General features: G+C 44.7%; 5 protein-coding genes across 7 annotated transcripts; 2 read left to right on the top strand and 3 right to left on the bottom strand.

The window, feature by feature from the left end:
• Window positions 1–24,022: 24,022 nt before the first annotated feature.
• Window positions 24,023–79,712, top strand: kcnt1b (potassium sodium-activated channel subfamily T member 1b; the record flags this gene model as incomplete). Its single annotated transcript, XM_080532599.1, has 29 exons — window positions 24,023–24,180; window positions 48,340–48,419; window positions 51,371–51,467; window positions 52,246–52,294; window positions 52,694–52,753; window positions 53,559–53,633; window positions 54,065–54,148; window positions 54,916–55,010; window positions 55,335–55,515; window positions 56,210–56,374; window positions 56,621–56,757; window positions 58,157–58,220; window positions 58,622–58,730; window positions 59,381–59,489; window positions 60,896–61,045; window positions 61,618–61,850; window positions 64,281–64,494; window positions 69,306–69,411; window positions 70,725–70,897; window positions 72,046–72,117; window positions 72,440–72,574; window positions 73,059–73,170; window positions 73,599–73,700; window positions 74,017–74,100; window positions 74,518–74,646; window positions 75,404–75,698; window positions 77,057–77,119; window positions 79,131–79,215; window positions 79,595–79,712. The coding sequence occupies exons 1-29, from the start codon at window positions 24,086–24,088 to the stop codon at window positions 79,710–79,712; spliced, it is 3,471 nt and encodes a 1,156-aa protein (XP_080388725.1). The 5' UTR covers window positions 24,023–24,085.
• A 7,425-nt stretch (window positions 79,713–87,137) lies between these two features.
• camsap1b (calmodulin regulated spectrin-associated protein 1b) lies at window positions 87,138–114,763 on the bottom strand (the record flags this gene model as incomplete). Its single annotated transcript, XM_080530775.1, has 18 exons — window positions 87,138–89,401; window positions 90,056–90,174; window positions 90,639–90,754; window positions 90,984–91,071; window positions 91,500–91,756; window positions 92,578–92,714; window positions 92,857–95,215; window positions 95,791–95,875; window positions 96,057–96,160; window positions 97,019–97,187; window positions 97,905–98,001; window positions 98,093–98,232; window positions 98,504–98,645; window positions 99,498–99,560; window positions 100,555–100,635; window positions 101,299–101,460; window positions 109,634–109,896; window positions 114,580–114,763. 18 exons carry the CDS (start codon window positions 114,761–114,763, stop codon window positions 89,105–89,107), a joined length of 4,863 nt encoding a protein of 1,620 aa, XP_080386901.1. The 3' UTR covers window positions 87,138–89,104.
• A 2,148-nt stretch (window positions 114,764–116,911) lies between these two features.
• On the bottom strand, window positions 116,912–125,570 carry ubac1 (UBA domain containing 1). Of its 2 annotated transcripts, none has more exons than XM_080531014.1 (10): window positions 125,339–125,570; window positions 124,503–124,623; window positions 124,326–124,399; window positions 124,027–124,134; window positions 123,490–123,592; window positions 123,123–123,231; window positions 122,601–122,898; window positions 122,137–122,223; window positions 120,729–120,867; window positions 116,912–120,338 (listed from the first exon to the last, which is right to left on the bottom strand). In XM_080531014.1, exons 1-10 carry the CDS (start codon window positions 125,474–125,476, stop codon window positions 120,223–120,225), a joined length of 1,293 nt encoding a protein of 430 aa, XP_080387140.1. In that variant the 5' UTR covers window positions 125,477–125,570; the 3' UTR covers window positions 116,912–120,222. The 2 variants fall into 2 exon arrangements, with proteins under 2 accessions (XP_080387140.1, XP_080387141.1); XM_080531015.1 differs by having other exon boundaries at window positions 124,027–124,131.
• A 1,162-nt stretch (window positions 125,571–126,732) lies between these two features.
• Window positions 126,733–127,625, top strand: LOC308159078 (Rieske domain-containing protein-like; the record flags this gene model as incomplete). The annotated part of the gene is made up of 3 exons (XM_080532837.1): window positions 126,733–126,928; window positions 127,120–127,154; window positions 127,344–127,625. 3 exons carry the CDS (start codon window positions 126,733–126,735, stop codon window positions 127,623–127,625), a joined length of 513 nt encoding a protein of 170 aa, XP_080388963.1.
• Window positions 127,626–127,723: 98 nt separating this feature from the next.
• Window positions 127,724–129,275, bottom strand: LOC308159334 (glutaredoxin-1-like). Of its 2 annotated transcripts, none has more exons than XM_080533101.1 (3): window positions 128,944–129,275; window positions 128,053–128,177; window positions 127,724–127,944 (listed from the first exon to the last, which is right to left on the bottom strand). In XM_080533101.1, the coding sequence occupies exons 1-2, from the start codon at window positions 129,148–129,150 to the stop codon at window positions 128,067–128,069; spliced, it is 318 nt and encodes a 105-aa protein (XP_080389227.1). In that variant the 5' UTR covers window positions 129,151–129,275; the 3' UTR covers window positions 127,724–127,944; window positions 128,053–128,066. The 2 variants fall into 2 exon arrangements, with proteins under 2 accessions (XP_080389227.1, XP_080389228.1); XM_080533102.1 differs by having other exon boundaries at window positions 127,724–127,947; window positions 128,060–128,177.
• Between the last annotated feature and the right edge of the window lie 14,904 nt (window positions 129,276–144,179).

Below are 144,179 nucleotides of genomic sequence, written 5' to 3'. Positions count from 1 at the left end.
GATGTGATACAGTATGTAGTGTACCTCAAAGACGCACAGCCATTTTATTGTATTTTTTATTTTGAGTTGCTGAAATATTATATGTTAATCTATTACATCATAACAGTTTACAAATTCTGTTCAGTAAATTATAATCCAGTCCTATTTCTACTGTGTGCAGTGACCTTCATCATCTATGCACAGTATAATAAGACTGGCTTATTTGTAAAGATTGCAAAAGTAATTATTCTCTGTCCATTAGTGGTTGTGTCCTTCTAATATCTACTTGTGTTAATAAGGAGAGTATTATAAGACTTTGATTAATGGATTTCTTAGACGTGTAACAGGATTAGCACCTAGTTGACTAGATGGATGAGCAAATCTGATCGTATCACGAGTCAGCTCATCAGAATCCTCACGACAGTCTAGAATGACTCATACGTCACTCTGATTTACATCAGGGAAGGTCAACAAACCTAACTGTAAGTCAGACAACACACGAAGAACACCAAATGTAGATTACAGTCATACAACGTGTTGGTTGGTCTGTTGGATGGGCTGATGGCAAACTGTATAGAGAGCTTAATTACTGTGATCGGCCTCTGAAATACTGTCCACTGATATTGTACTATGTGTGTATTTTACTGTGTGTGTTTGTGTGTGTGTGTGTGTGTGTGTTTGTGTGTGTGTGTGTGTGTGTGTGTGTGTGTGTCTGTGTGTGTGTGTGTGCGTGCGCGCGTGTGTGTGTGTGTGTGTGTGTGTGCGCGTGTGTCTGTGTATGTGTGTGTGTGTGTGTGTTTGTGTGTGTGTGTGTGTGTGTGTGTGTGTGCATGTGTGCGTGTGTGTGCGTGTGTGTGCATGTGTGTACATGTGCATGATTGGCAGTGACGGCCTGAGCACAGCTGCAGGCGGCTAGGGTGTCGTGGGTTGGCAGTCCCCTGGTATGTGGAGAAGGATCCTGCGCCGCCGCCAAGACATCTTAAGAGACGGTCAGCTGGCTGGCCTGGATAGGTCTTTCCCCACAACACGTCGTCATGTTTGATGTATCGTACAGTATGCGATGTGATCCGATGTGAAGACCTCAAGACTGATCGGCCTCCTTCCCCCCTGGCCAAGTCAATAGAACATCTGAACATTATCACACACCATTTGTATTAACTAAAAGTGGAGACATTGTGCGGGGGTGTTTTTCCCGATTTGGTAGGACATTATTAACTGAACATCTGTCACATTTGCGCGTTTACCAAAAAGCTGTGTGAGTGTTCTATGTGTGTGTGTGTGTGTGTGTGTGTGTGTGTGTGAGTGTTCTATGTGTACTGGCCAACTGTTAAGAGAAGAACTAAAACAACTCCTGGACACCTGGATGTGCCAAGAATACAATATCCAATATTCATCCGTCAAGCTCATATCTGAGCTGTGTGTGTGTGTGTGTGTGTGTGTGTGTGTGTGTGTGTGTGTGTGTGTGTGTGTGTCTGGGGGGGGGGGGTCTGCCACCTGTCCCGTCTCTTATGCCCCCCCCCCCAGAGACACCATGGCTACCAATCATTCTGATGGTTCCATCTGGCGTCCGTCTTATGGCCAAACTATACTAACCCCGTCACCAAAACGTCACCGTACCACGATCTGCAGTTGAACAACTCACAACTGACATGCTCGACAGCAGGCAAACATCAGGCAAACGCAGCACATCTGTGAAGCCAGGCTCGCTTGGAGCAGCATAGTTTTACACTCTGAACCTCTGAAAAATTTGAATTGCAGATTAGTTGGTGAGGTTTCAAGAATAAAACTTCCTGCTATGAAGTGTCGGCAAATACATTTTCAGATAAGCTTTCTTTTCTGAAATATACTAGTCCATTTGGTCATCAATGTTTGTAGCGGCGCATCTTGTCTCGTTAAGATGGTGCTCTCTCATTCCCGCGTTGGTGTAGTTTCCCTGATTCATTGGTTTCTTTGAGTTTGTAGAATGGAACTCCTTCGTATTTGGTTGCTCTCTTCAATCACCTTGATTTTAACTTCATGTTTTCTATGTCTGCCTTTGACTCCATAACCTCTTCTCCTTGTTCTCCTTGTTTATCTACTCTCACCTCCACCTCATTGTGACACAAATCTGTGTGAGCAGACTTGGCCCTCGTCCAACAACCTTGACTTGTTGACGACTGAAAATAAAGATCTCGAAGATAATCTGCTAAAGCATTTACGTAATAACAAAGACATATTTATTGTAAGTGATAAATCTGGGGGAAAAATGTGTGGATTTAAATCACTGCAGAGACAGTGAGAAAGTAATGGACTAGAGTGAATCCCCCACACTCCCTTTCCTGTACCATATTAAATACATATTTTCAGATGATATTTCAAAGATATAGATTTTTTCTTTTCTTTTTTTATTTCCATATAAAAACACTGGTGAGAGGGGGAAAGCTGGCACTATAGGAGGACTCTGTCCATTTCGGGCCCTATAACAGTTTAATAGCTCCGTGAAGAGTACGTTACCATCTGCATTTTTCCTTCTTGAAACCATTTATGCAAATGTGTGGTAGCATTTATTTTACGTCCACCGAACCTTTGGCCTCCCGAAAAAATGCCGCTTTACGAGTGTACAACCAGAGCCACATCTTTAAGTGGTGATGCCAAGCGCGAGGGGTCGTATAAGTGACAACATTAAAGCCCCTGGATGAGTAGGGTCGTTGGAGATTCCCTGGTCTTCAGGGTTAGGATAGTTGAGTGTGGAACATCTATTCTAGTCCAGTACATCACATACAGCCAGAGGAGAAACTCCTACACCTTCCACCTGGAGACTTACAGAGGAACTACTTCCAAACCTGCTACTTTAGAACTTGGCTTCTTTGTTGGATTAAATCTGCAGGCCTCCTTGGCCCATTTACTGGAGGTGTTGTTGCCTGGTGAGTGTGTGGGTTCATTTCCTGTTCATTAAGAAATGTGCCAAGAGGATAAAACTCTCCCCAAGCAATCTGAAAATCATGATGCCTTGAGCGTATATTTATAACTGTGCTCTCTTTTTAAAAATCTGCATGACATTCCCAGACGAGGTGAGTTCTTGGTGCTGTTTTAACTGTCTGAGGCATAGTATTGTAAAAGTCTATCCCTTGACATTGCACAATTCATACAGTATTGGCTGTTCCTATTAAAATTGGTCTGGTAGCTATGAAAGTTAGTTCTTATTGTACCCCCAATATTAAGAAGTATGCACCCCCCCCCCCCAGGGTAACCCCCCCCCCCACTTTGGTCCTCATGACGGGATCCGATGTAATGATCAGACTTTTCTTTCGAAACATGAGTACATTTTTGTGTTGTTTAAAATCAATGACACATCGCTAGTCAACTTAGTCAACAACACTGCTTGTTTTGTGAGCCTGCTAACAATGTAAAGTAGTGTTATAGTTAACTAGGTAGCATTGGGGATTACTCACCCAATCCATTGCGCTGCAGTATTTTGTCTTCACTAGCGAGTTTGTGTTGTGATGTGTCTCAACAACATTGAAACGTAGTTCCATGTTTCAAAAGAAAAGTCAGACCATTTTCATTGGTTGCCAACATGTGGACCAAATGAACATTTCGTCTACTAGGTACTATTGTTTATTACTTTATTTACTTTATTTTTTATTTTTTAAGTAATTTATTTCGGTGTGGGGCAGTCCCACTCATATTTTTCATTGTATTGATAGACACAGTGGAGAACTAGACAGGAAGGATGGGTGACAGAGAGAGGAGGGATGACATGCAGGATATGTCCCCGGACGGAATCGAATCAGGGACCCTGCGGATACATGGTTTACGCTTAACCCGCTACGGCACCTAAGCGCCCCTACTTTATTTACATTATTACACAAGGTAATTTCAGTCCATTGGAGATAAGTCCGTAAGTCGTTTTCGAGGTTCGAGGTTTTCATTCACCGCCCGGTACATTAGACACTGAGACAGGCAAAACATTTGAGGTGTTTCTGCAGGTGTAGAGACATACTGTGACACAGTGGTCAGAGGTGATCATGTGAGCTGCAAGGGAGGATGGTTGGAAGGAGTGAGTGATGAGCTGATGGGGTCAGGTCACCCTGCTGTGGAGACTGGTGACATATGAATGTGACTCCAACTGCCATGTAACACACGGATGAAGCCAATATAGCTGGTTCCCAGGCTAGAGAGCACACACACACACACACACACACACACACACACACACACACACACACACACACACACACACACACACACACAAACACACACACACACACACACACACACACACACACACACACACACACACACACACAGCCTCAAATAACCTTTTAGAAGATGACAGATGATTTGAAGGAGGCAGATTTATGTTAAGAATAAACAGATGTTCTTATTTCAATTACACTACTTAAGATATAACGACCGAATTCTAAACTGTGGCCTGCATTTTTCAGTCTGTGCTCTTTGGAATTAGAGTCTGATTAATCCTGTATGTATAACCGAGGAGTCTTGGGTTTCAGGGTTTTCGGGAAGAGTGAGTCAGAGGATGGCGCAGCTGGCCTCTGGTGTGGCAGTCTAGTAGAAAGGATGAGGGTGGGGTTGGGGGGGGACGGGGGGACGGGGGACGGACTGTCTCTGGGGGGTTATCTGTTCTCAGCTCTGGGACCAGTCGACTGTGTCATTCTAGAGGGGGCTTGGGCTGGACTGGTCAGCTAGATACACCTCAGGCAGTAGAGAGGACTGTGAACTTCAACTGATGAGACAAACAGTAGGGGAGTGCTTGACTGGCTGCGGGCGCTAAGACAAAACATACCCTGATCAACACTGAAGAGGTCTCACTGAATCATTCTAGGGAGACATGGGGTTGTACAATGAACAAGGGTAATTAATGATCGGAGTTTGTTGCGTGTGATATTGTTTGTTTAATGAACGTCTTGCTGTATTACGTCCTCTTCGATGTTCATTTGTCCAGTCAGATTGTCTGTCTGCATCAGTGCGGCTGAGTAATGAGCTTGAATTAGAGGAAGAGAGGCGACATGTGGCGATAGCTTTCGTGGTTGTCAACGTAATTAAATTCAATTTTTCATCGTAGAGACAGATTATAATAAAGTCTTCCATTGATATTGTTTTCAGGTACTCTTTTTGAGATCAGAGGTATTGTAGGTATTCTGTTCAATGTCTTATTTCAATGACTGAAGGAGAAGAATTGCTGTATGTATTGTCATTCACAGGTTTTGCATTTGCATTCACACTGTCACTGTGCTCATTTAATTATACCTATATAATGATATAATCTATATGTTGTTTGCATATTTCTATATCTCAGGGAAGCCCTGGGGGATCCACAGAGCCGTGTCATGCTGTCTAAAAACATACAAGGACGTGGTCGTCATGGCAAACACAGCCCCCTTGCCCTCCACAGGCAGAACTCCAAACTCCCACCTAAAGACCAGTTCACCGGAACAATGTACATAGGTCGGTTACCCTGTCACATACAGTACTGTACACATGATGTACATAGGACAGTTACCCTGCCACATACAGTACTGTAGACATGATGTACATAGGTCAGTTACCCTGCAACATACAGTACTTTAAACATGATGTACATAGGACAGTTACACTGCAACATACAGTACTGTAGACATGATGTACATAGGACAGTTACACTGCAACATACAGTACTGTACACATGATGTACATAGGACAGTTACACTGCATCATACAGTACTGTTGACATGATGTACATAGGACAGTTACCCTGCCACATACAGTACTGTAGACATGATGTACATGGGACAGTTACCCTGCCACATACAGTACTGTAGACATGATGTACATAGGACAGTTACCCTGCCACATACGGTACTGTAGACATGATGTACATAGGACAGTTACCCTGCCACATACAGTACTGTAGACATGATGTACATAGGACAGTTACACTGCATCATACCGTACTGTAGACATGACACATTGTACAGAGATCAGTTACTCTGCAACATACTGTTGACATGTTCTAGATAATGTAGGTCACTTACCCTGTACCATACTGTTGACATTATGTACGTACTGTAGATCATTTACCCCGCGGCATTCTACATCTTATTAGACTGTTCATCACGTCATGTCTTGATGACAAGCTAAAGAAATGTTTACGGCACATTGGCACATCATAATCATGGTAAGAACATACAGCACAGAAAGAAAAACGGCACACATTATTTTCGTTATCATTTGGTGAGAGTTGATATTGATATTGATAAGAATTCTTGAACCACATACATTTTAAATGCACTGTATACAATTGGTATTGGTTGAGTGCCTAGCCTATACTAATCTATTCTTATATATTATACTGCATATCTCACACATGACACATGTGTATACCTCACATGCAGGAATGACACTACCTTTCAGGCATTTACGTTTTAACCATTACATTTTAGCAGACGCTTTTATCCAAAGCAATTTACAATTAAAGATTACAGGGATAGTCTCCCTGGAGTAACTTAGGGCTAAGTGCCTTACTCAAGGGCACAAGGGTGGTGGTATTCCCTGCTGGGAACTCATGACCTTCTTTCTAATCACCAGTCCAACTCGCTATCTACAAGGCCACCACTAGCCCACAGTTGCGTCACACAGTTGCTGGACAGCTGGTATCATTTGCAAAGTGTCCAAGCCTAAAAGAGAGTGACATATCCATAAATTCTCCCTAACCTCAGCCATTAATCTCTCCGATATTTTTGGAGGGAGAGAGAGATCATATTCATTTTCTCAATAAGGAAGGGCCACTGCGAACGACAGGCCAAAATAAATGTGAAGACTCCTACAGTACTTGTAGTGAAGTGAGAGCTTTGAATGGTGAAAATGGTTTATATGGTTAGTTAGTGAGTACTTGGTAGAGGATACATTTGAAGGAAAGTCAGAATGGAGTTAGATTAAGAATAGTTTGTCAGAGCTGGATATTCAGGACTTTAGCTAAACAGAATAGTACCCTTTCTTTCTTAGATCAGTCATTTAAACCTATTGAGACACATCCCCGATGTAAGAAGTGGTCAGTTGTTTGCATGTAATCTATCCAGTCGAGGGGAGGCTGGAGGAGGTCGAAATCGGAGGACACGCTCATTGTAATGAATGGAATGTATCTACCATGCCTCATTCTGTTCCATGCATTAGAATGAGCCTATCCTCCGATTTCTACCTCCACCGGCCTCCCCTGAGCCAGTCTCTCCAGATATCAGTATTCCTCTGGTTATTCACTCTATATAAGTATTCTTCCTGTACTCAGCAAAGTCATGGAAAGGATTATTTATGTTCAGATTCAGGACTATTTCACGTCAAATGGACTAACCACCAAATACCAACATGCGTACAGGCAAGGCCATTCTACCTCAACTGCGCTCACACAGATGACCGATGACTGGTTAGGAGAAATTGATAACTCAAAGGTAGTGGCTGCAGTGTTGCTAGACTTCAGTGCTGCTTTTGACGTCATTGATCATGAGCTGTTAATTAGAAAGCTCACTTGTTACAGGTTCACACCTCCTGCCATTACCCTAATTAAAAGCTATCTCTTTGCAAGAACACAGAGAGTGTACTATAATGGCAGCTTATCGAATAGTAGCAAATTAGCTTGTGGTGTGCCTCAAGGAAGTTGTCTTGGACCACTCCTCTTCTCTATTTTCACTAATGATTTGCCTTATGCTATAAAAAGTTCTTGTATTGTGATGTATGCCGATGACTCTACAATTTATTATGCAGCAAATACGTATAACGAACTCAATCAAGTTCTTTCAAAAGAATTAGAAATGGTGCATGAATGGATTACATTGAACAAGCTTGTTTTGAATATATCCAAAACTCAGAGTATTGTTTTTGGGTCTAGGCACAAACTGGCTTCTATGCCTAAATTGAATCTATATATAGCCAAGGAACCCATCGAACAAGTGAAGAAAGTAAAGTTACTTGGTTTGGTCATTGATAACAACCTGTCATGGTCAGAGCATATAAACAGAATCATTCAGAAAATGGGTGTTGGCATTTACATCACAAGACAATGTGCACCATATGTACCATCTCATATCCTGGAACAAGTCTGTAGATCACTAGTTTTAACTCACCTGGATTACTGCTCAGTGGTGTGGGCCTCGGCCTCAAAAACAGAACTATCTAGATTACAAGTAGCTCAGAACAGGGCTGCTAGGCTCGTTCTGGGTTGCTCTTCTAGAACTAGCATTCATAAAATGCAGTCTAGCCTATCGTGGCTTAATGTGGAGAAAAGGCTAGCCTCAGGCACAGTGACATTTCTTAGCAATACACTGCGAACACACAAACCTGAGTTCCTGCAAGATCACATAGTATTTTGTAATACTGTTCACAGCCATAATACCAGGAAGGCCGGCAATGGTGACATTATGAAAGCCCACCCAAGAACAATTTTTTTGAAAAGAACAGTGCTTTATAGAGCTAGTACAATTTGGAATGGATTACCTCTCGATATCCGCCAAGAAAAAAGTAAAAGGTTATTCAAAAAGAGACTGAAGAGGCACCTATTAAGTGGCTGATGACAGGTAGCTGTTTTATTTCACTTTGTTTATTTTGGTTGATTCCTTTTTTCATAGAAGAGATGACTGCGTTAGGATCATGTCTTTATAGGTCTTTATATTTTAATGGATTAATAATATTTGCCCTTTTTGTAAATTTTTATTTATTTTAGTTTATTTTGTTGTATTTACTACTGTATCGGGGGGATAGTGTGTGGATGTCGCGGAGGGTCACGCATTGTCCCTTCAATGTATTATATGTTGTATTAATGTATTAGGTGTTTGTCTGTTGATTATATGTGGACCCCAGGAAGATTAGCAAACTGCTACGGCATAAGCTAATGGGGATCCTTTTAAATAAACAAATAAACAAATATACTGTATATTCACTCTATATACTGTATATCCATCATCTTGTAACCTCAGTGGGAGGCTGGAGCCAGAAGGACCCGTCATGTCCAGTGGAACAGTTCTGCCCTCAGTACAATGAGTGGAGGATGATGGCCTCCATGATCAATCAACGTGGAGACGTGGCCGTGGGCACGCTGGATGGGAAGATCTACACGGTGGGCGGTGAAGACAATGTCTCCTGCTACAGTAGTGTGGAGAGGTAAGGGCCTTTCAAGATGGCTGCCCAAAGCTCTGTTTTGGTTCTGTTTTGAAGACGTGAAAAAAAAAAGTTGTTGTTTTTCAACCAGAAACAGACATTAATCCACAGACATAGAGGCGTATGAGGAGTTTAGTTTTTTCCCCCACAAGCATGGACAATCTTGTATAATAATAATAATAACTAGACAGAGACAATTCCTGTGGAAATTGTGAAGTGTGCTTGCCCTTATGTTCTGTTCAAAGCACAAAAACACAGCTTAAACTAACAGACTTCCTGTCCTCAAAGCCTTTAAAGTATGATATTTCACAACAGATATTAGCTGTCATTTGAACAAATGTGATTTGCTCAATATTGCTAGTAGCAATATAATTCTATGCATATAATCTATGCAGTAGAATTATAGGTTAATAATTTAAACCAAATATCCAATATCCATTCTGAACTGATAAGAAATCCAATAAAAATGACTTGCTAATGCTAATTTGATACTCATGTTCGAGTGTGAGGAAACCAATTCAAACAGTGAATAATAATAATAGGGGACCATTATTTCTTTACTTAAAATCTCAGTTCTAACAAGAAGCATCTCAGCCCCGTCAGCTGTCAGTGTGAAGGGCCCCATGCTGTGGGTGTGAAGATGGTGTGGGGGGGGGCAGCAGGTGGTGGTGGTGAGAGTAGGGATTAAAGGGACTGACAAGCAGACATGGCTGGGGGTCCAGGGGGAGAGGAATCCCCCCCCCCAGTACTGTGGGGACGGAGGTGATGGATCTGTATGGATGTGGGGACAGGCTCTTAATCAGCAACCTAAGGCCCAGCGCTGAGTGGCCACTGGGGAGGCCTGGAGGTATTCCCCTGCCTTCCTTTCTAAATATGCAGCTACGCCCCCGCCCTCCACCACCACCCCACTCCTCGACCCCCTAACCCCTCGCCGCACTCCTCTTTCAGTCCTTGGCTGACTATAGCTACCCATCTGCCCCTCCTAACCTTCCAACCTCCCAACCCCACTTCAGAAGACTAACCCCCTGGGCTCTTATGCTCCTTAAAAACATCAACTCTCACCTCCAGAGGCTATCCTCGTGGCCTGTTCAGCTTCCTTCCCATGGGCTAGCAGTGTTCCCATAGAGCTCAACCTTTCCTTATCTGACTGGCATCTGTGCTCCCATGTGTGTCTGAGTGTCTCTGCCTCTGCCTGTCAGGAGAGTGGCAGGGCTCTTGGCTCACAGTGATGTCATCCTCTGTTTACGGCTCAGACTGCTGTTGCTCATATTTAGGCTCGGCAGGAGGGGCCCTAGAGCACTTCGTTCAACTCTGTGGTATTTCCAAGCTATTTATTTATTTAGTCTGAGCACCCCACAAATTGCCTAACTGAAGGGATTTTTTTTCCTTATTGAGGGGTTTACCATAATTTGGAGATACCGTTCTGGTGGTAATCTATCTATAACAGAGCTTCATGCCTCAGTAGTTGTTTTTCTTGAGTTTTTCTCCTTTCTGTCCCTCTCCAATTGCCCCCCCCCCCCTCTCTCTCTCTCTTTCTCTCTGTCTCTCTCTCTGTCTCTCTGTCTCTGTCCCTCTCTGTCTCTCTGTCTCTGTCCCTCTCTGTCTCTCTCTCTCTGTCTCGCTTGCCTCCCTCCCTCTCTCTCCCTCCCTCTCTCTCTCTCATTCTCCCTCTCTCTCTCTCATTCTCTCTCTCTCTCTCCCTCTCTCTCTCTCATTCTACATCTCTCTCTCCCTCTCTCCCTCTCTCTCTCTCTCTCTCTCTCTCTGGCCCACCTGTAGGTACTGCCCTGACACAGACAGCTGGAGTAACGACGTGGCCCCCCTGAGCAGCCCTCGCAGCGGCGTGTGTCTTGTGGAGATGCAGGGCTTCCTGTATGCCATCGGAGGACACGACGGCATGGCCTGCACCAACACTGTCGAGAGGTACAGGAACCTTACAGCACCATACCACATCACCATGGAAAGAAAGAGGTTGTACCGGTTCAGGGAATTTACATTTACATTTTTGGCATTTTAGCAGACGCCGTAATCCAAAGCGACTTATAACAAATACATTTGACTAAGTAAGTGAATCATCTATCCACCAGTCATAGCAGGGAAAAGTAATCTATGCTCGGGCCAGGGGCCATTTGCAGTCGTAGCTAAAAGAACAGTTTAGAAAGTTGTATTTATTTATTTTTTTGAACAGTAGAGAAACTGTGCAGGGGCGTAGAGGGGAAGTACAGTCATGGGCAAACATATTGGCTCTCCTGCCCTTCTGTCAAATAATGCACCACTTCTCCCAGAAAATTGGTGCAATTGTTGCACATGTTTATTTCTTTTGTTTGTATTGAAACAACACAGAAATGCGGCGAAAAAAAGGCCAAATCTGATATGATCCCATACAGAACTCCAAAAATGGACTGCACAAAATTATTGGCTTTATATTTTGTAGCACACCCTTTGGAGAAAATAACTGAAATCAATCGCTTCCTGTAACCATGAATGTTTTTTTTTTCATGTTTAATGGGTTTCATGGGTTAGAAAAAAAAAGAAAATTAGAAGCTCTTGGAACTTAACACTTTTCATCTGACAGCTTCTCTTCACAAAGGGAAGAGCAGGAAGCCACTGAAGGTGTTGTAATTATTGAAACTATCATAAAGGCTGTAGCCTGAGTGAAGGCGCATGTAGACCAAGTCCCCCTCCTCCAGCTGTAGAGTCAGCCCACTGGATGCAAATTGATTCCCTGTATGAGTGTACTGCCATACATACAACATCTGCTGGTCATTCTTAAACAAGAGCACAGGAACATGTGATGAGCTCTTGTGTTCAAAAGCGGTGAATCTGAAGTAGTAGACTCCTCTCACTGGTGCTGTGAAGGCTCCTGTGATTGGGCTGTAGGCTTGGCCGATGTTGGTGATGACCTTAGGGTAGACCACAGTGGTATGACCAGAGACAGGACCCATCGAAGCAACTAACACAGCAGAAAACGCCACCTTTGGTCTCTCTGCATCCACAGGCTTCAGCTCCTCCACCTGACCCTCAGTGGCTGTCAAACTTGACCCCATGGCTGACAGCTCTGCCGCTTGGGCAGCATTCTGTCTCTTCAACTCCTCCACCTGACCCTCGCTGACCGCCACTCTGATCCCCAGGATAGCATTCTGTCTCTTAAGCTCCTCCACCTGACCCTCGCTGACCGCCACTCTGATCCCCAGGATAGCATTCTGTCTCTTTAGCTCCTCCACCTGACCCTCGATGGCCATCACTCTGGTCCCCAGGACTGACAGTTCTTCTGCTTGGGCGGCATTCTCTTTCTTCATCTCCTCCATCTCTCCTCTCAGTTTGTCCACCTGATTCTCACTGGTGGTCACTCTGGTCTCCATGTACCTCTGCTCAACTCTCTGTTCCACCACCATGTCCCTGAGGACCCTCAGCTCAGCCCAGAGGTCAGGTGTAGTGGTCCAACTCTCCCTGCTCTCTCCATCTTCCCCGTGACCCAGTTGAGGGATGTCATTCTCTCTGACCCTCCCACCCTCTCCCTGAGCCCAAGCCCCAGACAGACATAACAGCGACACCAGAAGAGTTACAGCACCCCTCATTCTGAAACCATGTCTCTTCAGAACTAACAAAGCCTTCTGTGCTGAGCCCCCTTATTTATACACACTCTTGTCCTTGTGAACCAATACATGGGAACTTTAACAGATGTCCTAACCCAATCCTCAATGGAACAGGACAGAGTCAAGGACAGACCCAAGAGTGACGTGTCAGAACAGGTAGAGATTATTTAATTCTGAGTCCTTCAAACTTCGAAGGCCATGAGCATGACAGCTGTTAATCAGACGTGGGGCGACTATAGACAGATTGATACAGCAGCGTCATGGAAGATCACTCATGAAAGATTAAGTAAGTTACACCCAAATGTTTGGACCGGAATTACTTTTCATAGAAACAGTGGTGCATTTACATACAGTACATAAACTGTTTTACATACAGTACATAAACTGTCCCATCCCACTCAGTTAATATTTACCCACAGCAATTCCCCTGAACAGAATCATCGTTATTATTATTATTATTATTAATAATAATAATAATAATAATAATAATAATAATAATAGTAATAGGAAAAAGAAAGAGAGTCTATGTAGGATTCTAAAGACAAAGAAAAACGTCTATCTTGATGAAATAATGCGACATGGTCTGGTGAAAAGCTCCACATGCCAGCAATTCTCGCAAGTCTCACAAATGACTTTTGTGTTGTGTTTTATTTTGTGTTGAGGAGCCCACTCAATATAACAAACAACAGTTTTAGGATCACTAAATACTCAATAATTTGTGAGTTGGTTTCCCTTTCCTGTGTTCAAAAGCAAGGACTGTGTGATCATTTATGTGTAGTTGTTGATGTTACATGCATATCTTTTTTTTTAATTATCAATTGTCGTCTTAAGATCAAATCGAACAATCAAAACATTGTACATATAACATTATTATTTATGATCTAATCAATCGATTACACATTTTTAATCAAGTTAATCACAATAATAAGCTGTGATTAATCACAAGTCTAAAATACTAGTGTTACAGGAGGGAGATTTTTTTTTCTTTCAAATACATGTTCCTGTGACTTAATGTTGGGGAGAAACATACCTTAAATGTACTGTAAGTGTAGTGTAGGGCTGCACGATATGGACGAAAATGCATATCACGATATTTATGCCAGATATCTCGATATCGATTTCTATAATCAAATATGTGTGATTTTGGTATCCATTTAGGTATGACCCGAAGCTGAACACGTGGAGGAAACAGACTCCGATGCTGACCCGACGCACCAGGGCAGCAGCTGCCGTGATGGGTGGTCACCTGTACGTGGTCGGAGGGAACGATGGAGACACGCCCCTTAACTCAGGTGAGAGTTGATAGGTGAACTGGGCTACATTATGGTCCTGTAAAGACAGCCTCTGTGCTATCACTGTGTTGTTGCAGTGCTCCCTGAACACCTGACCTTTTAGAGCCCCTCTCTGAAACAAGCTTTTGTGTTAAGGTTGTAATTACTGCAATTTGTCATTTTTTATCTGTACCCCTCATTTTGGAGTGCCACTCGCTTTTCGTCTTGCCCCTCAGAACAGAGTTACAAGGGGTAGTGGTTGAAATCTTCTCCTATGAAATGGGTTAACCCTTCAAGACCCTATTACGCCATCAGTAGTATCATAGAAAAGCATGGACGCTTGCGATTCGTTCATAACGTTTCACGCTATCAATTGATCAAACAAGTCATAAAATAAAAAAGAACAATGCTTCATTACCAGGCCAGTTCATGACAGAATAGCAGTGCTCTGTAGGCTAGCAACCTGTGCTCCTACCCTGATATTAGAGGAGTGGTAACAAGTGCAACAACTCCACGGCTTGACTTTAGTTACATTTCCGGCGTTATTAGTCATCAAAGGGGGGAAATGCGACATGGAATGTCAAAATTATTTTGATGTCGTGCACAAATCAGCCTTGAACCATTGTTGTAACATTAGATAGCTAGCGAAAGATATCGGCATACTAGCGTTATTTTTGTTATGCTTGTTAGAAATAAAAGTCTAATACATTGAAATTACATTAAACGATTACCCAAACCCAACCCAAAGATAATATGATGGTTAACATAATTTTAAAAAATCTTTATTAACAAAGATAATTATTTCATTTGTGGCTTTCTTTTGTTGCTTGTGCGTTCAACAGTATCTTGCCGATAATTCACAAGGCATTCTGGGATCTCGCATAACACTCCGTTTATAACTCAGTTTGGAGTGTGCCTCTGAAAAAACTCAGTTTGGAGGGCCACATGAACAAGCAAAACAGAGGGGTAGTTCTAAGTGGTAGGGCCAAGGGGAGAATTGGGACACACATACATACGCGCACACACACACACACACACACACACACACACACACACACACACACACACGCGCGCACACACACACACACACACACACACACACATACACAGACACAGACACACAAACACATGTGCACACACGCGCACACACACACACACACACACACACACACACACACACACACACATATTTGGGCCCCTGGGTCTGCCAATGAAAATGAAAACATGAGGGTCATGTTATGTTGCCACTTGTCAGTAACTATTTCTGTCTGTGAGAAGGGAAAGTCAAGAAAATTCCCATAACCTTTTCAGTTTACAGGATAACCAGACACAAATGGTTTTAATAAAACAAAATAAAATGACAGCATGGGTTGCAGTAATCCAGAAAAATAACAATACGAATTGAATAACCATTTTCTACAGTACCTGATTCAGAATAGAGAATGTCAGTGTTTCCCCCAAATGGCATCATAGTGATACATTAAATATGCCCTGTTCGTTCCTGTGTCTGTTTCATTGTTCTGTGTGTGTGTGTGTGTGTGTCTGTGTGTGTGTGTGTGTGTGTGTGTGTGTGTCTGTGTGTGTGTGTGTGTGTCTGTGTTTGTGTGTGTGTGTGTGTGTGTGTCTGTGTGTGTGTGTGTGCGTGTGCGTGTGCGTGTGCGTGTGCGTGTGTGTGTGTGTGTGTGTATGTGTGCGTGTGCGTGCGTGCGTGTGCATGCGTACATGTGTGTATGTGGGTGTGTTTCCCAGTGGAGCGTTACGACCTCCTGGACGACACCTGGTCGACCTTGCCCTCCATGCTGACGCCCAGAGAGAACGCCGGCTGCAGCGTGTACCTGGGCCGTCTCTACGTGGCCGGGGGCAGAGACGAACTCCTCCTGGAGCTAAGCACTGTGGAGAAGTTTGACCCAGACGATCTCACCTGGACCCCCGTCAAACGCATGCAGAGCAAGAGGAACAACGTGAGTATCTGACCACTACTCTGCTGCATACCATGCAATGACAATTGACAATGAGCTCATCCTGCGATTTCTCCTCCACCAGCCTTCCCTGCCTTTCATAATTGATCACCTGTGTGAGATCGGCTCTACAGGATGTAGCAGCTCACAACGTCCTCACCTGTCCTCTCCCTCACCCTCAGGTGTCTCTGCTGGTGTTCCATGGGATGCTGTTGGCTGTGGGAGGCTCTGATGACAACACCCATCTGAAGACAATAGAACTATATAGCCATGAGACTAATACATGGAGGTATGTTCAACAAGAAGCAGGAGGTTAGGTGTCTAGAATGACATCTAAAATGATGCACACATCTCTCAAGGATGTACAGTTGGCATACTCCACTTGAACAAGCTCTTAATAGTGGTACAGTAGAACAGTAGAGTCTTATACATAATGAATGCATTCATGTGGATTGTTTTTCATTGATAATTAATGTCAGAGAATTTGCATAGTAAGAGTAACACAAGTCTTCCCCTCAATTTGTTGCAGACACTTTGGCAGCATGAAGGCCAAGCATCCGGGAGCCCGTGTTGCCATGCTGAAGACAGACAATGGTTACATCATCTGACTGGTCTGAACCTTGCTGGGCAAAAGCTTATGGGTCTCTGAAATACAGTAGTATACATTAAATGTTCAAGTCGTAAATCATAACCACCACCTATGTGATAATGTAAACATATAATAGAAAAGCTGTCACATAATTTGTGTCACATAACAAAACAGAGACACCTGTAAATAATGTATTTTAGCAATGAAATCGCTTCATTGATCACTGGTAATGAAAGAGGTAGGGTTTCAAGGCTGCTGTGTTTTTGCCAATGGCTGAGAGAGTAAGAAAGATGGGAAACAGACATTGTGGGAGACAAGGTTAAGTGGCTGGAAATGACAGAGGACGTGAGAGAAAGTGTTTGTTTGGCCAGACCCCAGATTGTACTTTTACGGTGTAAAACATATACACGTATATATATATATATATATATATATTTAAAAAATGTAAGCTTTCAAAGCTTCTAGACTTTGTCAAAAAGCATGTCCCCAACATTTTTGGTGTTAAGTATTAATTTGGTATTCAGAAAATTACAAAGGTTATGGGTTCAGGCAGCAATTTGCCCAACTCAGCTTGGGTAATGGCAGGTGAAAGTAAATGTATTGACATGTATTAACATTACATTTTAGCATGTACAACTTTTCATGGTAGCCTACTGCCTGTGTCCTAAAAATATTTTAATGATTTTAAAGATTTGGGGCATGTGAAGTCTTGGACCCCATTTGGCCCCATTGGTTTTATCTTATAGACTATTATAGTGTGTACATTGTAAAACCATTTGGTTTTTCCAAACAAAACATTTTCTGTTGTTTTAAATGATTATGAAAAGAAAAAGTATTGTTCTTTGAAAGATTGTGGCTTTTTTTATGTTTTCAAAATGTTCTGAATGTTTTCAGTGGCAAACAACATCTGCAATTATGTTGAGGGTTACAATTGACTCTCTTAGCGTTGTATGATGATCATACATTTGCCTCATTACATGATAGTGGGCAGTTTGTCATTAAGACCAATAATTGCTGTAATAGCCTGTACTGTTGTAAAACAGACTGTACAATAGAGGACTGAGGCGGCAGCCCTGGGGCGCACCAGTCCTGGTGGTTAATTTGGATGAGTGTGTTTCTCTTATATGCACAGATGCACAATTGAACAGATTGATATGACAACCTTGAAATGGCTGCACCAGAGGAAAAAAAAAACAAAGCCGTTGGGAAAAGACATTTAAAGGGAAATAAGGGAGTGACGAGTATTTGGCATGCAAAGTTCTGAGTGGCCTGGGAAGGTTCTTAGTGGCTGCCTTGAAACTATGCAATGTTCCCCAGAGCATTGACAAAGCATTAGAGTAGTTGAACTTGTTGTTCTGATGAAGCACTCTTTTCTGAACTGACACCGCAGCCTGATTTGTCTCAGTGGCTACTCAAAGAAGAGGACATGAATATCTTTTTCACATTCAGGGGAATATTTGCACAACAGCATGTAGTTGAGGAGAGGATGGTTGAAGGTATGTAGAGATTATGTAAAAGCATTGTGATATCTATGAATCGCTGTCCTTGGCTTGCATGAACACAACCATGTTAACCGTTGATTCTTGTTCATTGTGTTTTTCGAAATGCTTGATTGATCCAAGGAAATAAAATATGGCGATTTATTCTTGAAATTCCACGGTGTTGTTGTGTGTGGAGGAGTGTGTGAACTTGTTCAAGCACACCGTAGACGTCAGGAAATGAGATGGTGAGTGGGACAGACTAAAGCAGATAGAAATTGTACCTCAGAGAAGTAAAGGGGAGACTGAGTGACATACTGTAGCTGTTTGTAGATGTCATGTATTGGCATAACCAATGGCTGATTAAAATAAACTTGTCATGTTCAGTTGTACTAAAGTTGTTTGTTAAATAAAGTGAGTGTATACATGACAGTATCCTTTCCAAACTAAATAGTTTTGCTGTGCTTGGTTGAGTTGACACAATGACACAATGGAGCCAATGTAACAGCCTAAACATTGCAAATCCTGCCCATCTGCCACTACAGCAAACACATTCAAATACTATTTTGACTACAGATCTGATCCATTCATACAGAGATTGCAGAACTGTAGTTTCCTCCAAGGCCATCAGGGGGCTTGTTGAGGGAGGATATAAAGCGCGCTTAGAAAAACACAACTCTCTGGAAGTCAGTTTAATTATGATAAGTAGAAAAGTAAAGCCTCCAACTACAAACGGTTCTATTGAAGAAAAAACTTGCCCAAGCGACTAAAAAGTATACTTAAGTAATAACATGTTGTACGTTTACGTGATACGTCTGAAGCACTATGCTGGATTCTTTGATATTGTTTGGGAAAGTGTTCCAAAGAGTGGGGGCTGCACCGGAGAAAGCCCTACACAACATGTATAGTTAAGTATGTATGACCTACAGGTGTACTGTATCCAAATGATAATGAAACTATGTAAAGTATGTTTCAACTATATTCAGATTCTGTACTTATTCAAAGTATGCTTGAAATGCATTGATCATGCACGTAAATGTTATATTTAAAAGTATACTTCAACTGTATTATTAAGTTAGTATACTTACAGTTGTAATTTTGTATATTTATTTAAAAACTATATATATATATATTATAATATTTAATTGCAACATAATTTCATTTGTATTTTAGTATACTTATTACTTATAAAACGTATTTTTCCTTTGAAACATATACTATAGGCTACTATACTTTCTGAAAGTATTACTTTCAACTCCATTTAACAAAACATGTATTTCAGTATAAGCCTAGCCTACTTATAAAAAAGTATTTATTTTCACTTTATTAAAGTACACTTTATTTTCATCCCTGGGACGTATATTACAAGTACACTTTCACACGTAGGCTATGGTTTAATTTCATATCTTCTGAAGCGTAATTGTGTATACTTTTTGAATATATATCACACTACAAATAGGTAGTACACAAAAGCTTGTAATATACTTACAAATAGATTACTGTTGTATACTTATAAAATATATAGGCTACTTTAATTTCCAGTTTTTGAAGTGTATTAAATCATACTTCTCAAAAGCACTCTAAGATTATGACATTAAATGCACACTTTCATTATAGTTTGCTTGAATTTTGATATCATTGCACATTTCATATGTGTAGGCTACTTTCGTATACTTATATGATATTTTCATGACAGTGAGTCTCCGACTCTCCAGCTTTCTGGAGACTGCGACACTTTAAATGAATGTGCAATAATACTATGTGCAATATGACAACCCTCGGGTACATAAGGTTCAGAATAGGAAATGTTAGAATAGGTATAGCATAGCATAGAGTACAGCACAGTGTTTTATTTGTATAGTATAGTATAGTGGATAGTGTATATAGCCTTTATTTATGTAAAACAGCTCTTTTCCCTTCTTGTTTTTAGTATTTTTTTCCTAGCACCAGGGGAGCCCCCCCTCCCAAATTTCGTTGTATGGTACCTGTACTATATCAATGACAATAAAGACCATTCATTCATTCTAGCAATTACTACAATTATGTTATGAGGATGAAACTATGTCAAGGTTGTCCGGTAGATGGCGGGTAGTGCATGGGTAAGCAGACAGGGGAGGTTATGGTGATGCGCGTCTTCCCGTTACAAACGCGCAGAGGAGGACAGCGTTGCTGTGACAGCGGTCAAAGCCTCTCTGGATGTGCCGTCACCGTGCCGTCTCCTGGGTGTATTCAACTGAAACAGGTTTTATTTTGTGACAAATGAAACATTTTCTAGCAAGGGACCAACGTGACTGTTATTTTTGGGGCGTTTAAATAATTAATATTTCAACTTCCAGTAGGCTATCAATTAGGAAGAATAGTAGACTGAACGATTCGAGAGATGCACTACACTGGGATGTTGTTTGATAAATAGTCCATGCATGGGGAAGAGAGGAAATGCTCGGATGTATGCACCTGGAGGTGTATTCCGTGGACCCTTCACAGGGGGCTTCAGCGGGGGTCGTCTCCCGCCCCTCTAATATCATTTTCTCCAGAAGACGGAGCGTTCAAGGAGGCATTTAAATCGGATGCATCCACTGTGACTCTGACTCCAATGGGGCTGCATGTACAATATGCAGCGGAGGTTTTATAAACAAGACGCGTGTTTACGATGATGGGACCGCGGACACAGACATCGCCAGGTAAGGAGCCATCCAGGGCCACATCTTTGAGTGACATGTGAAGGAAATGTCACGGGGAGCAAAACACCTGTGAGTGTTTTCATTGTTGACCCCATTCAACTTTTAACATAGTAGCCTATATCTGTTATTCTGGCCAAAGGTTAATTCATGTTTATTTACGGGTTAGGTTTTTATTGGAAATACAAATGTATACATTCAAAAGGGATTTGTTTGTGTGTTTACATTTTTTTTATTTTTTTTATTTATGTAAATCATGACCGTTTTTATTTACTTTTATGTTATTTTAGTGATGGCATTGCCACCATCTTTTGTTATGTGCCCGGTGTTACGCCAGAACTGTGTGTCAGTTTATGCGTTATCTATTTATGTTTTTGATAAGCTTTATAATACTGTCCAGTTTTGGATGTCATTTACTTGGTGTTCACTGAGATATGATGGTTTTGGTCTCACATTCCTGTTTCCCACATTGTCCAGATGTTCATGCAATATTCCCTTAGTGTGGTCTTTAGTGACCAATTTGCCACTAAGCCAAGCATCACAACTATTACAAATTAGATTTCATGGGGCTTCGATCTCAAGTGGGATAAAAATGTTGCATGTATTAGTGAGGATTGATAGGAAGGCTGGGGTTAATAGTGGGACCACAACATAACATTTTATTTATCTTTATCTGTCATTTGTTTATTTTATGTAGTCATCTTTTTAGTTTGTTTATCTTTTAGTTTAGTTTTTCTTTCTTTCTCATTATTATTGGTTTATTATAATCTTTCTTCACAGACATGTGTCTGTTGTTATTGTATTGTCTAATTGTTTGTATGTTATTCTCATTCATATTGTTTCTCCTTCACCCTGGGATACCTCTTTCCCCTCCCTCTGTTCATATTCATTTAGACCTCCATCTGGTCTCCATTTTATGCTCTATCCTCCGATAACACCCAGAGATACAGTGGTACAGCATCTCTCACAGGGACCAAGTCCATTACCTCTATCTGGGGTAGTGAACTGTGGTGTACTCATTACCATGATCACTCCATTTTGAGGGATAGAGTCATACGTCTGTACTTTTCTCTCCTGCCTCCTCTTTCCCCTCCTCTCCTCCTCTCCCCTCTCCCCTCTTCTCCTCCCCTCTCATCCCATCACCTCCTCCCTCCCCTCCCCTCCCCTCTCCTCCTTTCCAGCCCACTCACATGTCATCTCTCAACACCCGTCTCCCTGACTGACGGATGGTGCTGGTCAGAGTCTGGGATGTCAGTGTGAATCAGAGTAACCCAGTCACCCCAGTACAGTATGTTTCAGTGTGTGTGGCCACTACGCCAAGCTACCCACTCCCTTATAATGACTTCTCATATGACTGCAACAAGTCATTAGCCTGGAGACTGGATAGCCTCAATAGGAGCACAGACACCAGGATGTTTAGAATGATGTCAATAGAGATGGTGTGATAATGTATTGAGTGCTTGGTGAATGCATACAGGGTATTGGAGGAATGACCAACTACTAGATTGAAATCACTCTGTATGCCAGAGAATGTCTTCTTACACCTTCACTGTGAACAGAGTTGTGATAGCAAATCAATTAATTATTTCAGAGCTAAGCATGTTTCCAGGAATGACACACACACACACACACACACACACACACACACACACACACAAACGCACGCACGCATGCACATATGCACGCACACACAAACACACACAGGTGATTTTCTGCTTCTTGATCAAAGAGTCAAAGACAATACAATTTGAATCTGTAGGGGTTTCATAAAATAGTTAATGTACCTTATACATAGCTATAGCCAGAGTATTAGTATGTGAGCATGTCCCAAGCTTTCAAGCAGTGGTGAAGTAATCCTTATGAAGATACAAACTATCTTCATAAGGAAGATTTATCTATCATAAGTAATCCTTAAGAAGATGTATCTATCATAAGTAATCCTTAAGAAGATTTATCTATCATAAGTAATCCTTATGAAGATACAAACTATCTTCAGAGGGCTTGCCTAGCCCAGACCAGAGCAAACCTAAGCTGAGATAAAGGTTGTGAATGTAATGACTTTACCCCTCGAACCTTAATGGATGAATAATTAATGAGCATTTAACTCTCTCTCCCTCTCTTTCATTTCCGAAAATCCTTTGCCAAGAGCCAACCATGATCCCGCCACGGCGATCTTCGAGTTCCCATGGTGACAGGTAATTTCCAGACCATCTTAATTCCACTAAATGTGGCATTTACTGACATGGGAATAAGAGGAGCACCCGGAATGTATCTTTGTAGCTTCTGTTTGTCTGTCTGTTTGTTTGTTTGTTTGCTCTGTCTCGTAAACCCCCTACTATAATCACACATGGTGAAAAGGGTTCAAGCTTTCTTTAATAATGCAGCAAAATGATTGTCTGCATTTTATTATGTTTAACAATTCATGGTCCTTGTGGAGCCTAACCTTCAGCACTGAAGAGAACATTTTATGCAACACTGTTTTCTAGTTAAGACCAGTGTGTTCTTCTCACAGTTCTCTAAGGGGCTTTCACGCATGGCTTGGCGTGAATTAGAGCATTAGCTGGCGGCCTGCTTGCCCCTCCACTATCGGATCCAATCAATTAGATTATAATTGTTTCTATCCTTTATACAAAGATGTATGTCACAGACCAATTGAGCAAAGCAATCATTACACGTCATCTGTGAACTCGTGATGTATTGTTGTTGCTGTTCAAAATTGTTCTCGGATATCACGTTTTGCTTCACCAAATATGCAGACTCTTTCGAGTGGTTATATTACGCAAGAAGAAAACTGACTCCCATTATTAAATACCTTGAGGTAATCTTGCCGTTCAGTTTCTGCATAAGTTAATGCTTTCCACATTCTCACCTTTCAACAGACCTGCTTTTTTAATGTTCTATCCAATGTTTGCAAATGCTGCAAATCTATCTAGTACATTGAATCATCCAACCAGTTTGATTAAAGTGTGGCCAAGTCAAGGCACCTAACCTGGAATCGGCGTAGTTAGATGGTTCCATTTGATATGGCGATTGATGTTGTTGGTCTTATACACTTTGTGAATGCTTACTATACAACTCTCCTTAACTGTGTTTTCATCACCATGAGCACAAACATTCTGGCATTGACTCAAAATGAACAAATCCGTGACAAATATGCTTGTCTCTGCTGCTTTACCATACATGTAATGGAAGGTCACTGAGCGGGAGTGAATTGTACTGGGTCTGCGTGCTCTAGCTTACTGTTAACAATTCCAAATATAATTTCACTACGTGGCTATTCTAATCTGCTCTGTCAGTGACTCGACACCCAGTGATCCCCTCTGACTTCTGTTGTCAGGTCACCCACTGAGGGCGTCCAGAAGAACAACAGCAGCAACACTGGGGTTATTCTGGACATCTCAGCCCTCAAGATGGCGGAGGTGGACACGGAGGTGCCCCCTCTCCCGCCTCGCTACCGCTTCCGGGACCTGCTGCTGGGGGACCAGTCCTTTCCGAATGACGACAGGTACACATTGCCACGGGGTACTTATTTATTGAAGGGTCACAGTGTGTCTGTGCGTGTGTGTCTGTGCGTGTGTGTGTTGTCGTGGATTAATTAATGAGACTCAAGATAGGAACTTGCTTTAAATCTAGGTATAGTATTTATTGAAGAAAATGATCTTTACAGCTCGAGCGGACAGTCAACTTCTCAATGGGAAGTTTAAGAGACTGACACAAAACTCTCACATAGTACAATTGATATATCGTTAACATAGTCATAACATTGATAACGAGTCTGAGAACAGGGAGTAAGATCCCACAGGAACACTCCTCATGGAAACATACTGTCACATTCTGTGTGAAAATGAATACCACAGGAATACATACAATACATATAATGTTAAAACATTCATAAGATGAAAAAATCCATTACAGTGTGTGTGTGTGTGTGTGTGTGTGTGTGTGTGTGTGTATGTGTATGTGTATGTGTATGTGTATGTGTGTGCCGATGTGTCTGCAGAAGGTTCTCCAATCCTCCATGTTTTTTCCTCTTCATTATTGGCTCTCACCCTTAATTGGCCCAATATTGGCAAGACAGTCTCCAAGCTTCATCAAAGTGTTTAAAGGGAGGAAACTCTAAGAGCATTACAGTTGAGAGCATTAGAATTGAGTATCTCTGCTAGGAACCCTATGCTCCAGTGCTGTGGAGCTGTCCTTGTCGATGGTGCTGAAATGAAGGAAACTCTTGGGAGGGAGAATATATAGCGGAGTTTATGTTGCTTTACTGCAAGTGGGTATGAATAACCCACTTGTCGTATTCAGATTGACTCTTTAAACATGATTTTATTGGTTTATTGGTTTATTGGTTTTGGTTAAAACCAATGAAAAGGTTGATTAGTCTGTAAAAGGATAGTTTTCCCTTTATAACATTATAACATACTGTGGTAGAACAGAAAAGCTCCTTTAGCAACAAACTATTCCAACCTTGTTGCACTAAGGAGCGCTATAGGAGATCTTTTCTGCCTGCCGCAATAAGACTCAACTCCTCCTCTGGCTGTCTCGATCGGGGTGATCAGAGTCAGGCTGGGAGATGTTAAATCAAACATTCTACGTATTTCATTCTATTACGCAATTGCCACTTTATTTTGTTGTTGTTGTTGTTGTTGTTTGTGGTGTGAGCTGCTGTAACGCCTTAATTTCCAGATCCAAGACCTTTCTCAATCTTATTGGAGAGTATTCTATCAACATCACCAGCTGTGTTTTGACATATCTGTCTCCACTCGGCTAGACTGGACATGGTTGATTTGCCTTAGTTGAGCTGCAGAGACTGCTATCCTGAGGGTTGGAGTATGAATGTGCTTTTTTGCACAGCGTGGTGGATGAGGATGAAGGAGTTAGAAGTAGGTAATACTTCACACCTACAGTCAAATCAACACAATAGCAAACCATAAGACACTCCTGAATGGTGTTGGCAGTGGGTACAAAGCAGTACATTCTGTGCTGTTTTGGATGTATCAGATTTCACTGTGTGGATTTTGTTTGGACTGTTTGTGTTTGCTATTTAATGAGCTGTGAAAATTAATTCCCACGATGGGGACGACCCCCTTGAATCAGACTCTACAGGACAGCTGTACAAATAAATGAGCTGGAACACATTCTAATGTTCAGGAAAGGATAAAAGCTGGGATGAACGCCGCGTGTACAGCTGCCCTTGTAGTAATCAGTTACTATTACGCTTTTGCTATGGAACACATTATTGGTATAATGTGTTATTGAAAGCTTGGAATGTCAATGTCAATGTGATCCGCACACAGGGTTCATCTACTGTATGGGTCGATAATCGAACGATTCAAGACTTTCAATAACTGTCTGGTCTGATTGGCTTGTAGATCAAGTGTTTGTCTTCACCTCTCTCAGCCTCCCCCTTATAGGACATTTCTATCAGTGTGTTTCATGTGACAGATGAGGCCTGAGCTCATCTTCCACCACTAATAGAATTGATGTCTGATACAGTATATTGTAGCATTATTTCCAGCTCAAACTGGATTATGTTTTCCCATGGGAAGGAGTGATTTCTCTGATTTGTCCTTGTGGAGAAGATCCCCCCGATGGAGAAGATCCGTTTTTGAAGGCAATGTTTATTCAACATTAATCACTGTCAAGGAGAACACATTGTGTATCATAAGCATATCAAGAGTGTATTAAAAAAGGAGACCGTGGAAATCACAGTCAATGTGGTGGTGTCTTTAGCCCTATTCGCACAGGACTAGTATTATCTGGTGACCTCTGGTTATTTGTAATAATTACGAATTATATGCGCCACGCGAAGCACAGACGTCTGGGGGGGATTTCTAAATGACGGAGGTCACCTGTTAATACTAGTCCTGTGTGAATAGGGCTTTATTTCAGCACTATAAGATTATAATGCTATAGTGCTATGCCCTATTTGCACAGGACTAGTATTAACTGGTAAACTCTGTCATTTAGAAATTACCTCTGGTAATTTGTAATAATTACGGAGGTCGTCTGTGTACTTAATCCATCACCAATCGGTCATGTCGTAAAAATGTCAGTAAAAATTCCACCGCAAATTACCTACCATATTTCGCTGATTACGGATGTCCTGTGATAATAGTAATCCTGTGCGAATCGGCCCTTTGTTTTGCTGCGTGTTCGAGAACTAACCAATGCCTATTGCGCTCGTTGTTCATAAAGCGGATGTTACACAGAGCCATGACATCATATCCGGGGAATGTTCGGAAATTCCAGTAAAACACAGACTTAGTTTATCCCGTCCGAATGCGCCACATGAAACACAGACGTTGGGGGGGGGGATTTCTAAATTACAGAGGACACCAGATAATACTAGTCCCGTGCAAATAGGGCTTAAGTCTCAAAATCTAGATCTACTCTCTCTTGTAATTCTAACAGGAAACACTGTGCTGCTGATCAGTGTCTCATTGTTGAGGGTAATCACAACTGGTTGCCGGGCTACCACCACATTTTGTCTCCTTTCTACATGTGTAATTTTGGGATATTGCCATGGTAAAGTGGAGAAAAAACGTTGCATCTTGTGTGTGTGATCTTCCCTAGGTGATCATGGCTCTGAAGAGCATTCTCACACTCACATGCAGGCTTTAGCAGCATGTGTCTAAGAACATTATACAAAATGGCAAATGGAATTATTTTATCATTTGCTGTAATTGCTAGTTTCCAAGCTCCAGAGCATAAGCAGAAATGTTAAAAAGTCATTTGTGGTTTGGGTATGCTCTATTAGGTGGCATATGTGCTCGGCTCACTGCTGCGATCGCCTGCATGTCTACAATGTTGATTATCTCCTCAGTCAAAGTCTTGGCTGTAGAACCTCCAAACATGATGACCACCTCAACACACCCTCTCCAACTCTATCTGTCAAGGGGGGGAAGAGGAGGAGGAGGAGGGGAGGGGAGGGGAGAGTCGGCGGGCTCAGCCGGCGCTGTCTCCGTTTCTGATGCTCCACAGGCAGGAGTGTGAGCGTGGGCGTTCATAGGGGAATCTCCTTCCTGAGCTGTCATTATCTCCAGGGTTGGATGCCAGAGGGGCGCACAGGGGCAGGCTGTGTGGGTGCTGAAGAGGAACAATCACATCAGGGCCATGGTGGGGAGTGCGTGCGTGTGTGCGTGTGTGCGTCTGTGTGTGTGTGTTTGTGTGTGTGTGTGTGTGTGTGTGTGTAATGTACGGTATGCTCTGTACTAAGAGACTTTCTCTTACTCTAAATAGGGAAAGCGGGAGACTATCCTGTAACACAGTATCCCATGTCTGTAGGATCGATGTACTGTACATCGTGAGTGTACAGCAGTAACGGTGTGTAACAGTGTGAGTACATGCGTGGGTGCGTGGGTGCGTGCATGCATTCGTGCGTGTTGGGGTGCTGAGGAGAGGGGGCGGGGGGTCGGGGGATACACAGTATGTAACCGTGTGTGTGTGTGTGTGTGTGTGTGCATGTGCGCGTGTGTGTGCGTGCTTGCTTGTTGGGGTGTTGGGTGTGTTAGATATTATTCATGTCAGAAATAGAAATGCGATGCTGCAGTAAGCTTTTATGTGATTGGAAACGAGGGAAAGAACAACGGGGTGATGTGGGAGAAAATTGGTTCCATTTATCTTCCCTCCCATGTATGAATTTGTTTTTCTTTCCCTGCATTTTTCAGCATCCCTGCATGATGCCGATGACAGTGATAGGGATAAGTGGTGCTAAGTATCCACCAAATCAACCATAACTGCTCCTCAGAGGAAGATTACCCCTTATGAGTGTTGACCTTACTCTGAAGCAGTTGTTTACTCATCAAATAACAGGCAACATGTGGCGTCTAAGATCTTTGATCTATTCTCTCATTTCTATTAAGCTGTATTGTCTGTGGGAAACATTGATAATATTGTTTTAGCTGAAATTCCACGATATAAAGAACAGTTTTCTATAAAGCTAGCAGTAGTGCCAGTTTAGACTCGGAAATATTGGGAGCAATTAGCAGTAACGATTAGCAGTAAAAACAGGCAATTAGCAGTAAAAAAAGAAATACATAGGGCAAGAGTCTGATTGGATGATGTCTACTGGCAGTGTTTAGCGATGATGATGATGATGATGATGATGACGATGATGATGACGAAGGGGTCTGAAAGGTTCAGAGGTTTAAGGACTGTTATCTCCTCTGGATGGGTCACGATTAACAGCGGCACCTACATCCTGTACAGCAACTGAAGTGTGACGTGTGCATGGAAATGGCGAAGTGATGCTGTTGCTGACACAAGGCCTCCACTTCAGCTGTGTTGGCTGTCAGAGCCTGGAGTCTAGACCATAAGTAGGATTACTCACCCTACCCAGTGAGTGGGTGGGCCATAGTTACAGCAGCTCTCAGACTTATGCTCTGCGGAGGCTGGCTGCACGATGTGTCTTTTAACGCGTTGTGTTTAGTGAAATTAGAGTGAAAGAAGTGAAAATAGGTTAATGCTTTGGGCATGTGCTATGTTTGTTCCATGTCTGGTAACTATGTTTTTTAATGGTCTTCCACACCGATTTCACATTCTTTTTAAGAAATATTACATTGCCGGGCGTTCAAGACTGTCTCATACAGATTACCCAAGCGGGACCTTCAATTAAAGTGTCACGTGGCAGTGAGAGAATGGACTGGGGAGGATTGTGTTTCATAGCCTCCTAATGATGTTCTCCCTACAGCCTCTGCCTCCTCTGTGTTTGGTAATCCCTGGCGCATTTCACAAAAGCGCACAGGTTTTGTCTTGCCAATTTAATTGGATGACAGTGGTGGAGCCTTGGTTGGTTGTCAGGATCAGTACGCTGCTAAGATGACTGCACCTGGGGAGGAATTATGCAATGGAGTGGAGTGGAACTAGGAGTGGAACTAGGAGCAGAGTGGGACTAAGAGTGGAACTAGGAGCAGAGTGGGACTAAGAGTGGAACTAGGAGCAGAGTGGGACTAGGATTGGGACTAGGAGTGGAACTAGGACCAGGGTGGGACTAAGGAGCAGGGTGGGACTAGGAGCAGAGTGGGACTAGGAGTGGGACTAGGGGCAGGGTGGGACAGGTTTCTTTGAGGACAAGAGGAAATGGTTCCTTCCACTGTTGTTATCTTGACGATATCCTTGAAGATGTAATTATTGTAGTGAGTACAAATCAGTCAAGACCATCTATTATTTGCATGTGACTAGGCCAAGAAGTAAAACGATAAGCTGAAATGATTGTGTAATAGTTTAATATCTCTAGTTCTCTTGTCTGATTTCCCTTGATGGGCCAGTAACACTTTTAGTTCAATCCAAAGCATATTGCTGTTCGTGTCTAGGGATTATGACATTATTTGAACAGCTCCCCTGGCTCCCCTTAGCTAGTCGGTTTTACACTGTGTTCAAACTAATGTCCTTTCTCAGTATGATTGTTTAGACCCCTCCAATATGAAATGCAATACAATTGATTCAATTTGCACATCTGAGCATGTCTTGTCTTAGCAACAAGCATGAGCACCACTGCAGCAACAAAAGGAGCTATCCATAACAGTTTAACTAACACAGGGGATAAAGGATGTTGTTATCTAATAAAACTTGTATACTTGTCAAATCTAGGCCTTCATGTCGCATGAAGAATAACTACTGTATGTTGGAGCTCGCAAGTTATTTTCTCAATGTAAATGAGAACATCAACACATGATCATTTTAATAAAGAGCAGCCTCTTTTTTGTGTATTCATTTTATTCATGAAAATGTCAGCTTTGTTTGTTTTGTTTCCCTGAGAGCAGTGTTTTTGCATAATTTTAGTAAGGTTTGAGAGGGGACATAAGTGCAAATTCTGCCCATCTGGCACTCCAGTGCTATCAAATCCTATTTAGACCTAGGTGTGTAGGCTACTCTGTGCCATTGGAAGTGCCATTGGAACTGCTCCTCGTATTGAGCTTGAATTCAAAGCAACAGGTATTTCTAGTTCTGCCACAACATGTTTACAAAAGGTTTGTCCAGATGTATGCCTTGATCCATTAGGGAAAGTCATGTTCTCCTGGGTCGCAGTCCCTACCTGTGTGTGTGTGTGTGTGTGTGTGTGTGTGTGTGTGTGTGTGTGTGTGTGTGTGTGTGTGTGTGTGTGTGCGCGCACGTGTGTGTGTGTGTGTGTGTGAGTGTGTGTGTGTGTGTGTGTGTGTGTGTGTGTGTGCATGTGTAGGTGTTTGCATGCAAGGTGTGTTGGTGTGCGTGCGTGAGTGCGTGTGCGTGTGTGTGTGTGTGTGTGTGTGTGTGTGTGTGTGTGTCATTGGCCTCTCTATACTCCTTTCAGGCCATGTTATGTTGAGGCAAACAGCTGCTCGGCTGGCCTGGTGTGCTTGCTCATCATGTCATAATGGGTTGTAACACTAGCGCTTTACTGTGCCTCTAGGTTCCCATCTGCAGCAAAATGGGGGAAGTGATGCATGACCAGTGATTATAGGGGATCAGGGGGCCACGTCCCCTTGCAGTCTTGAGCACATTGTCACCCACACTTTTACATTGCAGTTAGATTTTCTGTTTCTGTTCTTCACAGAATACATGTATTCAGCCAGCCATGACTTTTACCTAATGGCTGGAATCCGTTTCGGTATGTCTGCTCCTTGTGGCAAATTGCTGCTATTACTCAGTGCCTCCCAGAATAAAGCATGCAGTTCCGTCCACCACCACACGGTGTCTCTGTGTACTCTCTGGTCCTCTCTCTTCAGTGTATTTTCTTCTCTGCTTTTTTCACTTTCACTTTCACATACCTCAGCTTCAAGGGCTGTCACCTATAGCGATTGGTACACGAGCTCAAAACGTCAGCAGTCTTTTCATTCACTCTAGCTTCATTCTCCATCAATAAGATACATCATCTGAGAGAATTGAAAGCTGATTCATCATCACAAGTAAATGAACCCTCATGATCTGCAGACAGTTTGTGACAAACTGTGTTGTTGTTGGATTCCTCCCACAATCAAGTATTTTTGTCTGTTATGACATTGCTTATAATGCATAGTGACATTAGTTGTGGGGGCGTGGGGGGGTGTCATTCAGTTGTTGTTGTTGTTGTTGTTGTTGTTGTTGTTGTATATATTACGTGCTATGCTATGCATTGTACACCAGTATTATAATAATGCAGTTATTATATAATAATGCAATTATGAACAGTAATGAAGTAATGCAGTGCACCTGCTCAAATACTGAGTGCTGGTCACTCATTTGGAAGAAAAAAAAAGTAGGCTACTGCACACTGTAGTCTGTAGCTATGGAACTGCTCTATCTCTGGGTGTTCTGATGGGAGGTGGTTTGATGTTATTCATGCTATTATATTAGATAATTCATGTTTTTGATGTGTATCAGATCGAGTGAAAAGCTGTCATCACAGAGAGGTCTCAAAGCATAACTGATAGATCACCTCACACTCTTGGTATGTCATCTAGTCGTCCATTTGATTTGAACAACAGCAATTATTAATTTAAATACTATGGAATAATGGCATACACAAGCATAACGTGTTGCCAGTTTGGGACTGGGACTATTTAAGAGCTTGCAGCAAAACCTGAGGCGAATTGAAGTGTGCATGTGAAATACATCTTTCATCACAGCCTCTGTGCATCTTGCATCTTGCAAGTTATGTAATAATTGTGCAGCTTGCGAGCCTATAATGGCTGAATGAATAGTTGACGTTATGACGCCGTCCCGAGACCCAATGGGACCTTATATCTCCAAAGGATGGAGGAATGCTCAATCACCAGAAGAAAGCAAGCCTGATGCTTTCCCCAGCACTTTCTCAGAGGATGTTGTAATGTAAATGCAGACGGCAGGGGAAACAAGTCTACCTTGGTTTTGCGGTGGTTCTTGCAGTGTTCGCTGATTCCTTGAGCTTGCATTGACAGAGGCAACATTATTGGGCATTTCTCTTGGAGCGGGAGGGCTGCTATGGCAGGCGCTAAACTGACGCCGTCTCCCTCGGAGATAGACCCAGACGTCAAGACCGAGGCTCAGAGAAAAACCCCGGAGCCCACCTGGGTCAACCCATCGATGCCGATCCGGAATATGGGCTCTTTCGGAAGCGATGCTGGGCAAAGGTACCGCAGACCCCCGCATGAAGCTGCATGCCACAAACCTGCACCATCCCCTAAAGACCTGAACGCACGGCGGTGAAGAACATTATACAATCATCCTCTTTAGGCAACGTATTTAGAATGATCAATATTATTATGTACAAGCCTATCAATTATGTATATTCAGAGATTTTATCAATAGGAAGAATCATGAATAATTGGATGACATAACGGTTGCACGCCGGGGAACCGTTGTCTCCACTCTGGCAATCATATTGACAGATTGCGCGGTTTATGAACCTGATTTACGACAGATTGTGAAAGCTGATATCGCGTAGTACAGTAGCACAGTAGAGCGAATCGTCTCAATATTGGACTGCCCCCTCCTGTCAATAATATTCCTCTCAACGTCAGGGCTTTTCTGTATTCACCATGTTCAACGCTTACTTCAAAGTAATTCGGGAAGATGCTGCAGCTCTAACACTGCAACTATAGTTGACTAAATCTATCAACACCGTGGGTCCTATTCAATAGGGAAGATATCATTTATTAATTACGTGTAACGTGTAACAACGTCATGCAACAAACGTGTGATGCTGACATACTGCCATTCCTATGCTGATTCCAATACTGAATGAAATGAATTGCCATTTGAGATTGTATCTGCTCTGTAATGCAAACCACAGTTGATATTGTCTGTATCGCAACTCTAAAGCTGCTCTGGAGTACGACCTGCTGTACAGCATCATTTGGAAGTCAAATTGCAGCTCTCTGTGAATTGGACAGCATCCAATTACCTGCTGCCTGCAAAACAGGCTGGTGTGAAATGTTCTCCTTTTCTTCCAGCACTGTGTGCAGGGACATAAGCTTGCCATTCTCATCCCATCTCCCATCAGTTTACTGCATAATTGAACAATGTTGTTTTGGCCTGGAATGTAGCAAAGCTATAGGGGCAAAGCCAATTGCTTGGTGCAATGTGATACATCTTTCAGCTCCTGCTTATTCTTGCCAACTGTTTCATTTGCTAATAACTAGTTTGACAATGTACACATTATGCGTAATTGAAACCCCACCCCATACAGATCCTTTTTTCTAATGTAAGTGGCTTCCACAACTATGCCAAAATAGTGACATGCAGGGCCAAATGTTGTCAGCTATGGAGATTACAAAATAGCGAATCTACTATGAAAACAACCGAGAATGAATCCAACTGCTTTCCGCCCCTCCACATATGTCTTTCTAAGCTTTCATACTCTCCCATCAATAATACAGACTATGAATTCTGAGCGACACTGCTGCACCAAGTCCATTTAAAATGCAGCAGTATGTCTTTTTGTTTTTTCTCCTCCAGTCTGAAGTACCATAGACGATAGCAGCACATCGCGCCTCTGCAATACCCCCCCCCCCCCCGTTCAAACTATCTCCTTGGTTTAGTTCCTGTTGTGCTCTTCCCGTCTGACACACTTAGAACGATGTCACGGTGTGTTACAGTCTCTGGGACGTCACCCTGAGCTGAGATGCAGGTGGCAGTTACAGACAGTCAGGGAGGGGACGCCGCCATCCCCAGGCTCTGAGATAGAGACGCTCTGGAAGCTGTTGAGAGTAAAAACTTTTGTGGATTATCCTCACCAAAAGCAGGCAGGGACAAGATGGTGGTTAAGATGATGATAGCCAACTTTGTTTGTGATTATGTACCCGGCTTTTCAAACTTATGTACCCGGCTTTTTTTTGTCTGCATACCCAATTTGTTCTTGTTCCAGGGTCCTTAGCTCAGGACCCTGGAACAAGAACAAATTGGGTATGCAGACAAAACTGCACACGACTGAGTAGATTTCCATGTTTTAGTTTTATACAGTAGCTGCAGCCGTATGGAGAGTAATGGTTGATCGTTGATGCATTATCAATTAACCATGTCTGGTTTATATCCCGTATCTAATCCGATTGGTATAATGTGTCCTTACAAATGTGTTAGCGGTGTAGTAGCTACAGTAACAAACACCCCTCTCTCTCGGCCGTTTCTCACCACTGAGACCGCCGCAGACAGGATGTTGTCAGGAATCAGAGTGTCTCATCATGGATAGTGAAACATGATCAGCGTGAGACCCATGTGCTGAAGGGATGGAGAGAGTGCGAGAATCGATAAACTGGCCCATTTCCATTTAAAACTAGTTTATTCATTACTGAATTATTTATCTACACCAGCCATGACCTGATGCGACATAGGACTTCAAAACCCTGGTTTGTACAGTCTAACCCAGATGGTTTGATCTTCAAGAACACAGAGAATAGCCTAGTTTATGAGTGCACTGTTAAAGTTATGTATGGCTATAGCCAGAACTTTCTTCTTGTGAAAGTTAGGAAAAGAGATTAAGAGCATGGATCAATTGAAACTACTTTTTTTAAACTCAGGTTTCATAAGATAAGACGGGGAACAAACCGAAAGGCTTACTTCTTCTGTATTTCTGAATCCTCCAGACAACCAACTGTGCTTTTATCTCATTTTGACACATTTTGACATTTAACATTTTGGCATTTATCAGACGCCTTTATCCAAAGCGACTTACAGTAAATACATTTTGTCTGAGTAAGTGAATCATCTATCCATCAGTCATCATAAGAAAAATAAATCTATGCTAGGGCCAGGGAAACTGTCTGTACAGAGGGGCTAGTGGGAAGACATCTCATCTAAGAAGTCGCCAAGTTGACCTGGTGGACACGATAGATAACGATGTGAAATTGGACAGCATGGAATTCGAAGGTGGATAGGGACAGGTGTGACAGTGGAAAGAACATTATGTGTCCACTTAGGTTAGATGAGATGCCTCCCTCTCGAACAGAGAGCCTAGGGGAATGAGAAAAGGAGTAGGCATCAGAGAGGCTGCCGGAGTAGCTGTGTTTTCCAGTGTAAGGGACATGAAGCAGGTATGGCCTGAGATAGCCTCTCCTTTCCAGACCGCTGACTTGCAGTTTCCAAGTCCTCCCCTCTGAGGACATGGTCTGTCGAACATGGAGGGTAGATTAGATTAGATGGGTTGCGAGCAGGGGTGTAGCATCTACAGTATGTCTACAATGTCCTCCTGAGGGATGAAATAACAGGAATGGGGAGAAAGCACCTAGTTGATATTTGCCGGTATAGAGATAGAGGGTTTGTGGGTAATAGAAGATATACTGTAGGTAGGTTAGGGGCAGCTGTAGCTCAGGAGGTAGAGCCGGCGTCTAGTGATCGCATGGCCGGTGGTTGGTTTGGCGCTTGGGCAAGACACTGAACCCCAAATTGCTCCCAATGAGCGGGCCGGCGCCTTGCATGGTAGCTCGCCGCCATTGGTGCGTGAAGGTGTGTGTGAAAGGGTGAATGAGAGGCCATTGTAAAGCGGTTTGGAATAAGGCGCTATACTATATAATATATTATATTATAAGTGCAGTCCATTTACCATTTACCATTTAGGTAGCGCTCAATACACTCAGAGTAGTGGGGAAAAAAAACAAATAGAATGAAAATACTTCCTCTCAGGCCTTCCTCCATGTACTCCACAGATTGACTCCTCCATCTTCGTGTCAGGAGGCTGTCACAGAGGCTGATGCTCTTTGACCGCCGGATGCAGCTGCTCCCTCCTAATGGTTAGAATGACCAGACAGGTTTCACCCCTCACTCCAAACAAATGTATGTAGTCTTAGTCAAGGTTAGTAGGGACTTAAATATCTTACAGAATAGTTTCAGGTCCTCCCACTGGAGATTGACAGCAAAAGGGGCGGCTGTGGCTCAGGAGGTAGAGCCGGCGTCTAATGATCGCAAGGTCAGCAGCTCGGCAGTTCGAACCCTGGCTGGCCACGCGTCACGGTGTCATTGAGCAAAGCACTGAACCCCTAATTGCTCCAGGGTTGCCGGCTATGGCGGACCGCTTGCCTAGAGCATAAAATACCAAATTCCAACAATTGACTGACAAGTTGATTGCATGGCAATATATATATTTATTTATTTTCATTATTTTATTCTTTTTAATTGGCTTCAAACAGATAGCTTTCAACAGAAACTATCTCCCAGGGCTTCAGACAAGATAGCCACAGAAATATACCAACAACGACACGCTGATTTTAAACAAGATTAAATGAACTTACTCAGGCTAGAGACGGGCTTCGCCACTCACTCCAAGCAATTATAGTCACACTCACTCATTCCCACGCACTACCCTATCCCATAGTCTTAAACACAGTCATCTTCTCCTGATAGGTCCACGCTGAACTTACATAACCTGACATTGTAATTATGATGATAATTACGATAATAATACATATTACGTGTGAAGCTTCTTCTCAGATGGTATAAAGGACGCTCCACCCTGCAATGCCTTCTCAGCATGGGCATTGTTAATTATAAAAGCATTCTGTAGAAGCCAGCAGGGACGGGCTAGCGGGGGAATTGAAGGCTTTAGCTTGTTTGTTGTGCTGGCAAGGGGGCAGCTTTTTCTGCTAAGACTAATTGAAGTGACTGAGGTATGGAGAGGGCTGCACTAAAACTACTGAAGGCAATGTTCCCTCTCCACTGTCTGGTCCATTATATATATATATATATTTATATACTCTGTCAGGACTCAAGGACTATTTCTCCCTCGGTTCTCTTCCACCCTTCATTGCGTTATGTACTAGTCAGCTATTGTTTATTGTAGAGCCTCTAATGCATGTAGTGATCATTTACTGGCGATAGTCTCGCCATCAATCTAATAGGCTCGCCTGTATGCTGTAGTTCGCTGATTGTTGTTTTGAAAATGCAAATCATGTCACTGTACTTCAAGAGCAGCTTACATTCAAAAACACCTTGTTAAATCCAAGAGCTTGTTAGCCTGTTACTACACAATGGTGTGTGTGTGTGTGTGTGTGTGTGTGTGTGTGTGTGTGCGTGCGTGCGTGCGTGCGTGCGTGCGTGCGTGCGTGCGTGCGTGCGTGTGTGTGTGTGTGTTTTCCTTTGGTATAAAGAAAAGGAATTAAAGAGTTAACATAAAATATTCTTGCAATATTTCATACAGTATCTAATCCATTATCATTACACTAAGTGCACTTAAATTAATTAATTACTGAAATCTGTTTATTCAGTGTGCTGAATTTAATTTAATTTATTAATTTTAACCTTTATTTAGACAGGTAAATCCCATTGGGATAAACAAATCTCTCGTTACAAGAGAGACCTGTGGTGGCAAGCAATATTGACTGGCACTTTTTACAGTGCTATAATTAGTTGCTACGTAGTGCACCAGAACATATGAACACAACATCACCATAAACCTCAACCAGTGTTGTTATGTCAGTGTTCTAACTCAAAGTGCAAATAAACCACTGGTTGGTGCTAGTGTTTCTTTAGATCTTGCCTGATAGCTGTGCACCTGTGTATGGTTTTGTTACTTTCGAGCAACTCTGGTTTAAATTAATGAGCTCTTTTAATATGGTCCTTTGGGGGTAAATTATGTCACATAATTTGTTGTCATTAGGCTTGGATTCATTAGGCTCGAGGGGAAGCAGTTTCCCATCAGTTGACTTGAAAATATGGCTCCTATGGTAACAACCTCCTGGTTGTTGCTCATGATCCGTAATTGACTTTTTAAAAAGCCTAGGTAGTCAAGGAGCTAAAGGCTGACACAAACACAGTGGGGGAAGTACGTATTCAACAATGTGTTGCCACTAATGAGTTCTCCTACCTGTGCTAAATGAGAATCAGCTGGGTTAGTGCATATTAGTGGGTAAGTACCTCCACTCTGTGAAAAAGGGTTTCTGACCTCTGAATGCAAGTAAACAAAATCATTTGTCACCAAACTTTCCTGCAAGAAACATCCCATGATGGGTAGAGGCAAAGAGCCATAATGCTTTTATTGATGTGTTGAATACTTCCCCCACAGTACATTAGTGTATGTGTGTACGTGTGTAAGTGTGTGTGTGTGTGTGTGTGTGTGTGTGTGTGTGTGTACGTGTGTACGTGTGTGTGTGTGTGTGTGTGTGTGTGCGTGTGTGTGTGTGTGTGTGTGTGTGTGTGTGTGTGTGTAGGTGTGTGTGTGTGCGGGTGTGTGTCTGTGTGCGTGTGCTTGGAGGTGTGTGTGTGTGTGTGTGTGTGTGTGTGTGTGTGTGTGGATACAGACTGGTGAGGCCAGGATGTGGGCTTCAAGTGGCGTTGGCTAACTCAGACAGCTCATGCAGACAGTTCTATTTCAAGCAGAGTGAGTTGTGTTGTGAGAGCGAATACATAGCCTCTGTGGTCATGGTCCTCTGTGGCTCAGTTGGTAGAGCAACGTGTTAACAACATTTAGGTTGTGGGTGCGATTCCCGCTGCGACCATATATACTGAAATGTATGCACTCATTGCAATGTATGCTAAATGGCATATATTATCCCAACAGGAAGAACTGAAAACCAATGAAAATGACTTTACTTTAGGCCTATGGTTATCACCAGGATCTGTTACGAAACACAACATAGTTATGGTTGCAGTGTTCTGAATCGAAGGGGAACCTCTCTGAAGGTTATGGTGAATAGGCTCTTCTGACAGAGACAATAAGCTCGCTCTAGAATCTCTACCTCGGACAAGGACACAGGGATACACGAACGGACACACAAGGATGGACACACAGACCATTTTTGGCACTCCAGATGACTCTGCCAAAAGCCAGCGCTGGGAAGTGTAGTTTTAAGCCCTCTCTTTTGTCAGAGGTGGATGGAAAACTACAAATCCCACTAGTCCTTGAAATTACTGCAGTAAGTCATGTGCCCCCCCCCCCCCCAGGTGACAGGATGGTAAGCTAATGTCAGAAGTAGCTTGAATTCAGAATGAATAAACAAGCAGACCGGGTTTATCCGTTTGGTGTTTATACTCTGCTGTTATTGGCTTGCTGGATCTGCTGTGAGGAGGTGAGAATCAATTTGCTCCAGCATTGCATGCAGGGTAAACAGAGTCTGTCAGTCAGGTTAGGATGCATCACTACCAGCATCAGTACCAAGGTAACAGAAACTTCGGAGAGAGAGTGAGACAGAGAGAGTGTGTGTGTGTGTGTGTGTGTGTGTGTGTGTGTGTGTGTCTTATCTGCTGTGAGCTAATTAAAGAAAGGAGAACATCTGTGTATAGCAACCCGTTGCGCACCAAAAAAGCATGTTACAGTCAGATAACATCTTTTGTTGTTCATTTCAGAGCTTACACATGCCTGAATGGCCATCCAGCAGTCTGGCACTCTGAAAGGCATCTGGTATCAACACCATGCTGTTCACTACCATACATAGGCTTTATTTGGTGTTCCCCCCATAGATGGTCAGTACTGTATGAGTATTCATCCAACAGACTATCTATTGACTTTTATTACATATCAACTGTAGCTTTGCATGTTGCAGTTTACACACGTGACACACGTAGATGTGTCTGTATACTCCATCTATAGGGGACTATGAGGTGTTGTTGAGCAGTAGAGGCTGGTGGTGGTGGTAGAAATTGGAGGACAGGCTCATTGTTTGATACCATTACTAGGAGGCAAGTGCTTGACAGCTGAGGGAGATAGTGGGTCCCATAAGAGACTCTCAGGTGTCCAGGTCTAGTTAGAGTCAAGCAGAAGGCATTCTTTTATTCCATGTGTTTACACCAGAGTGTTTACACCAGAGTGTTTACACCAGAGTGATGACGGAGGCCTCTAGTGGCTTGACTCAAATCCCATCCTGATTGTAATGTACAGCAGCCCTCTACTCTAGCTATCGATGTGAAAGGGAGTTGAGGTGAGGACTGGCCGTGACTGTTCAGTGTTCAGATATGAAACTCTTATACTACTACTACTACACTGATTCAGAGGCTTTGTTGACAGAGATGCTTTGATCACATGCAGGCCAAAAGTACAGTGCCTTTGGAAAGTATTCAGCCCCCTTAGTTTTTTCCACATTTTGTTGTGTTATAGACTCAATTTAAAATGGATTCAATGAAAACTATTTGCCATCAATCCACACACAATACCCCAGAATGACAAAGCGAGAACATACATTTTTGAAATTTAGGTCATCAACAAATCTCTCAATGAGTTCATTTCAGTCCATCTTAATGCAAGGATAATAGTTCGTGTAATCTTGGAATTAATATCTTCTAAATCGTCTCTGATTTGCATATATAGACAGTATATAGCTTCTTTTTTTTTTTTATCCCACTGCAGGGTTCATAATGTAAGTGACATTTTCAGAGAGAGATTTGTCATATCTTTTTAATGTTGCAGGCGTTTTGATATTGTTACTTTAATGCACTTGTCTTCTGCTGTAGCCTACTGGTAAATCTTCCATATTGGAATGTAACACAGTTCCTACGATGAGAGTGCACTATGGTTACTGACTTAATTTCTCTGAAATATTATTTCAGAGAAACAGTTTGACAGTTTGACAGTTTGACAGTTTGACACATGACCGTTGGATTCTCAGGTACATCAACATTACCATCCACCTCATATAATCAATATTCCGCACTATGTCAAGGTCACCCCTGTACATCCTTCTCAGGCTACAATGGATTTGAATGCTGACGCCAGTAAGATCGACCCAGTAGGTATCCCACCATCTCCTGTGGTTTGCATTCAGAATATCCTCCTGTCTGTCCACCAAACAGGTGAACCATGGTGTCCTCCTAACCCTTGTCAACCCTAATATCTTTCCTGGTCTCTGTGATTCTCTGTGACTGCATGCTACTTGCACCCCCCGAGCAGCTTAAACTGTAAATCACTTTTCTGGAGTGTGGACTCAAAACGTTTTGGGAGTTCATTACTTTTCGGGTCAGCGCACCTGTTCTGAGAGCACAAGTATTTTCATGCTACACCAAACCAACTTTTACCTCCTGCCCACCCCTCACCCCCCATGCTCCCAACTGTTACCTCCTGCCCACCCCTCACCCCTCCATGCTCCCAACCTTTACCTCCTGCACACCCCTCACCCCCCATGCTCCCAACCTTTACCTCCTGCACACCCCTCACCCCCCATGCTCCCAACCTTTACCTCCTGCCCACCCCTCACCCCCCATGCTCCCAACCTTTACCTCCTGCCCACCCCTCACCCCCCATGCTCCCAACTGTTACCTCCTGCACACCCCTCACCCCCCATGCTCCCAACCATTACCTCCTGCACACCCCTCACCCCCCATGCTCCCAACCGTTACCTCCTGCCCACCCCTCACCCCCCATGCTCCCAACCATTACCTCCTGCACACCCCTCACCCCCCATGCTCCCAACCGTTACCTCCTGCACACCCCTCACCCCCCATGCTCCCAACTGTTACCTCCTGCCCACCCCTCACCCTCCAAGCTCCCACACTGCAAAAAATCAGCTCTCAAAAACAAGAAAATACAAAAAGCAATACACATTTTATTGGGGGAAATATTACGTAAAATAAGCAAAATACCCCCTGTCTCCCATGCTCCCAACCCTTACCCCCTGTCCCCCACGCTCCCAACCCTTACCCCCTGTCCCCCATGCTCCCAACCCTTACCCCCTGTCCCCCACGCTCCCATCCCTTACCCCCTGTCCCCTTGTCCCCTATGCTCCCAACCTTAACCTCCTGCCCTCCCCTAACCCCTCATGCTCCCACCCCTCACCTCTTGAACCTCTCTCCCCATCCTCCCACCTTGTACTTCCAGCCCGGGCCTTGCCCCACCCCCATCCTCCCACCATTCGCCCTCCTAACCTGTCCCTATCTGTCCGTGTCCCCATGTGTTGTGTCCCTGTGCCCAGGTATCAGGAGGAGTACAGTATGGACTCGACCAACGCCCAGTAAGTTCCAGGCCGGCATCAGGCTAGCATGGCATGGCATGTGTGTTGTCAGCGACCGGAGAGTTGATATAACACACGGCTTGCTCTTCTCACCCTGTCAGCCACCTCACCAGATGAAACGGTTGAGCCTGCGATTGTGCCGTCAGTCATTGGGGGAGTTGAGAGGATCCGCTGTGCCTCACGCCTCACTAACACCTAAAGATTATGAGGATCTTGCAGGTTTTTGCAGTGGATATTCAGCCGTTGGACGACCTGATACAGGGGCTAACATGCTGACATGCTAATGTTATTGTACTGTAGGCATTAGAATGTACTTACAGTGCTTACTATGTACTGCAGAAGGGCAAGCGGGTAATTGATTAGCTTCTAAGAGAACGTCCATCAGTGTCAGCTTGTCTGATAAGTGCTCTGTCAGTGTTTCACTGCAAATGTGTGCGATAAAGGTGTCTGCTGAATGCCAACATGACATTCAGAGAGATGATTATCAAGGTGCCCTGAAACAGATACGGATGACTGAGATCACATTATTGTATACATAAATCAATACAGTGGCCCATAATCACCACCACTGAATAAAGCAGCAATTTATATATGTGTGTGTGTGTGTGTGTGTGCCTGTGTGTGTGTGTGTGTGTGTGTGTGTGTGTGTGTGTGTGTGTGTGTGTGTGTGTGTGTGTGCGCGTGTGCGTGTGTGTGTGTGTGCGTGTGTGTGTGTGTGTGTGCGTGTGCGTGTGCGTGCGTGTGTGTGTGTGTGTGTGTGTGTTTTCGTGGCCACTATGCTTGGAAGTTATTTGCTTTCTGAGGTTTGCGTCCAGTCACAGAAGTGGACGGTGCTCCTTCGGGAGGCTAAACATTAAGTGGTTTAGAAGGAAGCGTGCTCCCCTTACTCTGGAGGTGTTGACCTTTGACCTCCAACCCCGAGCTTCTCTGGGTAGAAGTTGCCTTTAGGCACAGATATAGCATCAGCCCACCCTTTCCATAACCTAACTTTAATCATTAGGTACCGCACCGCAGAAACCATGTCCTTCTCTGTGCAGATGAGATTTTATGAGGGCTTTTTGTTATGATGGAGCAGACTCACCAGAGAGCTCCGCTGGTCACCCTCAGAGTGGATTCAGACTGCACAAATACTATCTACGCTTTTCGACATTTAGATTTCCGTATTTTCTCTTTGATGTTTGTTTGCGCTTACAGGCTCAAGCTATTTCTTGCTATGGCTTGCTTGCCATTCACGGAGACAGAATGAATGAAGCTGGGTCAAAACGCAGGGTCAAGATGGAATTGGGTTTTCCTCACAAAATTATCTACCATTTAGTTTTCTGCTTTTTCTTGGCAAAAAAAACACTTTTATGCTCGAGAGGCAGCGCACGGTCTTGATCTGATTACGGCTTGTGTCAGAATGTACGTTTGATCCCCCCTCCCTTTAGTGGGCTAGGAAAATCTGTAGTAAGGTTACAGCTTGTACCCTGAGCATATCAGACAAGGTTTAGTTCCTCCCCTGAGTGCTCTCTGTGGCATCAGATATTTATAAGTCAATCCTTGTTTTGAATAAAGTTAGTTTCATGGCCCTTGGCATTAGATCTTAGTGCTTTGCTGACTTATTATTATTTACATTTTATTTCTGTTATTTGTTGTTTTGTGATGGTTTCTTTTTTGTTCATGCTTTGTGTGGACCCCAGGAATAGTAGCTGATAAAAAAAAATCTAATCAAATCAAACCCTGATCCTACAGCAGTCAGTCTGGTGATCCACACCATTGGGTGGCCAACTCTGGTCCTTAGACATTGTTAAGCTTGACATTTTGCTCCTCAGCTGCGACACACCTAGTTACACAACACATTCATCCAGAAGTTCAATGTGTTAATCTTGGTCTGGAACACTGCACACGCTGCGTCCCGGTCTAGAAGAACACAGTTGACCTTCCCAGATCCACACACTGAAAAAGCGGAAGTAGGTTGACCAGCTCTAGTCGACTGGCAGAGAGAGAGACGGGGCGTTCCACAACTTCATATTCATGTCTGATATATTTATAGAAGCTGCCCGACGCCCTTATAATACAGTGTCAGACGCACGATTGAAGACAGGAGGCCTGAGGAAATGATTGATGAGTCCTGCTACTGTTTACGTGTCAAAGGAAAATACGAAATCTGATGTGAGACGTGACAAAATGCAAGAGTGCTGCAACAGGGGAGGCTGGTGAAGGATGCGTTACTATGAGCCCCATCCTCCGATCTCTACCTCCACCAGCCTCCCCTGTACTGCAACCACACACATAGGTTTATTGCTTCAATATTACGGGAAACATTTATTTAATGGTGTTTTGGAGATAAGAGGAGTGTACAGTTGGTACTTTAGTCCAGACGGACTGGCTGGTGTGGTTTCCCTAAGCACAGTACTTAACTCTGACCATTAAGAGATGAAATTGATGACTGATAGGGAAATTATGGCAGCTGTATGCCTTTCATCAAACAAGCCTCACCCTGCTTGAAATGATGATCCCAAGTGTGTACTGCACTGAACGGTACTGTTGTTAGGGCGCAGTTCAGTCTCTCCTTATGGTTGTCTAGTGTGTCTCAGAGAAGTGGCGTTCACTGACCTGGCTAGTCACCTGTGTCTGTTGCTGCTATGCCTTTACTGTAAAACAGTCAACAAAAACCTAATGTTTTGTCAGTAATATGGTACTGGTGCTCTATGGAGCATCTGTGTTTACCTTCAATCAAAGGTTTCACATCTCCCAGCAGATGATGCTGAATCAGATAACAGAACATTTTAAGCAGCTCTGTTCTGTTCTGTTAGGCAGATTAGCCTGCGGCCCAAAATCTGCTTGATGTTATTTTACAGTGCACAGCGCAGATAGTCTCCAGTTCACTGCAACATTCTGGGCTGCATAGATGTTTTATTCTCACGTTGGCAATTAGTTTAGTGTGTGTGTGTGTGTGTGTGTGTGTGTGTGTGTGTTTGTGTGTATCTGTGTGTGTGTGTGTGATGTTTTATTCTCACGTTGGCAATTAGTTTAGTGTGTGTGTGTGTGTGTGTGTGTGTGTGTGTGTGTGTGTGCGTGTGCGTGCGTGTATGTGTGTGTGTGCAAGTGTGTGCATCCCTGCGGGTGTGCTTGTGTGCAAGTGTGTGTTTTCGTTATATGTGTATGAATCATATTTTGTCCCTGAATCTAAATATAGAATGTACTGTATGTTTAACGGTGGATCCACATGAAGTGAATGTGCATGTGTGGTGCATGTTAACACCGCTTAGTATGTGGATATTCACAGTGTGTGTGTGTGTGTGTGTGTGTGTGTGTGTGTGTGTGTGTGTGTGTGTTGCACAGTGCATTGGGCACACAATGCCTTCTTATCTAAAACATGTCCATGCCAGAAAATACAATAAGAATGGAGTACAATGGCAGGGAACGTGAGGTGTCTCTATGGTTACGTCCCCACACATTATACAATGCATGGGCCATCTCCCTGAGAATGTGATCTTGCCATTAACAAGGATATTATCATGAGACACTGTACAGTATGATCAAATATGGTATGATATAACAGTTGACAATGTCTGATAAACAGGACTTCAATACTGTAGGCTTTAATAAAGTTGCAATGTTAGCTGTCCTGGTTTTCTTTTAGGTGGTTATTGTTTGATCTCCAGTCAGACTTGAACAGCAGTCAAACGTTATTGTTTTATTATGTTTGCTGCCACCATATATAAGGATATTAACTTCTGTGCTGTAGCCTTACTGTTAAACATGAAGATGGCTGAACAGGTCATGCTCCTGTGTACACTAACAGCTGTGTCAATGCACGTTGTCATGATAAAAGTATGTCAACATGCATGTCCGTTCGTCACTTGATGTCAAAAGTTATTCGCATTTGAGTCTTTATGTGCATGCGTGTACAAGGCATTGTGTGCTGCGTCACACATGTGACAAATGTGTCCTGCCTTGAAGCTGTCTCCATGGTGATGTGGTAGGGAGAGACAAGAGGGGGAGATCAGTTAGCACACACCACAGCTCTCTCACCCCCCCCCCCCCCCCTCTATGTGCCTCCTCGAGCTACCACACGTCAGTGTACAGATCTCTGACCCCCCCTCTCTCTCGTTGTGCCACCCTGAGCTACCACACATGTCAGTGTCTCTCCTCCCTCCTCCCCCCCTCTCTCTCTATGTGCCAACCTGAGCTACCACACATTATCAGTGTCTCTCCCCCCTCTCTCTCCCCCTCCCCCTCCCCCCGCCCCTTTTTTCTATATGCCTCCCTCAGGATAAGGATGCAGTAATTGCCCTCCTCCTCTCTCTTCTCCTCTCCTCCTCTGCTCTCCTCTCCTCTCACCCTGTATTCATCCTGTCAGACAGAGACAAGGCTCTAGAGGCTCTAGAGGAGCTGAGAACCATTATTGTTCCTCTCCATGCTCATTACAGGTGGCAACCTCTCTATTATAGAAACAGAAATCTCATAGGTCCTTCCACTCCCCATTCGGATTAATATATAGATCAAGAGGTTACAGTACACTGTTAGCTAGCTATCCCATCATCTGTGACCCATTTCGTATTAAACACATTATTGTGTTGTAGGCGTCGTTGTGTTGACAAATGTTACAATGTGCTAGCATGTGCTGTAAATGTGTGTGTTTAATGGGACCATCTTATCAATTATGAATGAATTGTACTGAAGTTGTTGATCCATAAGCCATATGACGTCATCGCTCCTGACTAATTCAAGAGCTTAATGTCCAATGGGAGTGCTGCTGGCCAGCGGATTGCCTATTAAAGATTCCCAGGTGATGTCACAGCGCTGGGTAGGGTTTCGCTAAAGGTCCTCCTTCCTCGTCAAAACATCTTGCAGTTGAGATGCCTAATGTGCTTATTATATCATAGGTTTTCATAGTACATTATTAGTAATAAGAATGAGTAACGACATTATGAATCATTGTAGTGATGTGATTTCCTACATTATTAAACAACCCCCATGCCCGGTTTTGATGCTGGGTGAAGTTGTAGGCTTACCAGAAGTAAGATCTGTGATTATTTAATGTATTATTTATTTAATTGCAGGGTGTGGGGGAAGAAGAGACATTATAACGATGCTCCAGACGACAGTGTTAAAAACATAAATGCTGTCAGTTAGAAGGACCACTACCGTTTTAGAAACATGTGTATGGGTTAAGAAGTGAAGAAACCCTCTGACGGTGACTTGAGACATAGACTTGAGGAATGGCTTGAGGAAGAGAGGAATAGCTTTGATGCGTGCAGGGCATTTTAACTGTCAGTGTTGTGTCCTTGTGTTGTCAACACATAAGATGAATGACTCTGATGTCCTCCAGGTGGTTTCACACTATTCACTTTCCATCCGCTTTCCAAAAGATTGATCTCCACACTGGTTACTTGGCCAACTTCTTTTTTTGTTATAAATCGATCAGTTTGGGTTGTAGGAGACCAAGAGAGATCCTGATGCTCTGTGGTTCATTTTGCACTAAGCCCATTAGAAGAAAGCACCATCGACGCCAGAAGATGGAAATGGTTGGGCATCTGTAATCTGCTCTTCAGAAAACAAACCTTTTCTTCCGCAAACATAATGTATCCGCTTTATTATCTGTGTTTCACGTCCCTCGTTGTTTTACATTAAGCCTCTTAATGTAATGGAAAACAGGAGTGGTTTGTGAACTGATTGTATCTTACTCCCGAATGCTTTAGAGTGTGTGTATGTGGTTCAACAACGTTGGTTGGACAAAGTCAAGACAATTATGTCTTCATATCATCATAGAGTATGTTTTAAAGAGCTAACCGCCACGGTATTTGAATGAATGTAGATTGATGCATGTGATGTGACTTTCCCTGCCAGCCTTACTAACAGGTTGTGTCTCTCTACAGGGTGCAGGTAGAGTTCTATGTGAACGAGAACACCTTCAAGGAGAGGCTGAAGCTTTTCTTCATCAAAAACCAAAGGTCAAGTAAGTACGCTAGTACGTAAGTACGTTAAAACTCACAAAATACCAATAACTATATGGGAATCTTACTTTAGGGCCTTGAAATTCCCTAGGGAACATCGATGGAACCTCTCCATCCTCTCCGGTCTAGTGCTCTCCGATCCAGTTGTTGCCATGACAGTGTGTGTATGTAATCGCTGAGGTGGAAATACATAAAAAAAAAACACCAATGCAGACAGAGAACACAGCTTCAGTTAGTTTTGTTTTTTTGTGAGTTCTTTTGTGGCATGGGGCTGTATCTCAGACATGCACAACATGCTTCTGTGAGGACAAAGCATCAGGTCTTTTGTTAAGGGAGAGGCTGTTGTCATTCTTCATTACAAGATAAAGCAGAGTGACAGCTATAGGGCCAGGGTGGGATTATAGTGACAGCTATAGGGCCACTAAAATCCCTCTCTGAAAAAGACATTGTATCTGTCATAATATGCTGTGTGTGTGTGGGGGGGGGAGGGGGGGCGGGGGGGTGGAGTGCACTTATCATTAATGCATTAATGGCTGTGTTGTTGCTGTTGGCTGTGTGCTAGTCATTTTCTCCAAACACCTTTGTTCACCTATCGTTCACAGAAAAAACAACTCAGCCAAATAAAAATCTGAAAGTAACCTGTAGGGGGTTATAGCTGCTGCTGAACTATTCCATTTAGGTGTGCTATTTGTACTTGTTGAGTTTATTTTTTCAAGCTTGGTGTTTTTTTTTTTGTCTACCTCTCTGATGAGTTAAAGTGTCGTAAAGTTTCAAAAGACTGATTGAAAAGTAGGATTGCCTTTTCTAATGCAGCTATAGCACCACCCTCTGACTCACAGCTGTAACTACAGCCTAGTGGATAGAAGTGCGTGTGTGTGTGTGTGTGTGTGTGTGTGTGTGTGTGTGTGTGTGTGTGTGTACGTGCGTGCGTGCGTGCTTACAGTTTGTGCGTGCGTGCGTGTGTGTGCGTGTTGTGTATGTGTGACTGTGACTGACCATGAATGTGTGTTACGTTTGTGTGTTGCTTATGTGTGTTAATTTAGCCTTACGCAAATGATGATAACGCCTTCATTGTTACTGAATCCTGGGTTGTGGCCTCCCTGCGCATTTTGTCATTTTGACATTCCACTCACATTCCCCGCCAAACCAGGTCACAAAAGACATTCCCCACTGAATGTATACATTGTTGATCTTATAGTGTAACCTTTGACCCTGTCTTTAATCCCCCTGCTTCAAAAATAAAAGCGTGTTGTGACAGACTAGAAAATCAGCAGTGACGGCCTGCCAGATCAGCCTAGAGCCCTGTTAGTCACGCCTCTGTGCATAGACAGATAGTCACTTTGGCCAGCCAGGACAGCAGCCGGGAGCAGCATCTAAAGGGCAGCAGCACGCAGGTTCAGGTCAGGAGAGAGAGAGAGAGATGGTAAACCTGTCAGGTAGAATAGAGTCAATTTCATTGGCTAGTGGGACCACAGCCTGTGGTGGGGAGCGTTTCTCAGATTGAAGAGCCATCTCTTCAGGCTACAGCTTTATTGTCCCTCCTAAAGACCTCTTTGTCCCCACTACCCCCCCCCCCCTGTACAGTTTCTCTACTGTAAATAAACACATTTTAAGCACTTCTAGCATTGTGACTGCCAATGGCCCCTAGCATCGATTTATTTTTCTTATTATGACCGATAGGATAGATGATTCACTTACTTATGTGTTTGTTGTACGTCGCTTTGGATAAAGGCGTCTGCTAAATGGCGAACATGTAATGTAATGTTTCTGGTGGGAGGTGTGACAGTGACAGAAATTCTCCTTCGACGGGCAGAAGTGCAGCTCAAGAATACATTTCCACATTAAAAACACACATAGGTCACATACATTAATACATACAATAAAAACAGACAGACAAAGCAGTGTTTTTAAAATGTAGTGCCTATTTTTTTTTTTTATGGTTTTAAACTCAAAACCAAGACTACTGGATAGTTAAAGCTAGTGTTATTATTGACACCTCGTGAGCTTAGAATTATAAGGTTCTATCTCCGTTTAGGGTAGTTCAGAGATATTGAGCGTTGTAGAATCAGCTTGTCGGTAAAACGATGGAATGGATCAATCTATTGAGGATTGTGATCTTAAATGTGTTGTGTCATCTCAGGATAGATTAGGTGCGCAGCATACACGATTTGACAAGGAAATAGAATGTTCAACACGGGTCGGAATCTCTGTACTTGATTTATTAAGACAGTCAGCGAATGGTTCATCAGCACAGTATCTCAGCATCGGCATTCAATGACCATTCCACGACATTCAACGACCATTCAACGACATCATTATGACATACAGACAGGCTTAAATACTCTCTCGACCACCCTCTATCTGTGCCCTGGCGCCTAACCCCCAAGGTCTTTAAGATAACAACCTCTCGAGTCTGCATATTGTGGCGTTATTGCTACCCCTGAAGAGCAGGCTGACCTGGAAGAAACAGAATGTGTGTGTCTAAGTGTGTGGGTATGTGTTATGTGTGTGTCTGAGTGACATGAGAATAGAGTGTGTGTGTGTGTGTGTGTGTGTGTGTGTGTGTGTGTGTGTGTGTATGTGTTATGTCATGTGTATGTCTGAGTGACATAAGACTATATGTTTCTAGAAAACCCCATAAGATCTCACAGCATCAAAGTTTTTACATTCCATTATGTTTTGTGAGATGGAACCTTTGTATTTTATTAATTACTAACTCAAAAATGTCAACATTTTAAAAATAACACCACACAGGCATTAATAAACACCTAATGGATCAGATTATGTAAAAAACTCAATTTTGACCAAAATGGAGATAGAACATTATAATTCTAACGTCACGACCTGTATGGCTAAGACAAACAACATGCTTATCCTTTTTCACTAAGACATGACTGTCATGATTGCGATCTAGGCTGTGACTAGATGTTTTGTGTTGTGCTTGTTCTCTAAGGCCTGAGAATCCGGATGTTCAACTTCTCCTTGAAGCTGCTGACGTGTCTCCTGTATGTCGTGAGAGTGACCCTGGACGACCCCGAAGCGACCGGGTGGTGAGACTCACATTCTCTGTCTCCCACTAGAGTTGATTGCACAGCACCTCGTAAAAGTATGGGTTACTAATGAGTTTGAGATAGACGTGCATCCGGTGATGCTCACAAAATGAAGGATGGTTGTTCCTTTTGATACTAAAATGCTAAAAAGGTGGCATTTATTGGAGGAATTGTCTGATTGAGTTTCTACCCCGTAAACTTAAATCAAATCATATTTGGTACTTGGATACTTTAGAGAACTTTCAAAGCTCCTCGGAGGCTGAAAATGGTGTTTCCTTATCAGTTTTGTAGGACACATAAGCCGAACAGAGCAGAAGCACTGTAGTACAGTGTATCGCAGTGTAGCGATGCAGCAGGGTAATAGGATTCAATTGTGTATCCTGCCAGCAGCACTTGAAACTGAAGCATGGCCGTTGTCACGGCAACACGTGCTGAGTGAGTGACGGTCTTATTACCCTCACTTTTCACTCATTTTTTTTTTTTTTCACGCCACACAATCCTTTTAAGAATGACTTCCTCTTTTCTCCTTGTTGTTATTGATGTCCTCTGCAGCACTAACTGTGCGGGTAATAGCACAGCTGTCCAGAATCTGAGTAGCACACCAGACTACACAGATATCAACTGGTGAGTGATCGGAGCGTAACGCCATGACCATAACATTGAATGAATGTGTTGTTATTATTGTTGATGTGTTTGGTTTTACCCTCACCCATTGTGTGGAGTCAGGGATACATTGTGTGTATAATAATCCACACTTTCATTTTGTTTTTGTAAAAAGGACGTTGATTTTCTGGGTGAATAGACGGGTTCCTGTATGGGCGATACAGGTGAGAGGATTGACTCAAACTCACTGTTTTGGAAAACAAGACAGTCTCACACATCTTTCATTGAATTGAGTTGCTGCATAATCACTTTACAGTGAGGATTGGACAGTAACAATACAAGTGTTCTGCCCTGTTGATGCCACAGACATCATACAGTAACAGTACGACTCCATTGGTTGGTACTGTATGCATTGAAAAAACTGAATCAGAACACTCAAGAAAGGGACAATCAACACCTAACAACACAGCTTCCTCCCCCGTGCTGGGTTTCCAGGATGATGGTGTGTTGATTGCAGTAAACGTGGTAATTGTTTTCCCTCAATCTCCTTCCCCCTTCCCTCCCCTTCCCTCCCCTTCCCTCCCCTTCCCTCCCCTTCCCTCCCCTTCCCTCCCCTGCTCCAGGTGACAGTGGCCTTGATCAGCTTCATGGAGGCGATGCTCCTCACCTATCTAAGCTACAAGGTACAGAACAGAAAGGCTCTTTTCTCTGCCCAGTTCATTCAGTTTGGACAGCATCATTAACAGACCCCTCGAACTCTAATGAATTTAAGATAAGGTGGCAGCATTCCATCGATTTGTGCACAGCACTGACTTTCCTTGAATGCAGCAATCCGTTAAAGTGCTTAAGTACCTATAGCTTTGAGTAATTGCAGTAAATTGTATTTACTTTTACAATGCCAGGAAAAAAGTATAGTGGATTGTTTTCGACACTTTTTGGGGGTAAAAAGCTGAGGGACGGGGCTACGGAAACGTAAACACTCTCAAATGTATAGATGGAGCTATGGGATCAAGGACTGACCACCCATGAGATCAAACAGTATTTTCTTCTGAGTGGGGAAGTCCCACACTTATTTTATTGGACAGATATAGTGAAAACAGACAGGAAAGTAAGGAGAAGAGGGCATGTCAGCAGGGCTTGGGCCGGATTCTAACCCATGCCGACATGGGCATAATATATGTGCACTGTAGACCACGGTGCTAGACCACTGGACCACCCCAGGCCACCAAAGTGATAGTTTTAACCATGTTTTAATAATATTGTTTACAAACAATGGAGTAGAACAAACTTATGAGAACAAGGGTTCTGATGGGGCTGATTGAACTAAGCGCACAAAGCAAGTTCTTCAAGAATCAATTACTGTATATTGATTGAATCATTAATGTAAAAGTAACAACAATTATGTACCAATACCAGATGTGCCTGTTAATGTAATGGAAACACAAACACCTTGGACAAACACTTATTATTCCTTGTTGTTGGTTTCAGGGGAACATATGGGAGCAGATTTTCCAGATTTCCTTCATCCTGGAGATGATGAATACAGTGCCCTTTATAATCACAGTGAGTAGTCGCCTTGATTCATGTCAAATCAATACCATAATGATTTACTTCAGTTTGTATATGATTTATAGTCCCTGTTGAAATATCAATTGATTTCAGACGGGCGAGCGTCTATTGGTTTTGAATAGCCTCTGATCTGATTGTGCATTCACGTCGTGTAAACCTCCTCTGATATCTCCGTTCATCAAACAGCAGGCTCTAAGCCCCCAACAGGGCTTTTGACAGTGTAGGTAATTAAATGTCACCTCCATAGCAATGTGAAAAAAATAAAATTATTGATAACAGTGGCACAAGCCAACAAGACAATTCCAGACATATGACTCTTTTCCACGGTTATGGTTTTTTATACAGTATATGTATATCAAAACTAGAAGACTGTGTGCATGCTGTGTGTTCTGGCCCCGGGCGTATTCATCCAATTTCCTTTTCAGATTTTCTGGCCTCCGTTGAGAAACATTTTCATCCCAGTGTTCCTCAACTGCTGGTTAGCCAAGTGCGCCCTGGAGAATATGATTGTAAGTACATGCTTGAACTACCAATACACATGGCCTTGCAGAGTGGGATAGCAGCATAGAAATGCATGCAGAGCTCTTCAATATGCCGAAGGCAAGCCGCAGGGAAATGCTTCATGGTCACGAAGGATCGGAAAGATCCCCATTTAAGGAACCATCGCTCAGTGAATCAGAGCAAACCATAAATGAGGGCAGTTTTGAGGGAGAGCCAGCATGTTTCTCTCTGTGCAGATGGTAGGGTGGCAGGGCCAAGGAGAACATTGAGTACAGTAGAGGCGTAGCGTCGAGCCATAGCGTTGGCCAGCTTGGAGAGGTGGAGGGGGTGGGAGGTGGTGGGTGCTCAATCAGGCAGAAAACATGAATAACGTTTCAGGTGTGACCGTGCGAGAACTCGTTTGGTGCCTCCTCAATCTGAAGGACGGGTTAGTTATCTACTGTGTTACTGTTTCATAGTGATCAGCAGGGCTGATATGGACCTGTTTGATGGAGCTCAGATAGATAGATAGACAGATAGATAGATAGATAGACAGATAGATAGACAGACAAACAGACAGACAGACACATACATACATACATACATACATACATACATACATACATACATACATACATACATACATACATACATACATACATACATACTGTACATACATACATGGATGGATCTATTGATCGATCAGTAGATAGCTAAGATGGATGGACGGCTATAGACAGACATATCTCTCTCTCTCTCTCACTCTCTCTCTTTCTCTTTCTCTGATCCTCTCCAGAATGACTTCCATCGTGCCATCCAGAGGACCCACTCTGCCATGTTCAATCAGGTGCTGATCCTCATCTGTACCCTCCTGTGTCTGGTCTTCACTGGGTAAGTGTTCCCTGATCAGAGCCTCTATCCCCTCCTTGCCCTGATGTCAATTATCACAGATCACAGGAATTAACACCAGTCGTCAGGCGTAACCGGCAGAACAATCGATTGTGTCATTCTAAATGATTGCACAGTTGAGAAGACGTATGCCGCATCGACTGAGGGATTATGGGTTTTGATCTTTTCCCTTTTACAGGCAGAATTCTAATTCGAAATCTATAGTTGTGATGGATTGTCTCCCTTTGAAGTTTCCCTCATAGTGAGGATGTTTGTGAGCAATAACAAGGTTGTTTGATTATCCGATCGTTTTGTGAACTCATGCAGGGCGTGTGGGATCCAGCATCTGGAGAGAGCAGGGAAGAACCTGACTCTGTTCAACTCTCTCTACTTCTGTATCGTCACCTTCTCTACCGTGGGCTACGGGGACGTCACCCCCCAGATCTGGCCCTCACAGCTGCTGGTGGTCATCCTCATCTGTGTGGCCCTGGTGGTCCTGCCTCTACAGGTACTGGATCATACTCAATACCGTTTTTTTTGTTTTTTGTCGGTAGAATTGAATTTGTCTTATGCTTTTGTAGTTAACAGTTGAGTGAGTCAGAAGAACGCAATGTATTACCAATCAAACAGAAACAGAGACATGGGTGTATAGAAAGGGGCACGTCAGCTTTAATGCGGCTGCTATACTAATGTTTATACAAGAGGGAAATAACCGCCTACATCAAATAGGTTTTCCTGTGGTAATAAGCTTCCTCCCTGTATCCCATTCTGACCCCTTACTTACACCCAGTGCTGTTTTGAGATCCCATAATGAGAACACGACAAAGCCCAGCTGGGACAGTGCGAGACACAAATCTGCATGATAAATAGCCTCCCCTATCAAAAGAGTACATTGTACTTGAACTACACAAAGGAGCAAGCCTAATTAAAGCCCATGATGTGTTTGTTTACTGGAGTCTGTAATCTGTTATCTTTCGGCTCTAGTCCCAACAGTATAAATTAGAATAATGAATAAAAATCGATATTAATGACCCCCCCCCCCAACCCCACTCCCCCTTCCCTGCTGACCTGCTGGATCTGCATTTTTTACTCTTCCTACATTATGCCGCCTTCCGAAAGCACATCAAGGTTGTTTGACCCTCAGTGGGCACCGTACCCAAGGTTGTTGCAACCCCCAGTGAATGTGTGTTGTGATTGGTCAGTTTGAGGAGATGGCCTACTTATGGATGGAGAGGCAGAAGTCTGGAGGCAACTACAGCCGCCACCGCGCCCAGACGGAGAAACACGTGGTGCTGTGCGTCAGCTCCCTCAAGATCGACCTGCTCATGGACTTCCTCAATGAGTTCTACGCCCACCCCAGACTACAGGCGAGTTAGATGACTTGGGTTCAGGAAGTGTTTTTTTTTGTTTGTTTATTGCACATATTTCATACAGACGAAAAAATACACCGAAATCAATCAATAAATCAATCAATCAATCAGTCAATCAATGTCTCTGTGTTTCCCAAAATAAAGTCAATCAATGTCTCTGTGTGTTTCCCAAAATAAAGTCAATCAATGTCTCTGTGTGTGTTTCCCAAAAATAAAGTCAATCAATGAATCCATGTCTTCCAGGACTACTACGTGGTCATCCTGTGCCCTACGGAGATGGACATCCAGGTGCGTCGTATCCTGCAGATCCCCCTCTGGTCCCAGAGGGTCATCTACCTCCAGGGGTCAGCGCTGAAGGACACAGACCTCATGAGGGCCAAGTGAGTGTTCTGTCTGACCAGCCTGCTCTCTCTTGGTTGGTCCCACTGTATGGAGAACACAATGTGTTTGATACCGTGATTCCTCATTTCATTCCATTGCATTTACAATGAGCCTGTCCTTCGATGTCTACCTCCACCAGCCTCCTACACCTAACAGTCAACCAATCCTTCCCCTTTACATCCCCTAGCCATCTGATCCAGCAGGTTAGATGGAGTTTCCACCACATTTGCTTTCACTGATCCAATCCTTTTGAGGTAGGGAAGTGTCCAGGTGTTAGGCAGGCCTGAAGGGGGTACTGACTTGGCAGACTTGGGCACAGAAGAGGGAGAGGGAGGGAGCAGAAAGTTTTGTGCAGTAACACCAACAGCTGAGGTCACAGTCACCATGCAGGTCTGGTGTGTGTGGTTACCTCAGATAAGACAAAAAGCCCCTAAAAAAAAGTCTTTGTAGAGTAGTTTAACTCAAACTGATATGATTTCGGTTGGAACATAGATATGAATCAAGGGTCTGTGTTGCTTTGTTTGCTGACAGATAAGAGAGCAGCGCAGGCAGTGAAAAGGTCAGCCCGGGACATGGTGTTTACCCACTTGGCTGTCCTCTCCCTGGGTATCAGCGTAATGGGATTTCACCGTACAAGCACACTGCTCATCCCAATCATAAAAACCAAGTGCCTTGCATCAATGGAAATTATAGCTGGACTAAATCGATTCGCCAGTATGTTTGGCAGCGTCCGAGGATGACCTGTCACAGCGAAAATACTGACGTTATACAGCCATTTTAACGGGTTCTTCCTTTTTTGTTGTAGCCATAGGGTGTTTTATGGCTTGGTGATGGATGTAAGCGTAAGCGGTATTACTGCGTGTCCTCAAGAGGCTGGCCTGCCTGGGATGGGGTGAAATGGACCCTGTCTTCTGCACCGATTTCCACGGCCATTCTTCCGAAACAAGTGTCGTAAATTCTCCTCAGTGTACACGGTGCTTTTCACACATGGCAATTCTCTGAGGAGAAAACATAGTACTTAGACCAGCACAGCAGAGTGCACATGATACACACATGCCCGTTTTATGAAAATAGCTTTTCTCACAACTCTCACTCTACTCACGCTAGCTGCCCAGAGCTTCCATTGTTTTTTTTTATAAAGCTTGCTCTCCTAGAAGAGAATAAAGATGAGGAGCTTGCGTTTTATTGTCTGCTTGTGGAGATATTTGTTCTGCGTCGCATGCTCCGTTATCCGACAGATACCGTGCAAAATGTTTTATAAAAGAGATTTTAAGGGCACAGTGAAAACCACAAGAACACATGAACAACATCAAGATACTTCTCTCCCATGGTGTGTGTGGTACAGTACATGTATGTCTCTCTCTCTCTCTGGGATAAGCATCAGTGTGTTTCCTTCAGGATGGACGATGCCGAGGCCTGCTTCATCCTGAGCAGTAGGAACGAAGTGGACCGCACCGCTGCGGTACGTTCACCATGAGAGACGAGTTCACACTCAGTCCCTTGCAATCATAGCTCAAATAATAGCCACGGAAATGCTCTCTCTCCATAAGATTATACCGAAAAAAAATCTGTAGCTCAATTATTGTCATTCCATTCTGTTTTTCTTTTCAAATAAGTCAAGATGGTGAAATGGAGAAATACACTGGAGATATGACGACAGTTCTGTGTAAATGAACATTGCGTTTCTGCATGCTTCTGCACACTCTGTATTTCTCGCCATTTTCAAGGCTCATAGAATCAGTCTTTGCTTCAAGGTTTTTCTTTATTATTATGTATTTATTTATTTATTTATTTGTGTCAGTGTCTGAGGTATGAGGTATCAGATGGAAATTAATAGCTTTAGACATGTGTGTTGTGATGCAGGACCACCAGACCATTCTGAGAGCCTGGGCCGTGAAGGACTTTGCCCCAAACTGTCCACTTTATGTCCAGATCCTCAAACCAGAGAATAAATTCCATGTGAAGTTCGCTGGTGAGTCTGCACTCTGTCTCTTTCTATTGCCCTCTCTGTCTGTCTGTCTGTCTCTCTCTGTCTCTCCCTCTCTCTCTCTCTCTCTGTCTCTCTCTCTCTCTCTCTGTCTCTCTCTCTCTCTCTCTCTCTCTCTCTGTCTCTCTGTCTCTCTCTCTCTCTCTCTCTGTCTCTCCCTCTCTCTGTCTCTCTGTCTCTGTCTCTCTCTCTCTCTCTCTCTCTCTCTCTCTCTGTCTCTGTCTCTCTCTCTGTCTCTCTCTCTCTCTCTCTCTCTCTCTCTCTGTGTCTGTGTGTGTCTCTCTCTCTCTCTCTTTCTCTCTGACACTCATACATACTGCACACACACACACACACACACACACACACACACGCACATCAACATTGATCTATTCATCGTTCTCTCCCTCATTTCTTCTTTCCTTTGCAAGCCATCAGTGGCGTCTGGTGGAGACAGAGATCTGAGGACAGGCTCGTTGTTGTCCATTGAATGGAATGAGGAATGGTGTCAACATCTCGTTCCTTCCCACGCAGCATTACAATAAGCCTGTCCTGTCCGATGTCTGCCTCCACCAGCCTCCACTGCTCTACATACAGCAAGCGCTAGTTACCTCTCCTGGATATTCTAACACACAGTGTTGTGGTGTGTATGCTAGATCACGTGGTGTGTGAGGAGGAGTTCAAGTATGCCATGTTGGCCCTGAACTGCGTGTGTCCAGCCACGTCCACTCTGGTCACCCTTCTCGTCCACACCTCCCGCGGACAGTGAGTACACACATTTACATTTACATTTACATTTATATTACATTTACATTTTTGGCATTTAGCAGACGCCTTATTCCAAAGCGACTTACAATCAATACATTTGACTAAGCAAGTGAATCATCAATCCACCAGTCGTAGTCGGCCCGGGGGCCATCGGCAGTCTCAGTGATAGAAGGAAAAACGTGTTTTATTTATAAATAGACCCTGGAGAACAGAGAAGCAGTACAAGGCGGGGCAGTAGAAGTCATAGGGGACGCAGTAAAGGGGAAAAGCGGGTGTCTCAGGAGACGCAGTGCTGGGGGGGTAGTAGATGTCTCAGGAGGAGCAGTTAAGGTGTAACCTGAAGAGATGGGTCTTCAGTCTCCGACGGAAGATGGGTAGTGACTCTGCCGTTCTGACAGCCGTGGGAAGCTCATTCCACCAGTGGGGAGCCAGTGTAGTGTAAGTACACACCATTAACCTTCCACTCATGATCCATTGATGATTGATTTCAATACATTTCTAATCTAATCTTCCCTCCCAGTGTGAACTCTACCATGAAACAGCGGGTACTGAACGGATACACAGAAACCCTTGTTGGTTTGGCTTTCAACACTGTGTTCCTGATAGATTGCCTCTGCCACTGTTTTAAACATGAGTCGCAGCATTGGACAGTGCCTATTACCATAAATCCCGCTGAAAACGCTACTGCATTACTGCTGATTAACCTGTGCCTCGTTTCCCCCATAACAGCCATAAATCCGGCTTTGTTTTTGCGGCATTGTGCAAGGTGATAACGACTTATCAACACTGTATGCACAGCGTAACCCAGGGCGAGAATTGTCATTTTCTTTATTAATGGAAAAAGTATTTTTTCCGCGTACGTGACAGGTTCCTAGAGACTCATCCAGGCTGTGTTTCCCCGAGGCCATCAGATTGATTACAGGTTGTGAGAGAGAATAACGACCATGCCAGGATGACCCGAGAACACTGTAGTCTCTACAATGTAATTATAGAGAGGGACATTAGGAGAGGGAGTAAAAAGCCCATTAAAGTTTGATTGGCTATTTGTCTGGGCCAGATGGAGCTGTCAGTCAAGGGGAAAGTGTAGAGTTGCAAATCAAGGCTCATGGCTCTTCAGTAGCAGACAGTGGAGGAAACAAACCGTCACGCCTAGCAAAGTTTAGAACCAATTCCAAAAGTTGTAATTGAAATTGAGAAAAAAAACTTTTCAATCCTCACAGAGTTGACTCAGATTGACTGAGTTGAAATGGTATTGACCGCAAACCCTGGAGCTCCCCTCCAGTTTCTAGGGTAGTTAGCGGTCCATCACTCTGTCCCTCTCAGGCCCTCACTCACTCAGCTCTAGAGGAGCTCAGTGACGGGAGCGCTCACTCTGTTCTGTGGTGGCGGTGCCGCTGTCGCAGGGAAGGCCAGCTGTCTCCTGAACAGTGGCAGAGGACGTATGGCCGCTGCTCGGGGAACGAGGTCTACCATATCCGCCTCGTGGACAGCAAGTTCTTTGGGGAGTACGACGGGAAGAGTTTCACCTACGCCTGCTTCCATGCCCACAAGAAGTGAGTTGGGTTGACATTTTGCACGTCGGTCGATACTCGTCATTATGTGTTGTGGTTGTTGTTGGTTTTTTTAGAGTAATTTAAGACAATTGGAGCGGAGGGGAAGGGGGCAGCTTGTGTCCTCGAGGGCCCACAGTCATTCTGGTTTTCATTTCCCTTTGTGCTTAATTCAGTTAATTGATTTAGGTTAATTTGATTTGAATACACTTTAATGATTAGCCAAAGACTTCACCCAGGTTACGCAGTTACGGTATAATTAAATCTCTGATTACAAGGCAAAAACGAAGGATTAGGAAAAAATTAGAGAGTGTGTCTGTGTGTGTCTGTGTGTGTCTGTGTGTGAGTGTGGGTGTGTGAGTGAGTGTGTGTGTGTGTGTGTGTGTGTGTGTGTGTGTGTGCGTGTGTGTGTCTGTGTGTGAGTGTGAGTGTCTGTGTGTGTGTGTGTGTGTGCGTGTGTGCCTGTGTCTGTGTGTGTGTGTGTGTGTGTGTGTGTGTGTGTGTGTGCATGTGCGTGCACCCGCGTGTGTGTCAGTGTGTGTATAACACCCTACCCTCTCATTCATCTCCCTCAGGTACGGGGTGTGTCTGATCGGGGTGAAGCGGGAGGATAACAAGAGCATCCTGCTGAACCCGGGTCCCCGCCACATCATGGCCGCCCCCGACACCTGCTACTATATCAACATCACCAAAGAGGAGAACTCAGCTTTCATCTTCAAAGAGGAGGAGAAGAACAAGGGCCTGCCCGTCTCTGGCCTCTACAGCGCCCCCTCCAGGCTCCCTGTTCACAGCATCATCGCCAGCATGGGTGAGTGGGCGACAGAGGGAGGGAGGGAGAGAGAGAGTGTGGACGGGGGGGGATTAGGTGGTGTTTTTTATAAAGGTGTGAATTACTGAGGAGGGAGGGTGTCTCGTGTAAGGGTAGGGAGAGGGAGACAGGAGGGGAGAAGCTATTGCAGAGGTGAGTGAGTGAGGGAGGGAGTGAGTGAGGGAGGGAGGGAGGGAGGGAGGGAGGGAGGGAGGGAGGGAGTGAGTGAGTGAATGAGTGAGTGAGTGGGTGAGTGAGTGGGTGAGTGGGTGAGTGAGTGAGTGAGTGAGTGAGTGAATGAGTGAGTGGGTGAGTGAGTGGGTGAGTGGGTGAGTGAGTGAGTGAGTGAGTGAGTGAGTGAATGAGTGAATGAGTGAGTGAGTGAGTGAGTGAGTGAGTGAATGAGTGGGAAGAGGGACCAGAGGGATGGGTGAGCAGGGTTTAGGTAGGAGAAAGGGAGGAAGGAGGGATGGCTAAGTCTCATGTAGGGGCGAGAGGTAAAGGGGAGAGGGGGATGGGGAGACCAAGGGTTGAGTGGATGGGGAATAGTTGTTGTGTACAGTATATGGGCTTCAACATCTGCAGGCTCAGAAACATAATAGTACACCTAGTATGTGTTGACATTGGTGGTTATGGTGGCTGTGTGGTGTGCCTGTGCCATTGTCATGCATGTGACCCATAACTTGCTTTCTTTCCTTTCTTGGCTGACTTTGTTTTATTGTGTTTTTTTCTTTGACTTGTGAAAGTTGATCAGACCTCTGCGTATGGTAAGTTTGTGCATGCTGTTAGCATATTGTAGCATTGTGCAATTAAGAAGGAAAGATTGTCACTGGTGGAGGATATTTCTTTCCACTCCATAATTTCGTACGCTTGAAATGTTCACTAAATGTAATTGTTGTTAATCAATACATTTTTTGTAGGCTATTTATGCTTTCAATTCAACAAATATTTTTCCGACACGTCAACATCGTTGCTATGTATGATGTTTCATACATGGATATGATATTGACATTATGCACAATGTCTATGTGTTTTGCATGGGATTCTGTGTTGCTTTATTTTCAGTATAATATGCTTATCTTTTAAACCCATAAGTGTTGTTGCTACCCACTACAACCAGACATTTGACTTGGTAGCCCTCTATAAAAAGATTGCAGTTGGTCTTCTCTGTTGTGGAAGGGAGCTATTACAATTTGCAATTGTCCATTGGTACAATGATGTGAACCTGAGCATTTTATTCAGTAAACTGTACCGATACCAATGTTTTAAAAAAAAATGTGTATTGAACTGTTATGGGCAAAGCACAGCATAGATTTGGAATATACTTAATTAGATTGAGAGGAACACCACACAAGATACAGTACAATGACAGATGTTGATCATTATTAGAACAGCTCAGATATTGTATACTGTATACTGTTGAGGATTTTAAGCCTACTCTGTTAAGCCTACTGGCCTATTTGCGAGAACAATGTGACCTTTTATACAATGCTGTAATTAAGATTTCAGGAAAAAGAGCGCTATACAGTATGTCAGGAATTATAATTCATTATGCCTAGCATTTAAGGTGCCATAAGTAGTTTTAAATGCACTACATAGATTCAATACGCTCTACATCGAGCATTATAAGGTGCATTACTATCTGGCCCGTATAGAACATTGTCAGTGTACTGTCGGTCTTATCATCAATGCAATATAGTGCTTATCACAGACCAGCAAAAACCTTAACATAACATCCAAGCAACATTCTACTAACTACTAACATTCTAACTACGCCATTCTTCTATTCTACTAACTAGTGTTGTTCCGATACCATTTTTTGATCCCGATACCGATACCGATACCTGACCGTGCAGTACTTGCCGATACCGAGTACCGATCCGATACCACGGCGTTTGAAAAAACAAAACAAAAAAACATGTTTTTTGAGCCGCATACTCACCTCGATGTAAAATTATTGCTAACACTTAGTCTGGCACTGCTCAAAACCTTTGTAAAACAGGAAAAAATACCAACAGAGAGTGAATACTATAGAACTTTTTTTTATTGTCTACCTGGTATGGTGACAAGAAAATCAACCCCTTATAAAACCTGAAATGTGGCTCTCACAGATGCCAATCAGTGCAATATCCATTTAAGATATAAAACAGTCGTAGTAGTAGTGCAACAGCAAGTGAACATTTACAAACAAAATAACTTTAGTACTTAAAAAAAAAAAAAAAAAAAAAAACGGAATTTGTTTTTTGTTAGTACTCGCCGATACCGATACCAGCATTTTTGTGCGTATCGGTGGCCATGCCGATACTAGTATCGGTATCGGAACAACACTACTACTAACGTCCAAGCAACATTCTACTAACTACTAACATTCTAACTACAACATTTTTCTATTCTACTAACGTCCAACCCACATCCTAACACCTACTGCAGGTACAGTAGCCATGGACCTCCAGAACCCGGATCCCCAGGAGGACAGCAGCAAGCTCTCCCTGCCCACAGAGAACGGGTCTGGGAGCAGACGACCCAGCATCGCCCCTGTGATGGAAATAGCTGACTCCAGTGCCATCCTGCCCTGCGACCTCCTCAACGACCAAGAGGAGGACGAGTCCAACCATTCAGACGAGGAGGGCTCGGTGGGATCAGAGTGAGTGTCCAATCATGGGAGGAGAGGGAGAGGGAGAGGGAGTGGGAGGGGCTTGGCGTGAATTTGTTCCGATTTTGCTTTTATGGGGCAAATCTTGAATGACTCCTTGTCGTCTACTGCATTGTGCACTATATGGGAAGGCGATGTCATTTGAGATGTGACCTATGATGTGACCTATGAGTCAGAGGTGACCCCCCCCCCGTAATCTGTGTGTCCTGATGTGTTACGGAAGTGTTGAGGTGGTGATGAATGGGTGGGATGAATAAAACGTCAACCCTCTCTCTCCAGAGGGGTGTGTTCACGGACGGTGGTTTATAGATCCTCACAGATCATAAATCACATATAGGCTGGACCGATTACCCTTTTTTATGGTGCTGTATATTTCTTTAACGCCCCCCTCCGCCCCCTCTCTCACTTTCGGTCTCTCGCGTTCGCTTTTGCCTCATGTTCACTTTCTCTCTCTCTCTCTCTGTCTCTTGCTCTTTCCCCTTTTAAATAATTTTGATACTGCAGAGGAATAACATTTAGCCCTTAGACCACAGTTACATAAACCCATAGCTGAATCACACACACACACACACACACACACACACACACACACACACACTCACTCACTCACACACCCACACTCCACACTCACTCACACACAGACACACACACACCCACACACACACACACACCCACACAGACACACACACATCCACACTCACACACACTAGCATCCTGCTGTATGACACATTGAGTGCCACTGGGCCTGGCAATGTCACAGTCCCCAGTCCCAGTCTCAGTCCACACTGCCCCTCTCAGGCTGCTCTGTGCAGGGCTGGCCACTACAAGCTCTCAAAGACACAGACGTAAATCAAGCCTTTTCGCCTCCAGCCTCCATTATGTCCTGCCTCCTGACGCATGGTTAGTTTCAGTGCTGTGAGTGATGTCAGATGGACTGCTGGGAGAGGGAAAAAGAAATTGCTTTAACACTAGAGGCCCTGGGCCCTTCTCACTAACTAAAGCCTGGTCCAGAGGTGTCCGTTTGAAGACTTTAGATAGATAGATAGATTGTATTGATGTGACTTTATTGATTGCAGAGGGGAAATTGAGGTGTGACAGCAGCTCACACCACAAACGACAACAAAATAGAAAGTGACAATTGAATAATAGAATAAAATAAAAATACATCTGAAACATTATATACAGTAAGAAAAGTTCAGTATGATTTAACGTCCCCCAGCCTGACTCTGATCACCCCGACCGAGCCAGCCGGAGGGGGAGTTGTACAGTCTTATTGCAGCAGGCAGAAAAGATCTCCTATAGAGAGGCAGACAGGTAGGCAGGGCAGGCAGGTAGGTGGGGCAGGTAGGTAGGCAGGCCAATCAGGTAGACAGGGCAGGCAGGTAGGTAGGCAGGCCAAGCAGGTAGACAGGGCAGGCAGGCAGGTGGGGCAGGTAGGTAGGCAGGCCAAGCAGGTAGACAGGGCAGGCAGGTAGACAGGGCAGGCAGGCAGGTGGGGCAGGTAGGTAGGCAGGCCAAGCAGGTAGACAGGGCAGGCAGGTTGGTGGGGCAGGTAGGTAGGCAGGCCAAGCAGGTAGACAGGGCAGGCAGGTAGGTGGGGCAGGTAGGTAGGCAGGCCAAGCAGGTAGACAGGGCAGGCAGGCAGGTGGGGCAGGTAGGTAGGCAGGCCAAGCAGGTAGACAGGGCAGGCAGGCAGGTGGGGCAGGTAGGTAGGCAGGCCAAGCAGGTAGACAGGGCAGGCAGGCAGGTGGGGCAGGTAGGTAGGCAGGCAGGCCAAGCAGGTAGACAGGGCAGGCAGGCAGGTGGGGCAGGTAGGTAGGCAGGCCAAGCAGGTAGACAGGGCAGGCAGGTAGACAGGAGGCTGGAGTCAGTGGCAGGAGTCAGGCTGGACTACTGCAAGCACAGGGAAACAGGAATTAGTAGACTGACTGAACAGTATTGAGTAAAGGCTGGTAGCGTGCGGTAAAACAGTAACAATAAAACTGAAGCTACGAAGTTGGGATAGTGGTGAAGTCAGTATTTATGGCAGGACTACTGATGGGGTGATAGCAAACAGCTGGTAACCTGACTCCCGCATGCCCGACTCCACTCCTGTAATCAGGGAGAGAGAGAGAGAGAGAGAGAGAGAGAGAGAGAGAGAGAGAGAGAGAGAGAGAGAGAGAGAGAGAGAGAGAGAGAGAGAGAGAGAGAGAGAGAGAGAGAGAGAGAGAGAGAGAGAGAGAGAGAGAGAGAGAGAGAGAGAGAGAGAGAGAGAGAGAGAGAGAGAGAGAGAGAGAGAGAGAGAGAGAGAGAGAGAGAGAGAGAGAGAGAGAGAGACCCAGGGAGAGACCCAGGGAGAGACCCAGGGAGAGACCCAGGGAGATAGGAACTGCAATTGCAATTTGCAATTAGTATGGAATTAGTATGGAATAACATTTAGTATGCAATTACTATGGACTAATTGCAGTTTGCAATTAGTCCAAAATGCATCAGAAGAGCTCATATAACTCTAACCCTAACCCTAACCCTATTTTAGAGACTCTACACTGGCTTCCTGTTAAGTTCAGAATAGATTTCAAGATCTGTTTGCTTGTTTATAATGCTCTCACTGGCACAGCACCAGAATAACTGAAAGACCTTTTGCTAGCATATCAGCCCAATAGCTTTCAGGTCTTCTGACGCACAGTGTACAAAAGAAGAGATTTGGTGAGGCTGCATTCTCATTTTATGCACCCAAATTGTGGAATGCACTGCCACTTTACATTAGGGATGCAACCTCAGCAAATATTTTCAAGTCAAGACTCTTTTTAATATTGCCTTTAAATGACTTAATCATTAAATTATGATTATATAATGATTAAAGCACTTTGAGCTGCAACGGTTGCAGGAAAAGTGCTATACAAATACAAGTTATTATTATCATTATTATTATTATTATTATTAACTGGAAGTGGAGGGTGTGACATCAATACCATGCACATCATAATGCACAGTTTTTTCTGTAGTAAATAATCGTAGGAATACAACATTTTGTATTGTAAGTAAAATATACTTGTATAGTTGTTGTTTTTTTACATTTATACAATATACAATATATGCAAGAAGGTTTATACACCAGTCATTTGTCACTTTTTTCAGTAGCAATACGTATTTATGCAAATGTATCAGTAGTCCACAAACCAATCTGTTGGCTTTCATGCTCCACCATGCATTCAAAACAAATATTGATGTTATCTCTTGGGTTATGACAAGCAATTATGCACAAAAGTGTTCCAAATATCTGTAATCGGTCTCCCTGCGCGTGGATCTTGTGCTCTTGTCATCAGACACACATCGGCCACTGTAGCCTACAAACACACATAGGTGGAGAAGTACACACACACAGGTAACACATGTAATAAACCTGTGTTTCAACATACAGGTGTGATGAAGGGTGTGTGTGTTTCATGGCAGGTTGGGTGTGTGCTGCCCAGGCTTCTATTCACATATAATGTCTTTGATCATGCAAACAACTGTTATTGTCTGTCTGTCTATGTTGCTGATAGTCATTATGGTTGAAATGGGTGAGCCATTCATTCAGTTAGGTCAGTTTAGATTCACCATGATGAGGGTAAAGCTGTGGTGAGGACCATTTGTGGTAGACCATTTTGCACTTTTGGGGCAGGTATTAATTGCCCCTCAGGACGTGACTTGGAGATGTTGGCTATCAAAGAATTGTATGGTAGCATTGATGTTTCCAGATGTTTTTGTGGTTTTGTAATGTTAACATGGTAGCCTCTTGCCATTCCTATAATTAGCCTAAAACGCTTATCCAATGTAGGCTATACCCAAAGTAAAGCTGTTCTTGAACCATTTGGAGTAAATGCATGGGGTTGGTCTCCTTTTGTTCCCCAACAGTAAGAATGACTAAGTGGCACTGGCATTGAGAAATACAAGTTTGAAAAACTGTATTTCTCAACAACAACAAAATCAATGTAAACAAACCGTTCTTGTCGGAATGTTATCGATCGGTGGTCAACTAGAAGGCTTTGATTGGTGAGTTTTATCAAATGTGTCACTGTATTGTGTTTGTTGTGTTGGTCTGACGGCGACGTCAATTGTGCCTGCTGTTGTGTATCTTGAGATGGATTATTTGTCTCGAAGAATCACAGCTTTGAGAGGATGTAACACATTGACTACCTACGTGAACATAGGAAGTATGTACAGACAGTGCAAGACAATTAGCACATTGGGCCCGCCGGCGGATGCTTAAGAGGTTGAAAACAGATATTTAATTAAGAAAAGTCAGAGGAGGAGGAGATGGGTTTCAAAGTTGTTGTTTTTTTAAAGCATTATCAGGTGACACGTCGCGCCCTTCGACATCCATTGGGATGACGAGTGTTACTGTGTAATGTATTCCTGTTGTGGGGATTCAACTGGAGGTCCCACAGTGCCCCCATGTGGTGGTTTGATAGACATGAAGTTGCATGGTGGTTGCAGTGGCAACACAGAAGGCTGTACTAGTATGTAGCCTTTGATCTGACACTACCATTCATCCGATCTGTGCTTTGAAATATGTATCCGGCTCACATTGACTAATCATTCATATATTGGCAATGTTTTTGGTCTATTATATGTCTCTATTCTAACGAATTTCTCTTTCTCTCTCTCTCTTTCTCTATCTCCCTCCCTCCCTCTCTCTCTCTCTCTCTCTCTCTCTCTCTCTCTCTCTCTCTATCTCTCTCTCTCTCTCTCTCTCTCTCTCTCTCTCTCTCTCTCTCTCTCTCTCTCTCTCTCTCTCTCTCTCTCTCTCTCTCTCTCTCTCTCTATCTATTTCACCTCAGCTTTGTAAAAGGCTACCCACCCAACTCCCCCTACATTGGCAGCTCTCCAACACTGTGCCACCTTCTACCACAGAAAGCCTCGTTCTGTTGCCTTCGTCTGGACAAGGTGAGTGAGGATGGACCAGAGGTGGATTCCATTAAGTCTATTAGTACAGGTGTGACACAGTCTGGTGAAAAGGGCCGCATGTTGACAATTCTCATGTGTCGAAGAGCCCACTCGATATAACAAACAACAGTTTTAGGATGACTAAATACTTCTAATTAGGGAATTGGATTCACTGTCTCGTCTGTCATAGGCTACTGGGTAAGTGATACAAACGAACGTACGTTTTAGGACGTGTTCAAAAGTAAGGATCTTAGTAAGGTAAATCATTTGAACGCTAACAATCTGCACTTCCATAATCTAGAAAAAAACTGAAAAATGGCCATGCCCTATTTCAGGACTTTTTAACCAGACCCTGTCACAAATGGAACCTGGTTTCATTCTAAATTCCAAATGCGCTTACCAACACAATCCTATTCGGTTGTTAAGTCTGACGTCAAACGTGACGTTTAGCAATTTCCGGGTCCAAACCAGAAATTCCCTCCACCGGAGTACCAGCGTACTACAGCGGTAGAATGACAGTTCAATCATTTTTTAGACTCGGATCTATTCATACAACAAGAGACACAGCACTTTTCAGTTTTTTCCCATATTTGTCAGCGTCTTTGAGCCTCGGAAAAGCGCTATATAAATATAATTAATTATTATTATTACTGAGGCATTTCGAAGACAGCGCCTCAGCCAACTTTGGACCCGGAAACACGTCACGACTTAACAACCGAATTGAATCCTATTAAAATGCTGTTTACAATAAGATCTTTGCACATAGCCTACTGTATTATTGCACATTGCACATACCTCTTTGATATAGCCTCTTTTATACATCTGTACATTACATAGTGTACATAAGCTACCTTAACTATACATAGCTCATAACTGTATATACCTCTAAACTACCATAGGCCTACATGCCATACTGAATGAATGAATGAATTATCTTTATTGTCATTGTAACAGGTACAGCAAAATATAACGAAATACTGTATCTATCGCTAACATTGTCATGTTTTTATATCATGTTTTTATATCATGTTCTTGTATCACTATTTGCACTTCTGGTTAGACGCTAAACTGCATTTCGTTGTCTGGTACTTGTACTCTGCAATGACAATAAAGTTTAATCTAATCTAATCTAATCTAATCTATTGGATGTTTTTGTATCCTGCACCATCTGTCTACAATAAATCCATTGATTGTAATGTACGTAGTAAGCTAAAGTTGATGAATAATACAATAGGAACTGAAGAACTTTAATGTTGTTAATGACAAACATAAATATTGAAACATATTACATTCTACCGTATCTTCACATTCAGGGTTGCAGACATAACAGCTTTGAGGATGCCAAGGCCTACGGCTTCAAGAACAAGCTGATCATTGTGTCGGCTGAGACAGCAGGAAACGGCCTGTACAACTTCATCGTCCCTCTGCGGGCGTACTACCGACCCAGGAAGGAGCTCAACCCCCTCGTACTGCTCCTAGACTACCCGTAAGCAACCACAGGATTGGTCCAGGCCAGGTGTGGCCAAACTCTGGTCCAGGAGAGCAGGGCGTTGTGTGAAGGTTTTTGTTGGAATCAATCACTAAAACACCTGATCAGAATCATTTGTGTTTATTTTTTCTGAGTGGGGCAGTCCCACTCATATTTTTCTTGTTTAATGACAGATATAGTAGAGATTATGACAGAGAGAGGAGGGATGACATGCAGGATATGTCCGCGGCTGGAATCGAACCAGGATCCCTGCGGTACATGGTCAGCGCTTAATCCACTATGCCACCTAAGCGCCCCTAGTTAATTGTTTTAATTAGCGCTGGGCTTGAACAAAAGCCTGCAGTACTCTACTAGGTGAATACTTCACCGTGGAAGGCACTGTTTTATCCTTCCCCCTGGAAGTTTGACGAGGTAGCAAAATGAAGATGAATGAAGAATTCACCTGCTTTAGGAAATGTCAATGTTGCCTCTGTGGGCAATGGTTCATTATACCAATGAGTTCACTTTGCTGCAGGATGAAACATGTTTATTGCATTCTTAATTGCTGGCGGTGCCTCTCTCTTTGTTGGGTTAATGGGGTGCAGTGCAGGTGTGTGAGTGTGTGTGTGTGTGTGTGTGTGTGTGTGTGTGTGTGTGTGTGTGTGTGTGTGTGTATGTGTGTGTGTGTGTGTGTGTGTGTGTGTGTGTGTGTGTGTGTGTGTGTGTGTGTGTGCACGTGTGCACGTGTGTGCGTGCGTGTGTCTTCACTATGATTTAGTTAATAATAATTCATTATGGATTTGATTAACTTGAGCCGACTCTCCAGGGAAGTTTTAAGCTGATAAACGGTGCCAGTTTCAGTCTGGGGGCCAGCACCACTTATCTATCCCAGAGACGACCTACCGCCTGAAGGGGTTGCCATGGCAACCTCTGAAATTTGCCACCTCGCATAATATATCTTGTGGAATTATGAGAAGCAACTTCGTCACCCTATCAACACAGCAATCAAAGAATAGAATACATGCTTACCATCTCAAATCATCAACATGTATGAAACCCAATCTTAGGAAAATATGTAATTCATAATCTAAGGCGTATTATTATGTTCTGCTAAGTTCATTAGCCGCCAGACTGGTTAGCATTGATGGAGTCCTCTGTTTTTGCAGGCCTGACAACCACTTCCTGGAGGCCATCTGCTGTTTCCCAATGGTCTACTTCATGGCCGGAACCATAGATAAGTAGGTGGTCATTTCTGAGTCATTACCCACTGTCTATCCCAACCCCATCGTTCTGTTCACCTCTATTAACACTTACGACAGATAACAACAAAACATCATATATCAGTTTATGTCTCAGGGAATTTGCTCTAATGTGTGTCATCAATTAGAAATGTGACTGCTTTATAGGCTGCTGAATGTCATGTTAAAGTCATGAGGTGTGTGTGTGTGTGTGTGTGTGTGTGTGTGTGTGTGTGTGTGCGTGCGTGCGTGCGTGCGTGCGTGCGTGCGTGCGTGCGTGCGTGCGTGCGTGCGTGCGTGCGTGCACGTTTGTGTGTGGCAGTTTGGACAACCTACTGCAGTGCGGCATCATCTACGCTGATAACCTGGTGGTGGTGGACAAGGAGAGCACCATGAGTGCTGAGGAGGACTACATGGCGGACGCTAAGACCATCGTCAACGTGCAGACCATGTTCAGGTACGGCCCGCTGTGAAGACACTGGAGAACTTCTGTTTTATTCTTTTCATTTGATTTTACCTTCATTTTACAGGGTAACTGTAGTCTCATTGAGTCTGAGGTCTCCGTGGATCTTTACAAGGGAGTCCTGGCAGTATATAGACATACAATACAGTGCAGCCAAACGCCAATCAATGTTTATTGTCCCAGGTGGACCTGTAAAAAAGAGAACAGGGTTGAAACAGACGTAATAAATAGGTTCTATCTCTTATTTTATTCAACAGCCTGATATTGAAGCTGTGCATCATTGCCATCCTGGTCCTATCCCCAATAGCCCACTCCCTTATTCTCCTTTTTCTTCTCGTTCTCTGTCTGACTTGTTTATCCTTCCCTCCCTCCCTTCCTCCCTCTATTTCTCTCCCTCCCTTCCTCTCCCCTTTCCTGTGTGTGTGTGTGTGTGTGTGTGTGTGTGTGTGTGTGTGTGTGTGTGTCTGTGCATCACCAGGCTGTTCCCTAGCCTCAGTATCATCACAGAGTTGACCCACCCCTCCAACATGAGGTTTATGCAGTTCAGAGCGAAGGACTGCTACTCCCTGGCTCTCTCCAAACTAGAGAAGGTGAGACATTCATGGAAGGACATGTTATCCCCAGTTGTTAGCTGTCCGGCTTCAACTCTCATTATGTTCTGTCTGTCTGTCTGTCTGTCTGTCTGTGTGTGTGTCTGTCTGTGTGAATATGAGCTGGGAGCTGCACTGTTATACAGAATAAGACATGAAATTGCACAGCCTTGGGCTGATGTACAGTAACAAGCGAGCTGATGGCTCTCTGTCTCTTTGTCTCTCTCTGTCTCTCTCTCTCTTCCCTCCCCCCTCTTTACCACCTCTCTCTCTCACTCTCTCTCTCTCTCTGTCTCTCTCTCTCTTCCCTCCCCCCTCTTTACCACCTCTCTCTCTCACTCTCTCTCTCTGTCTCTCTCTCTCCCATCCCCCCTCTCTACCACCTCTCTCTCACTCTCTCTCTCTCCTCTCTCTCTCTGTCTATACAGATAGAACGTGATAAGGGTTCCAACCTAGCATTCATGTTCCGTCTTCCTTTCGCTGCCGGCAGGGTGTTCAGCATCAGCATGCTTGACACGCTGCTCTACCAGGTAGGAGCTTACGCACGGATTTGATGTACTAACTCTACACATCACAGCCTGCAGCATGTAGGCGACAGTTCATGATGTCTTACTCTTAGTTCACGGTGTGTCATGTTCACCGTCTTTCCTGTCAGCCACTCTGACCATGTGTGTTATCCATAGGGAAGGCATGAAAGGACAGAAAGAGTAAGAGAGAGCTATTGGAAAAGTAGCAAGATAAAAAAGCAGGAGAGATGTCGATTGAAGGCTGTTCTCGGTGTTACCCCCCAGGCCTGAAGCTGATTATACTGTATGTTCAGTGTCTGCCTTGTCTCTATTCTGACAGTCATTTGTGAAGGACTACATGATTCCCATCGCCAGACTCCTCCTGGGCCTGGACACGACACCAGGGTCTGGTTACCTGTGTGCTGTGAGTATATGGACCTTCACTTCGTTTCACCTTCGCACTCTTTTGCAAAGAAAACCAAATTATTTCCGGGTGAATATCATTTATGACTCGTCTATGAAATCGCTGCCCTGAGAGTGTGGATCTTATAATGAGGTTGATGATGTTTTGGGTGTATGCGTGTGTGCACACACTCTCATGAGTGTGCTCGTGTGAATGAGCAAGTGAGTGAGTTAGTGAGTGAGTGAGTGAGTGAGCGAGTGAGTGAGTGAGTGGGTGGGTGGGTGGGTGGGTGGGTGGGTGAGTGAGTGAGTGAGTGAGTGAGTGAGTGAGTGAGTGAGTGAGTGAGTGAGTGAGTGAGTGAGGGACTGACGGACTGACAGATTGACGGACTAACAGACTGTGTGCTCTGAATGTGACTGCCTCACCACTCTCCCTCAGATTAAGGTAACAGAAGAGGACCTGTGGATCCGGACCTATGGCAGACTATTCCAGAAGCTGTGTTCCTCCAGTGCTGAGATTCCCATAGGGATCTACCGCACAGAGTCACACATGTTCTCTACCGCGGAGGTATAGTAGGACAGGCTGGACTTAAGGCCTTATTCTAATCATTCATAATACTTCCTTCCTCCCTTCTTGTCTTTCTTTCTTTCCTTCTTTCTTTCTTTTTTTTTTTTTTTTTTCTTTCTTTCTTTCTGTCGTTCTTTCTCTCTGTGGTCCTTATATGTGACAACTTCACCACCTGCTGTCCATTGCGATGCTTGACATGATGCTTCACACGCCTCGTTGGGTTATTTTGCTGTTCTCATGGACATGATAACATTCTGTAATATTCTATATTCTGTAAATATGTATAACACATATTTACTATTCACAGTGCTGAAGTTTGAATGTTTATGCTTGCCTGGTTTGCATTCCATACTTCATTATGTCTCTGTATGTTTGTTTGGTATGTCTGTGTGTCCACCTCTCCTCCTCAGTTCAGGGATAACCCTCAGGTAAGAAGACATCCTTGTCGCAAACGATGTTGGTTTTCATATTCAGTCGACTGCTGTCATCACTTGCTGAAAGTTTGCAGTACACAAAACATGCCGCAACCTTTTAAAGCTGCTGCTTTATTTATGATGCAGTTATAGCCGTCTACTGTGTTTCTCCATGTACTTTTAGAGCCTTTTAGCTTATTAGCTTTTATAAGTGCATAAAGGCTGATAACGCATTAATAATTCATTACAATCAGAGGGTCCTATAAACAAGTCTACAACTCAATGCAAATACACACAGTTGACCCTATCCTAGCGTTAACCCTTGACCCCTTGCCTGCCCATAGTCTCAGGTATCCATCAACGTCGATGAGGCCGACGAACCGAAGGACCGCCGCGAGTCGTGGAAGGAGAAGACCGTCCACCGGACCTCCACCACCAGTGAGTCGGAGCATCCGCTTCTGAGGAAGAAGAGCCTCCAGTGGGCGCGCCGCCTAAGCCGCAAGAGCGCCAAGCCGCCCAGCCGCGTGGAGCGCATCTCCCAGCAGCGCCTTAACCTGTACCGCCGCTCCGAGAGGCAGGAGCTCTCTGAGCTGGTCAAGAACCGCATGAAGCACCTGGGCCTGCCCACAGTGGGATATGGTGAGCAGAACGCGTCAGTACACCTCTGTAGCTCTGAGGGCATTACAACTGTAGTGTTGTGTCATTTATGGCTTTTTAAAAATAAAATAATCAGGATGTAGATTTTCTATCAAATGTTTGTGATATACTGTATATTACGTAGGATTTTCCACTTACGTGTAAGCCTACTTATTGTTAATCTCAACAGAATGGAAATACTATCTTTAATATATTGTATAGTAGTAATTTAAAATAGACATTTTCAAACTTCACTGTACATACAGTAGCTTCTAACTGATGTTTTCACAATGTAATTCTGCCCTGCATTCACTTCACCTCATCTCACCTCACTGTCTGCATTACATAAGGAAAGGTGGTGTGTGTGTGTGTGTGTGTGTGTGTGTGTGTGTGTGTGTGTGTGTGTGTGTGTGTGTGTGTGTGTGTGCGTGCGTGCGTGCGTGTGTGTGTGTGTGTGTGTGTGTGTGTGTGTGAGACCTGTTAAATAAGGTCACAGTGTTGTAAGCCCTGTTAAAGAACAGAGGGTGGTGTGAGGAGAGACGTCCACTACACCCCATAACACCTATAAGCATGTGAGCATCCCCATGACAACGATATGATAAGAACCCTCAGTTGTACTCCATACTCATCTTCCATGTCACATAATGCCAAAAAATATGACAATGAATCTTATGAATGTGCATAACACCTTATGAATGTGCACAATCCCTGATCCCTGTTAGTATGGATGAAAGGAGGGCAAGCCTTCCTGCAGCATTGGATCTCAGACTGCATTTTGCCTGCATATCCTTCTCTTTCACTTCTTTTCACTCTTTTTCTCCTCTCTCAACCTCGCCTTCTTTTTTGCAAAGAAAAACAAATCATTTTCTGGCATTATAATCCTTGGCCAAATAGTTTATGACTCATCTATGAAATCCCTGCCCTGGGAAAATATTTAAAAAATAGTGTTAATGCTGCTTATTACGAAATATGCAGTTGGGTGATAATATTTAAATGGGACATTTGACAACCAGAAATAGATATTCTCTGTATCTATTCATTTGTCTATCAATTTTTGAACTGACTCTGCAATTATTATTATTATTATTATTATTATTATGAAACAGGCATTCTACTTTTTCTACTGGTCAGTTCAATACCATCACATACAGTACAGTATTTACAGTTACAGTAAATACAGTATATCTTTCACCTATGTAGATTTGATAAGAAAATGGTTTTGTTCATGCATATTGGGTTTTCTTCTTGCATAGCCTTTATTGCTCTTTTAAAACTGCGATTGCATTTGCCGCTTGCCTGATCCTTTCTTCCTCTTCTTTCTCTCTTTCTTTGTCTGTTCTATCTTTCCCCTATGGCTGTAGAGGATGTTGCTAATCTAACCGCAAGCGATGTCATGAATCGAGTAAATCTAGGATATTTACAAGGTAATTCCTCATAGTGTTCACATACAGTACAACACATTTACAGAGTGGTCCCTTCCATCAATCAGAAATCAACCGGGGGTCGTAAATTTGTATTTCATCACAAAAGTGCTCCACGCCCCACGGTGGTGTAGCGGTCTAAGCACTGGCCACTAGTGCATGCTGCCCACCGGGGACTGGGTTCGAATCCCAGCTCGCCAGATCCGGATATGGCTGGGGCACACACGGGGAGCGACATATTGGGCGGCCGCTCCCGAGGGGGGGTATAGGAGTATTTCCGGACACGGATCCGTCGCGCAACAGCGCCCCCGGGGTGCCGGAAAAAACTGTGCTGGGCTCGAGGAGCCAGTCAGCTAGTCTGCCTGGCGGCCTCCTCTGGGACTGCCGGCCACGGGGGTCGTGCGGCGGATCCTTCGCAATAGGCAGGGGATAATTGGATGCTAGGTTGGGTTCAATTGGCTACCAAATTGGGTGAAAAAGGAATAAAAATCTGAAAAACAAATGTAAAAAAAAAAAAAAAAAAAGTGCTCCACAACATCTTAATATTTCTACGTTGAATAAAACAAAATGTCATTCCTTTTCACACTCCTGCAGTATTTTGAATACTTGTTGTTGTTGTTGTTGTTTTGAGAAACAGATACTGACCAATGCTTTGTGATTGAATTCTTCTAGTAGCCTATGAAGTTAACAGTGCTGACTTGCTTAGAGTTGCAGGGCATTACAGAGAATCCCTTTACAGAGGAGACCAGGCCGTCAGGTTAGCTGGAGACACATACAGCAATACTGCATGATTCTGTGTTCAGTGGCAGATCAGCAGTCTCAGTCTCTCCCTGTCTATGGTGCATTGTGTTGTTGACTGAAGTGACTCAGACGGTCAGAGATGACCAGAGTACCATGTTAGTACCATGTGCAGTTGCTGTGGGTTCAGGGCACTGCTGGGACAGAGTGGAGCAGAAAGCATTACGCATGTGTTGCGGAAGGTTAATTAGGTCCTGCACAATATAACAATGGTTGTTAACAGAGAAACATTAGCATCGTTAGCATGCTATTAAGCTTTCCTTTCAAAAACCACCGAACACTTATTTTCTTTTTCTATCACAAAAATACATTGTACCATTCTGTAAGACATTTTTAACAAGAGGATCCTAGATTGACGCCAGTCCCACACTCCCAATGTATTTTGCTTCACTCTTGTTTTGGTTTGAGTCGCGTTTTCGTTTGGTCGAGTCTGCCGGCTGCCAGAGCATGTCCTTGTGTCTGTGGGTGTGTTCGAAGTTCTGGGAGGCTGAGTGTCGTTGGCATGGCAACCTGGCGTCGTGATGTACCCGCCCGCGAGTGACCCCGGCAGGTTTGGAATGCGCAGGAGGGGAATGGGAATCGATGCGGACACTCTCTGCATGTATGTATACCGCGCTTGTCACAGCATGGGCCTACCCTGTACCAGCCATGCCCTGTCAGTAACGGCTAGACCTTCTCTCTCTTCCACCCGGCCTGGCAATATAAGCGGCGCGCTCAGGTGGGTTTTGAACAAGCAGATACACTTTCTCTCTCTCTCCCCCCTCCCCACCCCCACCCTCCTCCTCCTCCTCCTCCTCCTCCTCCTCCAAGCTTGAAATTCCCCATTCTCTCCGAGGTACACAGTTTCTCAGACTCTGACTCAAACAGGTAAAACACAGCAAACACTCGACACCCAGGGAGACACCAGCACAGGAGGACATGTTGTGGGAAGCTAAAGCTTGGGGTTTTCAGTTACACACCATTGATTATATTTGAAGAGACCAGAAGAACACGACCGTAGCACTTACAGGAACAGGGCACATAGGACGTACATTTGTATATAATGTATGCATTATGAATTGTTATGCTAGTCAACTGCAGAATAGGGACTGACGGAGTCTTACATTTCACAGTTGTTATGGGGATTATTTGTTCACTAATGTAGTGTGTAATTGAGGAACCTGCGGAGCCGGTTCTCGAGCAGCTGTGAAGGCGCTGTTCCCTCTCTTTGTTCCAGATGAGATGAACGACCACCAGAACACCCTGTCCTACGTGCTCATCAACCCCCCTCCGGACACCATGCTGGAGCTCAATGACTTTGTGTGAGTACCAGTCAGACAGTTCAACAGATTGTGTTATTATTATAAGGAACTGTGGAATAAGGAACTGTGCCTGTTATACTCTTGTAGTTAGACAAACTGTTTAACACCACTACTATGTTTATTAATATGCAATTACTTATGTATTATTTATTATTATTATTATTATTATTATTACTATTATTATTATTACGTCTAAAATCCTTCACATGATGAAATCTGTGTGTGACTCTTGGGAGTTGTTTTCCATCTTCCCGTCTTGTCTTTATATGCCATTTAGGCGACGCTTTTAACCAAAGCGATTTACATTGCAGTGAGGGCATAACTTTTTTGTACATATGGACCCGGCAGGACTCAAACCCGCAACCTTGTCTCTCCTCAGGTACATCATCCGGTCCGACCCGCTGGCACACGTGCCCGATGACCCACTAGCGGCCCAGTCCAGTGGCAGGATGAGGCAGGACTTTGGCACAGAGACGAGGGATGAGACCCACCTCTGAAACCCGCCTCTGTAACCCCTTCCACCCCTTACTTCTCTTCTCCAGGCACGATATAGAGACAAGAGGGGAAGACCCCCCCCATCTCCCTAGCTCCTAGCCCCTGCCCCCAGCCTCCCACTCCCCCTCCCCACCCCTCAGACTGCGAAAGAGACGTTTCACTAAGCTGCTATGGAAGGATGCATGAAGAGTGCCTCGTCATTAACCCCTTATAGACCATCAGACAGACGCACAGATATGGCGTCAGCTAAAGATACCAGTCCGTGTTGGAATATTTTAGAAATGCAACCCTCCTTCCTCCCTTCGTTGAGGTAATGACTGATGTAACATGATCGGACTGGTCTAAACAAGCTTTTCATTACATTGCTTTCACCTATCCAGTTTTGTTAGATCAGTTATTTCTTCAAGGAAGGGAAGAAGGAAGTATAGATCTCTTAAGTATTCCAACATGGCCTAGTACATTGTTTATCTTTTTGCTGACGCCATATCTGTGTGTCTGATGGTATGCGAACAGGGCCCCAGTCTCCGGGAAAAAAAAGACACGCCCCTTCAAGGTGGGTAACCAACCAAAGGAGAGAAGAGACTGATGATGGTGGAGGTCATGTGCCATCTAAATACTTTTGTGTGTGGAATGTGTGGATATTAGGATGAGAAGTGAGCCAAGTCAGTCATCACAGAAAAGGGTATTCTTTATCAAAACAACAGCTATGAAATTACATGAGCACTTTTCGTTTACTTTTTCTTAAATACTTTTCTTACTTTTTCCTATGAGCACAAACCTCATTTGTGGCGCAGTTACACACACTGTGTTCACAGTTTTTGAAAGCCATACCATTTGTGATCAAAAATTGCTGAACTGTAAAAAAACAAAAAAGACTACATTCTGCCGTAACCCAGAAATCCCTATACTGTATTTGTGCCATGCAGAATCTGTTTCTTTTTATATAAGTTTTATACCATTGTACTGTATGTCATGTCTTATTTATTTATAACCAGTGTCTCAATGTTCATTCAAAATTGTAGACCAGAATTTTAAACTCACTTTTCATTATCGTTACAACAATCCAGTTTCATATCTGTTGACAGTAGTGGTGAAAGTACGTTAGGACTAGTTCTGGTTTTGCACAGTGAGAGTAACAGTCTAGTCTGTTAGCATGGCTAGTACAGCACCTGATACTACAGTGTTGCAAGCTGATAGTTAAGATGTCGTTTCTGAATTGTGCAGGTAACACTTGTACAGAATATAGTAGTGTGTGCAGTCTTTAATCATTATTTAAAATGTTTTTTTTATTATTATTATTTCATATGCCGTTTGTAGGACTAATGTATGGTTTTATCACTGTAAATACTCAGTAACACTTTTTGACTTCATTTTCTGTTAATGTGAATGTTAATGTTCTATTGGACTTTATGAGGTAAATGAAACAGGACTTGAAATACTTTTGCACTAAGCTCTGTGGGCGTTTATGGAGCGTAATAGTATGACCCTTTAACCCTGAACTATAAAATAAGACAGACAGTATTCGCACACTATGAAGAATCACTATAGAGTTGAAAAGTATTATATTATATAATTATATAATTATATTATATATATATATATATATATATATATATATATATATATAACCTGGTTGTAAATTTGCAACGTTTTAAATGAGTTGTCAGGGTAAACAGAATATATTTTGATATGTGCCATTTCTGTCTGTTTGAAAACAAAATGTGATAGTAGCTCAGATGGACAATGTCGCATGAATGAGATCTGATTTAGACTGGGACAAGAAGGTAAAGTTCCATATGAACGTAAATTCAGAAGAATTTTTGATGCTGGATATCATGACTGAAAACCCTTTAGAGTGAATTTTGCTGTGTTTTGAAAATGTGTTGTACAGTATTGCAAAGTGTCCAATTGAAGTACTGTACTGCTCCTGGATAGTACTCTATGTATGTCCTGAACTAGCTGGGCCCCACAACGGGCAGTTTACAGAGCTGACAGACTGAAGAAGAGTGCAGTTAATCATTATGGATAGAAGCAGTGGACAATCCCATAAGTCTTCCTGTGCCATCTCACGATGTCCTTCCCTATCACTATTGCATCTTTAACCACAAGGGCATTCTCTGTTCAGAGAAGGGGCTATAGCTCAGTTAAAGACTGCTGTTTTTTGAAGGTATAATACTGTAATATACATAAAAAGGGGCATGTAAACACAAGCATGTTTTCAGATAAAATGCTTGCCAAACCAGATATGTTTTCTACAGTTAGCTGACCGGTGTATGATCAAGTATCATGACTAGAAGATTCATCTGTGTCCCATTTGTCATTTGTAACCATATCACTTGATGTATTTATAATGGACCATGCATGTCCTCCAAACTGATCCAGGACCTATGTTTACCCTTACCTTTATTATGTTTTTAATTCATTGTCAGGAGAATTGATCCATTTTCTACTATTTCTAATATGAAGTCTGTGTTCTTCTCTACTGTATGTAGAATATGAACCAATAAATGCTGCATGCAGCCGGAGACATTGAGAAAAACAACTGATTTATTGATTGAATCAAAGAACAGACATCACTATAACATCACTCATTTCTATTCTGACATACGAGAAACAAACCATCAATGACAAGATCAATAATAAATCATTGTTTATGATTTGCACATACTATGGTGGGGCTAGTCACCCCTTGTCTTCACCGGAAAAGAACATTTACTTGTTTGGTACATTGCTCTGCCTTATGTGATTAAAATCCCTCCCATTATTACAGCACTTCATATTCACATTGAATTCCTAATAGCAACTACTGCTAAATATGTCCAACGTTTCACACAGATATAGACTCTTTACAGAATTACAGGTTACTCATTCAATGCTCAAGTCAGGCTACTGCATGAATTGTGAAAGAGGAGGTTGTCTTAAACTTCACCTATAAAATCTGTTACCTCTAGACTAATCACTTGTCACTAGTCTAATGTCCCTGTCGTTGGTGCTTGTTGTGTTGTTTGTTGATGTGAGTCTGTTTCCACCTCTCCCTGGTCCAGCGGCCCTGGTTCTGAACCACCTCATGGAGCAGGTCAATGTAAGCGTACTCGTTATTCACCAGTAGGTTCTCATCACCAGGGGAGCCACCACTAGGTGGAGCCTGGGAGCCAGCACCGTTCTGCTCCCTACTTTCCTTGCTGTTGCGGTGTCCCTCTCTCTGTGTCCGTCCTCTCTTTGGCTCTCTCTTTGTCGGTGCTTTGCGGTTAGCCTTCCCTTTACCCAGGCTAGCAGGCATGTCTGTTGTCTGCATGGGGTCTCCAGGTTTGTTCTCCAGTTCTTCAGCATGATCAGGGTGGGTCTGGGTCTGGGTCTGACTCATGTTGAATAGGCTTGAGTGGGCCTCACCACACTCAACAAGGTGTTCAGGCTCAGAACCATCTAGCGGAACAGCAGCACACTCTGGAGAGACGGTTTCAAAGCCCCCCAGGCCTGACTGAAGCTTACTGGATCCAGTGGCAGGTTCACCAGACTCTGGTAGGACTATGTCACACTCTGGAGAGACGGTTTCAAAGCCCCCCAGGCCTGACTGAAGCTTACTGGATCCAGTGGCAGGTTCACCAGACTCTGGTAGGACTATGTCACACTCTGGAGAGGCGGTTTCAAAGCTCACCGGGCATGACTGGAACTCACTGGGTCCAATGGAAGGTTGGGTAGATTCAGGTAGGACTGTGTCATACTCTGTAGTACAGGCTGTCTCCAAGACTGGCCCGAGAGCCTTCTCAATATACCCTTCCCCCTCTTCCTCAGTGTCCCCCACCCCCTCAGCAGTGTCCACCCTGTCCCCCTTCTCCTCAGTGTCCCCCACCTCCTCCTCCTCCTCCTCCTCCTCCTCAGTGTTGTCCACTCTGCCCCCCTCCAACACATCAGATGGAGATGATTCCAGAACACTGACATGGGTGTCGCCTTCCATAGAGACTTCAGCTGAGAGATTATCTGTATCACCTCTGAGCCCAGGTCAGGCTCAGGCTCTGGGTCACATTCAAGCTCAGGCTTAGGTTCAGGCTTAAGCTCAACGAAGAGACTCAGCCTCTCCCTCTGCACGGCGCAATGGGCCTGCCAATGGGCTGATGTGGGGGGCCAGGTGGACACCCTCCCCATGGCCCTTTGTAATGTTTGACCCTGGCTGTCACCATGGTAACCGTCGTCGTTGGTGTCAGGGTTTGTTTTGGCCAGATCAGCCCCTATGCTGAGGTAAGGTATGGCTTCTGTGTCCTCAGAAGTCTGGATGTGGCTTTTGCTGCTGTCGAGGAGGTTTTCCGTGCCTGTTGCGTCTCTCTGAAGTCCCCGACTCTCTCTAATGGGAAGACCGTCCTTCTCAACCCCCTGGGACTCTTCCAGCTCTTTGATGTCGTCTACGTCTGAGGCTGCTGTATCCTCTGAAGGGCCCTCTAGCTGCATCTCCACCCTGTGTAGTTCTTTCACTACGCTACAGAACTGGGACGTGGAGAGCACAGCATTGGCAGACTTGGCTCTGATGCCATATCTGTGGTTTATCCTAACAAGTTCTGGTTCCCAGCTAGGCTCTTCCTCTGAGACCACATCTCTCTGAAGTGTATCTGTTGATTTACCGTTCGGCTTCTCTGCGCTCTCCTGCTCTCCTCCACTCTCCTCCTCCTCCCTCTCTGGACCGGGGTTCACTTGTTTCTTCTCACGTTTTCTCCTGTACATCATCGCTAGGGCACAGACCCCACACACCAGGACACACAGGACCACTGCAATACAAAAATGGTTTACAGTGAGTGTAGTATTGTGTTTGGAGCAATATAATACTGTCTAGTTTCATAAGCTGCACTGTAGGCGCATTTGTTACAGTTCATATCCGTCATCTGAGGCACTCTGTATGACCTCGTTGAACTGGCTGCTTTTATTGATTGGTTGGATGCCACCATGACAACACACACAGCATGTATCGGTCATTATGTTGGAGATTTGGATCGATTCAAAAGGATGTTCCAGTAATAGTACTGGGAAAACTGAGAGCCGACCTACCGATCACTGCGATGAGTGTGGGGACTGTGACGGACGGTGCTGCGGGTGGTGTGTGTGTGTAGTGTGTAGTCGGGCTGAGGAGTGAGTTCGCACACTCAGACACGTTCCACACAGGGTGACCCTTCAGGACCGCAGGGCTCTCACAGGTCACCTCTTCCTCTCTCTCCAAGAGAGACACGTTCCGCAGATCTGAACACATGCAATAGAAAGGTTTTAGGTTTATTGTTACGTCACATTACACAAGTGTACGAGAGTAAAATTCTTAGGCTTCGGTCTATACGTCTGTGTGTCAGGCTGGGATTAAGTACATCATGAAACTCATTTTATTGACTAGTTCCGCTCCGGTGATTTTCAAATACTATAGGTGACTGAGTTCACATTCTCTTTTATTTATGACCCTTAATAAAAAACGTCGTTTTTGCAAAATACTTGTTTGTTACTCTTGATTACTGTAACCTGATTTGATTGAATCTGTTACGATCACATCATAGATAGCACTTTATTAATTCCCCCCGAAAAAAATACCAACAAAAAGATAAACACTCAACCCTTCAGGAACGCAACAAAATCCTCCACTCCACAGGTGCAGTCCCAGGGGTTCCCATCCAGCCTGATCCGGGTGTTGGGGGACAGTTGGGGGAACGCCTGCGGGCTAACTCGGGTCAGCCTGTTCCCAGACAGGTCCAAGCGGGCCAGATGGGCCTGGGAGCTAAAACTGCCTGGAGCGATGGTGTGGATCATGTTCCTGGCCAGGTTCAGGCTGGTTAGGCCAGTCAGATCCCCCAGAACCTCAATATGGGTTAGATTGTTCCCAGACAAGTCCAAGCGGGCAAGAGACGTCTGGGAGGTAAAAGTGCCTGGAGCGATGGTGTGGATCATGTTCCTGGCCAGGTTCAGGCTGGTGAGGCCAGTCAGGCCCTGAAGCATGGATTCCTCCAGAACCTCGATGCGGTTCCCAAAAAGAGTTAGGTTTCGGAGGACGGCTGGTTGGCTGAACCAGGCTGGGCCGAACTGGGAAAGGGAGTTGAGATCCAAGCTGAGGGTCTTGAGGTTTTGGAATGAGTTAAGTGCCCCAGGTGAGATGCCAGTGATACCAGCATTGTTGATGGTGAGTCTGGTCACATTCGCCAGGCTGTCACTGTTGAACACTGTGGCGTTGATCTCTCCCACGTTACGGAGGAAGGCGACGAGGGAGGACAAGCCAGAAGGGAAACCTGAGACAATAACCAAACAAACACCCATTATGTGTGGTGTCATGATAGCAATAGAAATCTTACAGATGTATCAGCATAATGTACAGTGTCAGTCAAAGGTTTTACCGACGGGAAAGTGTGTCCAAACTTTTGACTGGGACTATAAATCTTAAATCATTGTATCAGCTGTTATTTTAAAAACAGATGTTCTTACTCTGTGGCAGTCCTTGGCAGATGTAAATCTGTGCCTCCTGTGTACAGACATTGGAAAGTCCCAGGCCCAAATATCCACAAAGCACCACCACAGCAAGGCCAGCAGCACACACTGTATGAATACACACCCATAAGATAAACTCACAGCATCTGTTTAATCAAAAAATACCTGCTGTTTAACAATCATTGGAGCTGTCATACCAAATAATGTCTTTCGAATGATTACATCACCCAGAGACTAATTTTGGCATGACAGAGCCTGTAATAGCAACGGTAGGAACTCACCTTTCATGATGAGTTACCTCTAGATGAAGCCCAGTGAGCCTGCCTTCTAGGCTCTCCTATAATACACGTATGTAGACTGTCAAACACACAGACGTCAGAGGAGATCTGTAGGGACCAGTGAACCCCTCGAGAGAGTCGCTCAGAATGACAGTGTGTGCATGTCCATCCTGTGACTGCCTGACACTCCGAACCACCTGCAGAGAATAAACTGTCCGTTGCTATGGCTGATGCATGCGTCTGCGCTCGTTTACCATGGTTATGAGCCGCTGTTACAGTTGGGTGGTGAAGTGGGAGACAGTTAACAGCAAGGGAGAGCCAGAGGATTCACAGCATTAAGCACACAACTCAACAAGTCCCTCGTCTCCTACCCATGTCATTTGAGTCTAGCTGAAGTATACTTTAATTAACAACTAGCTTTAGGTGGGGTTATAAAAGCATACAAATATTATTCATTTGTTAATCTTTTAGTTTATGTGTATGTGTTCACCGTACGGCATCCACACTTTTCTTTGGTGTGCCTGGTCGGGAATCAATGTGAATAGTGCATGCAAGACTAACTACGACACTACTGTTGGTGATTCTGACTACCCTGCTTAAAGTAAACATGTGGTCTCAGACTAACAATGCAGAAGGAAAATGACAAAGTCTGCAAACGAAACAGAGAAATTAAGCCATGAGAATGAAAACCAAACATTTCAAAAGATGAAAATGTGTTTTATTAACTTGTAAAATGTATTCAGTTTCAGTGCTTCCTTTTAAAATAAATATTTGGGATGACATCAAACAAAATGGTCAAATGAACAAGGATGAAAATTACACTAGTGTAACAAAAAATGGTGATCAATGCCAATACAATCGTTTAGTAAACAAAACACACAAAATGTACAAAGATCTATCAAAAAATAAACCAAATGCAGCAAATTATAATCAAGTATTCTACGTGTTTTTGGAGACAGCAGTAGTATAGATGGAGGCCCTTTAGTTTACTGGTCAGTGTAAAATGGTAGTGTTTGGTTACGTTAAAGAAGGTTATTTCTCCGTTTGGAACGCACAGCGGTTCGTTTTTAAAACTATACCATCATCGTTTGTTTTCAACCAGTTTAGTATGCACATTATAGTTGAATGTTATCAGCGAGTAAAGTGCACGTGCAACACTTACGGTTGTTCTTGAGGCCAACATACGGTTTTCTAGAAAGCACTTGGACATAAACAAGAGAAAGAGAGAGAGAGAGTGAGAGAGAGACAGAGTGAGAGCGAGAGAGACAGAGAGAGAGATAATGTGGCAGTGTTTGTTGACACCTTTCAGGAATGCTCTTTAATGTCGGTAAATAATTAGACGAACAGTCCCCACAGAGTAACCTATTATGAATATATTAAATACTGTCATTCAACCCGGATACAGCGCACACACACTCTTCAGAACAAGAGCATGCAGCTCTCTGGGAAAGCTGGGTAGGCGACGTCACTCATGGTGTGGGATGGGGGGGAGGGGGGGGGGGGAGTACATTGCATGATAGAAGCCTTTGAAACATGATCATGTGTGCATCGTGAATACAGGACATAAGAGTGCCCGGTGGAGAAACACGACTAGCTCTAAACATCAGAGATTCATGTTATGAACAAATAACATCAGCTTGGATACTCTAGACCACAGTAACCACACTGCTCAATTAAAAACAAATAAAACAACATATAAACAAAGGAAAAACAAATAAGCATCATGACATTTTGTACCAAAGCCTATCATTCGTCCCCATCACCCCTCTCCGCAAAGGGGGTTAAAAGGCGAGTAGAAGAAGTATTTAAAACGACCATCGTAATTCTATACACACACACACCAGTGCTAGCGGCTGCGGTTAAAAGCGGTTGAATAAATAGACGATAGTACCACGATGCGTGAAGGCCAACAGATGCCCGGGAGAGTCCCAGAGACAGGAGACAGTTCAGAGCAGCAGGTTTGGAGAGAGGGACAGGAAGAAAGAGAGAGAAACTGGTGAGGCAAAGTTGGCGATGGTTGTCTGCTAGTTATCTGGAGACTGGTGCAGCAGACTGTGACTCCTAACGGGATGAAAGCTGGTCCCACAGTAGGCTATATATTCTGCAGCGGAGAGAACATCCAGCTCCCCTAGAAAGGAGAAGAACCTACACTTCCGTCCAAAAGAGAGGGTTGGGGGGGGAGGTGTATATGCTGCAGCTGAGCTCTCAACAAATCACCATCACCAACCGATAAATACTTCAAGTAAAAGAAATCCACCACATGAAAAAAATGCCACATGCTCGAGGTCGTACAAAAACAAGAACCGAATCGATACCCTGAACAGATCACATTGAGATCCCAGAGGATGTCCTAGTCGTCTCTGATGACCTGACTCACAGCCGGGCATCAGGCCCACAGATGTATCCATCCATCCATCCATCCAACCGAGACCCACAACTCTGCATGTCCCTGTCTCAGTCCCACCTACAAGGGACCACATGTCCATAAGTGTGGTTTCTCCTGGGTGGATGAGAGAGGGGAGGGTGGTGGTGGTGGTGGTGGTTGTGGGGACGAGGGGGAGGGGGTTCATGGCTGTGGACATCAATGCAGTCTATCCAGGAGAGGAGGTTGGGTTAAGGGAGAGAAACCCAAGCGGGTTGGGGTTGGAGGAGGGACATTCCTCTCCGCCAGGTTATTTTCCCACCTTCTTTGGCACAGTGGGTCTCTTGGCCTGCCACAGGTGGTTGTGGATGGTGATGGCGTCGATGCTCACAGACACGGTCTTGGCAGGGATGACGGTGAACTGCTTGCGGTCGGAGCTGTACTTGTACATCTTGTCGACCATTTTCTTGCTGATGCTCTTGGGGCCCGTGCCGGTGAGCTTGTGGATCTCCTCCGTGTCGGGGAAGAAGGAGTAGAGCGCCCGGAACTGGCAGCCGGCGTCGCGGAACAGGATCATCAGGTGGTTGGAGTCACACTTCTCCAGCTCCTGAGGGTGAGGGTGAGGGAGGTGACAGGGGATTGATTATAAACATGACATACTGTATTATTAAAAAAAAAAAAAGTACGTTTTCTGAGTGGGGCAGTCCCACTCATATTTTTCATTTTATTGGACAGATACAGTGAAGGGAGAGAGGGCATGTCAGCAGGGCATGGGCCAGATTCGATCCCATGCCGACATGGGCATATGTGTGCACTGTAGACCGCGGTGCTAGACCACCGGACCACCCCAGGCCACAGACATACTGTATATTATCAACACAGTCAACTGTGGATAAAATGAGATGGCTCGAGGCTGTTGTGAAGGCTCGCACTTAACCCAATGCAAATGTATTTGCATTGGGACTGAAGGAACTGTAAATAGACATGGGAGTTTATCATCAATAATGCGCCAAATTTCTCTGACCCACTAAATCTGACCTGGATGCTGCTGAGCTAATTTTCACTGCTTGAGGTTTTTACTAAAATCAGCACAGTTAAAAATGGACAAATAGGACAGAGGCTCTACCACACTCTCTGGACCAACAAACTCCTTAGACAGAAAAATAGATCAAATGGATCAACTAAAACAATCATGGATCCTCCATTTCGTTGATGAGACTTGACAAAAGTGAGATTGATTGACAGTAAGATGCTAGCGAACCTCCAGGATGTTGTTCTTCTGGGGCTCGTTGACCTTCCCGGCCAGGCAGCAGTGGGCGATAGCGTTGTGGATGATTGGCTTGTTGGACTTGGAGCTGGGCTCCTTGAACAGCTTGGGCCCTGATGGACAATATACAGAGGACAGGGCTTAGCATTAGCATTCAAACCACCACATACTGAGATACAACAAGGAACACTGCCGCGTGATGTTTATTTGTAGCATATTGAACGTTATTTGACATTTAGATTTACATTTTGGCATTTGGCCAAAGACACCTTTATCCAAAGCGACTTACTTAGACAAATGTATTTGTTGTAAGTGAATCATCTATCAGTTAACACACGAAAAGGTCATCTCTGCTTGGGCCAGGGGCCATTAGCAGTCATAATCAAAGAAGATTCTTTAATTTAAATTTTTTACAGTAGAGAAACTGTACAGGAAACTGGGAGATAGAGGGATTCATATAATTTGATGGAATCAATCTTAATCTTAAATTAAATTGTGTTCTGGTACCAATAAGGTCATTATTTTAACTGCATAACTTTCAGTCTGTAGTAAAGGCACTGATTGCGTATGTAGACACCTGTGTATTCTGCCATGGAGGTGATGGAAGAAGCAGTGGAGCCGTTGTCCCAGTCTCTGTCAGTGTTCTGGCTGGCGTTCCGACTCAGGCCTGGGAACGACTCCACAGACTCGCCCCTGGCAGGAGACAGTCAGAGAGAACACAGACGTGAGCAAAACTAACGGTGTACAAAGGAAATACGAAACACACACTCACTACACAGTACACCACAGACACACACACACACACACACACACACACACACACACGTACACGTACGTACACGTACACGTACACGTACACACACGTACACACACGTACACACACGTACACACACACACACACGAAAGGATTTGAGCTTGTTACCGGTGGGAGCCCGCCCCTCCAGAGTGGACGCTGTCTGCCTCGGTGGCCAGGGACAGACTGGAGCCAGACTGCTGGCTCAGGTTGTCAGCTACAGAGGAACAGAGAAGGCCATCTTTGTATCACGCACACTGCTTGGTGCACTCATACACTCCCTCACGCAAGAAATGCATGGCTATCGAAAAAGTCAATCGAATTGCTCTGCATAAGGACTGTAGTTAGGGAATCTGTGGAAAAACATTTCCAATCCATATACCTCTAATGCAATGCTTTTAGGGAGATTAATAGCTACCCTAGCATTGGTAGCAGGGGAGGCTTGGTGCAGGTAGAAATCGAATTCATTGTAAAGAAATGGGTCTCATTGTAATGCACGGGATGGAATAAGGAATCACACACGTGTGTTTAATCCCTCTCCTCATTCCATGCATTACAATTTCCCCGGCGACCTCCACCAGCCTCCCCTGATCCCCTGACTCATAGGCTTTGGGGAACACCAGACAGCGGCCGGACGGTTCTTACGGGTGGAAGAAGAGCACTTGGAGACGGTGTCGCTGGAGGACTCGGGCTCCCTGAACAGAGATTTGGGTCTGGTTTGTCTCTTGGCCTTGGGGGTGGGCTTGGGAGTGGGCTTGGGAGTGGGGGGCTTGGGCTTGGGCTTCCCCAGGCCCTGCTCCTCCAGCAGCTCCTGTTGCTTCCTCCTCAGGTACTCCTGCTTGATCAGCTCCCTCCTGGTCTTCTCCTCCTCCTTCTTCAGCCGGTCCTCCTCAGCCTTCTGCCTGCCGCAAAACAAGAACACAGTGTCACAACAAAGAGCCACCTCTGAAGACTGACAACACAAGGCTGAAGAGAAACCTGGCAAGTCTTTTGGTTCAAGAGATGTGGTTCAAGAGATGTGGTTCAAGAGATGTGGTTCAAGGTTTGATGTGAAAAGTGTTGGAGCACTGTTGGTTTTTAATATATTGTAGTTGTTATCTTATGCACACCAAGTACATTTCCTGTATGTGTGAATATAGTTGGCAATAAAAATAAAAAAATCTGATTCTGATGCAATGAAGTGTTGATGTTTGAAGATACCATTCCTTTTACATAATCATGTGTTCTTGGACGAGTGCTATAGTGGGGGAGGTGATGGTGTAATTGTGCTGGACTAGTGCCAGTGCTCCAATCTCTGTGAGAAGTGTCTTTATGGGTCTGTTTCCAAGATACAGAATAAGCCTAGTCTTAGACTAAAGACTTAAGACTCTTCAATCGAGGTTCTCTAGGATTTAGCTTAATCTGTGTTCGGGGGAAACAGCCACATCATCTACTGGACAAGAGTAGTATTTTTGAAAGGTTTTGGGGAATGGAACCTCACTGAGACCAGGTTTCTCTAGTTCAGAAAGCCTGGGGGAATCCTTTGCAGGAAGTAGCTAAACAAAGGGGCGGAAAGTAACCCGTTCGAAACGAGCGACGGCCTTGCTCTCCCATTGCCTCTCCACTTCGATCCGAGCCAGATCGGTGGATTCAAAATGCTCCAGATCTCCAAAGGCAGTGTGAAAACAATGTGATTTCTTTGGAGGTATGGCTACTAGGCGAGACCATGGGGGCGCAGGTTTACCTGGCCTCGTCCCGTTTGAGCTCCGTCTCGGCCTCTAGCTGGTGCTTGCGGAGCCGCGCCTCTTCAGCCTTCTTCTGCTGTCTCAGGAGGAACACGGCTCGCTTCTTGGCCAGCTCGTCCTCCGCCTTCTGCTCGTCCTGCACCGCCACACAACACACTTACTCGCATCGTTCCTCCCAATTACTTTTATACAACATTATTTGATGATTAATTAACAGCTTTCCACACAGACACAGACACAGACACAGACACAGACAAAGATACACAGACACACAGTACCTTGAAGAAGAAGCCCAGCCCAGACTTCTGTTCCCCGTCGCCGTCCTGGCTGTCCTCACGCCGCTCCTCCCCGTCCTCCGTCAGGTTGGACAGGTCCACCTCGATCAGGTGGGCCTTGCTCCGGGACACGTCCTCCGAGGGCACGTTCTCCTTCCCCGAGCCGTCCGAGGAGTTCAGCTCTCCCTCCTTCAGGGTACTGGACAGGCACTCGTCAAAGGACACTTCGGGGGCGGCGCTGGCCGCGAACGGGTCGATACGGGCCGGCACGCGCAGGTTCGCCTCGTCGTGCAGCCGGAACGTGGCGCTTCTGAGGTGGCTGCCGGGCGGCTTGTCCTGCCCGACGATCGTCTCTCCTGCCGATGACGGGGTTCTGGGGCTGTGGGTGCCCGGGTGCTCCACCCTAGGGGACCTGCCCCCGGGGAACTGCCTCAGGTGGGGCAGGGTCTCCACGCTCTGGGTGGGGGTGATGGCCCTGAGGCCCATCCTGCCGTGGTCCTTAGCCAGCTTCAGCTCCGAGGGCTTGGTCCTGGGGCCTCTGGCCGAGCTCAGCTTGGGGGGTTTCCGGACAGGGGCGCTACCCGCGGTGTTGGAGATGGGCTCCACGAAGTGAACGGCGGCGCGGACCTTGGATTCGTTGGTCTTGTCGTTAGCCGCGGAGGGCGGCGGGGCGCCGGGGGAGGCGGACTGTACATTCTGTTTCATCAGGAGGTCCTGCTGGACGGACAGCTGCATCATCTGCTGCTGGATGCTCCCGATGGCGTCGTTGAGCAGCTCGATGGAGCGGTTACACTCGTTCAGATCCAGGTCGTCTTCTAACGCCAGGCCGCCGCTTCCCTTCCGGTCCACGCTCTCTAAGGCACCCTGTGGGGATGGGGTGGCGGACTCCGCCTCTTTGGCGGCCCTCAGCGCGTCGGCGCACGAGTCGTCCTTCGAGCTTCCCCCGTTGAGCTCCTCTTTGGAGTGGTAGTCGGGCTTGAGCGGGTGGCTGGGGGGCAGGGTGTCGCTCTTGCCCTTCTTGACGATGTGCAGGAAGGCCGCCTTGCCCAGCTTCTGCCTCTGCCGCGCCGACAGCGCCTCCATCTTCTTCTTCTGGTGCTCGATGGCCCGCCGCTTCTCCTCCAGCTGCATGTGGAGCTGCACCAGCTCCGAGGCCAGCATGTTCACGCCGTCGCCTCCGCCGCGCCCCCCGCCGCCCGGCGAGGAGGGGCTCTGGTCCCTCTTCAGTCTCCAGGAGGAGGCCAGGGGCAGGGGGCCGCCGCCGCACTCGGAGCCGTCCGGCGTGGTCCTCTGGGAGCTGGAGGCGCTGGAGCAGCGCAGGTCGTGGTTGCTGCCGAAGCGCTGCTGGGCCTTGCGCTCGGCGAAGCTGGTCATGCGCACGCTGCCGCTGGCCAGGCTGCTGGCCTGGGACTGCGTGCTGAGGCAGGGGCTGGAGCGGCCGCTGCCGCCGCCGTCGTCCGCCACCGCGTCCTTGTCCTTGTCGCCGTGCTCCTTCACGTTCATGTCCTCCCGCAGCTTGGCCGACTCCTCTTCCTCGTCTTCCTCCCCCCCGTCGAAGGCTTTCCCGGGCCGAGCCGGGTCCTTGGTGGTGAGGGCCTCGTCCAGCGCTTCCTCGTCCGCCTCGTCCAGCTCGGGTTCCCGTTCCTGGCTGACGGGCTGCTTCTGGTCTTCGGTGTCAAAGGAGGAGTGGAGGTAGAAGCTCCCGGCCGGCTCGGTGGAGGAGGGGTCCACGCTGCTGGTGACCAGGGGCCTGAAGGCTGCCTGACCCTGGGGGTTCCCCGCCGGAGAGGCCTCGGTAGACAGGTCAAACTCCCCGCTCGAGGTGGGGGTGAAGGTCCGGTTTACGACGGTGGGGGCTTTCCTCCTGGCCGCCGCTGCGGTTGACCCGCCTCTACAGCCGACGGCTCCCCGCGAGCGCACCTCCCCGCTCTCCTCGTCCTTATTCACGCATACAGACTTCTCTTTCGCCGGTTTTAACACCGCAGGCATCAGTGGTTCTAAGTAAAAGCTATCGGGTTTGGACTCTGAGGGCTTGGCGGGCTCGGCGGTGGCGTTGGGCTGCGTCCCCTCCCCCGGGTTGGGGAGGGCGGGCGCCTCAGTCCTCATCACTGCCACCAGCTCCTCCTCCTCCTCCTCGTCCTCCATGTTAACGTGCTCCAGCAGGCCGTGGCCGTTAACCCTGCGGGGGCCGGGGGCCTGGGCCGGAGGGAGACCGTGGTGCTTAGGTGTGATGCTGACCACGTTGGAGGCCAGGCTGTCCTTACTGATGGAGCGCGCCAGGCTCACGCTGTCCCCCGAGGCGATGTCAGCGTCACTGTCGGCGGCCGAGTGGAAGGCGTAAGGGTTCAGCTGAGACATCGGCCTAAAAAGAGAGACACGACACATAAATATATATCTGGGACGTGACCGACCGACATTAGACACTGGGCAGAAAGTAAACTACTGAACCATTTGAATGATAAGATAAAGGTTAGGAATCCTGAAAAAATAAACTAGAAATAAACTAGAAAGCTAGCAGAAATAGCTAGGAAGCTAGTATTTTTTTTACCTAGGTAACTAGTGCTATCTTGGCAAAGGATCTTCCATAACAATGAAAAAACTAAAAAGAGCAGATCTCTCTCTCTCTCCCTCACTCCTCCAGCACAGTGCTGTGTGTGAGTGAGTGAGTGAACCAAACCCTTCCTCTTGACCTCTCACAGCTGAGGAGAGAATTTTTCTTTCGCAATTTCACTTTCTCCCTCATCTACTAGGTCGAAGTTGAGCCACACAAGGCTTAGACAAAGCCTGTGATTTCCCTCTCTCGTTTTTTTTTTTTCCAAAGGGGTTGAGTAGGGATTTAACTGATTATATCATAATCGATTACGAGTCCCGGCAGGTACCAGTACTTGTGTACACGTTCACACCCCTAGTAGAGCCAGTAGTGAGGACTGTCCGTACCTCTGCCTCTTCTCAGGCCAGGCCACCACAGAAGCTCGCGGCGGCGCCTCCGACTGGGTCAGGGAGTTGGAGCGGTTCCTGAGGCCTGGTCATATGACACACAAAAGCAAGATCAACCAGGGACCGCAAACACACGGTTACATCACACAATATATAAGAGCGGGTGCCACAACCGTATCATCGTAAGAGGAACAAACATAAAGAGAGATGTGAACGCCTGTTGCGGTGCGTTTTCAGTGGTAGATGAGAACTGTGGTCTTCAGTACCTGAGGGGTCGTCTCCTTGCTGCTGCTGTTGCTTCTGCTGCTGCTGTCTCTGCCTCAGAGGAAGGAGAGGGTGGGAGGGGCTGAAGGCAGGGCCACCTTTACTGCTGAGAAACACACACACACACATACACACATTACACAATTGGAATCCACACAATCCCACAGAATTTTTTTTTTTTTTCCTTCATTCTTTCTGGGTTGCCTGAATTAATTTCGCAGGTCTCTGTACCCAGACAGTTTAAGGATTAGCACACTAACACCTTTAGTAAAGTAGATGACCTGACCCACATTCTCTCAACCCACTGTAAACTGGTCTAATAGCAGATTGGGAACGAGATACTTTACTGAGACTTTTTTTCCACCGCTTGAATTATAAATCAGTGTAAGTGAGGTAGCTCTTTTGACGTTGTACAAAACAGAGATCAAGGCCAACAGACATCAAGCAAACAGTAGTAGTATCAACAGTCACATCAGTATCAACATCAGGTTGTCATGACAACTGCCCACGCTACAGATGAATAGGCTGTCAGTGGGTATGACAGCCTGAGTCTATCTATCCCTTTAATACCATCAGATAATCTCTGAACCTCCCACACACATGCGCACACACACACACAGACCAACGCACACACGTGTACACACATGTGTACACACTCACACACACACACACACACACACACACGCACGCACGCACGCACAGCATAGCCATGCAAGGAGTTAATGCTATAAGCTTAGATGCATTTCGTAATGTACTTAAGTTCATAACCATAACGCTCAGAGCTAAGGGTTAAAGTGGGAGCCCAGCAAATGAGTGAGAGGAGATTTGGGGACACATGAAGACGGTCAATGAGAGATATCAGCTAACACAACAACAAAATGGGCTTTTGTCTACAGCCCTGCGTGGCTCTGGGGAAGAGAAACAGGTGGATGAGATGAGGTGGAGAGCGAGAGGAAAGACTTACAGAGGGTCAGACTCTTCAGGGTGCAGGAAGTACCTGTTACAGACTTCAGGGCTGCTCTGGACCATGAGAGAGGCCTCTGTAACGCCAGGGCTGACCAGGAAGCTGCGCTTGGTGGCGTTGGAGATGGGGACCGTGGGGCGGGAAGACTTGGGCAGAGACATTGCTCGGGCTGTGAGAGGAGGGTAGAGATGTCAATCAAAAAAACGAGCGAGTAATCTGAAGGCGGATCTCAAATACTAACTATAATAATCGTATCCAAAACTGGAATTGTTCTTTTCCTTGTTGTTTAAGCTGTCTTTTGTTACGGTAAAACAATATATTTGTTTTTATATGTCAGACTGTGTGTTATTGAGATAGAGATCATTCTCATACATGTAAAAATATCGACAGAAACGTCACAAGGATTAGGCTAAACAAATTAACCTTTAAAACGGCAGTAATGAGGGGATGAGGCACTTGACACACCAGCTGAGCGACACATTATGTTCTAGAACACGCATGCGGAAAGAGTGACACATTTCTTTTGTAATTAATCTCAGGTTGAGTCATTTGATCCCTTCCTTGTTATGCAGGTTCAACAGCTTTGTAGGTCCATTCGCCCAGCTCATAAGAGATCAAATAACACATCCATGGCTTTCACTTGAGAACAGGGTAGTGGTGGTCTAGTGGATAGTGAGTTGGACTTGGGATCGGAAGGTTGTGAGTTCAAATCCCGCCTGAAGCCACACCACTACTAGTGTGCCCTTGGGTAAGGCACTTAGCCCTCAGTTACTCCAGGGGGAATGTCCCTGTAATTCATAATTGTAAGTCGCTTTGGATAAAAGCGTCTGCTAAATGGCAAAAATTTAATTAATTAAATTAACACATCCGTACAACTCCTCCTCACCGTCCTTCAACTCCTGGAGGTCCCTGGGCTGGACAAAATCAGGCTTGACCGTCTCAAACCACCAGAAGAGCTCAGCGATGAAGACCATCACATTGTGCTGCACAGATAGATCATTGTCAGAGGTTATAGTCAGAGAACTCATAGAGACACATATCACCAACGACGACTAGGCTCTCGTATGCCCTTACCTTGAGCACGAGCGGAGAATAAAGCATGTCTTCCATGGTCAGGTAGAAGCTCTTGTTGAGATACTCGCTGGAGAACTCCTTGAGCAGGTGGATGTTGTACAGACTGTCCGCTATGGAGGTGACCTCCTTCAGGCAGACATCTGACGATGGGAGATACAAAAAGGTCAACTGCTTAGAAATGTCACCGAACGTTCCGGGCACTGTGCATCCAACAGAGCACACTGGCCAAATGTGTACAATGCAATAAATACAACATGAAAATAGGATTATGATGGTGAGATAAAAGAAAAAGGATTATAGATTTTTTTCTGAGGTCAGAAAACAGCAGGAATGTTTTGATTTGAATGATGAAGTCCCAGATTTAGCTGTGTGAGAGGGTTGTGTGTGTGTGTGTGTGTGTGTGTTTATTACCGTCGAGCTTCATGAGGTCGGGGCAGTAGTAGTGGACCACGGTGAGCAGCGCCGCCCCGTCACACACGTCCCTCATCAGGTCCTCCAACAGGGGGAAGAAGGGCAGCTGGCGTCCCGAGGCGTGCTCCCTGCGATACCGCACCTGACCGCCAGGGGGCGAGAGGGAGAAGTTAACAAAGAACAGCCATAAACAAAACCAAAAACAGACTGGGGGGGGTGCTTGTTCCATGGGGTGCAACGTTTAGGAAACCGCAGATAGAAATGTAATGAATAGAGTCATCCTTCTCTACAAAGACACTCAGGGTCTGGTCTAGACAATACATTTTCTATCTGGTCATTTTCGTTCAGGCACCGACGTTCCACTCATGAACCAGCCCCAGTGTTTAGCTTAGAGAAGGGTGGGGGGGGTGAGGTGAAGTGGGGTGGTGTCCTATGTTGAGCAGTGTCACGGAGATATCAGCGCTCCTGGTCTGTCAGCCACACTCGGGCCTCTCTGGGAATGATGCGCCACCACAGTCGAACCAGGCCACTGGCACACTGAGAGGGACATGTGGGAGTCATTGGCCCACTTCTGGTAACTGTGTTGGGGTAGAGAAAGCCACTCACCCCCCCCTGCTGCTGTGATAAAACGCTTAATAGCCTTCATAGACTCTCACCTAACCGCACGAAACATGAATCTAACCAAGGATTAGGTCATGACAAAGATGAGGGATTATACTGCTATAACCGTTAACTGGAGCTATAATAAACAACCCAATCAATTGTTTTGCATAAAACAAGTTTGCACACAGGCCACAAAAACAGAGAGAATGTCAAGCTAACGAATACCCTCCACCATGACACCACACACACTAATGTTGGATCTATACTATTGGGGGAGAAGATGATTCTACAAGGGTAAGAAACTTAACAGAGGCATCTAACTCTGCAGACACTAGGGACGGAGAGAGAGAGAGAGACATGGAGTCTACGTCTGGAGGAGTAGGTACTGTACCACTGTGGAGAACTCCTCCTCTGGGTCCAACATGCAATGGGCCAGGGCGTGCATCACGTCAGACTGAGAGAGACACACCGTAAGAGAGAGAGAGAGAGAGAGAGAGAGACAGACAGAGAGACCATGGGCACAGCAGAGACAGCGTGGGAGGGTGAGAGACCAGGAGGAGGAGAGGTTTAGGTGGCAGAGGGTGACTGTGAGAGGGTGGGCAGGGGTGGGCCAGGGTGGCGCTGATATCTCAGCACATGAGCAGAGGAAGGAAAAGCAAGGGCTTAGCAATGGAGACACAGTCACACACACACTCACTCACTCACTCACACACACACACACACACACACACACGCGCACTCACACAGCTGGACAGTGCACAGGGGCTTGAAATGAAAAGGCAAAAAAAAAGAAATTGTTTCACCCAATATCCAAAAACCACCTGACAACACAGTGTGACATTCTCAATCCAAAATGAAAATAAAACAGCAGCCTTCTCAGACCGTTTAGACTCGACTGGCTACGAGCAGCACAGAATGAGCTTGGATGAGCCACGAAGGTGTGAGAGAGAGAGCACACATCGACACAGAACTATGCGTGCAGTGGGAGGAGTGGGAGGAGGAGGAGAGGTGGTGTTGGGACTAGCAGCCAACTTACAGGTACTAGTTTCCAATACCATTTGGAGGGTGACTATCCAGAGAGCAGGGAGAGGGGAAGGGAGGGGGGAGGGGGACAGTTAGGAATAGGAGCAGAAAGGTCAATAGGTCAGAGGTCAGGTCACACAGAGGATTGATTGATCGGCTTCTGGGTTAAGAATACAGAAGTCAGATCGGTTTCAACCTCGACGTTGGAGAGAGAGAGAGCTTTGTACTGTTACACATATTGGACCCTGCTGCAGTCTTGAACTAGGTCTCTGTTTTTAACAAGAGTGAAAAATAAATGTGTCCCACAGGGGCGGACGTAGTCCGAGGACATCACCGGCCATTTTGGCTCCGGTGTTCCAGTTTCCTGGTTCTCTCTCTGTGGGAGTGTCAACAAGAGGGGCCATCCGGCTCCAGCCTTACTGTACCTTCTGGTGGCCGGGGGACTCGAGTGGGTGCGGCTTGACTTTGAGCTCCCTCTCTGTGATCTCCCTCATCTTCATGTTCACCTGTCGGAAGAAGACAAAAGGGTTCATTCTGGGTCCTCAGGAGACCCCCCGGTACACAGTACACCTCCTTGTCGTGTTCTCCCCTTCGTCTGAACCCCTCTCAGAGAGAGCAGGACTGATGGAATGGCTTCTCTTGCCCCATAGTGTTCCCCTCTCAGGTCTGTGTACGATTGATGACTGAATAGGTTTCGGTCTTTCCTCAGCTGTGCAACCCTTTGTTTTATGCACGCTATTAAGACACAGTGAAAGTGGTTCAGTAAACATCTAAGCAGCGAAACAGAACAAAGGCTGTACTGAATTGCTGCGTCTCACTCACACACACACACACACACACACACACCGTGAGACAGCAGTGAATAATGTACACTGCGTCAGGGCCTCTGAATGTCTGAGGCCTGCAGCCACTGATGGACGACTGTAATACAAGCCTGTTAGTGAGTCACCAGTGTGTGTGTGTGTGTGTGTGTGTGTGTGTATGCGCAAATCAGTACTCCACAATCCCCTGGCCTCTCAGAGTAGCAGACTCATAGGAGCCTCAAGCAAGCAAACAAAACTGCCTCACAGCATACTGATATGGGCATGACCACACATAACCTAGTTGTGTGTGTGTGTGTGTGTGTGTGTGTGTGTGTGTACTATACATGTATGTGTGCTGTCTGTCACCTTGTTGATCCAGAAGACCATGGCGTCCTCCAGGTCAAAGGGCAGCTCCTTTGAGGCGCTGAATGTGGAGAAGCGTTTGACGCAGGCCACCACCTTCTCTATGCTGATCATCTCCACCGTGTAGGCCATCATCAGGGCGTCGATCATGGGCATGTGGGAACTCTGTATAGGGGAGGAAGGAGGAGAGGGATACAGACCAGATCAGACAACAACCTTTAAAAAAGGTAAACCATCGTCAGGGCGTCAATCATCTAGGCCAGGGGTCCCCAAACTTTTTTCTGTGAGGGCCACATCATTTTTCCTTTCTGTGATGGGGGGCCTGGGTCGGTCTCTAACATAAAATAATATGGAACGGAGTGAAATGGAGGCGAGCACTGGTGGATGCAAACAAAGTCTAAACAGTTGAATTTGGATCGAATTTATACCTATAGTGATATGTCAATGAAATATAATCAGTTTTACAGTCTGATACATGAGGGAGGACCCTCATCATACACGGGGGGACCCATGAAGCAGGGCTGTCTGGGGGTCCTTAAACGAGCATCAAACATTTCATTTCTTGCATTTTGGTGAATTTAGATGCAATTTGTGCCCTTTCTGCATCAATTTATGGTGGAAATGTCATTATTTATGTAAAGGAAAACACAATACTCAGGCACCAGATGACCATTCAAAATGTAATGTAATATAATGCAATATAAGGCTCTCAGGCATTCTGTACTTTCAAATATGTATTCTCCTTGAGCAGTCAACATCAACTATCAGCTATTTCGCTAGCAAACACGAAAGCTAACTTATTTGTGAAACAGCGCCCCCGCCACCACGTCGGCGCAGTGCCGCTATTGCAGTTAGAAATGACAGAAACGCTTGTAGAAAATACGACCTTCAGAGTTTTGTTGAGAGCTGAAGACGGCTAAAATATGACGGAGGCAGCCGCCTCATAATTCTCTATGCAGGAAAAACCCTGCTTGACACAGATCATGAACAAATTATTTTGTTTTCTCCTGCAGCTACATTATCTATCCCCCATTGTTTCAATTCATCTGGTGCCGCGGGACACACCTCCTCCGCGATCACATTCATACATTTATTGACAAACTTCTTTGCATTTAACAATAATAATCACTTGTGCACTGTTGGTTAAATCCCCTGCATTCTGAATCAACTTTTCTCTTTACCAACCGTTTGGCCATTTTTCATTTCTCTGAATTTTCGTTCTAGCTCGCGTGCACTAGGGATGGACGGTTTTCAATTATTGAAACCGAAAAACCGTCAAAGACTAAAACCGCGAAAAGAGAGCGACAATTTCAAATAATTGAGCCCTACTGCTACAATACACTCATGTCGAACACCATTAAAACACCGTAAGCACAGTCGCAACACATTTAGGCTACTTAGTTTCACAAATATAAGTGGAAAGGCAGACTTTTGTAAGCTACACCATACATGAAAAACACATGAACACTTAACACACCAGCTCCGCTGATCCAGGGTGCACGCCTGCACGGAAGATCATCTCTTGGAACAGCGTCTTCATTGAATGAACTGCTTTCTCAATATCTTGGTTCTTAGACAAAGTTTCAGCTGCTGCTCAATGTATTGAAATATTTGAATACTGCTCAATAATCACTGAAATATTAGACTTAGAATTATGCAGTGAACATGCTTAAAGCTTTTCATAAAAACCACATGCCGCGAGACTGACTCGTCCTGAACTGTCGTAAGTCAATCAACAAAGAATGCCCCATCAAAATAAAAGTGCCCATGGTAGAGCTGTCAAAATAGAGCTTTCAAAATAAATGTACTAATACAGATAGAGATAAATACAGAACTACCTTTGCGTCACTAAGTGACCGCGTATCTTCTGAGACATGCGTTCTGTCATCACTTTCAGTAGCGCCTTCACAACACTCTTGATCCGTATAGCTCTTGTTTTATTATATTGTGGTTTAGTAAATACTGCACTTGGAGTTACATTCAATGCATGATTTGTGCTATAGAACATAAATAAAGTTTGATTGATTGATATCAAATCAAATCACATTTTATTTCTATAGCGCATTTCTCACAAAAGTGACCCAATGCGCTTTACAGAGAGCAGCGAAAATTATCTTATTAAATGTAAGCGACTAATTGTAAAAAACCTTTCCTATCTACCAATAACTGAAGGCAACTATCTTTCCCATAGAGTGATTCGTTACCCTTAAATATAATCCCAATTAGATATTAATCCTCAATTATTCTTCACAACTGACCAAACCTCTCACTCATTGCGCGGCAGATTCAGACTGTATCATTGTTATTTTCACACACGACAAACATGTGACATGTTCCAGTTTTATTCTTTGAACAACATAACAAACAAAATAAATAAATAAATAAAATAAAATCCGGTTTCAGACGGTTTTGATAAAAAACCGTTTCTATTTTTATAAACCCCGGTTTTCGGTTTAACCGAAAAACCGTCCATCCCTAGCGTGCACCTGCTATAGATCCGCATTCTGTGGGCGGGTGAAACTAACTAATAATGTTATTAATGAAAATAGTTTATAACTAAGGGAAATTTTAATTTGAAAGCCAACCTTTAATATAAAATACAGATATGATATGATTAAAACATATATTTAAAGTTTAATTTTCAAAATATGTTTCTGGCATTGTTGAGAGTGTGTGGGGGCGACGTTGTTCAAAGGGCCGGTCCAAGTGTGGGGGTGGGCCGTGTTCGGCCCGCGGGCCGTAGTTTGGGGACCCCTGAATTCTAGGCAGTCTGGACAAGATAGAGGGGTGGGTAGTGGTACAGAAACAGAACAGACATCATCATCATCATCATCATCATCAACAAACTCAAGTCACACCAACCATGTTAATTGTCCTCCAAAGCCCTTCATCGGTTTGCTAATCTGCTCTACACAACAAGAGAAGGAAGGACAGTTGAGAGCTGAGGACAGACTCATTCAGAGGGATAATGATGATGGTATCAGTCCGCAGCGTATACAACAATTACGCAGCTCGAAATAACATCCTGGTCTTTTGTCTCTTCTTCAACTCTTGACCCAGCAGCGCTATCAGAACGATCATCAACCCACCCACCCATCCCACCCACCCACACACACAAACATCCACTCACACACCCACACCCACACCGTACCCAAAACCATGATGGTATCCCAATACAATATGAAAGGCAGGAGACAGGAGGGAAAGGGAATCCCCTCTCTCAACATGCCCTGACTTCCATCTTTGCCCTCACTTCCTCCACCCATGCCCACAGTTCCTCACATCAGCCTGAACACTCACCCCCCCCGTTCCTCTGTCACGGGGACAGAGATGGTAGATTAGGATGCCGAAAAGTGCTGGCACTCTGAATTCTGAGTTTGCAATTTCAGTCGGACCGCTAGAGGGGTGCTCAGTCCATGAAATATGAATGTATATATATAAAGAAAAATATGATCCCTTCAAAGATGTTTTATTTGCTGACCTAATTTTCATTATCTATGGGTAGATTAGGATTTCATAGAAAACAGACAGCACTCCAAATGAATGAAATTAAACCACAACATTGTATGCATGGACAGTGTGCGCCTAGTCGATTAGGACTTCAACACTGAGCTATGGGATATCAAATCAAAACACCAAAGGACTGTCCTGTCGGCCCAGCCTTTTCAGATAAAAGATAAGATATTTTTTATTGATCTCTGAGGGGGAAATTGTCTTTTTGCACACACAGCACACACAGGGTGTGTGATCGGGCTGCTAGCTCCATTGTCTAGCTGGTCTGAGTGACTAGCCGGACGGTAATCCACTGAAATTACTACAAAAATCCTAGTTAGATGTGCTATGGACGAGGCACCACAGCTCTAGTACTCCTCTGCCCCACCCCTCCATCCACACACACACACAGCCCCGTGCTCTGCCTGACACACAGTAATCCTATTGGGGGGGGGTAATAGAGGACAAATCAGGATTAGCTCCTAGAGCCGAGGGGAGCTATTCACAGCAGCACAGACCTATATGGACACAGCCAATGTTGTACGATCGTTGCGCAACCCTCACACACACCCACCCACCCACCCACACCCACCCACCCACACACACACACACACACACACATACATACATACATACATACAGACACAGAAAGCATGCTTCAACCTGGCAACTAGGGATGAGGGAATAAAACAAATGTCTCACATCTATACATCCCTGTGTCTAAATGTTTTCCCCTGCACCATGTTTTCCATCTCCGCAGTCACTTGTAAGTCGCCATCTCTGCTGCAGCGCGTGGTTGAATTTTAGTTGAATGCTTTATTTTAACGCATTATTATTAAGTCAAAGAACAAGAGTGTGTTTGAAAGTCAGGAAAAGCGTGAGTGAAATGTGCAGAAGTCAGTCACCAATTTTGGTTGTTTAATTGAAGCATATTATTCGTAAACCTTTGTTGGCTACCTACCAAAGTGGCTAGTAAGATCTAGATTCCACCAATTACAAAATCAAAATTGTTCCACATTTGGCATGGGTGTTAATGTTTTGCTCTGATTGCTGTGGTTCAAGAAGAGGCTGTTCCAACAGCCAGTGTTACGCCCCAGAGTCAAAGGGAGAGAGAGATGAACAATAGGACGTGAAAACAGACAATGGACTGAGTCGTCTGACGTAGGGGCGTATTTCATCTCTTCCTAACACACACGTAACCTTCAGACAGAGCCTGTATCGACGGACCCCGGGAGAGTATCTGGTAGTGTTGTTATATTGCCTTAAGCTCTCGCTCTTCCCCGTCTCTCTCAAACACACACAGACACACACACACACACACACACACACACACACACACACACACCAAACCTGTCTGACCCAGGAGAGAGAACACTGCTGGTTTTTTACAAGCCCCAGCTGCTCCCCATCTCTTCTCTTTAGGCAGCAGCACAGACAAGAGGCTTAGCTGTCTGCAGGTACTCTCTCTCATTCTCTCTCTCTCTCTCTCTCTCTCTCACACACACACACACACACACACACACACACGCACGCACGCACGCACGCACGCACACGCACACGCATTCACACACATGCACACAGATAGAACATGGGCGTTGCCATAGAAACGCCTTGCCAAGTCAGCAACCAGGGTGGGGGCGGGGTTCTCATCTCTTATAAAGTCTACCAAAGCTAAGCACTTTCAAAAGGATTGCAGACTTTCTAAGCATTTATACTGGCTGATTACATACAGGCCTGCCCGGATTATATGCCAGCCAGCCCCTTGTCAACGGTCCCAGACACATCCTTGACTAGTCAGCCAGCAGAAGCCTCCTAGAGCAAGAAGCTGGTTACCATGGCAGCGGCGGGGTAGAACATTTGAACTGTTCCAGAGTGGCGGCGTAGCTTACTGTAAGTGCTCTCAGTGAAATGGAGAGAGGACTGGAGTAATGTTCTCTTTAATTCAATGTGCTCGGAGCAATGGCATGGAGCGCTGTTGATTCCAGATGAAAGTCTGTAGTTTTTGGGGTGCGTTGGCTAGCCTGTGTAAAAGCTAAGCTGTAAAAACAGCCATCACAGAGTGGATCAAGACCCCCAAGCGCCCCCCCGCCCCCCCCATTTCCTGCACTGATACACAATGACATGTCAGCAGGACGTGTGTCATAACACTCAGTTTCCCCTGGCGGACACAGGCCCAACAGGGAACAATCTGGCGAACCTTATCATCACCATCAGTCACAGAAATACTCATCACAAAGGACAAGCTCTGCTTGACGAGAACTAGTCGCCTATAGGCTCTGTGCAGTAAGCTAGGGATGCTAGCAGAGAATGTAGAAAGTAAACCCAAACCAATCAATACTTTGCCTCACATACCCTCAACAACTTTTCCAAACAGGCCAGACAAAGATGGAAAAAGTAGGCTAGAGCAGCCAGCACAGATGGTCGATGTCCGTCTCTATAATCACCGGTCCTAGCGTCAGTCAGAGGGGACAGAGCAGAGGGCTGATCGAAAACCACTATGTTGTTTATTATTCCAACATTATTCAACACCTGTGCCTTTTATCCATCCCGTGTCTGCACGGAAAACAAGCTTGATCAAATGGTAAATGGACTGCACTTATATAGCGCCTTTATCCAAAGCGCTTTACAACGGCCTCTCATTCACCCATTCACACACACATTCACACACCACTGGCGGCAAGCTACCATGCAAGGCGCCGGCCCGCTCACTGCCCGCTCACAGCCAGCAATTTGGGGTTCAGTGTCTTGCCCGAGAACACTTCGACATGTGGCCAGGCGGGGGTCGAACCGCCGATCAGCCAACCTTGCGATCATTAGACGGCGGCTCTACCTCCAGCGCCGGTTGATCAGAAAACACACGTATCAAGTGCAACTATAATAATAATATATAGCCTAATATATGCCATTTAGCTGATGCTTTTATCCAAAGCAACTTTCAGTGCATAGTACTGCATACATTTTTCAGTATATATGGTCCCAGCGGGAATCGAACCCACAACCAAAGCGTTGTTAGCGCAATGCTCTATCAACTCCTGGGGCTTCACATCACCAACGACCTCACCTGGGAAGAACATACGAACCAGGGGGTGAAAAAACCGCAACATCGCCTCTTTCATCTCAGGCGGCTGAAAAAGTTCCGCTTAGGGCTTAAGATCCTAGGGGCCTTCTTCAGAGGCACAACTGAGAGCATCCTGACGGGATGCATCACTGCCTGGTAGGGGAGCTGCGCTGCACAAAATCGCAAAACGCTGCAACGGGTAGTGCGGACAGCTGAGAAGATCAGTGGATGTGAGCTTCCCTCCATCCGGGACACGTACAAGGACCGGTGTATCAGAAGGGCCCTCAGGATTATTAGGGACCCCAGCCACCCCAATCAGAAACTGTTTGAGCTATTGCCGTCTGGAAAACGTTACTGAAGCCTTGGGGCTAAAACCCAGAGGTTGTCAAACAGCTATTTCCCCCCAAGCAATCAGCCTCTTAGAGAAACACACTGGAAGAAAACAAAAAGACTGCCTGCCAACCCCACTACAAAAATGAACATATCACATTATTACACCTACTTGCACACTAACTGGATTACTTGAATACCACTGGACTACTTAACTCCCGTACTGTATTATATTGCATTTCCTATCATTGTGCTTTGCACAGCATTTTTGCACTATTGAAGGCACTGTAAAACCATCACTCTATTACTTTATTACTGTAGGATTAGGCCAACTTATTTTACTTATTCACTTTACTTAGTTTTATTGTGATTTTGTATCTGAATGCTGCAATGCCAATGTTGAGGAACCAAAGCCAAAGAATGTTGCTCGTGTACTTGATGTAATAAACGATTCGGACTCTAATTCACCTGAGCCACAGAGGACATCAACTCATTGTCACTATCAACTCACATTGGAGCAGTGATGCAAAGAAACCAGAAGACATCACAAACCCTTTTGATGATGTTATCCAGTATCACCCGAGCTATGTCTATGTCTTTATATGGGCAAGGGTCACAGTAAAACCCCTCCCACCTATTTGGATACTGAAAGGTAGCAAGCGATAAGGAAACCACATAGTCAGGAACCAGTTTTAATAGGTCAAACAACGGCACACACCAAAATCAAGTTGACCTGGTGATGATGACACAAGGCTTCATGAGGGACCCCCCCCCCCCCCCCCCCAGACCTCTAACCTACAGGATCTCTCTAGCTCAGGTTTAAAGGTCATGTTTTCCAGACCTGCCCAGTAGTGTAGCATGATAAGACATGCCAATGCTTCAGAGTCCTGCAGTGAGATGCCGTGGTTGATAGTGGGAACAATGGCCACTTTCACTGGTTAAATCCACAAAGATAAGACATCTACAGCAGGAAGAGACAGTGATACTACTGACTGGCAGCCCTGCCTACCTGCTCACTCTCCCTCCCTCCCAATTAAAGGTCAATACACATCAGTCTGAATTATCCCAAAAGAACCAATCGGCCCAGGAAAGAATGCCTCGAGAACCTATCCAGCTAAAGGCCATCTAGCATCAATAAACAGAAAAACAAACGAAAGAACAGATAAAAAAGAGGCCATGGAACATTTGTGCTTTTTTGGGCTTGATTGATGTAGCTACTGGCAGAGTACTTTGGTGTTTGTGTGCAGAGTACACAGTCCACTACACCCTCTGTCTGTCCGTCTGCCTATAGATCGATCCGTCTGCTCTGAGATGTTTACAAAGAGGAAAAAAAAGTCGACAAGATGGTGCAGTCAGTGCCCTTCTTACATTCTTTGGGGAAAACCCTGCATCCATCCCTCCCTCCCTCCGTCCCTCCCTCCCTCCAGCCACCGACCCACCAACGCCTGCCCCACTCACCATTTTGATGGGCACACAGGCGAGGTCGCCCTCGGTGACGGGCGTGTCGTCACTCTCCATGACGTAGATGCCCTTGCGGGAGAGCGCCTGGATGACGGACATGTGGGACTGCAGAGAGGCGGCCTGCTCCGTCTTGAGGATGAGGGCGCACACGCGGCAGTAGAGCTCGCAGGACAGCAGCAGGTGGATGACGGGGGGCTTGATGTGCTCCTGGTCATACTGGTCCGTGTAGAAGGGGTCCCGCAGGTCCTCGGGGATGTGGTCTGGAGGACGGGAAGGCAGAGAGAGAAGAGGGCATTAGAAGAAGAAGAAGAAGGTTCAACCTTTGTCATTGCACACAGAGTACAACGAAATGTGTTTTATGCTCTAGGTAAGGGGTCAGAGCCATAGAAGGAGACCCTGGAGCAATTAGGGGTTCAGTGCCTCGCTCAAGGACACTTCGACACGTGCCCAGCCGGGGTTTGAACCGCCAACCTGCCGACCTTGCGATCATTAGAGGCCGGCTCTACTGGCTGAGCCACACTTAGGCCTACTTTCTATAAAATAAATCAATAAAAACCTTGCTGATAGAGAGATTCAACTTCTCCAACATGACTCACACTCCAAACTCCTTCTTTTCTAAGCATATGTAGGTCTGTTCCAGTGCAGGGAATAGGGAAGAGTTGAGGTTTCAGCAATCAAAAGGAATGTGACAAAGGCGACGGCATACAGTGTAAATATGTGTTCTGCGCAGGGTTCACTTGACTCTGGGTAAATATAGCTACAGTCGTCTCCGTGTCTCAGGGGTGTACTCAGGGGTACACTCAAACAGATACAGCGTCCTCCTGGCTCATACCAGAGCCGTGTTCTCAGGTGACAACAGCATGGTGTGCCAGCCGGCACTCTCTTTCTGCTCTGTAACCATAACCACAAAGGAACACACACACACACACACACACACACACACACACACACACACACACCTGTAACAGCTAAGTCCTACTCTGACATTTTGCATAGGCCTATATCAGGTGATGCACTAAACCCTGGCCTTGATTGAAAACAAATATACAAATCCCTCTAGCCTAGAATTCAAACGGTTAGGGAGCAGGGGCGTCACATGGAGAACCACCGGTCTCCGAAAGGTGTGGTGACGTTAGGACACCGGGGCAAAACAATAACCCGATTCCATGATTCAGACATGTCTATTTCAGGTGTGTCTGTTGGGCTCCAAAGCAGCCTGCTACTCCACACCTCTATGTTCCTAGTGCTACTGTGACTGATGGCTTGAACAAGGGAATCACTCGTCGTCAGCATTCTCCCATCTACACAAAAAGGAAGACACGCAGGCAGGCGGGGAGGGAGGACTCTCCCTCCACTGCTGCTTAAGAGAGTCAGTCAATAATCCAGCAGATAGATGGATACTGATTATACCTCAATAATAGGAAGCACAGCAGAAAATCTGCTCATGGAACGACGGTTGAGTTGAACAATATGCTAGGAGATGATCATAACACAGCATGACTGTGTGTGTGTGTACCAGAGGAACGTTACGGTCTGCGATTCCTGGAGTAATGTGTGTGTGTGTGTGTGTGTGTGTGTGTGTGTGTGTGTATGAAATACAAAGTAAACACTGAGTGCAACCGAACGATAGCAAGCCTGTGCTTGGATAGTTTCACAGTGTATAACATCATTATGTCATTATGTCATTAATGTCATTTCGTTTGTAATTTGCATGGAAATTACGTGTCTTTACAAAAAAGAAGCCTCAGAACAATATCAAGCGTAACCGTACATGACAATAAGCCTGTGATTGTATATGAGAATAACAGAGGGGTAATTCCTGGAGAGCCGTGTGTACGCATTACAACAGAGACCCTGATTGTGTGAAAACAAAAGGCGTCTGGCTGGGGGCAGGCGGGTCTTCACGTTTGACTTCCCTCCAGAGAGCCTGATGCTGTGTGGCAGCAGCTGCCCCCCCCCCCACCCCCCCCTCCTCCTCCTCCTACCACCACCACTACAGCGGGGCTGATATATTCAACTGCTGGGACGGGGATAGGGCCGTGAGCAGGCCTGGGTCTGGGCGACACCCCCCCTGTGTTGTTGTTGCCAGGAGGACAGTACTGTGGTTGGGGATCATGGATGATCCTACAGTTACCATCATCCACAGCAGACTGGAGGAGGGCAGCAGCACCAGCATGCCCCAACGGGTGCCCATTCTGCCTGGCACTCATAAGAGGAGGCGGGCCTGGCGCACACACATACACAGAAAGACACACAGACAGACACAGACACACATAGTCACATACCCATCCTGACCTCCATGCAAGCACACTCTCTCTCTCACACACACACACACACACACACACACGACAGTTCACACAAGAACGCACACACACATAAACACACCTACTCCTTCCCTGATACATCTGAGTGGAGTGGGAGAGGCTGTTTTGTTTAACGCTGATGCCTGCCAGAAGTCATTGTATAAGGCTAGGTCAGCCTCGTCTGTGTAGCATGACCACTAGGCCTATACTCCACTAAAACCAAACAAAGCATCGAGGCACTGATGGTGATAAGCAAATAGAGCTAATACATGCAGTCCTCAAGGGGGAAAACAATTACTGCTGCAGCTGAGGACAGTCCCCAAGGCCACCAAAGCTTCTGGCTACTAGCCTACTGTATACATGTTTCCCTCCATAATCAAACAGCCTCTCGTCTTCCCCGAGCTCATCTACAGTCGACAAGCAGCAGTAGATGTACGGTCTTCTATGAGACGCTACCGTGCAGCTGCGGGAGCTTGTCTCTGCTCTGTCTCAACCTGCATCGTTAGGGCCCCTGAGAGCAGATGACTGGCAGCAGGGAGATTCCTCCCTCAGTTGAGAGACGAGAGGCAGCCAGCAACATTCGTCATCAGCAAGACAAGCCAATTAGGAGACTGCATTGCCTGGCTCTGAGGTTCTGGAACCAATGACCAGGGATATACACCGGAGCACAGAGAGCAGGAAAACGTTGAGGAGAAAAAAAAGGGAGGGAGAGGGACACTCCGTCCATACGGCCGACTGTACAGCCCAACCCTTATTAACTATGCCTTGAGCTTTGATCAATTGTTCACTGTGTGTGTGTGTGTGTGTGTGTGTGTGTGTGTGTGTGTGTGTGTGTGTGTGTGTGTGTGTGTGTGTGTACTACTGCAGGCTTGTTGAGTCTTGAGTGACATCATTGAATCACGATAATAATGTCTCCAAAAATGGAATGGGCACTGGGCAGACAGCCTATGTTATACTAAGCTAGGCCTACAAAAAATGGCCCAAATAGTAGTACTAATAAAGGTGACTGCTGTACAAAACTTGGATCCCTCGAGTTAAAGGTTAGTTGAGGGTTCAGCAGTTCCAGTAGCCAACATGTAGACTAGACACAACAACTCACTCGACACACACTATACAAAGACAAACAGGCCTGCGTATCCAAAAGGCAATAAAAAAGAAGAAATGAATGCATGTTATGGATCACTGTGATGTTCTTCCAGATGACGACACGGACCGATGGCCTACGCTATTGGCGTGGCTGTGTGTTTAGCAATTAAAAATTCATAGGCCCAGTGCAAGTGCATTCTGAGTGAAATTAGGTCAACGGTCTCACACATGACCGGTTTCCTCGACTTGTGAAAGCCCTTGGATATTTCCGCATGGTCTTTGCATGTATTCTGCATGGACCTGAATGCCCTCAAAAACAACATGCTGAGCTGATTGCTATTTCAAAGACACCTGTATATGGACTGGATGTATGGACTGACAATGCTTGTTGAGACGCACTATGTGAAAGCGTGAAGAAGGCCTACATTCAGTATCCATCAATTACATGTAGATTAATTACAATTACAATGAGTACGTTTAGGATAACTACCGAGGAGAGGACGACTGCTGACACCTTAAGCTTAGGTAAAAGTAAAAGTAACTGCACAACAGATCAGCACGCTTCTCACGATATTGTTGCCTTGCTCCAGCCTCCGACACAACAGGGCTACACTGGGCAGTAGCTAACTGATGATGACGATGTTGATAGGGAGTGTGAGGGAGACTAATATTTTACTGTGACATTTTCCAGGCCCTGACGACTGTCTAACCAATATATCCTGTCGTGTCTTGTCGGCCTCCTGTGAGTCCTGTCTCACTGTGCTGGTAAAGGCCACTGCACAAACACAGAACGGCAGAATCTGCTGTGTCAGTAGGAAGGTGCTTCACTTGCCAAGTGAATGATGTAGGTCCACAGTCCACACACACACACACATACACACATACACACATACACACATACACACATACATACAATCAATCAACTGTATTTTCATTTGAAAATAATAATTTCATTCTGTCGGGCTCCTCTCCCACCAGCTAGACCAGCTCCAAACACTGCTCATCAACCGCCTCTGGCATGGAGGAGCACACATGGGTCCCGTCCAACAACAACATTTGGGCCTGCTAGGCCTGAAGACGGGGCACAAACACAGCTGATTCGCACTTTCTAGTCCAAGTAAAAAATAAAAAAAAGAAGCATACCGGTGACTACTAGTGACGGTGTCCCCTACTGACAAACCTTGTCAAAAAAAACTCTTAAGTGAAATGTCAGGCTGCTTCTCTACAAGGCAAAAAACGAGCTACAATGAGCATACATAACTGTAGGCCCATAGGAAAATGTTGGTACTCTGAGAGCCACAACGCCGGTGTGCAACAACAAGGTGTGTGTGTGTGTGTGTGTGTGTGTGTGTGTGTGTGTGTGTGTGTGTGTGTGTGTGTGTGTGTGTGTGTGTGTGTGTGTGTGTCTGTGTGTGTGTGTGTATTGTGAGTGTGAGTGTGAGTGTGAGTGTGTGTGTGTGTGTGTGTGTGTGTGTGTGTGTGTGTGTGTGTATGTATGTGCGGGGGGTGTGTGTGTGTGTGTGTGTGTGTGTGCAAAAGCGTGAAATAACTTACCAATGCCGTAGGCTTTGGCGAACAGCCACCGTAGGTTGGCGTCTATCTTCGCCCTGGCAGAGTCGTACATTTCCAAAGGTACCACCTCCATTGTCCCTTCGAATCCAGACCCAACAACCGAATCCATCTTTCTTCGGGGGGTGCTACTACCATCACCCCCGGCGCACTTCATATCCACATCCATCTTCAGACAAACAGAACGTGCACACACAAATCACATTAACAAACAATTCGAGTGAATTCGTGAGCTTAGAATGATAAGGTTCTATCTCCGTTTAGGGCAGTTCAGAGATATTGAGCGTCAACGTTTTTACATTCCATTATGTTTTGTGAGATGGAACCTTTGTATTTTATGAATTACTAACTCAAAAAATGTCAACATTTTAAAAAATAACACCACACAGGCATTAATAAACACCTAATGGTTCAGATTATGTAAAAAAAACTCAATTTTGACCAAAAATGGAGATAGAACCTTATAATTCTAACGTCACGCGTTGTTGTTGCTGCAGGTTACAGCAGGTAGCCTGACACATTCTTTAGCTCCATTCTTCATTTTAGCTAGCTTAGCTTTTGCTAGCGCCCATCCAAAATGTGACAGACAGACGGGCAACGTCTTTAACCTTAGCTAACTAGGTTGGTTATATTAACCTTGAGTTAAGTCACAAAGCACCCTCTCCCCAACAACGACACATATGAATGAATTGGGGTGTTACCTGGCTGGCTGGCGAGCTAAACTGTCGCTTGTCAAAACAGCTAACACACGTTAAGCTAGCCTGGATGAATCAAACACAACGGGTTAGCTCGTAAAGGCTAAATCAAACAATGATTCTTAAGATAGCTACCTTGGCAAATACGTGGTGATGTAATCCTGAATCCACTGGTTCAGATCAGAGAGGATAAACAGTTACACTCCGACATAGATATGGTCCTTTTGGCTTTTTCCTCCACTATGCGATGGCCAGAGCGAATAAGCACCAGGGACACATCGTCTCCTCCTTCCCCAGCAACAACACCCGATTTGCGGCCTGTCTGTCTGTGACAACCGCGGGACTCCTGACAGACTGTCAGACAAAGATAGCTAGCTCACTGCAGAGATTACGAAGCGCAGTAGCTACTCATTCTGCGATTTTACAATTGATCTCTCTCTTACTAGGTGACTCGTTTGAAAAGAGAATATTGAAGGATTCGTGGGAGGCGCACCTCTGTCCCGCCCGTTAGTAACGTGGAGGTAACCAGCACCAATACGCCTGCGTGAGGCAGACAGTCAGTGCGATTCAAAGTAACAATGTACATGTAACAATGTGTTCAAATGTGATGCATAGCGTATGGCCTTATGAAACAACGTTAAATGCTGTATCGTGACGTTAGAATTATAAGGTTCTATCTCAATTTTTGTCCAAATTGAGTTTTTTACATAATCTGAACCATTAGGTGTTTATTAATGCCTGTGTGGTGTTATTTTTAAAATGTTGACATTTTTTGAGTTAGTAAATCATAAAATACAAAGGTTCCATCTCACACAACATAATGGAATGTAAAAACTTTGACGCTCAATATCTCTGAACTACCCTAAACGGAGATAGAACCTTATCATTCTAAACTCACGACTGTCAGTGCGATCAGAGTGCGATTCAGAGTAACAATGTGTTCAAATAGGATGCATAGCGTATGGTCTTATGAAACAACGTTAAATGCTGTATGTTATTGTAACACGTTTGCTGCTTACAATATTGCCCGAAATCACCCCCCATCTGGCATCCTTGCAGCTAGTTTCTCATTATTCTGAAAAATGTTGATCTATTGAGCGCACTGAAATCTATTTTATTCTAACACATTTGCTACTGAATGCATATTGTAAACAAAACAAAAACATGAGATCAGTTTAAACAGAACACGTTCATCCATACACGTTTGATAATCAAGTTCTGTTATATTTATACTGATTGGGCTGTAATGCATTATTCAAAGAGTTTGACCATACTGTAAGCAAATAATGATGTTGATTTACAGTTGAACCAGACTATAAACAATAAGTTGGAATCCAAACTGACGGTTCTGCTGGACCATTGACTCATAGTGCCCTCTAGTGGATACATCTGAAAGTGTGTGGTACTACTGCTGGGAAGGAGGATTTGTGGGGCAACTTGTACTGGAAAGTAGATTCTCACTTGTAATGGATGGGGAAAGCCAAAAGGCCAAACTAAATAAAGAAATAATTGGCTACTTATCAAATGACAATAACACACACAATAAGTTCACACACACAGGTAAATTCAAAACTCTTTTTATTCGTAATAAACAAACCCGAGAGGTGATGTTTACAAGGCGTTTCACATTTCCATAGGTGAGGAGTGAACCATTTTCACATTAAGATGATCCAGAGTGACAGCCACAGTGTGTGAAACAAGATAGTTAGTTAGTGAGCACTTCTTCAAGTGGAACCAGCATGGGTACATCCTATCGCCCAAGCTTCAGAGCAATGTTTGGACAAACTGAGAGAGAAAATACCATTTAAGTCTTTCCTCTGTTACACAACGAACAGACATTAGAAATGACATTGTTTCAGTGCTGCACACAAACATGCATCCTGAGAGCTGTGTTTGTGTGAGGATGACGCATTACACTTCAGGCCAGTGATGCTAGAGCCTTTGCACAAGTGCTATAGATGATGAGTGTGAAGAGTATCAAGTGTAGCCTAAGATGGCAGTGTTTCAGAAGTGGACAGCAGAATCACCTGGCCTGGCTAATGCTAAAACAGATAGACACCCAGGCTAGTAGTTTCTCACACATTAACAAAACAAGTAATATCTGTATTAAATGCACTGAACACCCATGATTTTCCCCCTCTCATACACAGATCAATACTATCTCATGATGATTTTGATCCCTGTCCTTTCATTATCAGGTCAATACTTGTTCACGGAGTTGACAGCTTCCCTCCATTTTGGGTAAACAAAGCACAGGATTCAAAAGCATACAGCAGAGAAAATGCTTTTAATATAGTGATAAAGAATTGAATGACAGTGACCTTGTGGCTATGCTAGAGAGAGTGAGAGTATATTGCATAGGTTGTTGGTACCCGAAAGACCTGTATTAAAACCAGACAAAACAATCCCACTGGCACTGCCAAAAAATGACTCAAACCCCAAGCTCCCAAGCGAGCTCTGATCACAGGTCATTTAGCTTTTTTTCACTTTGGGTTTAGCAAGATCACAGACCTGTTGATCAGTTGGTGAACACACTACTTGCGTTTGAATAGATACCTGCGGAACATTTTCCCCAAACCGGCTACTGAAACAGTACTCGCATCCTGTATACAAACTCTTCCAACATTCCAAAATGCTGCATTGCTCTTGATAGCATTGCTCTCAAATTCTTTATCCACTTTGTCAAGAAGCATTAAATAATTTGAAGGACAGATTTCAGATTTCCAGAAAATGTAATAATTTAGAGCAAGTAACTGTTTTGGCTTAAATATTAATAACACACAATTTAAGCAAATACTTCTCTTTAAAAAAAACAAATAATTTCAAATATTGCATTACCAACCCATACTTAGTTGTGCTATGTTTGATAAGCCAAGTTTGAATGGTTTAGTTAAAGCCATTTAAAAATGCCAAACTAGCACAAACAGAGAAGTGTTTGCCTTATGGCATAGCTAGGAAAAACAATGTCAGCCTCCCTGAGCAGAAAGTCACATCAACACCACAATTCAAATATTGAATAAAACACTCAAAGCTTGGCAAAAACACACCACCCTCCGTGTTCTTTTTTTAAGATGAAAACTGACAATGAAATGTAGGAGAGGCTTCACCAGCCATATTGAATCATATGTTTATCAAAAGGAGTACAAGTGCCTCTGGGCACTCTCTTGCAAAAGGCAATATTATTCTAGAGCCACTGCATCACACATTTCTAACACTCCAATGAAATATATATTTTTCACAGGTAAACATAATTCTAAGTCCGTCATTAGAATCCAGCTATTGCACAAAAACGTACTGTATTATTTTTTTGTTTACTGGTCTATCTAATGAAAAAGCAAGTAATCTCACAGTCGATAATATGTGAATTATGGTTTGGTTTAACAGCATATCTACTTTGCTCTCAAAGGAGAAAGGCAAACCACTGGACTAGCAGTTTATCACAGCTCAGTATACCACTTAAATTCTTCAACACCAAAGCAATTAAATGATATGCTTTGTACTCCAATCGTTTGTTCAACAGTTCATTTAGATGACTGGTTTATCAAGTAACATGTAATCGTTATATCATGATAATAATTCAACTACAAATGGAGGAGAAACTCTTTATATTGGAGGATTAAGGAATGATACACCTTCATCTCTCATCAATTAAACTTTCCCTTCAAAGAATTCCCTTTATACAATCTCCCTCAATTTCCCCAGAAGCCTATCATTCTGCCCAGTGTCAGAACATGAAACAGGTCATAAAGGGTACCGTCACTGCAGCAGCCAGCCGTGTTAAGAGCAGACATGGATCTAAATAGTATTTGACATTTTTCAAATACTTTGGAGCATTTGCTTGAGCCTGTCTGGAACACCATATGGGTGGGTTTTTTCCAATTTTGGGACTATTCTATTGGTTCCATTGCCCAGGCAAAATCAATCAAGCACTGCAAGGTAATAAACATCATTTCAAATACTATTTGAACCACAGTCTGGGTGAGAGCAGTGAGAATAGGCGCATAATGAGAGTAACATGATGATGTGACATTCAGAGCACATTGAGAATTAATACATAGGCCTATATATATATTTCTTTTTGTAAAATCATGATCAAAGACTGTTACACATACTTGACTTCACAGACACTAAAAGACAGCTTATAGTACACTTTTTCTAAAAGGCAAAACGTTGCAAGTTAAATAAATATTTGGGAGAAGCAAAAAAGAAAACATCCTCCTCTCAGCTTTTGAGTAGTGTGACTCGTGGCAGCCAGACAAGTAGGCTCTCAGGCTGGAACGGAGAGAGAGGTAACATCTGACCGCCTGTACCTCCACATTCTACTTTCACTATTGACTAACGGACTCACTGTGATAAGCAGAACCATTGCCTGCCTCTGTGTCATAATAACCATTCATGTTCACATGCAGGCTTGTGTTTAACATGACACTGACCAGAGTCACCCACCTCTCATAAGAAACATTCATCTTGATGAAATGTAACAATTTACAAATTAAGCTGTAATTGATATTCAAATACTGGAAAACATATAAAAACTGTTTTTGAAGTGTAAACATTGGTTTGATGCCTGATAATCAATTTTTGTACATGGAGAAATTATATAAAATAAATCATGTACGTCCTAACTACAAATTGTTCTTATTAAAATGTAAAAAACAACATAATCATTTTAATAATTATTATTGTAATCATGTTCATGTTAACATTGTTTTGTACACGGTTTTTATGTTGTGTTATAAATAGATATCTTTGTAACATCTGTCTGCATCACTCTTTACACATCTCAGGCTTTGACTTTTCAAGGCAAAAACTATACTCATGTTCCAGCCGTGCCCGCACAAACACACACACACACACACGCACACTCACTCACTCACTCACTCACTCACACTCGCTTCTACTCGATCACACCCGCAAACAGTCACCGGAGGCTCTACGTGCGATTCAGTGTCTGGAAGATTCTTGAAATCTGAAGCATGACAGGCCCGGTTTCTGGGTCGTTCATCCACTGTGTGCTGTTCAGGGGGTTCTCCAACATGTCCTCAAACGCTGCACACACACAAAAAAAGATGGGTGAAGATATTAGCAATGCTATAACCCCTTTAGGTTCACATGCACATATGCCTGGCATATGCCTCTGAGCACTTCCGCATAAATGAGAAAACCCCTAAATACTGTACAACCACAGTAGCTATCATTTGACATAATGGTTTCCGTGCTGATTTGAATAGTGCGAAATTCCTGTATGTTTGGGAAACTTTCCGCTAATTATTGAAACCCATATGGACATTTTGGAAATGATCTAAAAGTTGACCAAACTTATGGCAATTTTGCAACCCTACCGATGACTAACATCTAACTGAACTCTAACATGGCTTGGGTCCAGTATGATGGGTCTGGGACACAGCACTAGCCATGGGTATAATGAGTGGTGCCTACCCAGCAGAGTTTTGGGGTTGGTGAGCCCCAGCTGCACAACAGGATTCTCCAGGATGGCCTGGAACAGGGGACTGTTGGTGTCGATGCCTTTGTCCAGGTCTTCTGGAGAGGGCTTCCTGTCCCCCAGAAGCCACTCACACTGCAGGGCGAGACAACATCTAGATCAGTTATCTAACCATTATACAACAGTTAGTTCCGACCAAGTAATTTGATTGGACAAGAGGCATTCCATGAGATACGATATACAGTATAACAGCACTGGGACTTTTAACTAGATGTATCACTCCGCCGCACAGGTGTTAAATTACCGTTAATTAGACTACATTGTTACTAAGAAGACATTAGCCAATCAGCGAGCAAAGCAAAACTCTCCGTTTTTAAATCCTCAATTTTGTCCGCCATTGGCTAAAAGCTGTAATTTGGCGTTAATATATCATTTTATGACGTTTTAATATGTTTTCAGGCGAGAAAGTAACCACTTCTTTTTTTTTTTTTTTTTTTTTTCAGATTTTATCCCTTTTTCACCCAATTTGGTAGCCAATTTAACCCAACTTAGCATCCAATTATCCCCTGCCTATTGCATAGGATCCGCCGCACGACCCCGTGGCCGGCAGTCCCAGAGGAGGCCGCCAGGCAGACTAGGCTGACTGGCTCCTCGAGCCCAGTACCGTTATTCCGGCGCCCAGGGGGCGGTGTTGCGCGACGGATCCTAGTCCAGAAATACTCCTATACCGCCCTCGGAAGCGGCCGGCCAATATGCCGCTTCCCGTGTGCCTCGGCCATATCTGGATCTGGCGAGCCGGGATACGAACCCCGGCCCCGGTGGGCAGCATGCACTAGTGGCCAGTGCGTAGACCGCTACACCACCGCGGGGCGAAAGTAACCACTTCTGTGGGAAACTTCGCTAGTTGAACAGTCCCGTTGCGGAACTATTTTTTCTTGACGGAGCCAAAATAAATGATTAAATAAACAAATCTGTTGTCACTTATTACTGTTAACTAATAAATTGCGCTGTAGAACTGTTGTATAAAAGCAATATCACACTCGAGGTCGTGTGTTATACTGAATATCAGCACGGCTGTGATTGTCTTCTACTCGGCCTGCGGCCTCGTACCTATGACCGAATCACAGCCGTGCTGATATTCAGTATAACACACTCCCTCTCGTGTGATATTGCTTAATTCTTTTATCAGGAGGGTCAATGAAGAACTAGTTCTCAATCCTAATAACAACCTGGTCAAAGAGGCTAAAAAGTAGTTTTATAAAGTACAGGCATAATTACATTAGGAGACAAGAATATAACTTCAGTGGGGGCTTTGCTTGAATGTTTGAGTTAAGTGCGGGGTATCAAACACCTCAAGTTCAAAATTAAACACTTTGAGTTGTTCAGTGTGGACAGTCGACCTACCGCAGCGTCCTGCTGGTTATTATTGACACGTAGGGCATCGATCACCTCCTTCTCATCAAAGCCCATCTCCATCAATGCAATGACCGCCTGCAGAGACAGAGCCTATTAATTTCTCTGACAGTTTACACTTTATCCGCACAATACGTTCATCACACTCTCCACTTTCAATCCTCTATTCAGACAGATTCTGTAAATAATACTTATATCTATATAACACAATATCTTCAAGATATCAAGTTTGCAAGTTAGTACTGTCCACAAGCAACTCCAAAGGTCCCAGGGCCCAGGAGATCAGAATGATCTTTTGAATTCATTCTTTTTTTGCTATCTGGCTGATTTTGAGTCGTAGAGGGGAAATCAACCATCTCGATCTGATGCTGGATAGCAAAAAAGAATGGGGATCATTCTGGTCCAGATTAACCGTGTTGAACTCCTGGCCCCTGGGCACTGAGGCAGACACCTACCCGTGAGTCCGGCCTGAACTCTCGTTTCCTGCGGATCCTCTTGAAGATCTCTGTGAGTTCGTCCTGCCTGGCCTGGATGTCTTCCGTGCTAGACTGGGAGTGAGTACGCAGTAGGAGGGGGAGGGGGATGGGGAGGCTGGCCAAGGCAGATGCGGAGGCGGAGGCTGAGACAGAGGGGCCTGGGGGGGCGGCCGTGGCCCCCACTGCTCCTGAGGCATCCTGACCCGGCAGTGGGGTGTCCACGGAGGGGTCGTCTACGTGCTCGATAAGCCACTCCATGGCCTGCGTCACTGACATGCTGCAGGAGAGAGGGCTCGTTAGACTCTTCACTCCTAACAGACTATCCATAACTCATTGGAACTGTATTGGACTCACTCATTCTGATTCAAATAAATGGCATTGATTAACATTATGTTCAAGCTCAAATACTCTGTTTAGACAGAACTGGTGTGATTACACCGGGGATAGGGGTTCTGAATGGAATCCCTCTTGTGCTTGACTATGTGTATTGTGTAAACTCACTGGTTCAGTCTCAGAGCTTTGATGGCTCTGCTCTCAGGGAAACCCATTTCAGTCAGCTGCTGAAGAGCCGTCTCGTCCACTCGGTCCTCCTCATCCTCATCCAGCATTGCTGTCAGACAGACACACACGCACGCACACGCACACACACACACACACACACACACACACACACATTACACAATTAATGTATTACTCTGTTATAACAGGCTAACATTATCATAACAGTGCTCCAATGCTAACAGTACTAACAATGCTTGTGTCCAGGTTCAGAGTGGTCTGTAACGGCTGATCAGACAAACCTTCCAGTCCTTCATAGCTTGCAAGGCAGATGTCAAGGCTAATCATTTAAAGATAACTACATTAGTACCATTAGCCTTCTTGAAGAGCTCAACAGCATCAGGGTTCAAGGCAAGAAGCTTCTGGGCCACTTCAATGAGGGAGACGAGGATTTTCCTGAGCTCCGTCTGAAACTGGTGAAGAATGCACACACACACACACACACACACACACACACACACACACACACAGAGACACACACACACACACACGCACACACGCACACACGCACACACACACACACACACACACACACACACAGAGACACACACACAGACACAGACACAGACACAGACACACACACAGACACACACACACACGTACACACACGTAACAGAATCAATAAGACTACAATCCATAGCACAACACTGAGACCATCCTTATGCAAGTCATCATGGATGGATGAGGAACAGCCGTCTTATTATTATTATCAACATAGTTGATTTCAGCCTGATGACATTGCAGGCTAATGTGATTCAGGACCCTTAATTGATTTCAGTCTGACCGGCGGTCAGTGGTCCCCTAGTACTGCCCGTGTTTCACTGAGGGCTGACGTTGATGAACTTACGTCTCGGATGTTGTGCTGGGTGACAGTGCGGTCGGTGTGACGGGTAGACAGGCCGGCTGTGGCTTTCAAGATGGCATCTTTATCTGGCGCCTTGTTATCCTGCTTCTTCTGACCGACATGGAGGATGAACACATTTAGAAGGGAGAGGGAGAGACTTAGCACAGCTATTCAGTCTGGATCGGAACCAACATGACATCAATATCGGTATATGGATGGGACAATCAACCTTGAACCTGAACTTTGTTTGATAACCCACACGACATATGATATTAACACTGGAGGACAATCGAGTAGTTTACCTTTTCTTCTGCAGATATGTCAGCCATTTTTGGAGGTGGGGGCGGCGGTCTTTTCTTTATCAGCAGCAGGACATCTGAAGACAGGGGGGAGAACGGGGTCACTCACTTCATGCAGGGAGAACATGGTTGGACATCATTTTGGAAAAATATAGCCTTCGATATTACAACATGCTTTACCTTTATCTTTTAGATTTTCATCCGCAACTGTCTTAGTTTCAGTGAGGATCCTTTCTGTAGCAGCGTGGATGAGTTTGTGGTGTGTGAGTGTCTTGGGGTCTTCGAGACTTCCGTGCACATACTGCAAAAGAAGCAAAAATCGAGTTGATTGATGTGGGGACAAGATCAAGTGAAATGTGGAAGAAGAAGAAACAGGACAGAGAAAGGGTGACGGTAGATGAAAGGCATGTTGTATCATATCATTTACATACTGCATTCAGATCAGAACAAATCACTCAGTCTGCGATAGATATCTGGAGTGTTGTTGTTGTCGTTTCTAACTGTAGTTACGAAGCTGACCAGAGAGCTTTGGACTGTCTGGATATGAACACTTGAACACTTGATCTCTGCACTTTATATTTATATTAATTATGACTCTTGCAATATGATGTTGGTTTGCACTGTCTTGTCCTGTCTTGCACCTGTCCTGCTGTAAACCGTGCTCCACTGTCCCAAACCAAATTCCTAACATGTTTACATGTCATGGCAATAAAGTCTTCTGATTCTGATTCTGATTCTGAGCATAACAACAAGAGAAACAGTCGATCGCGGTGGCTTGGCTGTGACATTTCGACTGCCTTCAAGCTTACGGGGGTTTGCATGCAGACAGGCTTATACCCGCCAACTTGCTGAATTATAAATAGCCATGTCTACCCAGTGACTATAAATACTGAACCACTGACACTGACCATTTCAACAGGGAGGGCCTGCAAACATCAGCAAACAGCAACACCTACAATGACTCAGAAAGCAGCAGGGGGATACAATTATTAATTCAAACACACATGATGACATACATGTTTCAAGCACTTCTCTTTGAGTTTCTCAACAGTGGTGTCTTCGGTGACTTCCTCCAGCCACTCCGTGCCCTCCATGGTACAGATGTGGATCTTTAACACTTTCCCAGCGAAGATCTTCTCCTCCTGGACGAACATAGCTGCTGTGATCAGCCTTGATGTACCAGTTCAGTTCAGTTCAGTTGGTGTTGTTGGCTGACAGCTAGCTGGCTAGCTATAACGTTAGTACGTTAGCTGTTGTCTTCGGAAATTAACGACAACGGTGCGACAAATGCATGCTCCTTATAATCTTCGAACCATGTTCAGACCGGTGTGATGGGGTTGAAAGGCGATAGCGATCGATTGACGTTGTTTGTTGGAACAGCACAATGTGTTTATTTTCCAAGAAGAGTAGCCAGCGAGAACCCTATTCTGTTGGTAATGTCCTGCACTCTGAACCCAGGCAGTGCTGGGAGTTGTAGTTCTGGGAGTTGTAGTTCTGGGAGTTGTAGTTCTTTCCTTCAAACAAGTCTGCATGCAGGAAGTTATGCAAAGAAAGGCGCAGCTAAAAACATGTACGATGACAAGGCTTTGATTATACCAGAAATGATCTGTACGACAAAAGTATTTATCAATGTCTTTATATTGCTATTTCGATGTGCTAGTTCGCCAAAACAGTGTTAGGTATTAATTTGTAACGGGCTGTGGTCACATCGACGTGTGAGCATCTTTGCAGCGAATGCTAGAGCTAGCTTGAATTTCAATGTGGGAGGGGCTTAGACAGTTAGGGGGAGTGGCTTATGTCAATGTGGGAGGGGCTTAGACAGTTAGGGGAGGGGCTTAGTCACCGGCTTTGTCACGTGTTCGTAGCTAGTTGTCGTCTGCGCCGCTAAACTGGATGCGGTGCCACGACAGTAGCGCACACGAGAAGGTAGGCTTGATAACAGCAGTGCAATGCAATCCGAAGCAGGAGGCGAAAATGATAACCACAAAACGACTCCAATCGAGTAACTTTCTGTTGATTATAGAGTCTGATCAATTAAGTATGTGGTGGTCTGGTCTCGCCTGAACATGCAACACAAAATGAGTGGTTGGTTGGTTGATTCTGGCTGATGAATTTACCAGCCTTTGCCATCCTTGGTCATGTAGAGATAGAGTTGGTGGTTGGTGGAATACCAGGGGGGTATTCCATAAACGTCGCTAAGGGAAACTCCAGGCTTTTCACGAGACAAAATAAGCCTGGATTTTCCTTTAGCGATGTTGATGGAATACCCCCCATGGAATATCCTCCAGAGGGCCCCAGACCACGAAACACAGACACATCACGCACACAAGTACACATCCGTATTCATTACATGTTTGACTCAAGTCTTTCTCTTTCTCTCATCCACCACCAGCGTTTGAGAATTAGAAACATGTCCTCTGAGGAAGAGAAGATATCCCCATCATCATCTTCTTCATCCCCACCTCCATCCTCCTCATCCTCCCACTTCATTGGTAGGAAGGAGGACATCATTCAGGCGAAGCGTGTGACCAAACTGGTGGGAGGAAGGGACATACTGATCCTCTACCACCAGGGGGAGCTCCACGCCATAGACATGCGCTGCTACCGTAAGGATGGGTTGACGTGTGTGTGGATGGAAGTCAGTCAGCATACAATTTAGGTCACACACACACAGAGTAGACTCAATGAATATTGATATTCGTAATTTTTGTTCCCAACAGAGAATAAGGACCGAATGTTTTAACAACCAGTGTTGTACTGCATTATTGTTGTTCTAGTCATATTCTTATGTCTTCAGATGCTGGTGGTCCTCTGCACCTGGGAGACATTGAGGTGAGCTGTCGAGATGTGTATCTGAACTCATGGTCTGAGACTGTAGTATGTAACTTGTAAATAATAAAACTACCCAAATTGTACAATGCTCTAGTAACAATGCGCACCTCTCCCTCTTTGTATCATAGCAAGCTACACCTTTCTCACACCTTTGCCATGATTCTTCTCTTCCATGTCTGATGTGCCCAGGAGTTTGACGGGCGAATGTGCATCGTGTGTCCGTGGCACAAGTACAAGATCACCCTGGAGGAGGGGGAGGGGTTGTACCAGGTCGTGGACCCCTCAGTCAAACCCCCGAAACCCACCTGGCGCTCTAAGGGGGTCAAACAGAGAGTTCACAGGGTCACAGAGCTCAACGGGGACGTGTATGTCACCTTCAATGACATACCGGGAGCCGTCGAGTCAGATTTCTACCAGAGAGAGAAATACAAGGCCATGATGGACAAGGCCCAGCCCAAGACTAAGAAATGAGGAAGTGACAAGGGGGAGGTCCAGTTTTGTGTGATTGTTTGTGTGACTCTTGACTGCCTACATCTTTATTGTTTAACAAATTACCTCATGAATGACAGAACTATTAAAATGCCTTTTGTCGCTTTATTTTGTACAAAAGTTAGTGGTATGTCTATTTGTACATTATTGCATGTGGTTTCATTGTAAAACCCTCCTGGTGGATACACTCATATACGTAGACATGGACAGTCTGTAGAAGGTTGTAGTTGTAGTTGGTCTCTCTCTTCAGCAGACAGACGGAAGGTGGCGGGTACTCCATGAGTTGAAGGAATATAGCCTACTGTAGGGAGGTTGTGGAAAGAAGACGACAGGTGAGCTTTACTGATCTCATCTTGCTATAATGTCGACCAAAGACAGAAGCATGTGAATGTGTTAAACCGGAGCCCACCTGGATGGATCTCACTAAAGTGCTCCTATGGCCTTCAGCATCCCCTCTAGTTGACCGCTGTTGTCCAGCGCTGCCACATCACTGCCCCCGCCGACGCACTTTCCACCGATGAACACCCGCGGCACCTTCACACAAACACAGCATTGGTTAGTTGGGAGACTACACGGAAGTAGAACACAGTTCGTGACGTTAGAATTATAAGGTTCTATCTCCATTTTTGTCAAAATCGAGTTTTTTACATAATCTGATCCATTAGGTGTTTATTAATGCCTGTGTGGTGTTATTTTTTTTAAAAATTCATTTTTATGATATGGCAATATAAACTGCAAGGAGTAATTTACACGGGGAACGAGCCAGTTGAATGAATGGACAGTGTAGAGCCGCATGCACAATTTGCGCCAGTGCATTTAAACCCGCTTTCATTTAGACATGCTATTTGCTGAGTCATTGCGACAACCAGTGAACAAAATGAATTCATTGTGATCATTTCTTGAGGACTTATTCTGAAATGCATAAATGCCAAAGATCCAAAAGGATAAACAATGGAGCTTTTAATATGACCATATGACGCCGCCTCAGGACAAAATATAACTAGATAATTGTCTCGAGTTAAATATGTCTTTAAGATCTTGCTGGGGGCTGACATGGCTAGGCTTTCATGTGCACTATATTTTATGAGGCCGGATGAAGGAAATTCAGATGAAATGCACACATATCTATAGGCCTATGTAAAACAAATGGTTCATTCATACTCGTCGTGGCAAACTACTTCCATGCCTTGAACACAACATCCTACAGAGAAGGCTACTTTATTTGTATTTATTTACAAAATGTGCGTGCACAACAACTGAAACTGAAACTACACTCAACTGAAACTACATTATAACTCACCGTTCGCGCCCCGGTTATTTTTTTGAGATAATCCTGTATTTCACTCATGTCATCTCGTCCAGTGATGTCTATGAATTCCAAGTGTCCAGACTTTAATCCGTATTTGGACAACACATCCTTGGCCATTACGCAATACGGACACGACGGTTTTTGAAACACGACCACTTTATTCCCTTGAATTCTGGCCGTAACGAACTCCTGAGCCATGTTTGTAATTAAAGTGCAAGGCCACGGCTAACAATAAAGTTATCCTTTTGCAGATTCTATAAATGCTTACTGAAATTATCAACGTCAAACTGTCATTTGACAAAATTGGGGCGTTGCGCAAAGCAGTAGTAGCAAGTTAAAGTGAACGGAGTGGGATGGGCCACAATAAAGGGGTTCAGACAGATCCACGTCACAGGTGGTCCATCAACAGCCTGTAGCTCCTGTTAAAATCAGTTGGACAAAAGTTGATTAAACCTTTTCATGAAAGAAAGACACTGGCAAAATGTAGATGCAGGTTATTAAGTAGCCATATTTTATAAGATGTATTATTTGTTAAAGAAACAGTTTGAGTCATTAGCCATGACAGACCACAGCAGCTAATACTAATGAACAATCATAAAAATCAATTAATCGATCAGACATTTCACCATTTTGCATAAATAGGCCACTGTGGTCAATCCAATTTAGCCTTTGCACTACTACAGGTTTGCACACATCACCGGTCAATGTGAACACTCATTTACCCTTTGCACTACTGCTGTTTACATACTATACCTTTGTACATACCATATCTTTGCACATTGCACATACCTCTTTTTGATATAGCCTCTATTTCTACATCTGTACAAACCATACTGTACATAAGCTACCTTAACTGTACATCTCATAACTGTATATACCTCTAAACTACCGTATTTGCCATACTGTAATACTAGAGGTGGGACGCGATTTTAGCTTTGTAATTAATTAATTTTAATTAATTGCATGATTTTAATCGCATATCAATATTTGACATGAGAAGCAACAGTTTTCAATTCAAATGGTTTTGGTACGAGTTAATCAAACCAGAAAACTGAAACTGGTCCGGGCCCACATAGTCACATGCCTCCCGCCCAACCTGGATCCATACCAGTTCGCCTACAGAGCCCACAGGTCCACAGAGGACGCCATCGCGACGACTCTCCACTCCGCTCTATCCCACCTGGAGAGGGGGAACAGCTACGCGAGACTGCTCTTTGTGAGACTGCTCTTCAGCTCTGCTTTCAACACTATCCTTCCAGACAGGCTAGTGACCAAACTACTAGACCTGGGACTATCACACTCCATCTGCGCATGGATCAAGGACTTCCTGTCTGACCGCCCCCAGAGAGTGCGGGTGGGCTCCCACACCTCCACAGCCCTCAGACTCAGCACTGGGTCCCCCCAGGGCTGCGTGCTGAGCCCCATCCTCTACAACCTCTACACCCACGACTTCACCCCCGTCCACCCCAGCAACTCCATCATAAAGTTTGCAGACGACACCACCGTGGTGGGCTGCATCTCGGGGGGGGACGAGGCGGCGTACAGGGATGAGGTGGAGCAGCTGGGCAAGCTGTGCAAGGTTAACAACCTGCTGCTGAACCAGTTAAAGACCCAGGAAATCATCGTGGACTTCAGGAGGAAAAAATCTGAGGTCCAGCCCCTGCTAGTCGATGGAGGGAGCGTGGAGAGAGTCTCAACTCTCCGATTCCTGGGGGTGCACATACAGGAGGACCTGTCCTGGAGGACCAACACAGCAGCCATCATCAAGAAGAGAGTCCTCAGGAAATACCACCTCAGACAGGAGCTGCTTGTGACCTTCTACCGCTGCACAGTGGAGAGCATCCTCACCTACTGCATTTGCGTGTGGTTCTCCAGCTGCACAGCCGCAGAGAGGAAAGCGCTACAGAGAGTCGTGAGATCGGCCCAGAAGATCATCGGCGCCCCCCTCCCCTCTCTGGAAGAGCTGTACAACACACGCTGCGTCAGGAAGGCCTCCAAGATCTCCAGAGACCCATCCCACCCTGGGAACGAACACTTTGTTCGGCTGCGCTCAGGCAGGCGGTTCAGGACCATGTTCGCACGGACAAATAGACTGAAGCTCAGCTTCTACCCTAGGGCCATTCAGGCCCTGAACACAGCGAAGACCTAGGTTCTAGGCCCTGGACAATCTAGACAATTTGATGGCAGCTACTAGATTGTAAACATAAGTGTAATATTGAAATACAACTGTGAACATTTCAAACCTGCTAACTGCGACACTTTAAATGAATGTGCAAAAATACTATGTGCAATATGACAACCCTTGTGTACATAAGGTTCAGATACAGGAAAAAGTTAGGATATTTATAGCATAGCATAGAGTACAGCACAGTGTTTTATTGTATAGTATAGTAGTATAGTATAGTAGATAGTGTACATAGCCTTTATTTATGTAAACCAGCTCTTTTCCCTTTTTTATTTTACCCTTGGACCTCTTGTTTTTTAGTCTTTTTTACAAGCACCAGGGGAGCCCCCCCTCCTAAATGTCGTTGTATGGTACCTGTACTGTATTAATGACAATAAAGACCATTCATTCATTCATCAACGAATAGACATATACATAAGTAAGCAAAATCCTGTTTATTTTAGCTACACAGACCAACAGATCACACAATGTACCTAACCTAATGTTACACTAACCATCCCCACCCTCCCCTACCCACCCAAATATCCTTGGTCAAAATAATAAACAGACCAACAGTTAAACAGTTAAAGACCATAAAGACCAAAAGTGCCATCTAAAATGGTAACAAGTACCAACAGTACCCTTTACAGTAACAACAAACTCATTGGTCTCTGTGTGTGTGTGTGTGTGTGTGTGTGTGTGTGTGCGTGTGTGTGTGTGTGTGTGTGTGTGTGTGTGAGGTGTGTGTGAGAGGTGTGTGAGGTGTTTTCCAGTAGCGCTCCCGTGCCCTCCCAGAATGAGGAAGTCCTGTGCTGTGCATACTAGACATTTTACACATTTCTGAATCTCTTCCTTGAGTCAGACGAAACTCCCAACTTCCTTGAGTCATATGCCAGGCTCCAGGGTCCAGGCTCCAGGCTCCTGGGCTGAGTGTGTGTCTGAGTGTGTGTCTGGGCATCTCTGGCACCGCACACTCCTGGTTTTCTTCATACCTGGCAGGCTGCTCCTACCAGGTGACCTGGAGAGAATCGCTGTCTTCTCCACGAACCCTCTCCACTGGGGTACCCCAGGGTTCTGTCCTAGGGCCCCTACTTTTCTCTCTCTACACCAAGTCTCTTGGCTCGGTAATCTCTTCACATGGGCTCTCCTACCACAGCTACGCAGACGACACTCAACTCTTCCTGTCCTTCCCCCCGTCTGATGTACACGTGGCAACCCGTATCTCTGCATGTCTCGCTGACATTTCAACATGGATGGCTGACCACCATCTCAAGCTCAATCTTAACAAGACCGAGCTCCTCTTCATCTCCGGGAAAGCCTGCCCTCTCCAAGACTTCTCTATCACAGTGGAGAACTCTACTGTAACCCCCTCCCTGACAGCCAAGAACCTTGGAGTGATCCTGGACAACCGACTATCCTGTGCGGAGAACATTGCAGCAACGGCTCGCTCCTGCAGATTCTTCCTCTACAACATCAGAAGGATACGACCATTCCTTACCAGAGAGTCAGCGCAACTCTTGACCCAGGCACTGGTCATCTCCCGCCTGGATTACTGCAACGTACTCCTGGCTGGGCTCCCCGCCTCCGCCATTAGACCTCTGCAGCTCATCCAGAACGCTGCTGCCCAGCTGATATTCACGCTGCTGCCCAGCTGGTATTGATTGATTGATTGAAAACTTTATTAGAAGATTTGCAGAAGTAGGTACATGAAAGTACATATTACATACAAGGTCAACTAAATGGATAAAAACCCAAGAAAGCCACTGGCTTATTTCAATTGGGGTCCTTGATTTTCAATTCATCGTTACATGTAAGACAGACAGGAAAAGAAAAAAAAACTAGTACTATCTACAAGATAATACAGACAAATAACTATTACTATCTCCAAGATAAAAATACATCCATCAATACTAGATATACAATACAACAAAACATCAGGTATGTACAGCGGGTAGGACAGGTGGGGACATACACCACAGGTGGGGGCGGGGGACAAAACACAAAGTATGTACAGTGGGTAGTTCGGGTCTTTTAATCTGATTTTTGATTTAGAGGGTCCAGTTACGGATTGCAGCCTCCTGTAAATGTTTTTTGAGAGTGGTTTTGAAGGTGGGCAGTGTTTTGCACTCCTTTAAGATTATAGGAAGGGCGTTCCACATTTTTACTGCATAGTTTGCAAACGAGTTTAACCCCTTGTTTGTGGTGCAACGCGGTTGAACGTGGTTCGTGGAGCTTCCTCTGGTGTTGTATGTGTGGACGTTGTTCACTTTTTGGAAGTATGTTGACAGGTACTTGGGTGTCTTTGTGGTGTAGCGTATCTTGAAGACCAGGCCCAGTGCAAGCTGCTGCACTCTGTCAACTACTCGTAGCCAATCAAGGCTCAAAAAATGAGCAGCGGTTAGATGTGTCCTAGGGTTGAGGCCTAGCAGAAGCCTAACCAGTTTATTTTGGGCTGTCTGGAGTCTTGTTTTATGGGCCTTTGTGGTTCTATAGTACCATGATGTTACGGCATAGTCGAAGTGACATTGAATGAGAGCTCCTGATAGGGTCCTCAGTGTGTTTTTACTGACAAGTGAGGATATCCTGTACAAGAATCTAGTTCTATGGTTCACTTTTTTGATTACTTTTGCTGCCATTTTATCTCCGGAAAGATTTACCTCCCCAAATACTCTCATGTCACCCCTCTCCTTCGCACCCTGCACTGGCTCCCGATAGCAGCTCGCATCAGATTCAAGACTCTGGTGCTTGCATATCAGGCAGCTAAAGGGACAGCCCCTGCCTACCTGAAGGAAATGGTAACCCCCCAAACTCCAGCCCGCTCACTCCGCTCCTCCACCTCGGCTGGCCGACTGGCCCCACCACCTCTGCACAGCAGTCGTGCTGCCCGATCACTTCTCTTCACAACACTGGCTCCCCGCTGGTGGAATGAGCTCCCCACGGCTGTCAGAACGGCAGAGTCACTATCCATCTTCCGTCGTAGACTGAAGACCCATCTCTTCAGGTTACACCTTAACTGCTCCTCCTGAGACATCTTCTGCCCCTCAGCACTACGTCTCCTAAAGACACCCGCTTTCCCCTCTACTGTGTCCCTAAGAACTTCTATTGCCCCCCTTGTACTGTTTCTCTGTTTCTCCAGTATAAAAAAATAATAATAAAAAAAACTAGGTTTTAGAAGAAGGTGATCGGAGAAGGTTTTTCCTTCTATCAATGGCCCCCGGCCTGAGCTAGATTACTCTTCCTGCAACGAATGGTGGACTGATGATTCACATGCTTAGCATTTAAATGTATTGATTGTAAGTCGCTTTGGAATAAGGCGTCTGCTAAATTCCAAAAATGTAAATGTAAATGTCTGAGTGTGTGTCTGAATGTGTGTCTGAATGTGTGTCTGAGTGGGTGTCTGAGTGTGTGTCTGAGTGTGTGTCTGAGTGTGTGTCTGAATGTGTGTCTGAGTGTGTGTCTGAGTGTGTGTCTGAGTGTGTGTCTGAGTGTGTGTCTGAGCGTGTGTCTGAGTGTACACAGGGGTCAGACACAGGCCAGAGGTCAAGTTGTGTGTGGGACAACTCATTGACCCTGATGTTGACCGTGTGTTTGTGTGTGTGTGTGTGTGTGTGTGTGTGTGTGTGTGTGTGTGCGTGTGCGTGTGTGTGTGTGAGGTGTGTGAGGTGTTTTCCAGTAGTGCTCCCGTGCCCTCCCAGAATGAGGAAGTCCTGTGCTGTGCATACTAGACATTTTACACATTTCTGAATCTCTTCCTTGAGTCAGACGAAACTCTCAACTTCCTTGAGTAGTTTTTTTCGATAATGTTTCCCTCGCTTTCTCTCTCTTAACCATGATGTTGACCCCCTCTCTGTGTGTGTGTGTGTGTGTGTGTGTGTGTGTGTGTGTGGTGTGTGTGTGTGTTTGTGTGTTTGTGTGTGTGTGTGTGTGTGTGTGTGTGTGTGTGAGGTGTGTGAGGTGTTTACCAGTAGCGCTATCGTGCCCTCCCTCTCTCAACTTATATAATTTCAACGTCATATAATAATAATAATAATAATAATAATAATTACTTTATATTTGTATATTGCTTTTCCTGCAAACGTTGCAGCTCAAAGTGCTCCAATCATTATATAATAATAATTTAATTAGTTAGTCATTTATATATATTATATCTTTTTAATATTAAAAAGATGGGTTTTTAGTCATGACTTAAACATATTTGCTGAGGTTGTATCCCTAAAGTAAACTGGCAGTGCATTCCACAATTTGGGTGCATAAAATGAGAATGCAGCCTCACCAAATCTCTTCTTTTGTACATGTGGTACACAGAGAAAACCAGCGTCAGAAGACCTGAGAGCTCTATTGGGCTGATATGCTAGCACAAGGTCTCTCAGATATTCGTGTGCTGTGCCAGTGAGAGCTTTATAAACAAGCAGAAGGATCTTGAAATCTATTCTGAACTTAACAGGAAGCCAGTGTAGAGTATCTAAAATAGGAGTTATATGAGCTCTTCTACTTGTTTTGTTGTTTTGCTTGTCAATAATTACCTTTGCACAGTGGACGAGCTTCAACACTAATACATTATTTTTATTTTTTTTAAATACCATAGAAACAATGACAACAATAACTGGACTGCCAATGCAATGATTGCTTTAAATCTTATCATCTTTATCTTCTTCATTACCCATTTAAAACGTAACACAACAAAAGAAGCGAAGCCCTGATTGGTTGAGGAAGTGTTTTATTATTCTCATTTACATAATGAAGAGACGCGCCTGCCAGTCAAAGAGTGACCGCATGATGAACAACCCTGATTGGTTAGTGGGGATTCTGTACACTTCTGATCAAAGGAACGCATTAATAACAGTCAGGATCTATGAGGTCATTCATCAACCACTGTGTGTCTATTCACCCAGCAACGACTACCCCCTAAATAAGGGATTTCCCCCCGAAAATAAGGGATATCCCGCGCACGCCCCCCCCCCCACCGTCCACAAACCATACCCCTTACATTTAGACAAGGGTACACATAGTCAATCCTAACATCACCACTAGACAACCATAGGATACCCCTTACATTTAGACAAGGGTACACATAGTCAATCCTAACATCACCACTAGACAACCATAGGATACCCCTTACATTTAGACAAGGGTACACATAGTCACTCCTAACATCACCACTAGACAACCATAGGAGACCTCTTACATTTAGACAAGGGTACACACAGTCAATCCTAACATCACCACTAGACAACCATAGGATACCCCTTACATTTAGACAAGGGGACACAGTCAATCAACCACCTGCTTCAGTGCAACAAGAATTGGGTTAACTAGTTCCTATGATTAAGTAAGTGACTACAGGTGATCAGAATCAGATGCCTGGTTGAAAGTAAAATACTTTGAACATCCCTGCATATATATACATGAAAACACAAAAGGGCATATCAATTCAGCACATTTATTTATACATTACTTGACACCATGATGTCAATGGGAAAAGAGCGGCGCAATGCTACCAGCGATAATTTCAAAACGGAGATAATCGAGGCTGCGTTCGTAAATACGCTCTGGAAATTTGATCACCACTCATGGAATGCCTCTTGTCCAATCAAATTACGTGGTCCCTTTATGACGTTGCACCTAGTGTGCGTTCCGGTGCTCTCAGAGCAAAATTACGAACGCAGCCCAAGAAACGAGAGGAAACAAGTCAACTCCGACATGGATATAACGATTGTGCGCATGCGACAACGTCCAACAATTAAGTGTTAAATTATATTATATTATAGGTTAAAAAAACGGGAGATTTATGGGAAAATATTTAAACGGGAGCACAGCGGGAAATAAAGGTAAAATACGGGAGAATCCCGGGAAAAACGGGAGGGTTGACAGGTATGCTCCGGATACCTCTAAGCCTACTACTTCTTCTGCTTCTTCTCTTTCAGCCAGTTGCTGAGACAAACTAGCCTCTTTTTTTGCACTATGTTGCCTGCAAGGGAGAAAAGTCTCTCACACGGGACAGAAGTGGCAGGGGCTGGCCGAAAAAAAAAGTGCGTTACAAAAGTGAATGCGTTATGAAGTCCCAGCCCTAATCATTTTACATTGAGATCTCACACGCTGTATCGCGCAAGATAGTGGCAAAACACAGACGCAGTACCTACAATCTCACACGCCATATCGGGAAGAGCAGCGCTTAAATACAGTTGCACTTTTATCTATGTATGAAATGCGCTATACAAATAAACTTGCCTCGCCTTGTCTACTAAAACTTTAGGCTATAGCCTAGAATTATGGGTGATGCAAGAGCAGCTTGGCAGTGGACCAGGTGAGTTCTCCAATGTAAGTTCAAAGTCCGGCCAACGTTTGCAGGAAAAGTGCTATAAATATAACGTTTTTAAAAATTAATTATTAATTATTATATTACTTTGGACAAAGGTCTCTTTAAAAAAAAAAAAAAAAAAAAAAAGACTTCCGTACTTCCGTACTTTCACCTAGTGAAAGTTATACTCGCCTGAACACTGAACAGAGAGAGACAGAGACCGAACACAAGGACTCAAGACATTTCTAATAGAACCACAGTGTCAAACAGTGGTCGGATAATAACAAGATATTTGAACAACCGAAAGAAAATACTAATTCATCTGAACATTCGAAAGACCCTGTGAAAAATAAGATTATCCATAGGACCATGGAGGGACTTCCAGAACAGGACACCATCTTGTCAGAGGTGTGCCAGGCTCTGCCCAAGGACCAGGCTGTTGTCGTGTGTGACATTTGTATGGATGACAAGAGGCCAGCACTGAAGACCTGTATCAAATGTGAGATTTCCATGTGTGCACAGCACTTGCAGGTCCACCTGACCACCCCTGTACTACTACAGACACATCCCCTCACAGAGCCTATAGCACCGGGGTCTGTAGGTCTGGGGGCCACCAAATGTCCCCATCACGGCAAGCTTGTGGAGTACTACTGTTTGGATGACCTGACCTGTGTGTGTGTGTCCTGCGCCATCGAAGACCAGCATCGCCTACACAACATGAAGACCCTCTCTACAGCGCACAGAGAGCTGGTTGAAAAGCTGAGAGCTGAGCAAAAGGCCCTGGCTCTGAGAGAGCGTCGGAGCTTGGCGATGGTGAGGTGGGAGAAGAAGCAGAGGGAGGAGGTGAGCAGCGCCAGCGTCCGCCTCATCGAGGGCTTGTCTTCCCTGCGTGACATCACATTGACCACCATTCAGAGCTCTGTCTCTGCTCGCGCGGTGTCCATCAAAACCTGCAAGAGCGCCATGCAGGCAGCACTGAGTGAGGAAGACACCTTCCGCTTCCTGCAGAGGTATGCTGAGGTGCATCAGACAGTGGAGAAGGCCCGTGCTGTGGACCTAAGTGAGGGGCTGGAGTCTGGTGCAGATCGGGACAAGCTGGTTCTGGAGTTACAGCAGAGTGGAAGCAAAATCCTGGAGCAGGCGGTTCAGCTGTGTGGCTCCCTGTTTGCCCTGGTCGACCCAGAGAACCACCAGGAAACCAACTCCACAGAGTCACCGACTAAAGTCACAGACGGTACCACAGAACTGACCTTTGACCCTAAGGAACTGAGAAAGGGCATGTCACTGTCTAAGGACCACAGGAAAGTGTTTGTCAGCCCGTTAGCAAAATATACCACCAATACTATTCTGTGTCAGATGAAAACCTCCAATGTCAGCCTCCGTTGGATGCTCAATCTCTCTGAGGACTGTGATTGGACCATTGGCATATGTGACAAGGCATCTGCTGGGAATTTCAGTGACGCCTACGTTTATGCACTGCGCTGGAAGAATAACTGCCTAAGCTCTCTCTGCCCACTTTACATTGACTCTTGTAAATGTGGGGAAAGTAGGAGCTCCCCTGAGAAGAAACCAAAAATCTCTCCTCAGCTTCTTCAGCTGCCTGGGCAAGCTACAATACCCCGTCCTCAGAAAATAGAAGTGTTCTGGGACTTATCCTCCTCATCACTATCATTCTACAGCAGGGGCAGCCATTACCAGAGGACAGAACTACACAGAATGCATATTAAGACACAGATTAAAGACCTCACTCCCTTTGTCACCATGGAGGCAGAGAGTGGTAACACACAACAGACCAGTGGTCGTAATCAGTGGTTGTGCCCGTGCGGAAAGGTTCACCAACACAATGAGGAACAACATGGTTACAACCATGGTTCTTCACCTTTATGCAAATGTGGAAAGGTGATCGGTAATACCTATGTGGTAGAGCTCTTCTGTGAGCTTGTGTAATGTAATTTTCTGTATATCTCCACGGATATTTAATCATTAAATGCCATACTAATTGTGTGAAAGATCAACATTATCTGTGAGTTACCTGTAAATTAATCATAAATAATATCTTGCTTTTCTAATAATCACTAATTTCAGATTGTCACCAAGATTGATTGATTGGTTGATTAATTGTTGTATGTGCTTTTGTTGTCATTGAAGAAATATAAATATATACAAACATAGTTTATTGCTAGTTTATTGATTAAAAACAAAGAAAAAGTGATAATTCTGTGTTCCGTGGAGAACCGTGTTTACTGTGAGAAGTCAGTACAGTGACAGGGTATGTTTTGTAGCATGTCTCTATGGCCTATGCTGTAGGGTTAGGTTCAAATTCACTAAATGTATACATGATATTGATTGTTTGCTGCCAATTCAAATGCCCAGTACAATTGACCTTCTGGGATAAATAAAGTCTTTCAAATGTAATTGAATACATTCCAGTCATTTCAGGAAAAGGTTTCCTTTTCTTCCTTTGTCCAATTGAACTCACAGTTATCTATTTCTCTCTTCGATATAGGTCAACAAACAAATAATACCCTAGCACCACTATCATTGTCATGTTTTATATCACTATTTGTACTTCTGGTTAGATGCTAAACTGCATTTCATTGTCTGGTACTTGTACTCAATGCAATGACAATAAAGTTTAATCTAAATCTAAAATCTAAATAAGGTATTTCATGGTATTACTCCTTGCTTATTTTGCCCACCAGAGTCCGCCCTTACTCAAGGGAAAGGGTAGCTTCATGTAAAGGTTCACACTCGGACTGCACACTCACACTGAATGCATGAACCCTTCTTGGGTGCAAAAGGGTTCTTCAGCTTGTCCCCACAGGAGAACCCTTTAAAGAACCCTTTCACATAGAGGTTCTATGTAGTTACATTTAGTTAGTTGTATGTGTTGCATGTGACGCTGCTATGTTACTCTACAGCCACACAGGAGGTGACAACAGTAGAACGTCTTCCTCTCACTGATCCCCACAACATATATATACATATCTGTTATGATAATGTTACCCTGTTATAACAGAGTAATACATTAATTGTGTGTGTGTGTGTGTGTGTGTGTGTGTGTGTGTGTGTGTGTGACTATAAGAGGGTTGTGTCTATATGTATTACTTAGGACAAACCTAACTCCTAGAACCTAACAACTCCTGGTTGATGTGGTTCATGTAAACTACTTTATAGAACTGCCACATCGAGTCGTTCATTGTCTATCAACTCCATCTTTGAAGACTACCCAATATGTTCAATTCACAATGCATACCCAAGATTACACAGACCAAGATCACTGACACACATCTCACCAACAAAACACATGTCACAACCAACGTGGCTTACACGCATGGCTTGTACGTGTTACCCAACATAAGAAATGGCAACTCGTTCCAAATCAGGGGTGCATGGGGGGGGGGGGGGGGGAATACCTCGGCGTGTCTCGCTTGAACAGAAAGGGCAGTGAATGTCATACTACAGCCCAGAATAGAGCTCACACATCTCTCCTGTGCTTGCCTCTCAGACGATAGAGTGATTGTATGACAGCAACTGTCCCTGGTCATGGAGGAAGGGGAGGAGGAGGAGGGGGTAGAGCCACGGTAGAGCAGGGGAGGCTGGTGCAGGTAGAAATCGGAGGATGGGCTCATTCTAATGCATGGAATGGAATAAGGAATGGAGTCAAACGTGTGTTTGATACCGTTCCATTCCATGCATTAGAATGAGCCCATCCTCCAATTTCTACCTCCACCAGCCTCCCCTGCTTTAGAGCACTTACCAGAGGTTTTCAAGATCAATAATTTTTAAGATAACAACATCAGTTGATCAATCAAAGTCAAGTTTGGAAAGGGCATTGGGTGTCATAACACAAACAAAGCACCAGGGAGCATGTTTCTTCTCTGCGGAGTGTAGGTAGGCTATGTAGCACATTCAGTACTCCATTTTGGCATCAGCAGAATTGCCAACTTTTCTAACAGCTATCAGCCATATTGCAGGCCACCTTGAGAACACACCACATTGATCCACCTACATCTGACCTATTGGCCTCATTTATTAAATGGGCTAGGTAAACATTATAACCTACAGTCTCTACGTGTCTTGAAGACTGGAACTATTTTAACATTTTGCAATTTCCTTCCACAGGGGAGTTACTGTAGATTGTTGGCACATCTACCACATTTTATAGCACATTTGGTGGGATTGACACATTTTAGTGGGATCATTTACAGTTCCTAAAATATGGGGCTCATAAGTGTATATACATATTTTGCAGTAAGCCAGATTATCAAGCTACAACACAAAGGATTCATTTTATACCACGTATGATGTTATCTATCATATCAGTTCAAAAATGCAAGGTTGGCAAAGTAGGTCTTCCAAGAGGCTGTGGCATACCATGCTACAATTCCAGCTCTGTGTTACTGTTGGGGAGCCAACCAGGCCAATGGAACCTAATTAATAACTCCTGTTGACTTTCAACAGCTTCTCTGTCTCTCACGGGCATACCCCATCCCCCCATCTCTTTTCTTCACTAAACGTCGTTATTGACTTTTCTGATCTGACCACATCTGGGACTATGGAATGTAATCCCAAGTCCTGGAGGCCGTCTCAACAGACATAGACAGAATAAGTGATTAGAAAGAAAGGAAGGGAAGGAGAGGATGAGAGCACATGTGTTGGCCCTGTGTGTGTGTGTGTGTGTGTGTGTGTGTGTGTGTGTGTGTGTGTGTGTGTGTGTGTGTGTGTGTGTGTGTGTGTTATTGCTTAGTCTTGACTGATGGCTAGCCACAGTTGGTCTGGTTTAGCGACAGCCTGACAGAGACACTGCTGCATACTCATCTCTCTTCCCCCCACCCACCCCCTCTCTCTCTCTCTCTCTCTCTCTCTCTCTCTCTCTCTCTCTCTCTCTCTCTCTCTCTCTCTCTCTCTCTCTCCCTCCCACCCACCCCCCTCCCTCTCTCTCTCTCTCTCTCTCCCTCCCACCCCCCCTCTCTCTTTTAGAACGAGCCCAACATGCTTAGCCATGTGAGTCAGGGGGGGGGGGCTATCTTTATCTCAACAGAGGGGCTTTATCCCAACTGTTTCGAGAGGCTTTATCCCAACTGCTTTGGTTTTGAGGTGGGTGGCAGGGGGGGGAGAAGGTATGTGGGATACAGAGAGCCAGGTTCGGGGTGGGGTGGAGTGGGGTGGGGTGGTGAGGGATGGCGGATTAGGGTCAATGGTCATGGATGGGGGTTGGGCTCGGGGGAAGTTGCTGGAATGGAGAGATGGAGGAGGGGGAAAGAAGTGGTAAGATGAGACGGAGGTGTAGGGCATTAAGAGGGGGCAGGGACGGTTTTAGTCGGTGATCTGGAAGCCGTGGGGTCTGTGTTTGGGGGAAAGATAACATTCCTCGAGGTCCCTAGTGTTTTTGGGGGAGGGTGTGAAGGGGGCACTGATAGAGAGTACTAGTCAGTGCTCCAGAAAAGTAAGCCAGTAGTACACACTCCTCCATTTACCACATTTAAAATATCCTGAATTCTTTTCTCTTCTGTTACAGAGTACAATGCGAGTACAGACAGAAAGACACACAACCCCAAACAACCCCAAACAACCCCTAGGTATCACACCTCAACAAACCTGGCACTTCATCATTCAAATTCAGCTGTCTTTATTGGCACTTTGGCAGCAGAACAAATATGTCATATGACAGTCTGGGTAGGGGAGTGAGGAAAGGGGTGGAGGACAGAAAAGGAGGTTTTGTGTTTGTGTTTGTGGGTGTGCTTTAGTGATTGTGTCACCGCACTTAGGGGTACACACCATACGCATTGATGGGTATATGGAGTCAGGGTCAGGGCAGTGGACTTTGAAGCCTGAGCTGTTATGGTGGTGGGTACTTAGGTATAGCGCTCTCTCTCACTGTCTCTCTCTCTCTCTCAGCACTCTGAACGGCTGTGGCTTTAAACAGCCTATTCCGACAGTTGTACATAGAGTACGGACACAGAGACTAAGCCAGATAACATGAGACGTCGTGGCTAATGTTTAGCGGAGAACATGATAACCACATTGGCATTATGTGTGTACGTATGTGCAGTTGCACATGTGCATCTGCGGGCGCTCCGTATTCAAGACCTCCATGTATCAAGTAACAACAGGAGAGCAGCCGGAGCAGCAGTAAACATAGCTGTAAGGCCCTGGATACTGTGGAAGAGGGACCCTAATGAGGCCCTAGTTACTGCTGAAGGACCAGTTCCTCCCCCAGTCTTCACGTTTACCCATATCCAGGGTCTCCGCTAGGGTACACACGCATCACACGCTGTGCGTAGGGCACCAAATGCCCAGAGGGGGCACCAAAACAGCCTTATGATCACCATGATAATCATAATGATGAATTATTTAAATGTAAGATGAAGCACAACTACAATAGGCACCATTAGACCGTTATTAGACCACCATTAGTGCTAGCGCTATCCATTTACTGCTAGCGCCGCCCCCCCCCCATGTAGGAGTACTGGGAAGGACATCCAAACCTGAGCCAAGTCGTTCGTATCCGCCCTGTGTGGAGGGTAAAGCGTATTGGTCATACACGTAGGATACAGGTTGTAAATTGTACAATGAAATGCATACTTTCCAAGCCTTCTCTCAACACATTTTTGGTCTAGTCCTAATCCTATCATAGATAAATAATAATTATTATTAATAATAATAATAATAATAATAATCATTAATAATAATAATAATAATAATAATAATAATAATAATATTAATATATTATTAAGTGTCTGCTGTTAGAACACAACACAA

The sequence above is a fragment of the Nansenia antarctica genome (assembly GCF_963989245.1).
Source record: "Nansenia antarctica genome assembly, chromosome: 5".
NCBI classification, from domain to species: Eukaryota; Metazoa; Chordata; class Actinopteri; order Argentiniformes; family Microstomatidae; genus Nansenia; species Nansenia antarctica.
This window is presented reverse-complemented; position numbering and strand designations above follow the sequence as displayed.

Bases quoted from the DNA above. Each gene is read 5' to 3' on its own strand.
- ubac1 (XM_080531014.1), bottom strand. From the start codon at position 125,476: ATGTTCGTCCAGGAGGAGAAGATCTTCGCTGGGAAAGTGTTAAAGATC. The intron at 123,593-124,026 runs GTAAGTTCATCA...ATTCTTCACCAG, and splicing joins CCCAGCACAACATCCGAGAC to TTTCAGACGGAGCTCAGGAA. The intron at 120,339-120,728 runs GTAGGCACCACT...GTGTGTGTGCAG, and splicing joins CAACCCCAAAACTCTGCTGG to CGTTTGAGGACATGTTGGAG.
- LOC308159334 (XM_080533101.1), bottom strand. From the start codon at position 129,150: ATGGCTCAGGAGTTCGTTACGGCCAGAATTCAAGGGAATAAAGTGGTC. The intron at 128,178-128,943 runs GTGAGTTATAAT...GTTTGTGTGAAG, and splicing joins AAATAACCGGGGCGCGAACG to GTGCCGCGGGTGTTCATCGG.